This window comes from Ananas comosus, linkage group 6 (genome assembly GCF_001540865.1).
Source record: "Ananas comosus cultivar F153 linkage group 6, ASM154086v1, whole genome shotgun sequence".
In the NCBI taxonomy this organism is placed as follows: domain Eukaryota; kingdom Viridiplantae; phylum Streptophyta; class Magnoliopsida; order Poales; family Bromeliaceae; genus Ananas; species Ananas comosus.
This window is the reverse complement of record NC_033626.1, coordinates 13,775,115-13,910,410: the sequence shown is the minus strand read 5'-3', so window position 1 is coordinate 13,910,410 and position 135,296 is coordinate 13,775,115. Positions and strand designations below refer to the sequence as shown.

At 37.3% G+C, this 135,296-nt stretch overlaps 22 protein-coding genes and 1 pseudogene across 50 annotated transcripts; 8 read left to right on the top strand and 15 right to left on the bottom strand.

The window, feature by feature from the left end:
• LOC109711828 (disease resistance protein RGA2-like) lies at positions 474–6,977 on the bottom strand. 2 transcript variants are annotated; one of them, XM_020235098.1, is made up of 4 exons: positions 6,939–6,977; positions 6,828–6,840; positions 2,446–6,458; positions 474–850 (listed from the first exon to the last, which is right to left on the bottom strand). In XM_020235098.1, exon 3 carries the CDS (start codon positions 6,416–6,418, stop codon positions 2,612–2,614), a length of 3,807 nt encoding a protein of 1,268 aa, XP_020090687.1. In that variant the 5' UTR covers positions 6,419–6,458; positions 6,828–6,840; positions 6,939–6,977; the 3' UTR covers positions 474–850; positions 2,446–2,611. The 2 variants fall into 2 exon arrangements, with proteins under 2 accessions (XP_020090687.1, XP_020090686.1); XM_020235097.1 differs by having other exon boundaries at positions 6,781–6,840; positions 6,939–6,974.
• On the bottom strand, positions 14,880–21,184 carry LOC109711830 (putative disease resistance protein RGA1). The gene is made up of 2 exons (XM_020235099.1): positions 20,766–21,184; positions 14,880–19,323 (listed from the first exon to the last, which is right to left on the bottom strand). Exon 2 carries the CDS (start codon positions 19,303–19,305, stop codon positions 15,475–15,477), a length of 3,831 nt encoding a protein of 1,276 aa, XP_020090688.1. The 5' UTR covers positions 19,306–19,323; positions 20,766–21,184; the 3' UTR covers positions 14,880–15,474.
• Positions 21,499–29,264, bottom strand: LOC109711170 (protein FATTY ACID EXPORT 1, chloroplastic-like). Of its 4 annotated transcripts, none has more exons than XM_020234091.1 (7): positions 28,930–29,264; positions 27,905–28,060; positions 23,609–23,669; positions 22,628–22,795; positions 22,187–22,233; positions 22,065–22,105; positions 21,499–21,967 (listed from the first exon to the last, which is right to left on the bottom strand). In XM_020234091.1, exons 1-7 carry the CDS (start codon positions 29,125–29,127, stop codon positions 21,880–21,882), a joined length of 759 nt encoding a protein of 252 aa, XP_020089680.1. In that variant the 5' UTR covers positions 29,128–29,264; the 3' UTR covers positions 21,499–21,879. The 4 variants fall into 4 exon arrangements, with proteins under 4 accessions (XP_020089680.1, XP_020089682.1, XP_020089679.1 ...); XM_020234093.1 differs by having other exon boundaries at positions 28,951–29,263; XM_020234090.1 differs by lacking the exons at positions 27,905–28,060; positions 28,930–29,264 and adding an exon at positions 24,688–25,074 and having other exon boundaries at positions 23,609–23,825.
• Positions 36,489–41,630, top strand: LOC109712084 (ADP-ribosylation factor GTPase-activating protein AGD12-like). Of its 2 annotated transcripts, XM_020235511.1 has the most exons (9): positions 36,489–36,645; positions 37,186–37,246; positions 37,910–37,994; positions 38,531–38,606; positions 39,665–39,828; positions 39,923–40,052; positions 40,435–40,551; positions 40,670–40,765; positions 41,069–41,630. In XM_020235511.1, exons 2-9 carry the CDS (start codon positions 37,225–37,227, stop codon positions 41,348–41,350), a joined length of 972 nt encoding a protein of 323 aa, XP_020091100.1. In that variant the 5' UTR covers positions 36,489–36,645; positions 37,186–37,224; the 3' UTR covers positions 41,351–41,630. The 2 variants fall into 2 exon arrangements, with proteins under 2 accessions (XP_020091100.1, XP_020091101.1); XM_020235512.1 differs by lacking the exon at positions 40,670–40,765.
• On the top strand, positions 44,192–47,878 carry LOC109711983 (ubiquitin-conjugating enzyme E2 28-like). Of its 5 annotated transcripts, none has more exons than XM_020235375.1 (5): positions 44,192–44,303; positions 44,697–44,801; positions 45,872–45,999; positions 46,293–46,397; positions 47,296–47,878. In XM_020235375.1, exons 2-5 carry the CDS (start codon positions 44,732–44,734, stop codon positions 47,437–47,439), a joined length of 447 nt encoding a protein of 148 aa, XP_020090964.1. In that variant the 5' UTR covers positions 44,192–44,303; positions 44,697–44,731; the 3' UTR covers positions 47,440–47,878. The 5 variants fall into 5 exon arrangements, with proteins under 5 accessions (XP_020090964.1, XP_020090966.1, XP_020090965.1 ...); XM_020235377.1 differs by having other exon boundaries at positions 44,194–44,348; XM_020235376.1 differs by having other exon boundaries at positions 44,206–44,303; positions 44,679–44,801.
• Positions 50,835–56,195, top strand: LOC109712248 (KH domain-containing protein At5g56140-like). 4 transcript variants are annotated; one of them, XM_020235714.1, is made up of 7 exons: positions 50,835–50,954; positions 51,454–51,539; positions 52,922–53,073; positions 54,080–54,181; positions 54,269–54,385; positions 55,026–55,169; positions 55,640–56,195. In XM_020235714.1, the coding sequence occupies exons 1-7, from the start codon at positions 50,941–50,943 to the stop codon at positions 55,787–55,789; spliced, it is 765 nt and encodes a 254-aa protein (XP_020091303.1). In that variant the 5' UTR covers positions 50,835–50,940; the 3' UTR covers positions 55,790–56,195. The 4 variants fall into 4 exon arrangements, with proteins under 4 accessions (XP_020091303.1, XP_020091304.1, XP_020091302.1 ...); XM_020235715.1 differs by having other exon boundaries at positions 50,837–50,954; positions 52,925–53,073; XM_020235713.1 differs by having other exon boundaries at positions 50,837–51,056; positions 52,925–53,073.
• LOC109712251 (nuclear transcription factor Y subunit C-6-like) lies at positions 58,224–85,265 on the bottom strand. Of its 3 annotated transcripts, none has more exons than XM_020235719.1 (2): positions 85,249–85,265; positions 58,224–59,298 (listed from the first exon to the last, which is right to left on the bottom strand). In XM_020235719.1, exon 2 carries the CDS (start codon positions 59,231–59,233, stop codon positions 58,682–58,684), a length of 552 nt encoding a protein of 183 aa, XP_020091308.1. In that variant the 5' UTR covers positions 59,234–59,298; positions 85,249–85,265; the 3' UTR covers positions 58,224–58,681. The 3 variants fall into 3 exon arrangements, with proteins under 3 accessions (XP_020091308.1, XP_020091307.1, XP_020091306.1); XM_020235718.1 differs by lacking the exon at positions 85,249–85,265 and adding an exon at positions 69,474–69,491; XM_020235717.1 differs by lacking the exon at positions 85,249–85,265 and adding an exon at positions 59,440–59,534.
• Positions 63,466–64,022, bottom strand: LOC109712256. Its single transcript, XM_020235725.1, has one exon. The coding sequence runs from the start codon at positions 63,907–63,909 to the stop codon at positions 63,658–63,660; it is 252 nt and encodes an 83-aa protein (XP_020091314.1). The 5' UTR covers positions 63,910–64,022; the 3' UTR covers positions 63,466–63,657.
• Positions 64,281–69,467, bottom strand: LOC109712247 (probable galacturonosyltransferase 4). 3 transcript variants are annotated; one of them, XM_020235708.1, is made up of 9 exons: positions 69,207–69,467; positions 69,017–69,054; positions 68,881–68,925; positions 68,668–68,770; positions 68,250–68,455; positions 67,387–67,634; positions 66,512–66,869; positions 65,434–66,012; positions 64,281–65,313 (listed from the first exon to the last, which is right to left on the bottom strand). In XM_020235708.1, exons 1-9 carry the CDS (start codon positions 69,286–69,288, stop codon positions 65,035–65,037), a joined length of 1,938 nt encoding a protein of 645 aa, XP_020091297.1. In that variant the 5' UTR covers positions 69,289–69,467; the 3' UTR covers positions 64,281–65,034. The 3 variants fall into 3 exon arrangements, with proteins under 3 accessions (XP_020091297.1, XP_020091298.1, XP_020091299.1); XM_020235709.1 differs by having other exon boundaries at positions 69,017–69,120; positions 69,207–69,275; XM_020235710.1 differs by lacking the exons at positions 68,881–68,925; positions 69,017–69,054; positions 69,207–69,467 and having other exon boundaries at positions 68,250–68,450; positions 68,668–68,756.
• On the bottom strand, positions 71,305–72,279 carry LOC109712253. Of its 2 annotated transcripts, XM_020235721.1 has the most exons (3): positions 72,229–72,279; positions 72,059–72,192; positions 71,305–71,918 (listed from the first exon to the last, which is right to left on the bottom strand). In XM_020235721.1, the coding sequence occupies exon 3, from the start codon at positions 71,913–71,915 to the stop codon at positions 71,424–71,426; it is 492 nt and encodes a 163-aa protein (XP_020091310.1). In that variant the 5' UTR covers positions 71,916–71,918; positions 72,059–72,192; positions 72,229–72,279; the 3' UTR covers positions 71,305–71,423. The 2 variants fall into 2 exon arrangements, with proteins under 2 accessions (XP_020091310.1, XP_020091309.1); XM_020235720.1 differs by lacking the exon at positions 72,229–72,279 and having other exon boundaries at positions 72,064–72,193.
• On the bottom strand, positions 73,531–74,377 carry LOC109712254 (oleosin 5-like). The gene has a single exon (XM_020235722.1). It carries the CDS (start codon positions 74,056–74,058, stop codon positions 73,606–73,608), a length of 453 nt encoding a protein of 150 aa, XP_020091311.1. The 5' UTR covers positions 74,059–74,377; the 3' UTR covers positions 73,531–73,605.
• Positions 75,094–79,056, bottom strand: LOC109712246 (pentatricopeptide repeat-containing protein At3g24000, mitochondrial). Its single transcript, XM_020235707.1, has 3 exons — positions 76,686–79,056; positions 75,989–76,078; positions 75,094–75,631 (listed from the first exon to the last, which is right to left on the bottom strand). The coding sequence occupies exon 1, from the start codon at positions 78,976–78,978 to the stop codon at positions 76,990–76,992; it is 1,989 nt and encodes a 662-aa protein (XP_020091296.1). The 5' UTR covers positions 78,979–79,056; the 3' UTR covers positions 75,094–75,631; positions 75,989–76,078; positions 76,686–76,989.
• Positions 84,521–85,421, top strand: LOC109712255 (chaperone protein dnaJ 11, chloroplastic-like). Its single transcript, XM_020235723.1, has one exon. It carries the CDS (start codon positions 84,698–84,700, stop codon positions 85,145–85,147), a length of 450 nt encoding a protein of 149 aa, XP_020091312.1. The 5' UTR covers positions 84,521–84,697; the 3' UTR covers positions 85,148–85,421.
• On the bottom strand, positions 86,080–88,842 carry LOC109712250 (annotated as a pseudogene).
• LOC109712249 (serine/threonine-protein phosphatase 4 regulatory subunit 2) lies at positions 89,167–93,164 on the bottom strand. Its single transcript, XM_020235716.1, has 8 exons — positions 93,032–93,164; positions 91,953–92,059; positions 91,648–91,728; positions 90,943–90,991; positions 90,715–90,826; positions 90,321–90,373; positions 90,133–90,195; positions 89,167–89,921 (listed from the first exon to the last, which is right to left on the bottom strand). The coding sequence occupies exons 2-8, from the start codon at positions 92,048–92,050 to the stop codon at positions 89,580–89,582; spliced, it is 798 nt and encodes a 265-aa protein (XP_020091305.1). The 5' UTR covers positions 92,051–92,059; positions 93,032–93,164; the 3' UTR covers positions 89,167–89,579.
• Positions 94,064–97,316, top strand: LOC109711871 (39S ribosomal protein L46, mitochondrial). Its single transcript, XM_020235204.1, has 6 exons — positions 94,064–94,329; positions 94,501–94,566; positions 95,275–95,349; positions 95,828–95,957; positions 96,111–96,236; positions 96,821–97,316. The coding sequence occupies exons 1-6, from the start codon at positions 94,142–94,144 to the stop codon at positions 96,968–96,970; spliced, it is 735 nt and encodes a 244-aa protein (XP_020090793.1). The 5' UTR covers positions 94,064–94,141; the 3' UTR covers positions 96,971–97,316.
• LOC109711868 (ATP-dependent 6-phosphofructokinase 2) lies at positions 97,472–100,470 on the bottom strand. The gene is made up of 3 exons (XM_020235197.1): positions 99,464–100,470; positions 98,484–98,817; positions 97,472–98,155 (listed from the first exon to the last, which is right to left on the bottom strand). The coding sequence occupies exons 1-3, from the start codon at positions 100,055–100,057 to the stop codon at positions 97,662–97,664; spliced, it is 1,422 nt and encodes a 473-aa protein (XP_020090786.1). The 5' UTR covers positions 100,058–100,470; the 3' UTR covers positions 97,472–97,661.
• LOC109711872 (vacuolar protein sorting-associated protein 32 homolog 2-like) lies at positions 100,910–104,271 on the bottom strand. Of its 5 annotated transcripts, none has more exons than XM_020235209.1 (8): positions 103,931–104,252; positions 103,741–103,837; positions 102,631–102,730; positions 102,355–102,440; positions 102,144–102,235; positions 101,716–101,830; positions 101,394–101,623; positions 100,910–101,288 (listed from the first exon to the last, which is right to left on the bottom strand). In XM_020235209.1, exons 2-7 carry the CDS (start codon positions 103,810–103,812, stop codon positions 101,432–101,434), a joined length of 657 nt encoding a protein of 218 aa, XP_020090798.1. In that variant the 5' UTR covers positions 103,813–103,837; positions 103,931–104,252; the 3' UTR covers positions 100,910–101,288; positions 101,394–101,431. The 5 variants fall into 5 exon arrangements, with proteins under 5 accessions (XP_020090798.1, XP_020090795.1, XP_020090797.1 ...); XM_020235206.1 differs by having other exon boundaries at positions 101,424–101,623; positions 103,931–104,250; XM_020235208.1 differs by having other exon boundaries at positions 100,910–101,623; positions 104,164–104,271.
• Positions 104,558–108,560, top strand: LOC109711870. Of its 2 annotated transcripts, none has more exons than XM_020235203.1 (10): positions 104,558–104,714; positions 105,497–105,574; positions 106,079–106,198; positions 106,336–106,446; positions 106,730–106,841; positions 106,974–107,051; positions 107,145–107,178; positions 107,286–107,354; positions 107,503–107,607; positions 108,295–108,560. In XM_020235203.1, the coding sequence occupies exons 1-9, from the start codon at positions 104,648–104,650 to the stop codon at positions 107,575–107,577; spliced, it is 744 nt and encodes a 247-aa protein (XP_020090792.1). In that variant the 5' UTR covers positions 104,558–104,647; the 3' UTR covers positions 107,578–107,607; positions 108,295–108,560. The 2 variants fall into 2 exon arrangements, with proteins under 2 accessions (XP_020090792.1, XP_020090789.1); XM_020235200.1 differs by having other exon boundaries at positions 108,291–108,560.
• LOC109711869 (extradiol ring-cleavage dioxygenase) lies at positions 108,840–111,445 on the bottom strand. 2 transcript variants are annotated; one of them, XM_020235198.1, is made up of 3 exons: positions 111,040–111,445; positions 109,498–109,877; positions 108,840–109,247 (listed from the first exon to the last, which is right to left on the bottom strand). In XM_020235198.1, the coding sequence occupies exons 1-3, from the start codon at positions 111,265–111,267 to the stop codon at positions 109,055–109,057; spliced, it is 801 nt and encodes a 266-aa protein (XP_020090787.1). In that variant the 5' UTR covers positions 111,268–111,445; the 3' UTR covers positions 108,840–109,054. The 2 variants fall into 2 exon arrangements, with proteins under 2 accessions (XP_020090787.1, XP_020090788.1); XM_020235199.1 differs by lacking the exon at positions 111,040–111,445 and adding an exon at positions 110,015–110,265.
• LOC109711470 lies at positions 112,821–116,213 on the top strand. Of its 2 annotated transcripts, none has more exons than XM_020234520.1 (6): positions 112,821–113,184; positions 113,290–113,438; positions 114,070–114,231; positions 114,862–114,977; positions 115,626–115,678; positions 115,842–116,213. In XM_020234520.1, the coding sequence occupies exons 1-5, from the start codon at positions 113,007–113,009 to the stop codon at positions 115,642–115,644; spliced, it is 624 nt and encodes a 207-aa protein (XP_020090109.1). In that variant the 5' UTR covers positions 112,821–113,006; the 3' UTR covers positions 115,645–115,678; positions 115,842–116,213. The 2 variants fall into 2 exon arrangements, with proteins under 2 accessions (XP_020090109.1, XP_020090108.1); XM_020234519.1 differs by having other exon boundaries at positions 112,822–113,184; positions 115,836–116,213.
• LOC109711469 (formin-binding protein 4) lies at positions 116,432–123,330 on the bottom strand. Of its 2 annotated transcripts, none has more exons than XM_020234516.1 (10): positions 123,135–123,330; positions 121,962–122,054; positions 121,384–121,505; positions 120,004–120,674; positions 118,289–119,481; positions 118,098–118,177; positions 117,903–117,998; positions 117,719–117,792; positions 117,065–117,200; positions 116,432–116,749 (listed from the first exon to the last, which is right to left on the bottom strand). In XM_020234516.1, the coding sequence occupies exons 1-10, from the start codon at positions 123,217–123,219 to the stop codon at positions 116,666–116,668; spliced, it is 2,634 nt and encodes an 877-aa protein (XP_020090105.1). In that variant the 5' UTR covers positions 123,220–123,330; the 3' UTR covers positions 116,432–116,665. The 2 variants fall into 2 exon arrangements, with proteins under 2 accessions (XP_020090105.1, XP_020090106.1); XM_020234517.1 differs by lacking the exon at positions 123,135–123,330 and adding an exon at positions 121,748–121,830 and having other exon boundaries at positions 121,962–122,055.
• On the top strand, positions 127,714–132,837 carry LOC109711724 (zinc finger protein CONSTANS-LIKE 10-like). 4 transcript variants are annotated; one of them, XM_020234913.1, is made up of 6 exons: positions 127,714–127,851; positions 128,784–129,385; positions 129,817–130,065; positions 130,736–131,040; positions 132,036–132,191; positions 132,269–132,837. In XM_020234913.1, exons 2-5 carry the CDS (start codon positions 128,861–128,863, stop codon positions 132,163–132,165), a joined length of 1,209 nt encoding a protein of 402 aa, XP_020090502.1. In that variant the 5' UTR covers positions 127,714–127,851; positions 128,784–128,860; the 3' UTR covers positions 132,166–132,191; positions 132,269–132,837. The 4 variants fall into 4 exon arrangements, with proteins under 4 accessions (XP_020090502.1, XP_020090501.1, XP_020090503.1 ...); XM_020234912.1 differs by having other exon boundaries at positions 132,036–132,837; XM_020234914.1 differs by lacking the exon at positions 132,269–132,837 and having other exon boundaries at positions 128,853–129,385; positions 132,036–132,175.

Below are 135,296 nucleotides of genomic sequence, written 5' to 3'. Positions count from 1 at the left end.
CAGTAGCTCTAGCTTCTGATAATTAGGCTGCATTAGTTGGAACTGAGATAATATGGTTATTAAGGCTCTAGTAGTTATTGAATAGACACAGGCTCAGCCTATACAGATTGGAAGATTCAAAGGAAGCATGCGATGATCTTTGATGATACTCAGAATTAATCTACTATAGACATCACCTCTCATAAGTTACCTTTAATGAAGCACATAAAATGGAACCAATATTCATAATTCAGAGGGAATTCGAGCATGTAAAAGTAATGCTAAGGCAATCTCCGCAGGAAAGTATGTTAATTACGAAAAAAAAGAAGAAAATTATGAACTTTCGAACTCAAGTAGGTGAATTGTGGATAATTTGGAGCCTTCCCCAATATGTATCATACATGTAAACTCCATAGCACATCATTCCTCATTAGTAGAGAGCCACTACAGTACAAGTAAAACACAATGACATACATATTTTGCGCAAACTACTCGAATTGAAATATCAACATACTTTTTGCGGTATCTTCGAAAGTTCAGCCTGTGAAATTCAAAGCAAACCAATAGTTTCCTCACACCAAAGATAGTAGTTAGAAAGCTATTTTCAACATCGTCAGCCAAGTAAAATCCGATAAATCTGAGCTTTTACATGTGTGATATCAACTGGAAAATTTGCATTTTCTTTGTCATGGGTAGCAGCATCTCAAGCACATGCATATTGTAACGCCATTTAATCAGTTGTTTTGGCATAATAAAACAACACTAGAATGGTCGTGAACGACAAATGTTAGCTATTCTTAATAAAAACTTAGCTCATAATACAAAGCCCTTCGAAGGTAACCATTGCCCATTGCGATCTTTACTGCGCTAGCTGCAATGCAGAGAAAATAAAATAGCCGGATGAACTAGTTAGTTTCTGATTTAATAAAGCATAAGAAAGCAAAAGGAAACTTCTATGGACAAGCTGGCTTTAGCAACAAAACCTAACTTATATCCAAACCTACGAGAATACTGCATCGTGATCACGGCATAAACTAGAATAGGGACCTTCAAACATTCAACTTGCATATTCTTATGGCAAATTTAATTAGGCCAACACCGCTTACTAAAACATCAAATACAAAAAAGTTTAGAAAGATCTTTTAACTAAATTCTAAACATAATTATTTTTAGTACCTCTTCCATGTTACCATTGATGAAGATGAGAGGTGTATACTAGTTGATTATTCTTGCAGATAAGTCCATTAACAAAGACACTGCAAAAATTAGAAATGAAACAGACTATTTTTGCATAATTGACAAAAAGACATCTGGCCTAGTTGAACTGAACAAAAAAAATAAAAGACCCACATTAATATATAAAGGAGACCAAGGTTTAAAGTGCCGTGAGTGTGCATGTCTGCCTAGCACGGCACGGTACGGCACCGGCATGCTTACGTACCGACATATGGTACGCTTGCGTGCCGATGAATACGCATGACCTCCTATTGGCACGTTTTGGTACGGATTTATTTCAGTTTTTTTTAATTCCAATAAGCTTTTATAATATTATTTTGAAAGATTTAATCAAATAATTATAAATATTTGCTATGTATAGCTTACTATACTCATTAATTAATATACTTGTAAGTTTTTTTGTATGTAAAGTACAACTATACCTGATATAAAATAAAAATTTTTACAAGTTATAATTTTTAAAATGCAAAGATATTTTTCTTTCTTTTTTTTCTTTTGATCATATTACAGTCTTACTTTTATGAAATACAAAAAAATAATCTTTAAAATAATTTTAAAAATTATTTGAAAATTTTATTTTTTAATTATTTTTTTTTAAAAAATTATTAGATCTATTAAAAAAAATAAACCAATAAATTATATGACAAATAAATTAAATAAATTTAAGTATCAATTGATTTAATTTAGTTTTTAATTTTATCAATATTTTTAATCTTCTAACGCAAAAATAAAATTTTATATTTAATGTACCTCAAAATTTATTTATTGAGTTCGATTTTAATTTCCTAATTTGTCAAAGATTTCGCAGTGCAATAAATTTTGATAAAATAATTTGTGAAGAAAAAATATATGTCAGTGATGGTAAATTAAGAATTTGCGCGTATATTGATAAACAAAAAATTTAAATTATAATTTTTTTGACTTATCTAATAAGTAGATTTTCGATTTGCAATATCTTTGGGGGTATGGGGTACCTAGGATGCTTCGGATACCCTAAAAAAAAAAGAGTAAAAAAGCAAATAAAAAAAAAAAGAGTACCGGCATGGCACAGTGCCGCCGCACCCACCTGCGTATCGCACGACCCGCGTATCACACTGTCTCGCGCGATACGAAGGTATGTGCCGCGGCACCGGGGGCCGACACCCCGTTTATACCTGCGGCACCTTAAAACTTGAAGGATAGCCATATGGCAGTAAATTGATAAGCAGCACAACAATTAGACCAACCTACCATGAATGAATTGGTCTGAGCCGTAAGATACCAAGGTTCACGTTACAGCCATTTATAGTGAGAAATCAAGATCACTTGAGAATTTGATTGCCAGATAACAACATAAATTTTGGGTTGGTCTGAATAATAATCATGCTTGAATCTACTAGTAGGAATCCGAGATGCCTTATTCCTTTGTAATAGTCACATGAGGAATGTTGGCAATCTTAGGCCAATCAAGGCCTGTATCCTTTTGGCACCGCTCCTCCAACACCGGGTGACATCCACCAATTGTTAGAGAACTCAGTGACGCAGGGAACTCTGGAAGCGACTGAATCGAACGAGCCCAATATAAAGTCAATTTCTGTAAGGAGTAGAGGCTCGTCATGCTTGGGGGTAGGGACTGAAGAGAAGCTGCATTACGTATTATTAGACATTGGAGGGAGGAACGATTTTGCAACAGCCATTGCTCTGGTAAGGATGTGAGCTGGGAAGAACCAGCAAGAGTCAATATTCTAGTGGACGAGAGGTTTCTTAGTGGCTCCATGGACAGGAGTGATTGCTGGTCGATATCAAGATGGTCAAGCCTCAAGGAGGAGGCCACTGCACCTCCCTGGCTAACATCAGCGCCCAGTGGCGGCTGCAACAACGAAACAGTGATGAGCTTGTCACATCTTTTGACTGACAAGTATTTGAGGGATGCAAGAGCTTCTATCCCACCAAATGATGCCAACTCTTTGCAATTCCATATCTGCAGCCTTGATAACGATGCCAATCTTGCAAATACTTCTGCCTCGGGAAGGGATGTTGTGATTGCACATTCATGTAATGTCAAACTTGTGAGAGAAGCGAGATACGGTAACCGCCCGAGCAATGACGCATAGAGGCCACCACATAATCCAAAAGAAAGGGATTGGATTGCCGAGGGCAGGTTGCTGTCTTGGATTTCACAAGTTATCAACTTTGGGCATTTTATTATAGTCAGCCTTTCGAGGGAGAAGAGGTTCGCATACCACTCTGGCGGCAGATGCACAAGCCTTTCACATCTTTCGATGGATAAAATCCTAAGAGCCTGAAAATATTCTTGTTGCTGCAGTAGGAATCCATCTATCGATGGTAGGCTTGGGCTATTTTCGATACACAGGGAAGGTGCTAATTCAAATGATGACGCACTATTATTATCGTTGCTATTATCCCGATACATTGCTGGAATTGCAGTTATTCCCACATTATGAATAGTCAATTCTCTTAGACTAAGAGGTAGAGTGGGCATTCCCCTCAAATTAGGGCAATCTGAAATATTTAGTATTTTAAGTTGAGGGAAAGGGCAGCCATCTGCAGCTGTAAGCCACTCCTCCCATGCTGGCATGGTAAAACATGTCATTTTTTCCAAAAATGGAAAGGCACAGCCATCGGCACTTCCATAGACTGACCAATCTACTCGTTTGATTGCCGCCATATTGAACAGACCAAGATTCCGGAGTAAAGGTAGCTGCCCAAGAGGTGGGAATTGCTCTAATCTGGAGCAGCGCAGGTGGATTGATGTTAAATTGGGGAGACAGAAATCTGTCATCCAACATGGATATCTAACACCGATATATCCTTCAATTGACAGAGTCTGGAGATTGATATGCGGTCGAAGGTTGTCAAGAAGCTGCTCATCCACCTCAGGAGCACTAGAGCGTCCTCCAGACCAATTTAATGACAAGGAACTCAGGTTCTCTTTCTCATTCAACTTGGACTCTACGGCCTCTTCAGAACTCCTCACATTCTCAAGATTACCAACATCTATTTCACTAAGTTCCGCAAGGTCCTTCAGTTCGCCTATCTTGTAACCGCTCTCTACTCGGATATGGAAGTTTCTTAACTTCTGAAGGGAAGTTAGTTTTCCGATCCAACGAATCTTGGTCATCAAACCATGAGGAACATTCAAAAGCCGCAAGTTAACCAGATCGCTCAGGCCATTAATTTCCGTAATACTATTCTTATCAATATTCCAAATCATTTCTGGGGGAAATCTTATATCCAATACTTGGAGGTGATAGAGCCTACAGACTGACTGTGAAAACCACTCTGGTAAATTTTTATTGAAATCACTTTCAGGCTGAAAAGACAGGTAGCGAAGGTGTATTAAAGTATCAAGTGCATCCGGCAATTTGCACAAGTAATCTGCAGTTATGCACAACAAGCGTAGACTTTTCAACTCTTTTAGAACGTGACCAAGTATAAGTGCATGATCTATATCGCGGTTCCTATCCTTTTTAATATGTAAGATAAGGGTGCGGGTGCGTAAGTTCTTGAGACATGAGATCTCTCTGATCAGAAGAGAGCTTGTCGTTTCAATTGATACGTGACGAATTGTTTTCGAGATATCCCTTAAACTATCACCTTTTCTCCTCAAGCATTCCTTTGAAGAAACAGATTGTGCCAAGTCATGCAGCAAGTCGTGCATAACATAGACATCTTCGTATAAGATATCAAAAAAAGATTTTCTTGTTAGTTGAGCTAAATATTCTTTTCCAATATCCTCTGGACTCTGGTTTCCGCACTGCCGGACAAACCCTAAACCCATCCACATATAGATCAATTCACTCCCTTCAAAGTGATGATCTTGAGGAAATAAACTACAATGTCTAAAGCAAAGCTGCAAGTCTGTTGGAAGGTGGTGATAGCTCAATTTTAAAACTTCCATGGTACCGTTCACACCTTGCTGTAAATTCACAATATTGTCACTCAACATCCTTTTCCAATAGTTATAGTCCATGCAGGAATTAAGTAGCCCCCCCATGACCTTCGCAACCAATGGACATCCTCTAAACTTCTCTGCTATTTGCTTACCAATCGATTGCAAGTTTTTATGATCATTTGGGTCCACATTTGCAAATGCATGCTTATTGAAAAGCAACATATAATCACTCTCTTTCAACCCTTCTAGCTTTAAATATTCTTTTTTACATTCCACAACTCTTGCAACCATATCCGCTACCGAATCCATTCGAGTTGTCAACAGGATCTTGCTTCCTCTTCGTCCAAATTTCAAAGGAGCCACGAACTTCTCCCACTCCATCCTATTATCGTCATTCCAAACATCATCTAGTACTAGCAGGAACCTTTTCGAGATCAACTTCTCGATAAGCATCTCCTGGAGTGTGTTTAGATTCTGGGCATTAGGGCTGTGCTTGGTCATTTCTTGCAGGATCTTACTGGTTAGCACCGCTGCATCAAAGATGTCAGACACACAAACCCACATAGTTTGGTCAAAGTACTGTTGTACTCTCTCATTGCGGTAGATTAATTGCGCAAGAGTAGTCTTCCCCATCCCGCCGATGCCAACAATTGAAAAGACAGAGATATCAGCAGTGGCAAGAGACTCAGGCTCATCGCTTGTCGGTTTGATCAACCATTCAATTATCTTGTCGCTCTCCGTCTTTCGTCCGAGCACCTCCTTTTCCAGTAGGAAGGAGCTAGTCTCGCGAGAATTTCTGATTTCATCAAATTGCCGACGCTTAACACCATAACCAGACAACCCGCCAACGAGTTGAAGGCAAGGCCCCATACCGGCAGCAACCCTATCTAACCCCTTCACGGCCTCGCTCAACCTCTTCAAGGTGTCATTTCTAAAGGAAGGACTAACGAAACTAGAGATTTTTCTCTTCAGTTTGGAGATAGTGCCACGCACCTGGTCATCTGGAGCTTGCACTCTCTTCTCTATCTCGTAGTACTCCACCTCGTCAAGCACGTCCTCCGCCTCTTCAACAGCATCTCTGAATTGCCACATCCATGCTTCCAGCGCTTCGTTCCGTTCCGCCATCTGTTGTTCCCCCTCGACAGCACCCAAGATCGCTTTGATCTGCGGAAGCGCTTGCCGCAGTCTTTGAAGCTCCTCCTCCATGCCTCTCGGCGCCTGATGGTTGCCGACGTAGGAAAAACCCATGTTAACTAAATTCTCGATGATCGCAGATGCCGCAGACGAAGCTATGAAAGCCAGCGCCATCCCCGACGAGCTATGCTTCTTCACCACGACGTACACAATTCTAGAGTGGAGCAAATGAGAGAAAGAGGAAAGAAAGGTTGAATCTATCAGTTGAACACTAGACTGCAGGGACACACATTGCTACCCTATAACTTAATTTGAAACAAATATTTACAAAAAAATATATATATATATATATCACAGTATTTGACTTTTCCAATATTCGACTTTTCTGTCTTTGACAACCATTGCATCAGCAATGTCACTTATTGGCACTGCTCTTTTTTTTTTTTTTTTTTTTTTTTTTTTTTTTTTTTTTTTTGAGAGAGAGAAAAAGGTAGCATGTCACCCGCTTCGTTCATTCAGAAGGTTAATTAAATTACATGGGTGAGGCATCAGGGCCTCGAGGGTAATGGAGCATTGCTTAGACCTGCTGTAATGGACTTGGCAAACAAAAGAAAAAAGCAAAATTGGATCAGAAATCTTATTGATAGCTAAAGAATTGATTGAAAGAAAACATACAAGAATTTCTACTGCTTACCATCTTCGTCGAGCGCCAGGTCTCGGGTCCAAATGCTGTTTCATGCAAAAAGTCGGGTGTGTGTGCATGTGATCCTACTGACTAATTTCAAGTAAATAAACAGATCAGCTATGGTACTTATACACCTAAACCTCATTCAAGAATTAATTTTATTACACTAGTCTTATGACAATCTTATTTTTTATACTAAAATTTTTAAAAAAAATATTTCAATCTAAAATGGGTGAAGCGTAAGATTTACATCCTATTTTTGAACACACAGATAGCTTCTTTCTTAAAAAAAAAAAAGGATTGCTGGATGTACAGATGACACGGTAGACCAAGTCTAGGCAAGAAGTTCTTCCGAGTTGTCCCGGGTCCGCTAGGCAAGTTGGCACTGCAGCTTCCAGGAAGCTTCCAGGAAAGCTTAGTTGACGTCTATCCTTCCCCGGAGTTTCATTCATTCACGAACCGACATGAAATCGACCGAATGCATAAAATAGGACATGTACCTCCAAAAAAGCCATAGAAAAAGCAACATTGGAACCCACAACATGTGATTTTCCTTTTTCTTTCTTTTCCATCGGAAAAATAGGTCACACTGGAAATTGCGTAAATGAGATGTTAAGAAGAACTAATGCCATGTATAGCCTTATTAGAAAAAAAAAAATCCAATCTAGCCTCTTTTAAAAAAAATTTCTAACCTAGCCTTCTTTTGATAATTAAAAAATAAAAGATAACTTTAATAGTATTTATGTGCTAACTAGGAGAGAGAAATTTTTTTCTCTCTCTCCTCCCACCCTACTAATATTTAAAAATATTAATTTTTGTTATAATAATATTTATTAAAAATTAATATTTAATAATAATAAATATTATTATTATTGAATATTTTTTTTCAGAAAGATAGCATGATGCTATCCTCTTCATTTATTTTTTATAGAAATAAATTTAGCTGGAATAATAATAATTCAAACTTAGAACTTCAAATACCAACCACCAAATGCTTTACCACTTGTACTAAATATTAGTAATAATAATAATAATAATAATAAAATTATCATTCAGTAATAATAATGTCATTATTATTAAATATTAAATTTTAATTATTGTTATTATTATAAGAATTAATTGAGAGGAAAGAGAGAGAAAAATTTTCTCTCTCCTAATTAACATATAAATGCTCTTAAGTCATTTTTATTTTCTAATCCACCAAAAAAAGGCTAGATTAGAAATTTTTTTAAAAAAAATGGCTAGATTGGAAATTTTTTTTCTCAATAAGACTAGATGTGGCATTAGTTCTGTTAAGAAGGCATATAATAATATTAAGAATAATATAATAATAATAATAATGATAATGGATAATCTATTCCAGCGAATAAAGGACTAGGATATGTCAAGTTTTTTTTTTTTTTTTTTCCCAGAATATTTAATAGAAGGTATGTCGTTGAGGCAAAGCATCAAACAGGATATGCGCATAGAAGAAAATTAGGAGATGGAATCGGACCTTACAGATGGCCTGTTGGCGGTTTACGCGGGCCAAGGTAGGCGAGTACGCGGGTGGGCGTTTACATCAGTGATTGGTGGGCCCCACTCCAGCAATCGGCCGTTGCTAAATAACCAATGGACGGAGACCCCTTAACTGTAGTCCATATTGGAATAAGGGGCTGTTTGGTTTGACGTAAAATTGCGAAAAAAAGTTTTTCGTGGAAAAAAGTTTTTCGTGGAAAATTTGTTTTACGATTTTTAGTGTTTGGTTTGTAGGAAAAGAAAACTAATTTTCAGTTATAGTTGTTTGGTTGAATGGTTGAAAAGAAAAAGTATATTTTATTTTTATTATTAGTATTATTATTATTATTATTATTATTATTATGTATTCTATATATTATTTATTTATAATTTATATTAATTATTAGGCTATATATATTATTATTATAATTTATATTTATGAATTAAATATATTAAAGTTATATAATATAATAAAGTGATAAGTATTTAATATAATATATGTAATAGNTCTTCGTACTTGTAAGTTGTTTTCGATGATGGAACATCCGATTCAGCGATCGGCTCCATTAGACATGATCTACGTTATCAAAACTATTTAGAAACCATATTAAATTTCATAGTTTTTTGACTTTATTTATCTAGCGAACGAGTAGGTTTAAAATGAACGGCTAAAATAAAAATCTTACAAAAAATAGTGATGAAAAAATTAAATTTCAAATCGGAAGTATTGTTCTTGTTCTTGATGTTAAGTAGAATTTTTTATTAAAGTTTCATGTAATTTGAATTTTTCTACACAGTTGAATTTTCAAACGTCCCACATCGGCCGTTAAAATAGTCATTTTTTAGACTCTTTAATCACTTGGTAAATGATGCTGAAAAATATAAAATTTGGTTTTAAATAGTTTTAATAGTGTAAATCATGCCTAACGGAGCCGATCACCGAATCAGATACTCCATCATCAAAAACAACTAACAAATATGAAGGTCTTCGTACTTTCGAAAGTATAGGAGACGTCCTCTCTCTCTACATATATATATAGAGAGAGAGAGTCCAGCTACTATACTATCGATAGTACCAAACTCTTAGTACTATATAGTTTCGTGACGCTAGATTTACCCTTTGATCATTTTCACTCGTTACATTATACTATTCAACCAACCACCCACTCAATCTTAGAAGACTACTATCATCTTAATCGCACATCCTTTTATTCAACAATCGAAAACTCGATAGTACCAACCGCTTGGTACTTGTATACTTACATATATATATATATATATATATATATATATATATAAAAGCTTGGTTGACTCTAGTTTTCATTTATCATCAATTACATCTATTATTTACCTATCTATTATCTTTCTATCTATCTATCTATCTTCTATTACATAAATGAAGCTTGAGTCGTATTCCTACGTGGCGCCCCCACATTAATTTGGGGAATGTGGGGTGGGATTGGGGCCTATTTTCTTTTCTCTTTTTTTTTTACATTCCAATTCTTCTCTTTCATCTTTTCTCTCATCTTTTCTTGAATTGACAATTAATAGATATTTTAAATTTTACTATCATATTTATAGTTTGATAAGCGATTAATTTTACATTCAGAATTTTTTAAAGTATTTAAAATATGATTTGTTGATTTTTAATTTTAACAACTAAGTATTCTAAATTTTATTAGATAATTTAGCAAGTTCTTTCTTCGAATAAAATCATATAATTGAAGAAAATCAATCGATGCTCAATCCTTACTTCGTCTGAAAAAATATATATATTAAAAGGATAAATTACACTTTTGGTCCTCAAGCTATAAGATGCGTAACACTTTAGTTCTCAAATTTTAATACATTATAACAAATTAAAAGTCATGAGACACTTTAGTTTTTCAAACTTTAATTAATTATAATTTCTGGCTCGAAATATAAAACATGTGACATTTTAGTTTTTAACTTTTATTGATGCTATAAATATAATTTATTATTTCTATGGTTTTGCTCTAATTTTTTTTTTTATCTTTCTTATGCTTTATTCTTAATATATTCTACTCTTATTATTTTTTATTCTTAATTTGACTTCTTTTTTCATTTTTTTATATTTTACTATTTTTTTATTCAGTTTTTTTTATTTATTTATTTTTGCAAAATTGATTTGTTGCAACGCACGAATGCTTTCACTAGTTACATATAATGAAAACTCAGATGGAAAGTGAACATGGAGCCACACCGTTCACTTTAGCATTTGGGAGGGTGGGAATTACACCGATAGACCAATAGTTTCCAATCTGCTCCTGATTTTTCAATTGGGTCGCCAACATTTTTTATCAAATAAGTTTTCAATCTACAAAATTTTTTTCAGTTGGGTCCCTACTATCAATCTTCCATTATAATTGATGAAAGTCGATACGTGGCGTTGATGTGGTCGTGACTTGACCTAATTTTTTAGATTAGTAGCACAATTGGTCTCCCAACTTTTTTCAATGTTTCAATTGGATCCCTAATCATTTTTTTGTCAATTGAAAAAATTATAATTTCTTAATTTATTTTTTTAACTTATTTAGGAAAAAGTGTTTAACAAATTTAATAACTCTATTAGTTTAACAATTAATTAATTTAATTTAATTTAATAAAAATAATTAAAATTATCAAATGTACTAAAATCATCAACGAATTTTTGCTATTTTTTTTTACTATTATCATTTTAAATCCAAAACCCAAAAGATTAAAAAAAAAATATCAATAAAAAAGAGCTATCGGTAAACCAAAAGGGGTGTAAATATTACACTCTCTTATCTAAAGAGTCTATACTTGATTTTATTTTTTTTTATATTTAAAATTCAAAGGTCTTCTAATCCTAGAATGAGTGAGTGCAAGATCTGCAACCTTTTTGAAGTGTATAGATAGCATTTTTCATAAGAAAAGGTGTTAAAGTTGAAGGGGGCGATAAAAAAGTTTAGAGACAACTGAAAAAATCAGAAAAATTAAGAACTCAATGAATAAAAAAAAAAAAGTTTAGCCATTGCTATTGCTTTTTTTTTTTGAGAGAATAGCCATTGCTATTACTGATTCTTCTTCTTTGGATTCTTCTTTCATTGTTCTTATATTTTATAAATATAATTTATTATTTTTATAATTTTGTTTTTTTATCCTTATATTTTAAATGCAGTGGCGGCTGCTGCCTCTTTTTCAAACTCTTCAACTTTATTTTATTTTTATTCTTCAGTTGTTTTTTAAATTTTTTTTATATTTTTATTATTTATTTTAATTTTTTATTTATTTATTTTTACGAAATTGATCCACCGCAACGTGTGGATGCCTTCACTAGTAAGAAATTAATCGGCTCTAGTCATTATAAATGAGAGATTTTATCTGAGAGAGTGAATTAATTTGTCTACCAAAATCTTCTGTATTTTCCAAATTTATTGATAATTATATATAAAAAAAATTAGATAAAAGTATTATCATCAAAGAATTTTGATTTTTTTTTTAAATTTACTAAACTAAAATTATTTAATTTTTAAAAATTCGGAAGTTGAGAGATGTTAATAAAAAAGCATATAACTAAATGTACCATTTTTAAATGGTCTGTGATGGAAGGATTTCGTGGATTGTTGGAACTAATTACTATTTCCGAAAGCTCAGAAAGAAACAACTAATTTTCTTGGGCACGTTTGTTTTATCAAAATTGGACTTTTGGTTGAAGTAGATTTTGGGTTGAAGTAGAATTCGATGAAAACTATTTTTTATTTATTATTTGTTTCATAACTATAAAAGTAAAGTTTCTTCACTTATGTTATTTTTTTGGAAAAACTTCAAAAACCCCCCTGTGGTTTCATGCATTCTCACTTGACTACCCTGTGGTTTAAAACGTATCAATTTGCCCCCCTGTGGTTTCGTTTTTATCTTTTTGTTATCAATTTTATTATTATTTTTTTTTAAAATCAGTGACAAAGTTAAAATTAAAGAATACTAAAGTGACTATTCGATAAATATAGATGGTTATCTGAAGTTTTTTGTATATAATTTAACGAAATATTAACGAAAAAGCTTCCGAAAAGATAAAAACGAAACCACAGGGGGGCAAATTGATACGTTTTAAACCNCAGAAAATAAATAATATAAAACTATAATTTATATATAAATAATAAATAACTTAATAAATAATAAATATAATTATAATAAATATAAATATATAATTATATTTCTATATAATTAAAAATTTTAATCTAAAACAACTAAATTTTTTATATATATAAAAATTATAATAATACAATAACAAAATTATAAAGTAAAAATATATATAAATACTTAACTAATCAATCTTATCATATTTGAAATGTACAAACTAAATAAAGAAAATACTAAATCTTGACTAATTAAATTTTATCATATTTTAAATATGCAAATTAAATAAAAAAATAATTAGCATCATAATTAAATATATTTAAATTTAGCTAGCATCACTCATTGTATTATTTTATTATTTTTTCTTCATTTCTTCATCGTAATTGACTTTGGCCCAAGTGGGCTGAAGTCAATTACGCTGTTTTGGGTAACTCGAGTTTCAACTGTATTTTTATTACGGCGAAATAAGCAGCAGAAGTGATCGTTTATGGCTGAAAACGGCTTCACCCCTCTCCACTTCTATCCAAACAAGCAGGCCTTAAGAAAAAACTTCAAATACCACCCTTGTGGTTCAATGGTTTCTCACTTTAGTATCTTATGATTTAAAGTGTATCATTTTAGTATCATGTGGTTTCGTTTTTCTCTTTTCGTTGTACGCTCCATTAATTTTTTTCGTTACATCAATGAGAAAGTTAAAACTATAGAATGCTAAAGTAAAAATTTGATAAACCACAGGGTACTGAAGTGAATATTAGATAAACCATAAAATGGGGATCTGAAGTGTTTTCTATATATTTTAACGGAGAGTTAACGGAGGTACTGACGAAAAAAAAAAAAAAAAAAAAAAAGAAACCGTAAAGTACTAAAGTGATACAATTTAAACTATGGGGTACTAAAGCGAAAATAATGCTAAACCTCAGAGAAAATATTTAAAGCATACCATGTCTAAGAATCTCAATCATAAAAAGTCCGAGCTAAGTACTGTCAAGTAGACCAGCATAAGTCATAAGGCATATTAATTATTGTTCTATTATTATACTTTACAAAAGGATACCAACCAAACGGCCAATTCGTCAGTGACAGAGGAAGGGAAATAAAAGATACCAAAGACGAAAATACGCAAGTGGGTAGTAGGTAAAGGACTCTCCTTCAAATGCGGACAAGCCTCCAAATCTACTCGGAACTCGCCATTCGTAAAATATATAGATATAGATGTAATTTCATTATGATTTACTTTGATTCTTGAATCATGGATTAACTTTTATAAATATAGTGTAGCCGAAACCTGCCCATGAAAATTCTGGTTCGTTTGAACATTTATAAAGGAAACCAAACGGACTACACCCCTAACTTTGAAAAGAAGGAATAAATAGCGCTTTATTCTCTGCATAGAAAATTAGAACCTCACCGAAGGGGATCTAGATCTTAAATTCAATGAGATCAAGCTGAAAACAATAGTTGATTATTCAATATTGGTTCACAAGATTCATGACCACAAACTCCAATGACACAAAGATTGCTTCATACATTTACTAGCTTTTCGACAAACATGTTTTTTTTTAAGTAAAAGGTAGCGCGCTACCCGCTTCATTCATTGGAATGGTGAATTAAGCTATAAGTGTGGGGCAACTAGGCCCCGAGAAAAAAAAAAAAAAAAAGAAGGAAGTAGAAGAAGATTCCAATCCATAACGAGAAGTTTGAGCCTTTGGACCGCTACTCCCGGGTTCGAGGGTATATTCCGAAAGATTGTATCGTTTATGATCTTCCAAATGATCCACCAGCATCCAACTAGGTTAGTTAGACAGATACGCTTCTTTTGTTTATCCTTCCTGACCATCCACCTATCCCACACAAGACAAACGTCGTCCCCCAGATCTTGGGTCTGAATATCATCCACCCCTGTCCCTAAGATAAACTTGCCGAACATGTTGTGTAAGATAAACTTGCCGAACATGTTGGGTCTGAATATCATCCCCCAGATCTTTTCGACAAACATGTTGTGTAAGTAAATCTGCCAGAAAAAAAATTATAAATTACAACAAACCGTTAATTATGCATTGCCAACAGCCTGAAAGCTATAATAACCACAATATACAGCCTCTGATCCAATGTTATATGTTATATGTTATATGTAGTATGTGCATCTAGGAATATGCGCCTGTGTGTCCTCGCGTGATATTTAGTCAGCTGTTTGGCATAATCAAACAACACTAGAATGGTCTGAACGACAAATGTTAGCTATTTTTAATAAAAACTTAGCTCATAAAACAAAGCCCTTTGAAGGTAACCATTGCCCGTTGTGATCTTTACTGCGCAAGCTGCAATTCAGAGAAAATAAAATAGCTGGATGAACTAGTTAGTTTCTGATTTAATAAAGCATAAGAAAGCAAAAAGAAACTTCTATGCCATGCTGGCTTTAGCAACAAAATCTAAGTTATATTCAAACCTACAAGAATACTGCATTGTGATCACGGCATAAAGTAGAAGAGGGGCATTCAAGCATTCAACTCGCATATTCTCATGATAAATTTAATTAGGCCAACACAGATTACCAAAACATGAATTACAAAAAAAGTATAGCAAGATCTTTTAAGTAAATTCTAAACATAATTAATTTTAGTACCTCTACGAGGTTACCATTGATGAAGATGAGAGATGTATACTGGTTGATTATTCTTGCAGATAAGTCCATTAACAAAGACACTGAAAAAATGAGAAATGAAACAGACTATTTTTGCATGTTTGACAGAGAGACATCTGGCCTAGTTGAACTGGAAAAAAAAAAAGAGGAGACATATAAATATATAAAGGAGGCATAAGACATTAAGATCCAAGTGAGGAAGGAATAGCAGAGAAAACTTGAGAATTTGATTGCCAGATAACAACATAAATTTTGGGTTGGTCTAAATAATAATCATGCTTGAATCTACCCGTAGGTATCCCACATTTCATTCTCGTTTGTAATAGTCACATGAGGAATGTTGGCAATCTTAGGCCACTCAAGGCCTGTATCCTTTTGGCACCGCTCCTCCAACACCGGGTGACATCCACCAATTTTTAGAGACCATAGTGACGCAGGGAACTCTGGGAGTGACTGAATCGAAGGAGCCCCAAATAAAGTCAATTTCTGTAGGGAGTAGAGGCTCGTCATGCTTGGGGGTAGGGACTGAAGAGAATCTGCATTACCTATTATTAGACATTGGAGGGAGGAACGATTTTGCAACAGCCATTGCTCTGGTAAGGATGTGAGCTGGGAAGAACCATCGAGAGTCAATATTCTAGTGGACGAGAGGTTTCTTAGTGGTTCCATGGACAGGAGCGATTGCCGGTCGATATGAAGATGGTCAAGCCTTAAGGAGGAGGCCACAGCACCTCCCTGGCTAACATCAGCGCCCAGTGGCGGCTGCAACAACGAAACAGTGATGAGCTTGTCACATCCTACGACTGACAAGTATTTGAGGGATGCAAGAGCTTCTATCCCACCAAATGATGCCAACTCTCTGCAGTACCATATCCAGAGCCGTGATAATGATGCCAATCTTGCAAATACTTCTGCCCCGGGAAGGGATGTTGTGATTGCACATTTTCGTAATGTCAAGCTTGTGAGAGAAGTGAGATACGGTAACCGCCCGAGCAATGACGCATAGAGGCCACCACATGATCCAAAAGAAAGGGATTGGATTGCCGAGGGCAGGTTGCTGTCTTGGATTCCACACGTTATCAACTTTGGGCATTTTATTATAGTCAGTGATTCGAGGGAGAAGAGGTTCGCAGACCACTCTGGTGGCAGATGCACAAGCCTTTCACACTCTTCGATGGATAAAATCCTAAGAGCCTGAAAATATTCTTGTTGCTGCAGTAGGAATCCATCTATCGATGATTGGCTTGGGCTATTTTCGACACACAGGGAAGGTGCTAATTCAAATGATGACGCACTATTGTTATCGTTGCTAATGTCCCGATACATTGCTGGAATTGCAGTTATTCCCACATTATGAATAGTCAATTCTCTTAGACTAAGAGGTAGAGTGGGCATTCCCCTCAAATTAGGGCAATCTGTAATTTTTAGTATTTTAAGTTGAGGGAAAGGGCAGCCATCTGCAGCTGTAAGCCACTCCTCCCATGCTGGCATGATAAAACATTTCATTTCTTCCAAAAATGGAAAGGCACAGCCATCGGCACTTCCATAGACTGACCAATCTACTCGTTTGATTGCCGCCATATTGGACAGACAAAGATTCCGGAGTAAAGCTAGCTGCCCAAGAGGTGGGAATTGCTCTAATCTGGAGCAGCGCAGGTGGATTGATGTTAAATTGGGGAGACAGAAATCTGTCATCCAACATGGATATCTAACACCGATATATCCTTCAATTGACAGAGTCTGGAGATTGATATGCGGTCGAAGGTTGTCAAGAAGCTGCTCATCCACCTCAGGAGCACTAGAGCGTCCTCCAGACCAATTTAATGACAAGGAACTCAGGTTCTCTTTCTCATTCAACTTGGACTCTACGGCCTCTTCAGAACTCCTCACATTCTCAAGATTACCAACATCTATTTCACTAAGTTCCGCAAGGTCCTTCAGTTCGCCTATCTTGTAACCGCTCTCTACTCGGATATGGAAGTTTCTTAACTTCTGAAGGGAAGTTAGTTTTCCGATCCAACGAATCTTGGTCATCAAACCATGAGGAACATTCAAAAGCCGCAAGTTAACCAGATCGCTCAGGCCATTAATTTCCGTAATACTATTCTTATCAATATTCCAAATCATTTCTGGGGGAAATCTTATATCCAATACTTGGAGGTGATAGAGCCTACAGACTGACTGTGAAAACCACTCTGGTAAATTTTTATTGAAATCACTTTCAGGCTGAAAAGACAGGTAGCGAAGGTGTATTAAAGTATCAAGTGCATCCGGCAATTTGCACAAGTAATCTGCAGTTATGCACAACAAGCGTAGACTTTTCAACTCTTTTAGAACGTGACCAAGTATAAGTGCATGATCTATATCGCGGTTCCTATCCTTTTTAATATGTAAGATAAGGGTGCGGGTGCGTAAGTTCTTGAGACATGAGATCTCTCTGATCAGAAGAGAGCTTGTCGTTTCAATTGATACGTGACGAATTGTTTTCGAGATATCCCTTAAACTATCACCTTTTCTCCTCAAGCATTCCTTTGAAGAAACAGATTGTGCCAAGTCATGCAGCAAGTCGTGCATAACATAGACATCTTCGTATAAGATATCAAAAAAAGATTTTCTTGTTAGTTGAGCTAAATATTCTTTTCCAATATCCTCTGGACTCTGTTTTCCGCACTGCCGGACAAACCCTAAGCCCATCCACATATAGATCAATTCATTCCCTCGAAAGCGATGATCTTGAGGAAATAAACTACAATGTCGAAAGCAAAGCTGCAAATCTGTAGGAAGGTGGTGATAGCTCAATTTTAAAACTTCCATGGTACCGTTCACACCTTGCTGTAAATTCACAATATTGTCACTCAACATCCTTTTCCAATAGTTATAGTCCATGCAGGAATTAAGTAGCCCCCCCATGACCTTTGCTACCAATGGACATCCTCTGAGCTTCTCTGCTATTTGCTTACCAATTGATTGCAAGTTTTTATGATCATTTGGGTCCACATTTGCAAATGCATGCCTATTGAAAAGTAACATACAATCACTCTCTTTCAACCCTTCTAGCTTTAAACATTCTTTTTTACATTCCATAACTCTTGCAACCATATCCGCTACTGAATCCATTCGAGTTGTCAACAGGATCTTGCTTCCTCTTCGTCCAAATTTCAAAGGAGCCACCAACTTCTCCCACTCCATCCTATTATTGTCATTCCAAACATCATCTAGTACTAGCAGGAACCTTTTCGAGATCAACTTCTCACTAAGCATATTCTGGAGTGTGTTTAGATTCTGGACATTAGGGCTACGCTTGGTCATATCTTGCAGGATCTTACTTGTTAGCACCGCTGCATCAAAGATGTCAGACACACAGACCCACATAGTTTGGTCAAAGTATTGTTGTACTCTCCCATTACCGTAGATTAATTGCGCAAGAGTAGTCTTCCCCATCCCGCCAATACCAACGATTGAAAAGACAGAGATATTAGCAGTGGCAAGAGACTCAGGCTCATCGCTTGTCGGTTTGATCAACCATTCAATTATCATGTCGCTCTCCGTCTTTCGTCCAAGCACCTCCTTTTCCAGTAGGAAGGAGCTAGTCTCACGAGAATTTCTGATTTCATCAAATTGCCGACACTTAACACCGTAACCAGACAACCCGCCAACGAGTTGAAGGCAAGGCCCCATACCGGCAGCAACCCTATCTAACCCCTTCACGGCCTCGCTCAACCTCTTCAAGGTGTCATTTCTAAAGGAAGGACTAACGAAACTAGAGAATTTTCTCTTCAGTTTGGAGATAGTGCCACGCACCTGGTCATCTGGAGCTTGCACTCTCTTCTCTATCTCGTAGTACTCCACCTCGTCAAGCACGTCCTCCGCCTCTTCAACAGCATCTCTGAATTGCCACATCCATGCTTCCAGCGCTTCGTTCCGTTCCGTCATCTGTTGTTCCACCTCAACAGCAGCCAAGATCGCTTTGATCTGCGGAAGCGCTTGCTGCAGTCTTTGAAGCTCCTCCTGCATGCCTCTTGGCACCTGATGCTTGTCGACGTAGGATAAACCTGCGTTAACTAAATTCTCGATGATCGTAGATGCCGCAGACGAAGCTATGAAAGCCAGCGCCATTCCCGACGAGCTATGCTTCTTCACCACGACGTACACAATTTTAGAGTGGAGCAAATGAGAGAAAGAGGAAAGAAAGGTAGAATCTATCAGTTGAACAGTAGACTGCAGGGACAGACATTGCTACCCTATAATTTGCTACTTTACACCCCCAAAAAAAATCACAATATTTGACTTTTCTTTCTTTGACAACTATTGCACCACCAATGTCACTTATTGCCACGGCTAGTGAGCAAGATTGGCAAGGAACATTGCTTAGACCTGCTGTAATAGACTCGGCAAAAAAAAAGAAACAAAAAAGAAAAGAAAAGCAAAATGAGAGAGCAGAACCCTAATTGATAGCCAAGATTTGATTCTAAAGGGAAGGTGAAAGAGCTCATACCAGAATTTCTGCTGCTTCTCAAATATACCACTTTTTTTTTTTCTTTTGAGAAAGATAGCATGCTACCGCTTCATTCAATTGCATAGTGAATTAAGTTACATGATGAAGCAACAAGGCTTCGGAGCCAAAAACCGAAAAAAAAAAAATTACACAAAGTGACTCTTCCACAGGTTCCTACAAAAGAGTAAATCAGACAACGACTATCTCAGGGTGATCTTTTTGTTTTCAAAAATTCTTCTATTACATTCCAACTATATAGCCCACCAAGAAGTAAAGATCGTCGTTAACTCCTCCCTACAGAACCCTTCTTACCGATGCTCGAATATACCACCTTTGTCGAGCGTCAGGTCTCGAGTTCAAATGCTGTTTAAGTATAAAGTCGGTTGCGTATTTGTGATCCTACTTACTAAATTCGAAAAGATAAAGAGATAAGCAATGCTACCTGTACATCTAAAACTCATCCAGAAATAAATTTTATCACACTAGTCTTATCACAATCCTATTTTTTCTTTTATACAAAATTTAAAAGAGTTTCTTCAATCCAGAACGAGCGAAGTGGAAGATTTACATTCCATTTTTTGGCGCACACAGATAGCATTTTTCCAAAAAAAAAGCCGCCGGATGGACGGATGACGTGATAGACCAAGTCTAGGCAATCATTTCTCCCCAGTCATCCCGGGTCCGCTAGGCAAGTTGGCAGTGTAGCTTCCAGGAAGGTTAGTAAACATGTCCCTCCCCTTCCCGGGAGTTCCATTCGTTGACGGACCAACATGAAATCGACCGAATGCATTAACGCCATAGAAATAGCAACAATGGAACCCACAAAATGTGATTTTCCTTGTTCTTTCTTTTTCATTGGAAAACTAGGCCGCATTTGAGATTGAGATGTTAAGAAGGCACATAATATTACTACTGCTGATAATAATAATAATCTATTCCAGCGAATAAAAGATTTGGATATGTCTAAGTTTTTTTTGTTCTTTTTTTTTTCAGAATATCTAATAGAAGGTATGTCGTTGAGGCAAAGCATCAAACAGGATATGCGCATAGAAGAAAATTAGGAGTTGGAATCAGATCTTACGGATGTTGTTAGCGCTTTACGCGGCGAAGGTAGAGCACGCGGGTGGGCGTTTCAGATCAGTGATTGGTGGGCTCCACTCTAGCAACTTCACTCGGCCGTTGCTCTTTAACCAGTGTATATGTCTCCCTTATGTCAGGGACTTAGAAAAATTTCTATGAGTTGTAGGACGTGAAGGTCCGGGCTAGCAACGAGAACAAAGACTTGTCCATCTTCGAGCAGAAAGGCGGACGCCGCACGGACTTTGCGAACGAAAACGCTAAGTTCGTGACACTTAGCTGTGGTGCATATTGGAATGGCCCTATCAACTTTTTCTTTTTTTTTATTTATATATATTTCTCCATTGATTGGCCCTTTCTTAACTTTTAACCCTATTTATTATTTTGTTATGTATACTTGACAAAAAAGATATCCGGTTGATGATAAAGGAAGAGAAAGAAAACAAAATGTAATTTTCATTAGGATTTACTTTGATTCTTGAACCATGGATTAACTTCTATAAATATAGTGTAGCTGAAAACTGCCCATGAAAATTTCTGGTTTGTTTAAACATTTATAAAAGAAACCAAACCAACTACATCCATAACTATGGAGGAATAAATAGAGCTTTATTCTCTGTATAGAAAATTCGACCATCACCAGAGTGGATCTAGATCTTAAATTCAATGAGATCAAGCTGAAAACAATAGTTAATTATTCAAAATTGTTTCACAAGATTCATGACCACAAACTCCAATGACACAAAGATTGCTTCATACATTTACTAGCTTTTCCACAAACATGTTGTGTAAGTAAATCTGCCAGAAAAAATAAAATTACAACAATCCGTTAATTATGCATTGCCAACAGTTTGAAAACTATATTAACCACAATATACAGCCTCTGATCAAATGTTATATTTTATATGTAGTATGTGAATCTCAAGGATATGGCCTGCGTGTCCTCGTGTGATATATGTCCAGTAGAATAACAGTACACAACTAAATTTTCTGGTTTAAATATCCGAGGAAAATATTTTTCAGCTCAGACACTCATAAATAGCAAGGGTTTATCCATGCAAACCGCATGTGAAATGCTCACATGCATAACTGTTTCAGTGAGAATGCTTCGTGGAAGGTTACAACAGTGGAGCTGCTGCCGATTGTTTTGGTGGCGGATTTCCTCCAGCGAGCAGGACATAGCAGTAGAAGCAAACCATAGCGGCACTGTAAAATCATGTCCAAGAAATATGGTATCTATACATGGGGTAGGATTCATGGAGACCCATTGAATTTAAACAAATCATAGTAAAAAGGAAAGTACCTCAATAAACCATAAATACTCCAAGGGAGGAGCTTCTTTGTCTGCCTCAATAGGAAACGACTTTGTTAGAAAACAGAAATAGGTATGTACACCGATAACAATTAAGACATATCACTACTTACCAAGTTGTACTCCAGAAAGTACTTCCAAGTCAGTGCAAGAGCAACAGCTGCAACACCAGCAGCAGAATAGTTAATCAACACAGTATAACATACCTAAGATGGCAATTGATCTACTTCTTGCCTCATAAAATCTACAAAGTCTAGCCCGACATAGAGAAAAAACAAAAATTTTCAAGTCGACTGCATCTAACTTGGGAAAGTGGAAGTTATGTGCCTCTTACTATATTATATCTAAGAATATATCTCTTTCATATATTCTCTACTATAATTGGACTAGTATGAACCGCATTACAGACAAATTAGCTTCCTTTCCTGAAAATGTTTCTCTTGAGTAAAGCCACTAAAAAAGAAAACCCTCAAGGACTTATCAATTCAAGTAAACACAATTTAAACAAACTAGTATTGAAAACCATCAATTCTACTATGAAATATCCAAACTACCTGCTTGCACCAATATGAATGGTAAGCTGGATGCTCCCCTCCTCCAAACCTTCAGGCTAAGTACACCAAGAGCCATAATAACCACCCCAGGTGCAACTCCTAAAACAAGACTTGCTGGACTTCTCCAGAAAAGAAATCCAATTACCCCCACAGAAAATACAAACCCACCTGCGGAAAGAGTAAAACATATGAGAACTATTATCACAGCAGAACCTTCAGGCAAGTATCTGATTCAGTTGAGTCCATGAGAAAGCAAATGAATCACAATCATCTAAATGGATAGCAATGAATAATTCAAGGAGAAAGCAAAATGAATAGCAATGAAATGATTATCAACAGCAGGAGATGATCCTATATGTTCAATAAGGAAATTTTGAAAGCAGTTTCCAATTATCATTTTCACATGTTAGCATGTTGACCTCAAGAATTATAGATATTACACGGAAACGATAAAATCCAACCGAAAGAGTGTTCTACATGCAATTCATGGTCTCAGCGTCTAAGCATTTTTTTTCGCCTTTTTTTTTTTTCTATTTTCCAAAATTTCATGAACATGCCAGACAAAGTAAAATTTTAAGTAGCATAGTAAGAGATTTGTAGTTCCAATTGGAAAGTCGTTGATGTTCTCACTGATCGAACCTACTGTGTCATCAACTAATTTTAAGAGATGTGATTCCTACCACATAACATAACAAGGAAATACGGAATGAATCATCATCATCTGAAAACTGTATTATATTTGTGCACATTTGATAGGAGAAAAGCAAATAAAACAACTTGAATCATCAAATTAAAATACCCTGCATGCTTGCCAAACAAATTGAGCATCAGGGAAGAAACCAAGAAAAGAAACGGGGGCGGTGTGGGGGGGCATGGGAGAGAGAAAGAGAAAAACTCTAGAGGATAACAAGCACTCAAGCAGTCGCCAAAAATCCGGAAAAAATATAAAGATCATCTTTTAGTGTGATTTGCAACACATACCAAATGGGATGCCTAAGCAAAAATCGTGGATTTTTGCACACTTCTTTGGTGGAAGAGCCACCTCTTTATCCATCTTTGTGTTTTCATCAACTGGCTCCACAGTTAAATTAGACTCCATGGGCTCCTGAGTTTGGTCATCTGTGTACCTTATAGCAGTATTAGCTACAAAACCAGGAGCTCTCATACTATTTCCCTTTACAGACATTGAAATTGATGGCTGCAATAAAAAAGCACATAAATAACAAATTAGGACTCAATAAGACACCACTGGTATATTTCCGTGATGCATGAAGCAAGATACACCTTTTATTGCTTTCCTCTCGAATCCTAATCCCTGTTCAGTGAAAGAAGTGATCGTCGGCATAACTAACATCATCGCATGGGACAAGCAAAAGTTGATTAAACGCATTCCCCAAACACAATCTCAGACATCATACCCAGTGCTTGACGAGGATGATGTAATAAAGGATACGTAGATGACGTATGTTCCTAACTATTTAGAGTAAACTACATAAAAATAAAAAATAAAGGCTATATTCCTTACTGTTAGAGGAAACATCTTCATCTCAATGACTATAGAATTACTCTTAGCATGCTTTTTATGCCATTGTCTCTTTGTGTAGTCGTTAAACTCTAATACTACACAAACTAGCTATTTGCATATCTAAGAGGCCAAACACCACATAACCAAGGAAATCACCTTCAAGTCGATCTTTTTTAATTGTATTGAATCAGTGAGACACAAAAGGACATCATCATTATGTATGCTAGTAGGTGAGTAAAAGCATTCGTTTCACTGAAACACATAGCGCATTGTCCTGGAATAATCCACAATTAGGGTTTATGAAAGAAACCGTATGATATATGCACCGTGATTAGCATATGGATCTCATTTTCAAGACAAATGCCTCTTTAAATTGTTCCTCACCCCTTTGATGCCCCCACTAAAACCCCGAAGCTATTAGTTTTAGGGTTTCGATGACGCCATTTTCGTTGCCGGTCAAAAATTTTTAAAAAAAAATCAAAATTGAAGTAAAAACTGAAACAAAAAAGATCACGCAGCAAGGATAGTATCAAACTGTAACAAATCGGTGCGAAACCTTTGAGGCGACAAAGATCGGGTTCTTAATGACAAGGCCGCAAGAGAACGTCCCCCCGAACCCCGCAGAGATGTGGGACGAAACCCTAGACGACAAGGGCGAGAAGCGATCGCCATTAGAGGGCACGATGCTCCTCCTCGGCGCCACCACGGATCCGTACAACTGCGTCGTCGCCATGAACGGATCAATCTGGGAAATCTCGAGATGCCGATCTATTAATTTCGAAGAAACTATGCTCTGTTTTTTCCTTTTGATTTTTTTTTGTTTTTTTTTTTGGGTCAATTGCGAGGAGAGAGAGAGAGAGAGAGAGAGAGCGAGAGAGAGGAGGGAAGGAGAAGAAAGCACGCTGGAAGACCGGGAGACCGTTCCGGCTGTCCAAATTAAAAATTCAAAACAAATCAAATTAGATTTATATTAATGTAATCTTTAATAGCAAAATTAAAAGGTTTAAATTAGAAAAATTTATTTGGATTCATTATTATGTTCAGGTTCATATTATGAACAAATTTTAAATCTCTTTTTAAGAAATAAGCAATTACTGTTTCTAAGTATAAGCAATTCATTCAAAGATAGATTTAGAAATATTTATATATTCCTGACTCTTTGACTATGCCAATATAAGATTAAATTTTAAAATTTCAGCTGCGAAGAATCAAATAAGCAATATAAATGATAATTTAGAGTAAGCGTATATACACATTCACACCAAAAAAAAAAAGAGAAAGAGGTTTTCTTATGGCTTGTACTTAAGAAGCGCATATTTACAATAAACACTCTGATAAAAAGAGGATGGTTGGAAAATTAGACTTGTGTTTCCAATACAGTTAAAATTGAGATAATAACCATTCACTTTTTCATAGATTGTATATATTGTCGGTTCATACTAGTATAGTCTTATATGACAATTTTGATATAATAAGTGTGACAGATTTCAAAGCCTCATAAGAATGGACAAGTATGACGGACCTGCTCAATCCGCTGCATAGAGACTGAGTATTTCAACAGCAAGCTGGTGGCTAATCTGGTGAAAAAGGAATAATGTGATTTATAGGCAAAACAATTAGATCCAATGTTCATCATTGAAAAAATTAGGAGAGCTCTGGTGTAGTGGTGTGACTGTATATTCAATTGGTGCGTGTTTAGAGTTCGAGTTTTTGTTTTAGATTTTTTTTATTTCATCTTTTTTCTGTCCTTACGCTCTATTTTTATTATTTTTGTATCACTTCCTTTGCAATCCTTTTCGAGATCTATTTGTCTTATTTATTTCGCCAAGTTTATTTTCGTAGTGAATGAAATGAGAACGTGCTACTTTCTAACTCTTAAAACAGTGAGAACATCTGAATGATACAAAGAAGATAAAGATAGCCTAAATGCATCTCCATTTATCCATTTGAGGGAATTAAATACGATCACTATCGTAGCCTTCTCGAAGAGCCAAATTAGCTACAACCAACCTATGCGCTCAACGAATCAACCATTAAATTAAGGCTTAATTACAGAAAACCCCCTTATAATAATCCGATTTTTCACTTTCCCTCCCTGACATTTAAAAACCTACATTTTGCCCCCCTGTAAAATAAAAAGTCTGCACTTCACCCCCTACCGTTAGGGTTCCGTTAGGGATCCGTTAAAAAAAATATTTTTATGCCGAAAATACCCCTCCGCCATCTCCTTGTTGCTTCGCCTCCCTCCGGCTCGCCACCTCGCCGCCGCCTCGCCGCCTCGCCGTCCTCCACTGCCTCGCCCTCACCCACATCCCCTTCGCCATCCTTCGCCGCCTCGCCTTCACCCTCTTTGCCCTTCTTTTACTGTCGTCTATCTCGATTTTCTCCTACTGTCGCCGAAATCGAGGACGGCAAGGGTGTAGGAGAAGAAGGGGAGCATGTGGAGAAGGAAATGGAGAGAAATCGTGGTCGATTGAGGTAGGAATCGCGGCCGAACGAAGGGGCGGCTGGAGAAGATGGGAAAGAAGACGACAATGGCGAGGGGCAAAATGGTCATTTTACACACCGTAACCCTCCTGTGAACATTTTTCATTTTACAGGGAGGCAAAGTGTAGGTTTTTAAATGTCAGGAGGGGAAAGTAAAAAAGCAGATTATTACAGAGGATTTTTCTGTAATTTAGCCTTAAATTAATGATTATTGGAGCCTATCAAATATGGCCACCCATGTGGGGTTGAGATTGACCATGCAATTGACGTGCACTTCTGGTGCCAACCAACAAAGCATCCACATTTGCACAATATATTCTCCACTAATAATGTCCTAATTTACTTGTAAGTTTGCCATTGAGAATGAAGAATCTCTTCAAAAAGGCCTCTCTTTTTTTTCTTTTTTTTTTTTTTTTCATGTGATGTAAAGTTGGAACATATGAACTTTCTAACTGTTATACAGTAAAAGCTTTTAGAGAGATTATTATAGTAAAAATTTAAAAAAAAAACTAACTTTTTATTTCTTGTGAAACATAAAGAGCCAATACCATTTTTGCATTAGCTTATCACGAGAGATTAATAATTCTAATTTTAATCATACATCCAATAAGAAACGGGGCCTAAATTTATAGTTTAAACTTTGGACAATTGATTGTGCCCGATTTTATTAATAGGCTAAATTACACACTTTTTCTCTCTGATTTTTAAAATTTTATATTTTGCAATCTTAAAATTTCAGAAAAATTTTCAAAGAAATACGACGTTAATAGAAAGGGCAAAATAATTAATTTATTCTTACTTCTTTTATAAAAAAATTATTTTTTAATTTATTTTTGTTGTTTTTAAACATATTTTTAGTATAAATTATAAAAAATTAACAAAATAATGATGGAACCATGACGACGGGACCTAAATGTAACAACTTGAGATATTGAGAATGTAAATACCGAATTTTGAAAGTTAGGAAGAGAAAGTAAAAAAATTGGTTTATAACTATGCATAAGAGGATTTTTAATAAAAATAATTTTAAGATGGATAAATAAATTTATTAAATAACTTTAAAAATATTAGTTTTACGAAAAAAAAATATTATTATTATTTTTTATTATTATTTTGTACCTATTTGTAATGCGCAAGTGGGCCCGACCATGTTTAAGATTCACATTAGTAGGTCTAGTTCGTTCAAAGCCGCACCGAGGAGGAAACGAGCTTCTGTAATAGCTGGAAATAGTTAGTTTTTTTTTTTTTTTTTTTNGAAGAGCCACCTCTTTATCCATCTTTGTGTTTTCATCAACTGGCTCCACAGTTAAATTAGACTCCATGGGCTCCTGAGTTTGGTCATCTGTGTACCTTATAGCAGTATTAGCTACAAAACCAGGAGCTCTCATACTATTTCCCTTTACAGACATTGAAATTGATGGCTGCAATAAAAAAGCACATAAATAACAAATTAGGACTCAATAAGACACCACTGGTATATTTCCGTGATGCATGAAGCAAGATACACCTTTTATTGCTTTCCTCTCGAATCCTAATCCCTGTTCAGTGAAAGAAGTGATCGTCGGCATAACTAACATCATCGCATGGGACAAGCAAAAGTTGATTAAACGCATTCCCCAAACACAATCTCAGACATCATACCCAGTGCTTGACGAGGATGATGTAATAAAGGATACGTAGATGACGTATGTTCCTAACTATTTAGAGTAAACTACATAAAAATCAAAAATAAAGGCTATATTCCTTACTGTTAGAGGAAACATCTTCATCACAATGACTATAGAATTACTCTTAGCATGCTTTTTATGCCATTGTCTCTTTGTATAGTCGTTAAACTCTAATACTACACAAACTAGCTATTTGCATATCTAAGAGGCCAAACACCACATAACCAAGGAAATCACCTTCAAATCGATCTTTTTCAATTGCATTGAATCAGTGAGACGCAAAAGGACATCATCATTATGCATGCTAGCAGTAGTAGGTGAGTAGAAGCATTTGTTTCACTGAAACACATAGCGCATTGTCCTGGAATAATCCACAATTAGGGTTTATGAAAGAAACCGTATGATATATATGCACCGTGATTAAGATATGGATCTCATTTTCAAGACGAATGCCTCTTTAAATTGTTCCTCACCCCTTTGATGGCCCGACTAAGACCCTGAAGCTATTAGTTTTAGGGTTTCGACGACGCCATTTTCGTGGCCAGTCAAAATTAAAAAAAAAAAAACAAAATTAAAGTAAAAACTGAAGCAAACAAGATCAAGCAGCATGGATAGTATCAAACTGTAACAAATCGGTGCGAAACCTTTGAGGCGACAAAGATCGGGTTCTTAATGACGAGGCCGAGAGAGAACGTCCCCCCGAACCCCGCAGAGATGTGGGACGAAACCCTAGACGACAAGGGCGAGAAGCGAACGCCATTACAAGGCACGATGCTCCTCCTCGGCGCCACCACCGATCCGTACAACTGCGTCGTCGCCATGAACGGATCAATCTGGGAAATCTCGAGATGCCGATCTATTAATTTCGAAGAAACTATGCTCTGTTTTTTCCCTTTGTTTTGGTTTTTTTTGGGTCAATTGCGAGGAGAGAGAGAGAGAGAGAGAGAGAGAGAGAGAGGGGGGAGGGGAAGGAGAAGAAAGCACGTTGGAAGACCGGGAGACCGTTCCGGCTCTCTAAATTAAAAATTCAAAACATATCAAATTAGATTTGTATTAATGTAATCTTTAATAGCAAAAGTAAAAGTTTTAAATTAGAAAATTTATTTGGATTTATTATTATGTTCGGATTCATATTATGAACAAATTTTAAATCTCTTTTTAAGAAATAAGCAATTACTGTTTCTAAGTATAAGCAATTCATTCAAAGATAGATTTAGAAATATTTATATATTCCTGACTCTTTGACAATGCCAATTTAAAGATTAAAATTTAAAATTTCGGCCGAGAAGAATCAAATAAGCAATATAAATGATAATTTAGAGTACGCGTATATGCGCATTTACACAAAAAAAAAAGAGAGAACGAGGTTTTCTTATGGCTTGCACTTAAAAAGCGCATACTTACAATAGACACTCTGATAAAAAAAAGGATGGTTGGAAAACTAGACTTGTGTTTTTAATAGAGTTAAAATTGAGATAATAACCATTCACTTTTTCATAGATTGTACGTATATATTGTCGGTTCATACTTGTATTATTCCTGATGGTAGTTTTGATATAACGAGTGTGACGGATTTCAAAGTCTCATAAGAATGGACAAGTATGATGGACCTGCTCAATCCGCTGCATAGAGACTGAGCATTTTAACAGCAAGCCGGTGGCTAATCCGGTGAAAAAGGAATAATGTGATTTATAGACAAAACAAATTAGATCCAATGTTTTTTTTTGAGAGAAAGGTAGCGCGCTACCCGTTTCATTCAGAAAGTAAGTGAATTAAGCTACATGGGTGAGGCAACAAGGTCTCGACGAGGGACGGACGAAAAAAAAAAAAAAAAAAAAGTTCGATCGATCACTTCTTTGGACTAAGTTTCCACCACAGGTCCGTCAACTGCTTAATCTTATAAATACAGGCTATTGGGTTGTTCTTGGTCGCCGTGAAGATCGCTCTGTTCCTAGAATCCCAAGAGACCCACCAGCAGGCTATCAGGCCTATGAGACTGGTTGAGGTCGATTGTGATCTCGTACATCCTGCCCATCTATCCCACACTTGACGCACTTCCTCTCCCAGATCTCCTAGCTGAATATTCTCCTGGGTCGTCGCCATTAGGAATCTGGTAACTACGCATTGTGTGAATAGGTGGTCGGCTGTTTCCTCTTCCAGTCCACACAGCATGCATTTCGTGTTGCCGACCCATCCCCTCTTAACCAAATTGTCAGCAGTAAGCACTCTCTTCTTAAGGACAAGCCAACAGAACACTTTCACTTTTAAAGGCAGGCGTAAAGACCAGATCTTGCTCGAACGGGCATCCCTCATGCCTCCGTCGCCCAAAGTTGAATAAGTTGACTTCACCGTAAAACATCCGTCGGTGCTCCAACGCCAATGTACACTGTCCTGCCCCTGACTAATTGAAACATTGGAAATTCTGCCCTTAAGAGCAGTAATGTCAGGGCAAACACTAGGATTAACAGAAGTGTCACCACCAAGAATCGTTTCCCAGCACCAACCGTTGCTATTCAACCCGTCACAGATTTTCAGGTTTTTACCAGGTGATAAGTGAAACAATTCAGGGAACGACGAACGTAGCGTTGTTTCCCCACACCAACGGTCCTCCCAAAAGTCGATGTGTCGTCCGTTACCCAGCTTATAAAAAGCTCCCCATTTAAAAATTTCCTTCATACTTAGTACACCCTTCCACCAATACGAAGGTGGTCTAAACGATCGTCCCTCCTTCAACGGTCTTCTTCTACGATAGAACAATTCGTGGATAAGATTATTCCACTGTAACAGGGGAGCAGTTAGAAATTTCCACCACCACTTAACAAGTAGGGCTTGGTTCATCGTAGTAATGTCGAGAATGCCTAGTCCGCTTTCCTTCTTGTTACGGCAAACATTCTGCCATGAAACCAGACATCTTATTCCTGGGTTAGACAACTGTCCTGTCCAGAAAAAATCTCTGCGTACAGTCTCTATACGCTTGATTACCCATTTAGGGGTCGTAAAGACCGAGAGATAGTATAGGGGTAGATTGGAGAGTACTGCTTTTACAAGGATAAGTCTACCCCCGCTTGAAAGAAGTTTACCCTGCCACCCGTCGATTCTACTTTGAATTTTACAGATGATCCCCCTCTAGTCCTCCTTGGAAGGTGGTTTGATCGACAAGGGCAACCCCAGATACTTAGTGGGTAGAGTACCCACTCTACATCCGAGTAAATGCGCAATCCAACTGTCCTTTCCCTGTGTGTGACCAGTATAGTAGACTTCCGATTTCTCTCTATTAATTCTCAATCCAGATGCCCATTCGAAGAGTTGCCAAATGAATTTTAGGTTTCTCAAACATCTTTTCTTGGCTTTACAGAAGAAGAAGGTATCGTCTGCAAATTGAATGAGGGTAGTTCTGGATGTCTCAGTGGGACCGATGCCTACAATGAGATTGTTACGAATAGCCTCATTCGTCAGTCTGGCAAGACATTCCGCGACTAGTAAGAAAAGAAAAGGGGAGAGCGGATCCCCTTGTCGTATGCCCCTCTTCGTTTTAATCCAATTGGTGACGTCATCGTTAATCAGGACTGCAACCTTGGCGTTGCAGACACATAGTTTGATCCAATTACACCACTTTTCGTCGAAGTCCCACCAGTGTAAACAGCTAAACAGGAAAGGCCAATAAATTCTGTCGTAAGCCTTTTCGAAATCCACCTTTACCCCGACCCCCTCATCCCCCGTCCTACTTGCCCACCCTAAAAGCTCTCTAACGGTTACAAAAGCATCAATGATGTTTCTCCCCTTCAGAAAAGCCGATTGGGAGAGGGATATTATGTTGCTCAAAACCTGTTCCAATCGATTAGCTATAACCTTAGAAATGATCTTCTGAATCCCGTTAAGGAGGCTAATAGGTCTGAAGTCAGCAGCCCGTTTGGCACCTTCCTTCTTAGGAATTAAGCAGATGTAAGTGTAGTCAATGGGGCCGGTGGACAGGCTCCCTTCAAACATCTCGAGAAAAAGGTTCAAAAGGTCGCCTTGGATCGTGTCCCAGAAGGTTTGATAAAAACTCAATGGAAAACCGTCGGGTCCCGGTGCTTTATCCCTCCCCAATTGGAAGACTGCCTGTTTAATTTCGCCTATACTAAAAGGCCCCGAAATTTGAGTCAGGTTGTCGAAATTAACGCGTCTGAGTGTGAAGAGATTGCTCCAATCCCCAACCGAAGTTGGAGCTGATTCGTCCGTCGTGAAAAGCTCATGGAATTTTTGGAATAAGTGTCGCTTCTTATCCCCTTCCGAATAGTATATCCTATCACCCTCTTCCAACGTTTCGATCCTGTTCATTCTCCTTCTACTGTTTGCTACCGCATGAAAAAATTTTGTATTGCTATCTCCTTCTTTTAGCCAGTGTTGCTTCGCTCTGGTCCGCCACACCGCTTCTTCGTCTTTAAGCACCCTAATAAGTTTAGCCTTAAGCTTCTCCCTCTGTATAACTGTATCCTGGGATAAGTCGCCCCTCTCCTCCTCATTATCGATCACTTGGATTTCATCCATTAACTTAGCTTTGTGTTCCTTAATACTATAGAACTCATTAGCGCACCACTCCTTAATCCTATTTCTACAATGCCTCAGTTTTGCAGTGAACGTTAGTAAAGCCGAATTTTTCTTCGCCCCCTCCTGCCACCAGCCAGGCAATTTGGCTACAAAGTCATCATGTTGTAACCAAGCGGCTTCGAACCTAAAAACCTTCCTCGGTCTAGAAGCATCTCTCTCGACCGAAAGGAGAATGGGGTAACGTTAGATCCAATGTTCATCATTGAAAAAATTAAGAGAGCTCTGATGTAGTGGTGTGACTGTATATTCAATTGGTGCGTGTTTAGGTACCGTTTGGTTCAGGTATAAGGAAGAACTAGTTATTACAGAAATAGGTACAAGTATGGGGATAAGAAAAAGTGTTTGGATGAAAATTGAGTTGTTTTTGGAGATAAGAACAATTTTAGATAGTTTTATATAGAAAATAAAGGTATTTGTAGGGATAACCGAGAACTACTATTCTCGAATAAAAAATTAGCATTTGGGTATAAAGGGGGGATAAGGACCTATTCCTATCCCTATTCCCTAACCAAACGCTGCCTTAGAGTTCGAGTTTTTGTTTTAAACTAGTTTTTGACCCGTGCGATGCACGGCTAATATATTAATATAGAATAATAAAAGTTATTATTATGTGATGATAAAAAAATATTTTAATTAATATTATATTTTTTTAACAAATAAAAAAATATACTATCAATCTTAATTATAGTACATATTAGAAAGCCGAATTGATGATAAAAAAATAATATTTAAAAATTATTTTAAAAAATAATATTTAAAAATAATATTTATTTTATATCATATATGTGCCTACTTATTTTTGATTTATATTATATCAGATAGATAATTTTTATATTTCTATTTATATCAGCAAGAAAAACTCAAAGAACGTAAAGTACCGTTATTTAAAATGTAGACATGAGTGTTGTATTATAAAGTTATCAGATTGATAAATACAATATAATTTATTTTTGATATAACTGTCAATCTAGTCATCTATTTATAATAATAAGCAGCTAACTGATTCAAAACATATAAACATTCAAAAAATATATTTATAATTATGAGCACCTACTTGTCATCCTCAAGTAGTATCATAATTTTTTTGTTTCTTTATCGTCCTTGCAGCTTTCTTCCATTCTACTAATTCCAGAAAGCTTCCCAATGACATCTGATAAATTAGAAAAATAAAATGTAAGAATCAATATAATAGATACACATATTAAAAATTAAATTTTAAAAATTAAATATTTGATGCATGTAACAATTCTTACCTACTAAATATTTGTCATCAGCGACATTAGCAAGTATTTCATCAAAAGGGGTAAATATAAATCCATACTTTAATATTGTCAAAATATCTTCCATCTCACGTAAAACCATAGAATATTGAAAATTAATTTTGTAAGGAGGTATAGTGGTCCTGTAGGAGCCGCTGCTCTACCACACTCTCTGGTTGATCACATAAACTTTTCCTTCTGTAAAAAGTTCTTTAAATTTGTTCAAGAAAGCTTTTCCTACCGTTGCATGTATCCTATCTTCCTAAAACAGAAAATAAACAAATTATATAGTATCTTTTAGTAAAAATAAAGCAAACGTATGTTCAATTTGAAAATAAAAGTCGTATCTTACATTTTGATCAGAAAGAACTAACTCTAAGCTATTCAATACCTCTGGACGATGAAATTCAGGCATAGTATACAGACAAATCACTCTGACTTTGATCTTCCATTTGTCTCCAAGATGAGTGATGTCACGTATAGAATCATACCCAAGTGCCATATCTTGAGAACAATAAGACATCTAAGGAAAAAATTAATACTTGCTTCATATTTAAATAATAAAATGAAAGTAATATATTCTATTTTAAAGCATCAACATTTAACAACTAAGAAAATTACAATAGTGATAATAGGGAAAAAAAAATTACGAAATGAAAATTACAGAAGTAGTGATAATAGGGAAGTGACATGCAATATCTATATCTATACTACTTATAAAAGCGTGAGTTTTAAATTTTATCCTCTTTCCAAAAATGCCTCTATCATTTTTTACTAATATTTTAATGTCCAGTAATTTTCAACCAATAATTTTCAACCAATCATTTCAAATAATTAACTAAGTAATAATTTATTCCCAAATAAAGATAAATATTTTACTTCTCACGCATAATATCCGCACCCGCCAATTCTTTCGCAATATAATATCCCCTCAAATATCTCAACATAATTATAGGTGACTTTAAAATAAAATTCCCTTTATTATAGATGATTTTTAATAAAATCCGTAAATTTCTCAAATATCTCAACAAATTTATAGATGACTTTGATAATTATATGTGACTTTGAAATAAAATCTCCTTCATTATAGGTAATTTTTAATAGCATTATAAAAAATATTAATTAAATAAAAGTATATGTATTTGAATTTAATAAATATAGTAAAAATCTATATTTGAGCTTGACACGTGGCAATCATATAAAAAGCCACGTGTCAGCTTCTTACATAGAGTTTATAAAGGGTTCTATTTTAGTATATAGTAATAAATAGATTTTTTTTTTATGTTGTCTTTTTTTTTTTCATCTTTTTCTGCCCTTATGCTCTATTTTTATATTTGTATTACTTCCTTTGCAATCCTTTTATCTTATTTATTTTGCCAAATTTATTTTCGTAATAAATAAAACGAGTAACGTGCTATTTTCTAACTCTTAAAATAATGAGAACATTTGAATGATACAAAGAAGATAAAGATAGCCTAAATGCATCTCCATTTATCCATTTGAGGGAATGAAATACGATCACTATCATAGCCAAATTAGCTACAACCAACCTATGCGCTCAACGAATCAACCATTAAATTAATGATTATTGGAGCCAATCAAATATGGCCACCCATGTGGGGTTGAGATTGACCATGCAATTGACGTGCACTTCTGGTGCCAACCAACAAAGCATCCACATTTGCACAATATATTCTCCACTAATAATGTCGTAATTTACTTGTAAGTTTGCCATTGAGAATGAAGAATCTCTTCAAAAAGGCCTCTCTTTTTTTTCCTTTTTTTTTTTTTTTCATGTGATGTAAAGTTGGAACATATGAACTTTCTAACTGTTATACAGTAAAAGCTTTTAGAGAGATTATTATAGTAAAAATTTAAAAAAAAAACTAACTTTTTATTTCTTGTGAAACATAAAGAGCCAATACCATTTTTGCATAAGCTTATCACGAGAGATTAATAATTCTAATTTTAATCATACATCCAATAAGAAACGGGGCCTAAATTTATAGTTTAAACTTTGGACAATTGATTGTGCCCGATTTTATTAATAGGCTAAATTACACACTTTTTCTCTCTGATTTTTAAAATTTTATATTTTGCAATCTTAAAATTTCAGAAAAATTTTCAGAGAAATACGACGTTAATAGAAAGGGCAAAATAATTAATTTATTCTTACTTCTTTTATAAAAAAATTATTTTTTAATTTATTTTTGTTGTTTTCAAAAATATTTTTAGTATAAATTATAAAAAATTAACAAAATAATGATGGAATCATGACGACGGGACCTAAATGTANTTTTTTTTTTTGTTTGCTCGTATAAATACGCAACAAATAAAATAGAGAGATATAGCTTCTAATAGGCGAGTCCAACACCGTCGTCTTCTGAAGCAAATCCACTACCGCAATTCGCCCAATTCCCATTTGTTTGTTAATTTTTTTTTTTAGATGCGAAGCTCCTCTTCTTGGTCCCAATCCTCCGTGCGTAAGAGGTTTGAATGATACCCTACTTGTGTTTTCTAATCTTTGTTTTTGTTTTTGTTTTTTTTTTTAATTTCGGAACTGGGGGATCCGATTCAGAGATCAATTTGTTGGTTTTTCGAATTTATTTGGGAAATTTCGAAAATTTAGTTATCTGGGTCAACGAATGGAAGTGGTTTCCCATTGTTTGACCTTTTTTTTTTTTTTTTGGTTGCTATCGGATAAAAGGTGAAAGTTCCTATGTAGTTGGAATCCCTTTATTTGTATACAGGGATGATTCCTTTGTATTCTACTTTGCGATCATTTGATGTTCTTGACTGTGTTGTATTTTACACAAACGTAGGGTATTATTGTGTTTGGTGAAATTGTGTGTGATACATTCAATTATCCATGTAGTTTCTTATTAGTACTTGCTCCGAGAAAAAAAATAGTTCTTCAATCTCTGTTTCATAAGTGATAATAATTTTATTAATAGTTAACTGGTTTCCTATTATGACTATCACTCTATATTTAGTAGTCAATTAATGTTTAGTGAGTTTTGATGTTTGCAGTATTTTGGCGAATCATTGAAAATTTGGCACGGTGGAGAGATGAGTAGCCGCTATTTGACAGGTGCGTCGTTTGAGAATTCTTTCATTCGGTCTGCATATTTGGGTATTCTATGTCGTCAATGCACAAAAGCAGCAAAAAAAAAAAAAATCCGCAATAGAATTTTGTTTTCAGCAAATAATATGGTACAATAGAGCTAGAGGATAGGAAGTTTAGAGAAAGAGAGCATGATCGATGACGAAGAACATAGAACAAGTTTAACAATCTTAACTTTGACATTGTTAGGCGCTATATTTTCATTGGAAATTGCTTTTATAGATACTCTATGATCATCAATACCATTTCATTTCTAGCCTAGCGCGCCTCTAACTTTGACGGAGACATTTATGGCTACAACCACGAATACTAAAAGTACATTAATATATTAACAAAGTTGCATCTTTAATTAAAAGTTAAAAGTATTATATAAGGGATTTCTCTGATGGTACAGATTTTATGAAGCTATCATTGAGCTTACTTATCAACTTTAAATTGAGAAAAATACAAGTTTCTGCCATAAAATGACTATATATTGATCATAGTCTAGTTCTACTCTTGTAACGCATAATAGATTCAGATACTCTGTAATCGCAGCTTAGTGATAAAAAGCATCTGCAAGTTTTTCAGAATTATTGATTATATATTGCTGGAAATCTGGATTCTGGCTATGCTGTCTTTGTACTACAGGTAAAGCAAGGAAATTAAAGGAGCTTACGCTCAAAAGTGATAATCGGATTTGTGCAGACTGTGGTGCACCAGATCCCAAATGGGCGTGAGTATTTGTCTTCTGTTTTGTTGGTTACATCTCCATTATATTTAGATGTAATGAATGATTGGGAACTATCATTTATTTCTTGTCTGAAATAGAGAGAATTATATATATTAGTACCTTAAAGGAGATTTTAGGATCAGCCCCATTTTGGTGAAAAATGCATGCTATCTACTGGAATAGAACCACTGTCATTCCATTAATAGCTACATAGGACATCATAAACCCATGCAGACAAAGAAGAATTTTTTTTTTTGGCAATTATTTTATTCTATTTTACTAGATTCTGTAGACACATTATGAGTGCTAGAGTCCTTATAAGATAGTGAACAAAGCGAAAGCTCTCTGTGATCTTTGAGACCTTATCTTGTTTGATTATAAATTATGGTAATCCATTAGCTTTTACACAAATAACATGTCTGAGTGCATTTATGACACACGATAGGATCATCTTCAGATTGCACTTGATGACAATATTGTTTCAGCATAACTTTGTTTTCTTTTTGTGTACTATTATTATATTTTTGTTGCTTTTTCAGGTCGGCTAACATTGGAGTATTCTTATGCTTAAAGTGTAGTGACATTCACAGGAGCCTTGGGCCTGATGTTTCAAAGGTCATATAATTATTTCTGATGTTTCTCTGTTATATAAGTGACACTATATTGATGTCTTGGACACGTTTTAAACAGTTATATTCTCTGGTGACACTAATTGCTCAGTATTGTATTTCTATAATTTGCAATGGTACACTATTTTTTCATTAAGACCTCTTTTGGTTACATTTCCTCCCTTCTTTAACTCTAATTCCATATGACGGATTGCACCTGCGAATGAACTTCCTTGTTTCAAACATTGTTGGTCCTTAAGAGAGGATGGCTTGGCAATACAACCTGTGTGCTGTGTGGGACCGAAGAGGAAACTGTTGACCATCTATTCACTCGGTGCGTATTTTCCAGATTTTTAATGGTGACGACTCTAGTAAATGTCCACTCAAGAGATTTTGGTGATGATGTGAATTTGATCTGGGATCGATGGATAGGTAGGAAGGGAACACATTCTTTGGGTACCAGGGTAATCGGACTAATAGCCTGCTGATGGGTCACTTGGAAGGTCAGGAATGATGCTATTTTTAGGAAGACCCAGCCAGACTCATTCCTAGGCATCTTTAGGATTAAATAGTTGACGAAACAATGGGAGCAATCTCTCTCAATCGACAAGCACCATTGTAACTGCTAGCGGGTTTTTTTTTTCCCGCCCCCTTCGAGGCCTTCGATGCCTCATCCATGCTGCTTAGTTCACCTTTCCAATGAATGAAACAGATAGCGTGCTACCTTTTCCGCAAAAAAAAAAAAAAGAAAAAAAAGAAGAAGAAGAAGAAGAAGAAGAAGAAACAAAACATTGTTGGTTAATTTTTCGAGTCCAAAGAAGTGAAAGGAAGTTGCCATTAGATTTATTCTTTTGCTGCCAAACAAACCCCGTAGCTGTATATATTGCAAAGAATCAGTCATTTGCCAGTGTACTTCATTGCATATAATTTCAGTTTAATTAACAAAAGTAAAGGAGTGTAACTGTAGGTAGAAATGAGTGGTTTTCGACTTTTGTGATGCCGTCATTATTAGTTGTTCTCATAATTCTTTTTCCTTCTTCTCTTTGTCTCTTATTATTCATTCAGGTTCTGTCAGTGACATTGGACGAATGGTCAGATGGTGATATCGACTCTATGGTTGAGGTTGGTGGAAATTCTTATGCCAATTCAATTTATGAGGCTTTTCTTCCTAAACGATATCCAAAACCTAAAGCAGATTCGAGTTATGAGGACAGGAGCAACTTCATTAGGTAGGTGGAGAATAAAAATATTTATTTTTTTGTTTTGTCTTTTGTATTTTTGCTGCCAGTTTCATATCTTGAACCACTTCTTTCTGTTATATAGGTCGAAATATGAGTTACAAGAATTTTTAAAACCGAGCTTGCGTATTGTCTCTTCAAAGATGTCTTTTAGATCCTTTGATTCTATGAAGAGCTCAGATAGCAGCTTTGTTTCAGATACTTCAAAGAAAGATGTAAGTCTTCTTTCTTGTACTCTCACTTTATTGCTGGAAGAAATCATTGAGGTAGTTGTTGCACCAAGATATAACTGCTGCAACTTTACATTGAGTTACTACTAGTGTAAAATCTGAATTTTCATACATATTATACAAAAAATTAATTTCTTAACTTTCCCCAAAAAGGATAGGTGACTAACCCATGTTCTGAGTTGTGTAAAAATCTGCACTTTGAAGATCATATATGAAAATCCAGATTATGCAGGGGTACACTGGCATATAAATGATTTTACAGGGGCACATATGTTAAGTCCCCAGTATACAATTGACCTAACAAACAGCTATTACTGTTATATTGTAGCGGGTAGTCCCTTAATCACAACGCTTTCCAAATTAGCAGGAAGTTGAGAGAGAGTTCATTGGAGAATTGAAAGTTAAAGTTATAAGAGGAACAAACTTAGCTGTGAGAGATATGCTGTCAAGTGATCCATATGTCGTTCTTACCCTCGGGCAGCAGGTAAGTTACTTTTATAGAAATGTTGTTCTACTTTGGAAAAAAAGGATCATCAGCATTGTGTAAATTCCATTTTTCTTTACTTTTCTTGCTCTGGTTGCCAATTGATTGGATATCGCAGAAAGTTCAGACAACAGTTAAAAAGAGCAACCTGAATCCTGTGTGGAATGAAGTGCTTAAATTTTCAGTTCCGCAACATTATGGACCTCTTAAGCTGGTCAGTGTAATCTAAATATTGGCATGCTCTTTTTCGAATCAAACTTCCTTCTGGCTATTGCGGGCTGCTACAGACCGAAACAGCAGCTCTTATAATTTGAAACTGCTACTTCTAGTGATAGCAAGAAACTGTTGGGCATTTTTAATAGAAAGCTGTTAATTCTTTTTAAAATAATTTTACTCAAACAGTATTTCTACAGAAACTCAAACTCTCAAGCCCGGCAAAATATGCCGTAAACTAGCAGTTTCAATAGTCACTAAATGTATACAATACTCTAACATCGAGTCTCTTTATTATTTGCAGGAAGTATATGATCACGATGTGTTCACCGCCGATGATATCATGGGAGAAGCAGAGATAGACCTTCAACCGATGATAACAGCTGCAATGGCCTTCGGAGACCCCTCGCTTCTGGGCAACATGCAGATCGGGAAGTGGTTCAAGACCAGTGACAACGCGCTTATTAAAGATAGCACAGTCAAAATAGTTGATGGGAAAGTAAAACAAGAAGTGTTTCTAAAGCTACAGAATGTTGAATCAGGAGACTTAGACCTAGAACTGGAATGGGTTCCTCTAGATCAATAAAATTTTCGATACTTGGTTCGTTACTGTTTATTTGAACCATACTAACATTATGGAATTTGTATCTGATTGGCCCATCTTTTACTTGCTTTGTCGGTTTTTTTTTATAAATATATAAATTTGAGGGTGTAAACATGATGTAGAGTATCTTGGTGTCATTAGTCAGATACAATAAGTAATGTTTGAGGTTGAATTATGCGTTCTTATTGGAAGATTCTGTAGCATATACAAAGCAACATTGGCTTTATTTTTTTCCCTTTTTTGTATTCTTATTTATAATCTTTATCGAAATGTCATCTTCATGTTCTTGTTACTTTTTTTAAGTTAGCAATTTTCTCTTATTATCGAAAAGATGAATCTCATATCAGCTTCCCAATGTTATATTTAGCCAATTTATGGCCGATATGAAAGCAAAAGTAAAGATCTCGTAATTTTGTGTCTCAACAACCATTCATTTTTAAGATAAATCCAGTATAGTCCCGGTCCACAATTTTGGGCCATTACAAACAACGATAGGCCCATTTTGTTTGGACTGGTCAAATCAACTCAACTTAACTGAGACGGGCCCAACACTATCATTGTTGTCAGCCGAGTGCTCGGCTTGTTCGTGGTGGTAGTGTTTGGTTCGGAAACAAAGAGCAAAATAAGTCTTTATTCTCCTTTTGCTGTAAAACACTGTGTTTGATATCTAAAAATAATAAATTTTGAAATAAGCTGATATAAGGCTGAAATTATTGTTTTATCTTTTTTTCTCGAACGAATATGTTTCTCGTTGGGAACAAAATTAATTAAAATCTAAATTTAATTTTAATTATGATATTTGAAATATTCATTAATCTAGTATCTATACTGATCAGCCATTAATATTTGTATTAATTTAATTAATTTTTTTACTAATTATCTGACTAAAATAATTTAATAACTAATTAAAAAGTTAAATTAATTTTTTATAAATAATTAACATATTTTTATTATCGTATATAATATTCATGGATAATAAATTTATTAATTTATTAAATTATTTTTAAGTAATATTTTGATATTAATTAATTAGATAAAATAATTTAAATTTAAAATTATAATTCTTGTTTTTCTTATTCTAATCTAATTATTCAAATATTATTTATTTTATTCCTAAAAATATTATAATTTTATGTAAATGTAAAATTTATCTAATTCCTCTTCTATATCTAAACTTACTCCTATTCCTAAAATAAATCGTTTGNTCGCCCCAGAGCCGAAAACTAATAGTATCAATAGCTTAGTATTATTGATAGCATTCCAGCCTAATTATATATAATATATATATAAATATATATATATATATATAATTGAGCTAGAATACTTTTAGAAGTATCAACCCCTTTTTACTTCTAGGTTTCTAGACCTTGGATCTAGTCCATGATTACTAATAGCCCTTGTATCAAATACTATTCCATCTACCACTATCATCCCAACCTAGCTTACATTTCTCCATCCAATGGTTAAAAACTCAAAAGCACCAACCTCTTGGTGTTTTTGAAAGTATTCTAGCTCAACTCTATATATATATATATATATAGTGTTTGTAAAAGCACCAACCTCTTGGATCAAATACTATTCCACCTACCACCATCATCACAACCTTAATTTTATCTCTCCATCCAAGGGTTAAAAACTCAAAAGCACCAACCTCTTGGTTTAGAGGTATTAATATTCTAGCTCAACTCTATATATAGAGTTGGACTGGGCTACTATTAGTAGCAAAATTCCATTGTTGCTATCAGTTTTTTAGCCTTTGGATTAACTCTTTCATTATTTCTAACCATTGAATTAAATACTATAACCAAGTGGGGACCACTCAATCCTAGGGGGACCACTCAACTCTAACCGACTAATATCATCCTGACCCTATAATTTTTCATCTAAGGGTTAAAAACTTGATAGCAAAAAGAGCGTTTTACTATTAATAGTATTCCAGCCTAATTCCTATATATATATATATAGTGTTTGTAAAAGCACCAAGCATTTTATGCTTCTAAACTTTTCACAATTAAATATATCCTTTGACTACCATTTCCACTCGTTAAATCATATTATTCAACTAATCAATCACTCAGTCCTAAGACACTACTGTCATCCTAACTGCACATCTCTTATTCTAAGAGCAGAAAACCTACATGCACCAATGACTTGTTACTTTTAAAAACATAGGAACTCAATTCTATATACATATAGAGAGAGAGAGAGAGAGAGAGAGAGAGAGAGAGAGAGAGAGAGAGAGAACTAGGCTATTATACATAAGTACGATTGCCTTCGTATTCATAAATTATTTTAAATAATAGAACTTATGGATCAACGATTCATATAATTAAATATGATTTAAAAAATTATGAAATTTCTAAAAATCAAATTTTATAATTTTTTCAACATTATTTACTTTACAATCAGAACATATCAAAATTGATAACTTTTAAAGGTCAATATGGAGTACTTGCTAATTTAATGGTGTAAAAAATTCAAAATTATTTGAATTTTTGATAAATAATTCTATTCATTATCTACATAATTATCAATAACTCCGATTTTAAATTGAAAGATTCAATGATCCATTTTTAGAATGTCGTTCAATTTTGACTGTTCATTTTATGTCCGCTTAATGAACTTTATTATAATTTTAAAAAATTATAAAATTTAATTATTTTTTAAAAGTTTCAAATATTTTAGATAATATTTAACGGTGTATATCGTTGATTTAGAAGCTTTATCATTGATAACAACTTATATGAGTACAAAGAGCTCTATACTCATAAGAGTATAGTAGCCTACTCTATATATATATATATATATATATATATATATACCACAAGGGAGACGCTTTTTGTCTTTTTCATACGCAAGCTATACCGGGGCTCCAACGAAAAGAATCGAGGAAACGGAAACAAAACCCTAACACGCCAAGGGAGCTCTCGATTTGGTACGGATTCGGATTCCTTCATCGTCGATCTCCCCCTACGTTTTGGTCCTGTTCGATCTCTCATCTATTTCCCTTACTCGCATGTTTCTTGTTATGTTGCTTTCGATCCTTGTTAATTAGGGCTTTGTTCTTTGTTTCGGATCTCTTGCGCCGTTCTTTGATAAACGTTAGATTTCGAACTTTTTATCATCCTAGATCGGTTTCTCGTTTGATTTTGTTGACAATAATGGGATCCTATTGGTTAGATAGAGTTTCTATGTATTATTTTTCCGATTTATTGTGCTTTATTGAAGAGATTTGGGATTTGATGTGACGTTTATGTTCCGTTCTCCTTATTTTTGCCTTCTAATGCTTTATATACGTTGTCTAATGTAAGTTGATTGTAGCGTGCAGATTTAGTTTTAGTTCGCTTTTTTGATCGCTCATCAATGGCTTCAAAGAGGATTCAGAAGGAGTTGAAGGATTTGCAGAAGGACCCTCCTGTTTCTTGCAGCGCAGGTAATTTGTTCTTCTTTTATGTCTATCTAAACGTCGGTATTTTGTCTAAATTTGTTCTGTTGTTAATTATATTATTTTCCAAGTGTCATTGGACGCATTATTGTAGTTGAATTCTGAACTTAATCTGCTTTTAATTCCTATTGTATTATGGAAAGATAAACCTGCATTTGCCTAGTGATTATTTGGTGCACTGCCCAATTTGATCCGATTATTTAGCAGGAATAGGCTGTAGGATGATCCATGCTTTTGTCATTTGAATGATTTCGTAGACATAGGGTTCTTGATCCTAATTTTGCTATAAGTATAGAACTTCGGTCTTTGGGACTAAATATTGTTCTTATTTGGATATTAATTTGTATAACTATATATAATTTAGATCCTACTATATCCTACTGTGTACTTGATAGAGGATAATTAAAATTTTTTCAATATAACACCATGAAAGATGTTTTAGGTTTTAATCTTATCTTGAGGTTCATGCAACAATAGAATGCCATTCTGTTGGTTGTGATAACTAATCTAGAATTATGGTCAATAAAGAATCTATAAAATTAAGATAGTACGTTCATGAATTATCAGGTAATCATAAGGACTAAAAGAAATACCTTAATTATGTTTGCGATATAGATATCTTAATTTTTGTGTTCGACCACCTGATTCACATATAGAGACCTATACCAGCCGGGACCTGCCTGAAGCAACCACAAGGTGTAATATTGGCACATATGCAGAAGCTTCTTATACCAGCTTGTAGAAAAGTCGTATTGTGAATGATGACCATCTAACATCTAACAGGAATATGAATTATGCTGTAGTGTACTAGTTAACCTGCGTTATCTTTGCCCCTTGTGTCTTTTTTACTTTGAGCTGCATTTGTTGATGATTACAGATAAAAGTTAGTTTATGCGATTAATTTGTGTACTGATGGCTTGATTACTTAATTGACTTCCTAATCATGTATCTTGATGATTTGGAAATTGACTTTGTTTGAAAACAATTGTTATTTTTATACAAATACTCAAAGATTTGGGATTTTTTTCCCCCTTACATTTCTTTTGTTCTGTGATTAGGTCCTGTTGGCGAGGACATGTTCCACTGGCAAGCAACCATCATGGGACCCTCGGAGAGCCCCTTTGCAGGTGGTGTTTTCCTAGTGAACATTCACTTTCCACCAGATTATCCATTTAAACCACCCAAGGTACCTGTTTGTATTTTCTTTTTTACTCCATTTATGACAGCCCCTAGTTGCTCGAAGGAAAGCATGTGAACTAGCAAAGAGAAACCTAGAGTAAAAGGTTAGCAGATTATAATATACATGCGGAAGTAATTAACACAATCAGAATGACTTTTTTGTTCCTCTTCTTTGTGCTTTCTGATATAGTTGTACCTAGTTGCTTAGGGTGTTTCTAGACCAGGAAAACTTACCATAATGTGCAGTAGCTGGACTATCTTACATAGTTGTGTTTTATAAATAAAAACTTGGTTTTTTAGGTCTCATTCCGCACCAAGGTTTTTCATCCCAACATTAACAGCAACGGTAGCATCTGCCTTGACATTCTCAAGGAGCAATGGAGCCCTGCTCTGACTATTTCTAAGGTACCGTTATTTTTCTTCAGATTCCTTTTAAAGATTTTGTGAGTTCTTATATTTCAGGTGATTTTTTTTTGTTTTAATTTTCCAATTGAACTTTCAATTTAGATCTAGTAGCATGCGAACTTATTTCTTGTTAGTTTACTATTTTGGTCACAATGTATTAAAAGTTGGTACTGGGGTATGTGTGACAGCTGTTGCTAACATATGAGTATTTTTATCTCTGTTTGTCGTTCTTTTAATGAGCACGACAAGTGCCTGGGATATGTAAGTTGGACATTCTTCAGTGCGGTTAGAACAAAGTGGTATGCATGTAGGAAAATCAAGAGCAATATTAGGGATGGTCAAATGTTATTTTCAGTATATGGTTTGCATCTCATTTCTTTGGCTTTGCCTTATTCTAGGCAGTGCTAGGACATTATCTTGTTTCAGAGGCTAAAGCAAGCTTACTATACCAGAAGCTATCTGCTTTTCTCATTTTCACCTTTCTTATGCACGGAATATCTGTAGATAGATACTAGTTAATGCATAGGCTTGAAAGCCTCACATAAGAAGTTTTTTCTAATCTGATAACTCGGTGCTACGGTTATAATAGGAACTCGCAGTTGCTTTCCTCTGTTTTCTCAGCTAATTGTGTTTGACTAACAAATATGGCTGATCTGGGAGGGCTTCTAGATGCACGAACCCTGTTCTTGGCTAGACCTGGCTTTGTAACTGAGTGGGGTTTTTTCCTAATAACTGAAGAAACCAGACCTAATAGTATAAGTAGCTCCTCCCCACAATGAGGCATATGTATTTGTGCTTGTTCATTATATGATTCAGTTATTTAACTAGAGTGCATGTAAAACTATGTATACTATTAATCTTTTATTGCACCAACACATTTAGTTTGTGGAACTTGCAGGTACTATTGTCCATCTGCTCGCTTCTGACGGACCCTAACCCGGATGATCCCTTGGTTCCGGAAATTGCACACATGTACAAGACTGACCGTGCCAAGTATGAGTCGACAGCCCGATCGTGGACCCAAAAGTACGCCATGGGCTAAACGTTCACACTCTGATGCTTATGGGTAGTACCGCATGCATATAGCTGTCCCTTATCAGTGAATAAAAAGCTTTAGGCAGTTGTTTAATTACTTGGCAGGTCATTGCTTGTTCCTGGATAGCTACTTTATAGATTTTACATTGCTCTTGTCGTGTGAATATAGATGCTTCTAGGTAATGTTCTGGAAGTAAGGTACCTTAATCATATTATTATTATTAGAGTTTCTATCAGTTAAAATTTGTGTGGCAAGATGTTAATCCCGTTTTCCCGCCTTTGGTGGTTTCTGGTTAGCGGTCTGCGGGGTCCTGTAATTTCTGGTGGTTTTTGGTTATAATGTTGGCTGGGACATAATCACTAGTTAGGTTTTGGCTACTAATGAGCCCGGGCAATGGTTATTGGGTAATGTTTACTCTCACATTGGTAATTAAGTTAATCTGATATGAGCAGTGCTCCGTGTACATATATGTGTAGGTTGTAAATTGTGCATCATAGCCAGTCTCATATTTATTTACTAGTTTTATCATTTTTTTTTTGTTTTAATACTAAAAACATAAGAGGTTTTCATACTATCGGATGGTAGGGTATAAGTTTTATTTTCTATAATAGATTGCGCAGGAAGCATTTCGCATCTGATGCTGTTATCCACTTACCCATTGACTTGAATAATGTCATGAAATATATACAGATGACTCTAGTCATGTTCAAGCAACTTAGGAGGCATCTAAAAGTGTCAGATTTAATCCATTTTGGACGTTCATCGCTGCTGCGTAGTGTGCTTCGGGAGGGGAACATGATGCTCTGATTGAAGCAGCTTTAATTCGAATCATTTCATTCCTGTGGAATAGATTAGTCTAACTGGGTCGTTTGTCTAGCTCTGTTCATCTGGCCGGGTCGGGTCTTTAAACGGGTAGGGTCTTTAAACTTTGAGGGCCGATAATCTGGGTTAAGCCAGAGTTTCATTATCTTAAGTTGCACGTGCGTGTAACATTGTTCTTTCCAACGACCCTCCAAGGGTAAAAGAACATTAAAAAAAAAAAGAAATTACTCTGTGGAATCGAAAGTGCTCTAATCAGAGCAACCGAATACGCGACTATGCAAAGCGGCGATTCATTGGAGCCAACAATATTTTGCCGCAACCACCTGCTGGTCTTGTCTTTGAATGTTGCTGTTTTATCAATTAATCCCCTTAATCATGGACTTATGCCTCCCCAACAACCCTAAGACAAGGGGAGCTAGCTTTTATTAGTGTTTCGCATATGATTGTTTGTGAACTGTGGCTAGATTCTCACTGATTATTATGCGTTGATTATATATTTTATAGGGTGGCTTAATTTTCAATTACAGCCTGTCTGATTGGGACTTACCAACCCCATCTATTCATTGTCTCCTAATTAAGGCTTCTTTCAAATTGTCTACGGCGTATTCTCTTTTTTCTTACTTAATGGCGTTTTATTTTCCATTAGTTTGAATAGTATTATTATTAGGCGATTTCACGTTGCAAGCAAGGACGTAATCAGATTACTCCTTAAGCTTGGGACTGTTACTTCATAATTAGCTGTGATTTCGCTTAGGTTTGTAATAAACTAGCTTTAACCAAGTGGCAAAAAAAAAAAAAGAAAAAAAAAGAAAAAAAAAAAAGAGGAAAGAAACATTAGTTGAAAGAGTTTTGCTACATGGGCCATCTTAATTTTTCAGTTTCCTTGTTTCGCCATGTAAAGAGTCCTAATTTGTTATCGATTTATGCATGTACCTATAAACGTACATAACTATATATTATCATTAGTTAATATTTCTGCGCATATAAATGTTAAAATATAGCATTAATGTTCTCATTTTTCTATATTTAATATGTATCCATCTACTAGCCATTTACGAGATCGACGTTAACTAGTAAGAAAGGTCGCACGGGTCTATTCATTACCTATGCCAAACTCTCTCTCTCTCTCTCTCTCTCTCTCTCTCTTCATCAGTCGACAATGAATGCATTTTTTTTTTTTTTCTAAAAAATAGATATCACATGATAATGTGGACATGTTTTTCTTTAAATTTTATTCTTCTTGACTTTTTTAAAAAAGGAGCTTTCATAATGAAATTAATAGCTAACAACAACAATGATAATGATCATTCCATTGACAGTAAATCGCACCATTAACTTTCTTTTATCTATGTACTTTACACCTTTAGGAACTGTTCCATTCTGTAAATTAATCTTTTGTTACTATTAATAGTATAAATCTCTATTGTATAAACTTTACGAGCACTTAAAATTATTTGTGAGCATATATAGCACCGTTCACAGCACTTTCTACAAACCTCTCCGCGATTGGTTCATCTTGTGGAGCCCATGCAGTGGGCTCATCCTTCAGATCATGTGGCTAACGATCGATTTGCCCATAATTGAAGGACCATACCATACAGAATACAGATAGTCAAATTTGCCAGAAAAAAAAATATATTTCTTTCAGAATTTTAGAGCTTTTCTTCTTATTATATCTTATTTTGTCATATATATATATATATATATATATATATTTGATTTAATCTCTTTTGTATTGAACCTTAACGTTAATTGGGCTCTATCACAAGGGTTCTAAAATTTTCTCTAATATATAATTATTGCCTCTCATACACCATACCCACCACGTACGATGTCTAAATAAATATCTCCCTGTTAATAGCCTTTCCTACGTGGACCCCACATGTCTAGAAGAAACTATTGCCTCTGCCTGGTCCACCGATTCAAACAAAGAACTCAAATCCAATACAATTTTCAATCCTACTGCCTTAGTTAAGGCATTTGATACAAAGCATAAACGGTAAATAAGATTATATAGAAAAGATCCTAAGTTCAAAATTAACTTATCAAACCATTTGAGTTCAAAGATGGCTAAAAATTAGTATATTCTTATTAATTAACTGCTAATAATTTTTATTAAAAATTTACGATAATTTACTATTTTTACCACTAACAAATTTTTAATAATTTTACTATCACACTAAATTCTGTTATAACTATCTAACTTTGAATTCAATTGTAACAATTTAAATATCTTTAATATATTACACAGGTGGGCCCACACCACATGCGACTGTGCTCACGACTACCACATATAACCGTTGCACTGAACACCACCGATACTAATTTGTACCGCGGTGTGTGAAACCACCACTGAACTGTAAACACCAAGTTACCCCGTCGGTGTTCACTGTTGTAGTAGTTCCCTCCCTCTCCCCCCCCCTCTCTCTCTCTCTCTCTCTCTCTCTCTCTCTCTCTCTCTCTCTCACAACCTCTTCCTGTTATTATTACCTTCCCTTATAACCTCAAACCCTCTCCCTCTCTCTCTCTCTTCTCTCTTCTCTCTCTACTGGGAGCCGACACAGACACATACACAGAGGCAGAGGGGGGCGGGGGGGGAGTGGCTTCTAGGGCACAAATCTCGCCGGAATATTCTCGCCTCCGATCGAATCTGGCCGGAATCCGAGCGGAGACCTCGCCGGAGCCATGTCTTCCGGCAGGTACATGGCCTTCTCTCCTTCCCCCTCCACCGCCTCCCCTTCACCTCACCACCTCTCCGCCGCCCTCCGCTCCTCCGCCTCCTCCATCGCCGACCAGGAGAAGTACGCCTTCGCCCCTTCTCCCTCCCCCCCTTTCGGTCAAATCTCTTGTGATGCGTTTTCAAATCGCTGGGGTTCGATTCGGATCCGATTCCGACCCCTGAGAGTAGGGAGATGATGTTTGGTGTTATTTGACTGATCATCTGACGAGGTGTTGAGATCTTTCGATTTGCGTTTGGAATCAGAGATCGTCTTAGTTTGCATGTTTTTAATCCTTTTTAGTGATAAATATGCGAGATCTAGTTGTTTTGAGTGGATATACATACGAGTTTTGTTCAAATTAGCTAGTCTTCGGTTCTTGGGGTTGCGGGTGTTATTATTTCACATTAATAGCATGCGATGATTGTGTACGCGGCTTACTAGATGGTATTTTCTGAGATGATTTGATCTCTTTTGACAGGTATCTTGCTGAATTGTTCGCTGAGCGCCACAAACTCAGCCCTTTCGTGCCGGTGCTTCCGAATTGCTATCGGCTGTTGAACCAGGGTGAGCTGTAGAACCTTATTACATATCCGAATTATTTTATTACATATCTGAATTATTTCTTGTTATTTAATCAGTAATATTTCTACAGGCTATCCACTGCTGATCTGTAGTACCCAATTATCTGAACTGTTTCTATCAAGTATTCACTGCTTTGTAAACCTAATTAGAAGTTACTTCTTGTTCCTCTCTGCTGAGAAATCTTTGACAATACTATGCTGTGTTACTTCTTTTAGCTCGTCTTTATCTTTTCGTTTAACTGTCTCTTTCATCCTTCTGATCGTTTTAAAGAATGGCATCCTCCTGCGGTGGCTGCCTTGATTGTTTCTTATTCTGTTTAGCCTTGTATTTACTGTAAAGTCTTTGTTGTCACAATTCTAATGCATTTGATGAGATATCTGGGCCCTGTAATTTCCCATTCACATGCTGCCTAAAGTTCTTGGTAGTCAATTTTTATTTCTTCTCAACTGAAGTAATGTATTTTGTCATAAATTTTAATTGCTCTCTGTTGAGTGTGACACGAGCGTTCATTTTCTCCGGCTACTTATCAGCCCCTTGACAGAAGACAGCATGTATATGAAAAGTTTTTTTATTTTGAATCTTGGGCTTCATACATCTGAATGAATGATGCCTCCAAAATAACCTTTTTCAGGACATAATCAGGTGAAAAGTTGCTTTATTTTAGTCTTGGTATCAATGATGTACCTGTTTTTATCCTCTTGAGAGGTTCATGGAACTTTCTAGTGCTTGTCCTGTCAAGATTTTGTAGTGTTTTGTTTTTTAAGACAGACTTAACCTTTTCCAACTGCAGATCAATGAATTACACATAATGGTTTATTAAATGATAGCGCAAGTATACATTTAGATTAAATTGTGGTAATAGCAGCACCTGTGAGTTTGTTGTCAAGGATTTCTTCTTCCAAATTCTGATGGATTGGACAGAATGTAGCAGGAAGAACATCATTATGTCAACTATACTGACATAGATTAGGAATGGCTCGATTTGTCATTGAGTTGCTTTTACCCAAATCTTCTTTGGAGTAAATTTGTAAATTGACTTATGTATTTCCTTTCGAATGTGTTTTACTTTCAACTCTCCTTTATTTGATTAATTTTCAAACATATTAGTATGTGTACTATGTTCTTTTCGAGAACAATTTTTTGGCATTATGTATGAGCAACATACGGTTATTCTAATTCCAATATTGCTTTATTTGGATGTTTAGTTAACCAAAACTTCCACATTTTAAAAGTTCTAAGGAAATCTTTTTGAACCGCTGATTTTTCACTAACGTATTAGTCAGTCCCATATATGCAATTTTTTTATGGCTGATTTCTTAACAAATGCTAACTACATTTCTTCTGATTGAAATTGACATTTGAAGCAGAAATATTGCGTGTTTCTACTCTTTTGGAGAATGCATCTCTTTTAAACCAAAGTGGGCTTGAACATGGTAGCCCCCTAACAACCGGAGGACTATTTTCAAATGGAAGAGCAGCTGAAATGAATGGGTGGGCATCAGCATTTCAATCAGAAGTATGAATACTGACCATTAACATAACTTCTTGTAGTGCCTAATTTACCGCTCTGGAGATGTGTAGGTTTCATTCTAACTGAAATTAACTTCCTATGAACTTTTTTTGATCCTTACAATTTTTTTGCTTGTTACGCTAGCTTCGTAGTTCCGGAGTTGCTATGCTCACTTGGTCTGTTTGACCTCTCTAAATTTATATTTAGCCTTAATAGTTTACCAATATTGGATTAACTGCAATGCTAACATCAAAATCTCCATGTACTATACAACATTACATTCTATAACTACGATTGCCGAGTTGTGAGTAGTGTTTTCCCGGTGAGTTGACTATACTAAGGTGTCTACGTGAACTGATCTGTTAGAGGGTGGTTAATCTATATTGCACATAACTTTCATAGAGTAGCTGGGTTTAGTATTTCTTATGTTAGCTTGATTAGTTGTAACTTTGGTGCTCGTAACCTTGGCGCAAGCTCTATACATCGGCTGTGTATCACATACTGCAAACTTCAATTGCATTATGGAGATAATTCAGTCAACCTACAGCTATGAGAGGGCATCTTAAATATTCCTTCAAACTTTTGCTCCATTTTTACGGTGAACGTAACTTCTGATTTTGATATTTAACTGGTATGTATTATAGAACATTCCAATTTGTTTAATGGTAAAATTCTATTCCTTTTTGAAGTCAAATTCCAGAATTTGACTTACGGGGACTGACTACTACTGGATCATAGATTCATAGTTCCAGGGACATTTGTCCATTTTCCCAAATCAATAAATGCACATCATGAATGAGCAGAGGTTCTGGTTGTATCCTTTTAATGCATGCATCTCCTTCAAGTGATTAATGTACTATATATCAATTGTAACTCAAAACTATTTGTCTAAATATTTTAAACTTTCATGCCTCATCAACCAAACAAGCACTATATGTCGAAGATATCCTAATAAATGCAGCTTTTTGTAGCAACTTTTAGTTATAACATGCAGATGTGGGGATTTTTGCAGCCTTCATCTGCTCACAATTGGCTCGGGTCCCAAAGTAACTCCTCAGGTCTCATTGTCAAGAAAACCATCAAGGTTGATATTCCTGTAGACAAGTATCCAACAGTAAGTAGTTAACTTTTTTTTAAAAAAAAACTCTTGTTTACTCTCAAACTTTTACCTCTTGTGATTTTCTTTTCTCTTATATCCTAGTACAACTTTGTTGGCCGCCTCCTGGGTCCTAGAGGAAATTCACTTAAGCGAGTTGAGGCAACTACTGATTGTCGTGTTCTAATAAGAGGTCAGGGCAGCATCAAAGATCCAGCCAGGGTAATAGCCATGCTTCCCTATTGGTTAAATATATGCTTTTATATACATCTTGCATCAACTTTTGCCACACATATCATTATACATCACATCAACTTCTTGGAGGTATGTCGTGATGGTGTAATTGAGTTGGCGTCATGGCTTCTATGTAAGAGGTGATCTTAAATTTACCCCCTTGGGAGCTTGACAGCCTGGCTAGTAAACCAATAATTGTCATTTTCTTTGGCCCTGGACTCTCCGGAGATAGCTATATAAATCTCTCTTTGCCATACAGTTGTCCCAGCAAGGTTTTTCCAAAACAGAAAGTGTCATCATGATTTTTCACATTATATACTCTCATATCATTTTTAAGTCTTTGTCCCACGCTTTATGCCTCCTTACTGAAATAAAGCTACTCATCTGTTATCTTGCGTTCTCTGTTGAACATCCTTGGCCACGTCAATCAACCGTGACATAACTCTTTGTATTTCTCTAGTCTAGCACAAGAAATGACAGGGTATAGGATCTTTTATTTTTCTGATTTTGGGTGAACATGTTGGTTCATTCAAGGGGTGGGCAGGAAATACCTCTTGTTGCTAAAGTGGGAAAATAATAACTGTAAAATATCATTGTTTTTCATCTACACATTCTTTCTGCTCGATAGGAGGAGATGATGAGAGGAAAACCAGGGTATGAACATCTGAACGAACCCCTTCACATATTGGTTGAGGCAGAGCTACCCGCTGAAATTATTGATGCTCGTCTGATGCAAGCTCGGGATATCCTTGAAGATCTGCTCAAGCCTATGGTATGTTCTAATATGCGCTTTACCACAGTTGCTCTATTACTTATGTATTAGCTTGGCTGGTACTTTTGTAGAACAGCTGCTGCAGTACAAATTTTCAAGAAAGCCTAACATTTTTCAATTAAATTCCCTAAACAGCTTCTCTCTGTGGGTAAAGGTGAAACTTCTTTTGGGGTTTCAAAGCTAAATTTAGGTTTCCATCCCAACTAGAAGCTCCTAAAGTTTCTAACCCAAGTAGAATTGCTATTACAGAAATAGGTCTTTTTTTTTAGAGAGAGAGAGAAAGGTAATATGTTACCTGCTTTGTTCATTTTGTTTATAAATAAACTTATAGTTGAAAATGTGAAGCAACAATGTTTCAAACTTAAGATCTCGAGTACTAACCATTAAGTATTTTGTCACTTGCACTACGGATGGTTGGTGGTCAATTTTAGATTTATATTCACTTGTATGTTCACTCTTTCTGCATACAGGATGAATCACACGATTTCTTCAAGAAGCAGCAGCTTAGGGAGCTCGCCTTGCTCAACGGCACGCTCCGTGAGGAAGGAATTCACATGTCGGGTTCGGTCTCCCCCTTTCACAACAGTCCCGGCATGAAGAGAGCCAAGACAAGGGGGTAAACTAAAAACATGTTAGAAGCCGTTAAGCCCTCTTATCACCAATATTCCGTCTGCCTTTCGGAATCAGACATGCTGGCTGATGCCCCCAGACTTCCATGCTGGCCATCAGCACCAGCACCAAAGGACGTTCCTAAGGTTAATATATATGTGCGTTCTGCTATTGAAGAGTTTCTGCTTATATGTTTGCTTTGAGGGAAGTGAGCCATATTAGGTTTTGCCTAAGTTTGCATTTTGTTTGTTTTCTTAATTGCCAAGAGGGAGTTGATAGTATATTTATGTAATATTGGTATGTGACGGTGCTTGCCTTTTGAGATCTTAGTAGTAATAGGGATTTGAAGCCATAAAGAAAAGAAGAAAAAGTAAAAAAGAGTTAAATTTCTAGTATGATTTTGGAGACAGTATAATATACCGAAGCTGAGTGTGTATGGTTAAAAAGTTCAGTTTTATAAAGCTCTTGCTGGCAACTTCCATTAGCGTCCACGCATGATAAGCGCCTCCATAATATCCAAGAAACTCAGACATCAAAGGCCCCAGTCACCGCCAAGCATTTTCGGAAGATTAATTGTCATTGCGAAGAACATAGGCTATACATGGTCATTGCGAAGAACATAGGCTATACATGGTCATTGCGAAGAACATGGGCTATACATGGAGGCTTTGATGGCAGAATATTTAATAGATTAGGGTATATAAGAAAGTGTATGAGATATCACTGATGAATCTGGAAAGCAAGATGAGCCTGGCATCAATCCAGTTAATAGGAAAGAGAGAATAAAATATTGAAGCGAAAAAGGAGACGAATATATATGTTTGGCACAGGGGATGGACAATAGATTTACTAAATTAAGAACAATACAATGTCTTAAGAAGAAATCTAAGAGAAATCAACAGCAGGTTCCCAAATTTTCCCCTGGACTCACAATGAAAACCACAGAAAAATCAACAACAGATTCTCCGATGCATCTGATGGTTCTCTAAGTTGCTTCACACAAATCATACCCAAAATAAAATGGAAATTTGAAAGAAAAAAAAAAACTGTCGAGAAGTCAATAGTAAATTCTCAAAATCATCCACAACTTCGCAACTTCATTCACAAATCAAACTGTGTCAAATAAATAATAAAACCTGCAAAAAAGTCTTCCAAAGATGCACAAATTCACCACAAATGAAGTGCAAGGTGTTAGAGCATCATTCACAGAATATATCTGCATAGAATAACTAACAAGGAGTGTCAAGGAAACTCCTACTGAGCAAAACCAAAGATGCCAAGGAAGCTAGCAAATCAGAACTTAAAAATAAATCTCCAAGATTAAAGATTAAAGCCCAAAGAAGAGCAAGGATGCAGAAGAAGAGACGAGGACTGCAGGGCCCAAATTAAGTTAAAGCACATTAATCAATGAATGATTGACCGGATGGAGAGATCAAACAACCAAACAACTAAAGAAGCAAGCACACAACAACCGCAAATCATGATCATTCTTTCATCCCAAAAAACTGAAAGATAGCCCCCAAAAGACCTGAATCGATAGATCAAACGGAACAACAACAAACTAGATCACTTCACATAATGGAATTAATGGCTACCCCACCTGAGCTGCATGTATTGATTCCTTCGTTTGCCGCCTGAACCTCTACTTTTACACCATTACATCCTGTTCGAGCCCAGTAAACCTGCTCCTTAATCATTAAAGAACCTTAAAATTACTATTGATTGAATAAGCTGAGATCTCAAAGGAATCTTGTCCAGAGGAAATGAAAGATCCTTGAAGAATTCTTAATGGTGCTTGATAGATCCTCAGAAAACTCTTGGCGCTGCAATCCTTTTCCAGTGTTTACACTGCTTTTTAACTACTTCATTTACCCCAACAAACTCTGATGCACCATTTATCTACCTAACAAAAGTTTCAAAGCTTACTTCCTCACTCAATTTTTTTAGAATGTTGCATCTGGAAATTTTGATTCCGATACAACTTTCAAAGCAGAGAAATATCAGAATCAAAATCACGATATTGCAAAAATCACAGAAGTAAGACATCAAAATGACATCTGACCTCTTATTAGAAAGAACATTTGTTAAAGACTTAAAAGTCTATAACCCCAAAAATAACTTAACTATAACCCCAAAATTACCATGTACATATGAAGACATCACCAACCGCCAAACAACAACAGCAGTACTGCTGTTTAAGGACGGGTAAAGCAGCAAAAACTTAAAGCGAATATCTCAAATTTCGATATGCTAATGCAGAAGGGAATCAACGAAATCCCGTCTTTTAGATTTAACCATTCTTCAATTAGTCAAGGTTTTGGAAGTAACAACTCACAAAGAAAAGAAGGTGGCTTGATTTGGATGAGAAAGTAAGAAAATATAGCAACAAACTGATGAAGTGGTCAGATTGATATTCAGCTGATCCGCTTAAGTGTACTCTCCAGATAATTCACAAAATCCCCATTCTCAATTCTCATTTCTCTTGTTTCTTAACAACAACGAATAAAGGAGCGACGAATAACAGGCAATCCTCGATCAAAATTTCTACAAGGAAGTTCGAGACCCATTTACATCAAGAAACACAGAAACTGCAAACACGATACATGAGCATGACACATGATCCACCAAAAGATCCAACAAAAGATCCAAATCCTACATAATTTACAACTAGTTATTTTTTATTTTTTTTTAACTCTCATTAGATGAAATCAATAAAACATATATAATATGATCCCAACAGTCACAGCAAGCAAATATATTAGTAGGATAATTATACTGCAAGATAGATCACACAGCCAAAAGCGATAAAGCCATCCCCATCCAAAATAATCGCAAATTAAGGGCTAACCATCACATGCAACGAACAGAGACATGGACAGGCGCAGCGGAGGTGATATGAGGACTCACATTTGCGGGGGCGGGGGCTGCTGGACGTAGTAGTAGGTGAGGGGATCGGCGGCGGGGGCGCCGATGGGCCGGGGGATGGAATCGTCCTTACCCTCCTCCCTGGGCACGATGTCGACGAGGAAGTCGAAGACGTCGGTCCGGGCGATGGCGGCGGCGATGTCGCTCTTCTGCAGGGTGCGGCGCTTGTTCTCCTCGGCGTGGGCCCAGCCGCGGTGGGTGAGCTCCAGGATGAACATCTCGCAGGCGCGGGCGAACACGACGGGCGCCTCGGCGGCGATCATGCGCACGTCCTCGTCGGCCTTCATGATCTTCTTTATGCGCGCGAGGGGGAGGTTGTGGTTCTTGAAATCGGTGGTCTGCTCGATCTCGCGGTACTGATCCGCCCAGAAGAGCTGCAGCTGCTGCTGTTGCTGCTGCTGCTGCTGCTGCTGCTGCTGGTAGAGGTGGTGGTACGCTTGGTAGGGCGCGGCCGCGGCGGCCGCGGGGTAGGCCACCGGTGTTCCGACGCCGATCACCGGAGGAGGGGTCCCGTGGCTCTTCTGATCCATCGCCTAGGGTTTCTTCAGAGGTCCTCTTCCCCTCTCTCTCTCTCTCTCTCTCTCTCTCTCTCTCTCTGCGAATCAACACAACACAGATGTCAGAATGGACGATTTTGGAGAAGGGGGATCAGGGATTCTAGGGTTTGATGGGAACGTAGAGGGGGGGGAGGAGGGGAGAGAGAGAGAGAGAGAGAGAGAGAGAGGAGACGACCGACCTTTTTGTGCGGAAAGAAAAGAGGAAAAAAAGAAAGGGTCGAACTTGTCGAAGGTGGATTTCTAGGTTTAGGGTTTCGGATATCGCGTGAGATTGGCAAAAGAAGAGAGATATTTAAATTTAAGGTTTGTTTTAGGATTGCGGGAAGATTAGGTTACGTGCGATGAGAAAGTACGTTAGAAAATATTTTTTATTTTCATACGTAATATTACGTTTAGTATTTCGCGATGAGTCGGTTACGATATATTTTCTGCAGTATTATCGAAGAACACAGAAATATATTTTTATATATTTTTTTTAACTTTATTTTATATAATAATGTTTGATAGATCTCAATACAAAATTAAGTCTAAGTAAAAAATCTCTCTTTTTTTATTTTTTTTTCTTTGTTTAATTCAATAGTAGTGGGTGTGGGGATTAGAGGAGAAAAAAAAAAAGAAAAAAAAAAGAGCATTTTGGAGTAAGGAAAAGAGGGGCAAAAATTTTCTGGGCATCGTCCCCAAACAAGTTGTTTGGGGATGATGCAGTGCGGCGCAGCGCCCATCGCAACCCTCGGAAACCCAAAAAAAAAAATAATTATGAGCTCCGTTTTTTAGAGAGAGAGAGAAGTTGGCAGAGGGGAGAGGAGGGCGAGGATGGACGCGCGCGGGCCATGCGGCGCCCATCCACATCCTCCCCAAACTTTTAGTTTGGGGAGGATGCCCATACAATTTTTGTCCGGAAAAGATGGTTGGGAGCTTTCAACGCGAAGACTTTATGTTATGTTATTATTAATAATTAAGTTGTAACATAGAGATTACGCTTCCTTACTGATTTGCTTTAACCTAAATAATAATAATAATAATAACAATCCCACCCATAATATCATTTGCATATTAATCCCTTGACAATTCATCATTATCCATCTTATTCGCAAAATAAAACAAACAAAAAATTATCCAAACAATGATATCAGGACAAATTAATTGATTATCTGTATAATATGTGTCAATCTTTTTCACCAATAATTACAATATATTTTATATTTTAAACAATTTTTCACTTGCAGAAATTTTTATTATAAGATAGTAAATCCATCACAATGCTTCTTCTTATAAATAACTTTATGGGAAAACTTCAAAAACCCCCCCTGTGGTTTCGTAGTTTCTCACTTTGCCCCCCTGTGGTTTAAAATATATTAATTTGCCCCCCTGTGGTTTTGTTTTTCTCTTTTTCTTATCAATTTCATTATTTTCTTTTCTTAAATCAGTAATAAAGTTAAAATTAAAGGGTACTAAAGTGAATATTTGATAAATCTAGATGGGTATCTAAAGTTTTTTGTATATAATTTAACGAAATATTAACGAAAAAGCTACCGAAAAGATAAAAACGAAACCACAGGGAGGCAAATTGATATACTTTAAACCATAGGGGGGCAAAGTGAGAAACTACGAAACCACAGGGGGTTTTTTGAAGTTTTCCCTAACTTTATCTATGACATGATTTAGCCCTGTCATGTTCTTGTGCGGTCCTTTTGGTTCGTTTTTATACATTTATTGCAGTGTCCAAGGAAAGCAATTTTAAATTAGGCCACGCTACTTTTCTAGAAAATTCCTTGTGATCCTAGTACACGTATTGCACCCAATTGGTTCCTTTTGGCCCAAAGTCATTTCGCATGCATGTTACCATTTGGAATCTCAATCAATGACCCTTTTTGTTAAATTAAAAATTAAATTCCGTACGATCAATGTTTCGCTGCTGTGGAAAATCCACATAGGTTTTTTTTTTTTATTTTGAGATTAAAAAGAAAAGGAGAAAAAAAGAAAAAAAATCCTACAACCTCCTATATAGAAGCCCTTTTATAGCTTGTAATTAATGTCTAAATAAATAAGTAAATAAATAACGGCTCGTTTGCACTAGATAGAGTCTCATATAAGCATTGTTTAATTGAAATTACTCAGAGAAGAACTACCAAATTTATTTAATTAAATTTCTCTTCTTCTTTTTTTTGGTTGTTGCTGTAGAAGCACATTACACCTTTTTACTGTTTACTTGAGAATAATCCACATTAGCTTAATTAACTTTCATCATAGCATATTGACATGGACAGATCTAGATCAATGACAAAGTAGATTCACAAATGAGGATCCACTTATTCTTTGTAGAAAAACTGTTTAATTTGTATAATCTATTTTTACTTACCAGCTGTACTACACAAAATTGTTTACAAAATGAACTCAATCTATGAATTTATACTAGTATATATACAATCAGAAAAGTACGTTAGTACTCTTCTATGCAAAAAAATCACCACTATTACTACACAACAAAAGTACTTTTTAAAAAATATTGAGACAATAGCTCATAATCGACAACAAGCAATACTCATTCACATCTTATTACACTCAAAGAACAATTCTATTTAAGCAAATAAGATATTCGGGACTAGCCAATTACACAAAGCGAACACTATTTTTAATAAACTAAATTACATTGCCACTGCAACCGCTACTAGCGAGCATTCTCCACAACCTAATTAATTAGTTGCCACTGTTTTCACCACCGCCTTTGCCACTACCGCCATTGAAATCGGCCGCAGGGTTAACACCATGCCGTTTGCTGGAGCCTTCACTTGAAGCATCATCTCCACAAGCAAAAATGGCCATGGCGATCACCACTAAAGATGCCATAACCATGCAAAGCACCAATAAACTCATGGGATAATTATACACAACATTTGCACCACTGTAATTACCATTACCAACAACAAGAGCTCCCACCATTCTCAGCATCTCTCTCTCTTATACACTCTCTCTCTCTTATACACACAAACACACACACACTTTTTCTATTTATCTCTAAAGAGAATCAAATTGATGTGAATATTTATAGGCACAAAGTGCTCAACGTACCAATGATTATAATGTGGAAATTAAGTTCCAAATTGTGGGGTAGAGATATTATTGGTGCTAATCCACAGTTGCATTAGATTCATAATTGGCCGACAAAATTATATGCTTGCACAGAGGGAGTACGAGAGGGAAGAAGACCAACTAATTATTGTGGAGGGGTTCTTGGAACTGCTTTTTCCACGTTCCCCTCTGAGCCCGTTTTGTACGCGCCCAAATGATTACACCGGTCAGGTTTGGGTGAGCCAACCCAGCTGGCTCATCGCAGTAAGAAAATTGGACCCCGATCGAGCTTTTGCTCTCCTCGGTTTCCAACTTGGGCTACAAAATTTAATATAATTTCAATTAGTTTACGGGCGCACTTCAAACAACTTTATAACAATATTAAGAAAGATTCATAGCATTTCTTTTTAAAACTACAGCAGCACCAAAATATGCTCATATCTGTTGAATTAGTCGTTCTCAAGTATCACCCTTTTTTCTTTTTTTTTTTTAATGTTCCTTGATCCGAACTGTTACATTATTAGCGGCTAGAGAGTTTGCTCCAGCAATATGATGTGTAAAGCTCGTGAAGTAAAAAAGCGAATCACATGCATCTGACTCTCGCTGGGTGGGTCGTTCGCCCCCTCCCTGCTTTTCTAATCAAGCAGGTACGTAGAAACGCTTTCTCGTTTCCTATTCCTTGCGGTGCAAGTAACAAAGGAGACCCACCTAACAACTACTAGGCTAGTTTTATAATTGTTATCTGGATTGCCGTCCCGAAGATTGGGATTTCGATCCTCTCGCTTGTGTGACTCACAAACAAAATTAGCGCCCCCTAATTAACGTTTTGGATTTTAAACATTATAGCTTAGATTTTGGGGTATAGAGGCATAGGGGTAGGATTAAGAAACAAGAAAAAAGATCGCCTAATACACGAATCAAATCAAGCAAAATTTTGGCGCTCCAGATTGAATTTACGAGCTTAATTTAGTTTCAATAATCCAGAAAAACAAGCTTTCTACTATTGATTTCTGCAACTTGAATAATTTTTACCGTCTCATGATGAAGTCCTTACTGTCGTATTCACGCCTCAAATATTGCGGTGGTCATAGTTCCTGACCTTGAAGAAGATCTTGTTACTTTAAACACTAGAGAAATTAACCACATGAAATTTTAACTTCAGCATTATTTTCTCTTGCTTTTTACATAGGAAAAACACACATCAGTTCTCATCAACGAACTGGGGAATATATTTCCAACAAAAAGAAAAGAAAAGAGAAAAGCATATATAGCCAGTTTCCTCTTATAGGATTTATTTTTTATATATATATATATGTACAAGGTAATAATTAATAAACACAATTGCCACACACACCGTAGCCTCCACTGCATCCCTCTCCCGTGCCGTCGCAGAACCGCTCGGCGCCGATGAACATGGTGCGGCTTCTGTGGCCGCGTCCGCCCTTCCCTTGAGAGGCTTCAGGATCATCGTCGTCGACGCATGTAAACACGATCCACGACATGATCGAGAGCCAAAGGATGATCAAACAGTAGAGAGCCTCTCCTCCGTACCCACCTTCACTGATCACCAAGGCGTCCATTTTGCGTGACCAGTATCTCAAGGCCTCTTTCTAAGCCTTTTTTTCACCAGCTCAAAAAGCTATAAATAACTACATATATTTGGATCCTTGTTGTTTGTTGCATGATGATAAGGTTACACATCCTCTTTACATACATATTTATAAACGGAGAACATGATACTGTCCAAAGGAGCTTACGTATGTCATGCGTGTTGACGGGGGGTATTTGGTGGGAGTAGGCGGTTGTAAGTGGAGTTAAGGAAGCGTTTGCTTAGCATGGTAGTGTTTGTGGCTCTCAGTTCAAAATGTTCGGCAAAGCAACTTTCTTTTATTTATCCGGTTTTGAAAAAGTAGAAGTTTATGTGTATAGCCTTTGTGTTACGTGCGGTAAAATTAAAGCAGCTAACATAATTAATTTTGATAAAATTTCTTTCACTTATTAATAAAATGATATTCTTTACGGAATGATCAAGTCATGGAATTGAGTCAGACCGTTTAACTCGTGGAGGGTTTATTGGGTTGAAAAGTAGCCATATATCTAGCTGTGTGTTTAAGTCGTTAAACGGCCTACCAGAGTACCCAGTCAATTTTGTCAGGCGCCTGCAGCAACAACGTCACCGGATTGAGAAAAACAATGTGCAGAACAAAAATTTGGCGAATGTGGTTCTCAAAACGAGACGAATCCATCCACCGTCCACGTGGCATTAATATAAAGCAGACCGTCCATGTGATGAGCGGCCCTGATGAACCCGGGGCCCTTGGCTCTGTCCTTCCCGGCATCACCCACCCACGACAGTAACAGATCCAATGCAAAGAATAGTCAAATCAAATTTAAATATTGACAAAATAGAACGAATGTTTATAGCTGCAGAGTAACCATAACCAGAGAAAAATAGTTTGTTTTCACTAAAGAAGAAACAAATGTATTAGTTTTGCATCCTGTGTGTGTCGTTACAATTTCTCTGAACATTTGTATATAGGAAAGATTTAGAAAAGGATATAAAAGAATGAAAACTCTAGACAGTATGATTATCTACAGTATCAAAAGAAGTGATCTGAACAGGTCAATGGTTTGAAGAATCAAATCCTCAAAAAATAAGGAACAATATGCACAGCTTTTTTGGGGTTAAAAGAACTAAGATACCATCAAAAGGATTTCATCTTGCAGTCGCGGAGGTAAACCTGATCGTAGTCCACGAACCTTGTCCAGTAGCGGCGGAAATGGGGAATGGCGGTCTCTAACCAAGGCTTCGAATTCCCGTTGAAGTGTATGACAGCAGCTTGTTTAATATCATCGTGGCTAATCTCCCGGTTGTACCCGAGGCCCAAGACATGCCACGTTTTCGAAATAGGCATTGTTTGTTTCCAGAAGGCGAGAAGACCGACCGGAAGAGTGCCCAATTGCCATAAGCTCCTGTTGTCGTTCTGCACACAGTACAAAAGCCAAATCGACTATAAAATTTTATAACAAGGGAACATGTTGCAAGAATAAACAGATAGTGCAAAAATGTGTGTCTAATTCAAATCAAATTTATCCTATATTACCAGATTTTGCCAGTAGTGATAGATATCAGTTATATTCTTCTTTCTCCACTCCACCAGATCGAATATGTTCATGCCGAAAGCCCAACCACAACTTTGAGGGTCAACATCAGTTTTGACAATTAGAGGATTTGAGAAATTGAGATATTGACTGAACCTATGGAAGTCGTCACGACAGGTCTCAACAGCACCATTAACCATTCCCTTTAAATCAATGGACCAAAGACCCGTAAGATCTTGCTGAACCACTATATCATCATCCAAAAAAATCACCTTATTGAGTTTTGGGAAGATCTCCGGGATATAGAACCGGAGGTGGTTCAGCATAGATAGGTATTTCGGGTTCCGGTATTTTAAGTTCCCATCAGGTAGGACGTTACGAGTCTTAAAGTAGAAATCGATCAAAGAGTCAGATTCGAGCTGTTTCATGGCTGGGCTGTAGCTTGAATTAATCCACGAGAACTCTTCCATGTATCGAACTTCAATAGCTGCTTCACCAGGTGGATTAGCTAGAAACCACATACTCATCGCAGCATAGTGGATTTCATCAGTCAAAATGTGGAAAACATGATTCTCGGGCTCCTACAAGAGAAAAAGAAGTCAGAAAGTTAATTACTACCGGTTAAATATCTATCCCAGCAAAATCTGAATGCTGAAATATCGTATTGCAATTAAGAAACTTTATTTCTTAAACATATAACCTTCTACTTTCAAAACAGCCAACTTTTACTCTTTTTGGAAGAAAAAAAAAAAGGAACTTTTCTAAACTGACTTTTTCCCATGAATCGAATGAGTTCCCAACTTAAATTACGATACTTTTGTAAGAGCTTGCACTTTCAACAGGTATATGAGAAAACTCAGCCGACAGCAGTATTTGCACATAAGATGTTTGTAAATAAATGATCTTGCAGAAATATATATGTAGAAGCCCCTATATTGGTTTCTTACCATTGCTGGAAAAAAGAATTAATGAGTGATAACAATAACAGTCAATGCTCAATACCAGGGTTAAAGACCCTAACACAAATAATTCAGATGGCATTAAGAAATAAGTCATGGAAATAGCAGTCGAGTAGTTTACGTTAGCAAAATAGACAGCAGATTTCACGACGACTCCTGCCGCCAAAACATTATCTGAGATGAGTACATAATGGTACAGTTTAGGGTCCTCAAGCTTTTCTACATTAGGAAACTGCTGTTGGCTGGAGGACGATGCATAATACTGAGCTGTAAGTCGCAGCGCCAGACAGTGGATTTCTCTGGGGAGAGATTTAGCTACATTTTGTGTTAATACGCTTGCAAATCTCTTATCATCGCGTAATTTATTCCGCACTGGTTGATACTTCGCATCAAGCTTTCTTACAACAGCAGGGCAGTCATCTTGAATCTGCTTGCTCTTAGTCAAAGATTCTTCCAGGGCCTTTAGTTTATCCTCAGCACTGTAGCAGAATTAGGCACCTTAGGAAAGGAGACTGACAATAATGTAACGAGATGTTTACATGCTATAGCCTGGCAAAATCATCAATTTACATTTTTTTGGACCGAAATCTATTTACATATGTACCACCCCTGTGAATCCTAGACTTTCATATATGCCCTTCAAAAACTTAAATCCTTACACCCTTATACTAGTAAAAATGCCTCTCTTTAGAAAATTTGTTTTAATAAAATCCAGCTTTTGTCCTAAAGTGGATAACTGACCAAATTAGGATAAGAGTATATTTGCAAGAAATGACAACTTGAAGAGGTATATAAGAAAACCCCGATTTTACAGGAGCGTATATTGTAAGTAGATAGTATTGTGAGGGCATACATGTGATTGTTACTACAGCATTCATGGTTATACTCAATGTGGTTTTGTCTTTCCTTGCCCCCCACGTACAAGTTCAAACAAATAACAAGTGTGAGAATTTTCTTAAGTTAATCAGTAGTAGATAGATGCAATGGGAAACTTACTTCTTGGGCAAATCTGAGTCCTTTGTTGCATCACCAAGTGCTCGCTGAACATCCCTTATTTGCGTGCAGAGTTCCTTTGTGAAGTTGGAATCACTGAGTGTTGATTGAAGGCTAAGGGAGGCTTTTGCCTTTGTCAACTGATCCTTAAGACGGTGTATCATTGCATCATGAAAAATTATGGGTCCTCTACTAAGTTTACTAGGAGATGCAATAATATGATTTTCAGTGCGAATTTCACTGTTATTCCCCTGAAAAGCAAAAGAAAAAGAAAAGAATAAGTACTCAAAAAGTATATTAGCCATGGGATAGCTCTGACAGAAAAATGGTGGCTATGGTTATGGCAGGTAAAATCCACTGAGTAAAAATTGGTAAAACTAGTAAAACTTGTTGGATTTCATTTTTAGGACAATTATCATTATTATGCTATCATTTTCTTTTTATTCTATTAGCACATACAATATCAAGAAAATTTTAATCACTGCATAACTTCTCAAATTTACCAAATGAACCTAAAAATCAAATGCAACAGCAGTAGAGTCAATAGAAGACCATGACACCGAAAATATAAGTAACACTGCATAGCTAAATCTATCCAGAAATTGATGAGAATTTCCCTACATTGTTCATATTAAGGGGCGAAAAAGTAAGTCAAGAACCCAGAAGCTACTAAATCTACAATTTTATCATAAAGATCAAGAGATGCAACAACAAGTGCAGAAAGTCAGAAGCCATATCTGGAACAGAGACTGCTGACCATATTTTCTAATAAATGCCATACTAAAGAAAAATCTAGATATTCAAAAGCAGGAAATACTATGCTTGACAAGAATCAGACTATATTATATTTAGTTAATTAAACTTACCTGCTTGACTAAAACAGATGCATCTTTCGGATTCACTGCACTCACATCAATCTTCTCTTGTCTCTCCTTGGGTTTCTCCAACCCATTGTTGCCAATCTCTTGGTTCGTCAATTGATTGACGATGCCATCTTTTTCTGATCGAAAACCTTCATCAATTGCCAACAACACCCGGCAATGATGTTCCGCAGGGCTCTTGCGTTGCTTTTCTATACATAAAAATGACATGAACCAAGAAAGTAAACTGAAATATCTTCATCAATGCTTCATGTACGTATAATTTCTATTGAAGCCTCAACTAAGAAGATTGAGGAGCAGATAATAGTTCAGATTAGCAAGAAACACGTAGAACTTAATTTCTTTTTGAGTGAAAACAGAACCCTAATTTCAATAATAAAAAAAAAGAGCACAAAAACCTTACCATTGGTCGGCAACGCAGCTAATTCAACCTCCAACTGATCCGAATCACTTAGACTATCAGTATGAGCTATCTCCATTGGCTCTTTCGCCATGCCGAAGGCCTCCTATAACAAAAATGTGATCACCACAAATTAAAAAAGAAAGAAAAAAAAAAAGGCACTAAAGAAAATCGAATAAACTATTGGAGAATTTTGAGCAATAAAAAACTGAACACCAGATCAAGAAGCATGCTATTCTCCCCGCTCTCATCCCCAAAACCCTAGATATCAAAAATAATAACAAATCAAACAAAAGAAAAGGGAAAACAACGGCAAAATCCAGTAACAGACATGCAAAGAGGCGAATCGTACCAGAGGCGACTCATCGTCATCATTAGAAGCCCCATTTGCTGCGAAAACAATCAAAAACAAGCCAAAAAAACGTCATGATCAAGCAGATTGTAGAAATCTCGACGCTGTTCAACATGAAAAACATAAACGGATCATCAAATACTTCGCTCCGATCGTTCTCTTCTCTTCAGATCAGGATAGATACACTTACAAATGAGATCGAAGGGGGTGACGCAAACGATAACGAGGGTCCAGAGCGTCGCGAGAACCGCGCTCCGACGCCAAGTGGCCATCTCCGATCGCTCGCCGGAAACAGCTCACTCGCTCCGCCTCCGCCCGCCGGAAAACAGCTTTCCCCCCTTTCAAAACCGCTTAGGGTAGAGAGAAGAAGAGAGTGGAGGAGTTCTCGAGTGTTCTATCGATGGACGATGGTGTTAGAAACGAGAGAGGGAGAGAGCTCGGTGGCCTCGCTACGAACCCCTCTCTCTCTCTCTCTCTCTATCTCTCTCCCGCTCTTTCTTTTTTCTTTCTCTTTTACTTTTCTAGGCTTTATTTAAGGGAAAATAACAAGTTTGCCATTGAGGGATTAAAATGAGTTTGCTCAGCATTTTCGCGTGGAGCGGTTACGCAAAGCGAGCGGACCAATCGTACGACACGTTGACGGTGGTGGTGCATCTCTCTCTGTGATTTTCTTTTTATATATATACATTTAATATTAATATATAGCACCGGCCAGTAATAGATGACACGTCATGCTAGATTTAAAATAATAATAATTAGTTGGGTTATTGGAATTATGAAGTTGTAGTTGGGAAACGGAGCATTGATCACTCGAAAGCTATCAAACTGAATCCTAAAATTTATAAAGGAAGCTTAAAATGCAAAAATAGAAAAGTGGGCCCTCTCAATAAAATGCGAAAAAACGATTTTCTTTATAGAAGTTAATGGATTTCGTTTTTGTAAGTGACTTTTCGTATTCAGTTAAATTTGGATTTTTAAAAAAGCACAAGTAAGTGTCAACTTCAATTAGAATCAGTGAAGAGAAATTCTAGCCTCCAAATTTTGAGTTCATGGCTAATTTATAGGCCACGGTGAAAGATATTTTGAGACAGAAGCAGAAGTGGCCTCTACATTATAGAATTAGTGTTTGTAATGCCTCTTTTTCAAAAAAATATATAGTTTATTTAGCCTGGAAAGCCGTCGATAGCCATTAAGCCAAAAAAAAAAAAAAAAAAAAAAAAAAAAAAAAAAAAAAAAAAAAAAAAAAAAACTAAAAGTAGCAGCTTCTAAATAGGTTAAAAAGCTTTTCAGCTCTAGAAAGGAAAGACCCAAATTTGAGTTTTTTTAGAAAAATGAAGCGAGTGGGTTGTCAAATTCAATGTTTTTCACGCTCTAGATTGTAGATCTCCCTAATTTAACTCCCAAAAAATGGCATATCCAGAGCAAAGAAATTCAAATTATGACTAAATATAATATATTTTTTATGGCAATATAAAAAATTACTCAGAATATGCTCTCTCTTAAAAAAATATATATATATATATATATGAAGAGCGCATGTAGAGTTTTCTCAATCAAGCAAAGGATTCTTTTCAAGGCTTTAAATCCTACATGCAGTACGCAACTAGTCGCAAATTCGGGCTCAATTAATGGTTGCTTCCTATCAAATATATCTGGTCCACGGGCTTTTTATAAATAAAAAAAAGAGTTCATGGACTTAATTACTCAGATGGCGATACATGTTGCAATTGATCATATTAATTATTACTCCGAAAAGGTGAATAAAGTTTATAAAACTACGTGCTATTCAAAGCTTGCTAATAAAGCGGTAATGAAATAACTGATTATTCGAAAGATTAAAATTTTCTAAAAATAAACTTTTTACATGTTATGCTCAAATATACAATCTCTAGAAATAAGCATTGGAGCTTGTTCCTTCGCATGCACGTAGAATTTTTAAAACTTTATTCATATGTATCATATAATTAAATGAGCATAACCACTGGATAATGTACGTCATATTCAAAAATATGACAGCATAGCATTTGCAATTTAAATTAAAAAAAAATTAGTTTCTCATATGCTTAATTTGAATGAGTACGAGTATTTTACATGCAGCAACTAGCAATTAAATCAAATCCATATAGTTTATACGATAATAAAACTGAAAACAAGTTATATAAACTATTCCATGCAACAAATTAACCTCTCTCTTTCAAAATTCAAATATTCTTTTCCCCCCTAAAAAAGCAGTTCAAACTTTTACCAGTTAATATCACTGTCTATAATAAACATCTAAAACGGTTAAACTTCACTAATTTGTCACACAAAAAGGATAAAAAGTTGAAAAGGGAAACAAACAAAAAAAAAAAAGGCAATTACGACATTTTTACGATTTGACTTTTTTACCCTCTCGTTCATGATTCGCTCATGCGCGGAACCCTCGGGTGCACACGACGGCGAGGGGCTCGCGGAGCACGGTGCTCCAGATGCAATCCACGCCGTCCGCGTCCCCATCCGCATCGGACGGCTGGGAGGCCTCGTCGGGGAGCGCGATGGGGCTGGTGGTGGGCGGCGAGAGGCGGTCGCCGGGGACGCCGATGGCGGCGGATCGGCCGTCCACGAGGGAGGAGAAGAACACGTCCTGCAGATCAGAGCCGTCCAGCGCTTCCCCGCAGTGGTCGTCCCACGGGAACTCGAACACCCCGCGCGGCCGACACGTGTCCTCCACCGCTGAGGCCTCAAAAACGCACCCCTTCTCCTCCTCCTCCTCGATCGCCGCCGCGTTCGATCCCCCGCGCTGCTGCTGCTGCTGCTGCTGCTGCTTCTTCTTCTTCCTCGCCTTCGTCGCCTCCTCCTTCCTCGCCGGGTACTCCTCCTCCTTCTCCTTCCTCCCTCTCTTCTTGTTCTCTCGATCCATTACCTTTCACAGCGCAAGTACCGATTAGGTCTAATCCCCCGATCGAATCGTACCACGCGCAGATCGATCGATTAATCGATCCGCGAGCGAAATCGATCGAAAAGAGCACCGTTAGAAAGCTAAGGAAAAATCTCGATTCCAACCTTACCTTCGATCCGATGCTGCTGCGAATGTGTTTGATCTAATGCCTCGTTGAGAAAAGGGGAGGGAGAGGTTGTTGTTGTGGGGTATGTATGGTGTATGTATATATTTATATATATAGCGAGAGAGAGAGAGAGAGAGAGAGAGAGAGAGAGAGAGAGAGAGAGAGAGAGAGAGTTGGTGTGGGGAGAGCTCAAAGGGATTGCTCGTACGCCACGCGAGCCTCAGAGGCTCAGAGGGAGAGAACCCGAAACCGTCTCAACGACACACACGCTCTTCCTCACTCCCTCCCCCGCTTTGCCTTTCCTTTTATGCGGACGCTTTGGGGAGGGGTTGGGGATTTATGGGGACGAGTTCTCTCATCCATGGAATGCACCGTCTAATTTTTCCCACTGAGCTCCGTTTCTGCACGCCTGATTTCCCTTTTCGACCCTGGCCAGGACCGGAAATAGCACTCAAGGGTAGGAGATGGGCGAGGGTAAAATCGTCAATTCACGTAGGAGGAGATGCCGTATCGCGTGATCGGCGCCACGGGGGCAACGAGGGCGGAACGGGCTATGCCTTCGAAAGCCCCGGTGTGGTGTCTCGCGGAGCACCATATAAATATAAACGTTCATTAACTCTTAATCAACATTTAGTCCACAACTGAATTAATAAAGGAATATCTCTTTTAACTATCAAATTTGTTTAAAGTTTATTAGTAAATAAAGAGTAGCTTTAATAAAATAATAAATAGTAAGACGGTTTCTGCAGAATAAGATACATGTAAGTAAAAATTATTATTATTATTCTAATAATAAGACAAAGAAAAAAATTAAAATAGGAATTTGAAGTGTTACGCAGGTGCACTAGAAACGAGGAGGGGTTGGATAAATGCATAGCCGCAAACACGCGGCAAATAGAAACGAGAAAGTTGCGAATAGGTGTTGCATGACCAACCAAAACTGGCGCGAAGGGTAAGGGACATCATAAAATACCAAACCAATCTCAAATTAATTAAATAAAAAATTAAGTTAATTAATAAGTAAGTAACATAAAAAAGGGTGGTGGTGCGTGCGTGGAGATAGTGAGGGAACACGTAAGGCTAAAGCTGTTGCGGAGTGAGCGAGCCCACCTGTGTTTCCGTGGCGTGACAACTTTAGGTCGGGTCCGTCCGTAACGATTGTGGGCGAAGGGGCCAGGGTGTGGGCGGTTATGTTAACCAAAAATAATTCCATTCGAAGCAGGGAGGGAGTGATATACAATTCTTTTGATTTTGACCGGGTGCATGGGCTCGTATTAATTGGACACGGTTTTAGGTCAATGTTCGGTTGTTTTGGAATTTTCTAATTTTAGTAAGGGGGAGATTGTATAGGGCTTTAGGCTTGAAGTTGCTACGTCAACGTAGGGTTTATTAGGGTCAAATTGCGAGAGAAAAGAAAGAAACAGTAATAAACAAACAGCAAAAGAATAGCAAGAAGAAGAAATAACATTCATATATACATATGAGACAGACACATGATATATAATATCTAAGTAGATAAACTCCTCTCCTCTCTATCACTGCAAATTAAGTCTCGTTAATGTTCTCTTTGCGCGGTGCGTTCTCCGGTGGGAGGACGTCGACCTTATACTGCAAATAGCCACCAAAATCCTGCGCTCGTTCCTTCACCCTCTGCCCCGACTCGGTCAGCGTCTCCGTAGCCGGTCCCGCCACTTTAGTGGGCCCGGCCCTGTCGGCAGGCCCACGGGTTGCGTAACCGAAAGCCCAATTCAGAGCCCAAAGCCCGCCTAAGCCCATGGCTCCTGCGGTGCCGAACGCCACCACCGCAGCCGCAACCACGAAGCCGGCGGGGAGTAGGATCGGGCTGAATAGGATCTGCAAAGGGGCGGCCACGAGGAGGAGCGCGAGAGATGTTAAGAGAGTGAAGCCCATTAGGCTGAGTAATGGGCCTGCGATGGCGAGGGCAGGGAGAGAGGCGTATAGGACGGTGGTGCCGTCACTGGTGCGTGGATCGTCCATACTTTTATGATTTGGTACTTGTTATGAGTGTGTTTTTAATAGGAAGTAACGGCTACGTGTGGCAGTGTGAGGGAGAGGAGGAGAGGGTGTACACTGTATATCAGAGGAAAGAGGGGGAAGGAGGAGGAGTTGGCACGCGTGCGCTATGAATGAAGGGCACGTGGCATGGAAGTTGACACGTGGATTTAAATGGTGGGAGATGTTGAATCATCTTTTGCTGTGGAGATGAGATTGAGATGATGGTAGTTGGAAAGGTCGCTAGGTTAACTCTTTTTTGAGTTATCTTGTGATGGCTCATGGCTTGTTTTCGTTAGATTTTTTTTTTTCTTTTTTTTTCATAAAATTCTCATGCGAGGCTTTTTCTCTGCTTTTTTTTTCCCGAGGTAAAAAAAATTCATTAATTTTAGTTTTGATCTTATTACAATCCATATATCTGTATACTACCAAAGCTGCTGCTCCTTCCTATCTTCCTGATTACTAGAACGGTTAAATTATATTAGATGGTCAATCTCTATCCGTCACCTTTTCTCCTTCCAAGGTTTAATGAAGGTTAAAATCAATTAAAAAAAAAAATTCCTATCAATCTGCTCATAAGAGCAAAGAAATAGCAATGTAAACTCCCCCTCAAATATAAAAAAATTTAGAAAGCAATATTTATATTATTGATGTGGTACGCCCAATCAATCAAAAAGCTTTTTTGGAATTCATTCATCTAATCATAATTTTTAGAGAAATATTTTTATTATATTTTTCTTTCAAAATGAAAAATATAATTAACTAGGAATAAATAATGAGCTGTAAATATTATACAATAGACTTCCTTCTCAAATATAGTCCCTTCGAAAGTTAGAAGTCTAACTACAGATTTTATTAATAATTAATAGTTGGTGACTTTTCAAATTTCTAATGTTAGTAGTGTCCTTAAATTTATTCAAAATAAAAAAGTTAGATCGAAATTTTGATATTTTATTTTAAGAGAAAGATAGCATTATTCACTTCGTTTATTTTTTTAATATAAATTTAAATTACAAAACATAAAATAATTAGACTCTTTTGAATTTAAAATTCCAATATCATTCAGACATTTTATCGAAGGGGAAAAAACAACAACAACAACAATAGTACCGTTTAAGGCTCTTGATGCTTATGTAATCTGTTCTGTACTAGCGAAGCATTGAGTGCCTGAAACAGTGAGCAGAGCAGAACCAAGGAAACTAAGGAATGGCTCCGAGCTTCCTCATCCTGCTCTTCTGTCTTTTCCCCTACGTCGTCGACGTCGACGATGTCGTCGTGTCCTCCTATGCCTCCTGCGTGGTACAGATCCTCTGCGCGAAGGTGCAGAGGATCTGCATGGCGGCGGCAATGGCGGCAGCATACGCGGCGGTGAGGGTGGTAATATACTTGGATAACTGGAAGACGGGTTGCAGAACCCACCCATTTTGGCCCAGGAGTAGGCAGTGATCGGCTGTCCGACAGCTCTCAATCTATCTTCCTTTGAGATTCAATCCCACACTGCAATCTGTTTCCGGCGAGGAGCATGCAGGCTTTGGAGGCAACTGATAGTTTTTTTCGACTGCAAAATCAGGAAGCCGTTACTTACTAGATGCTTGGAATTTTGAAGCTCTTGCTCTTGTTCTTGTCGTTGGCACTAATGACACTCATTTTGATGTTCCATGGCTTGCTTAGGGCTCGGTTTCAATCACTATTTTTATTCAGGTTGAATCTAATACTTTTTTCGATTGTTACTACTAATTTTTATCGTATAAGAACAACGCACACGCAATAATAATTCCAAGTTCAGGTACTGTAGTTTAAATATAAGAATATTGCAGTTTTAATGTTCTTTGCCTCGAAATCTGGTATCTTCACAATTGAGGTAATCACTAAATCAAATGGAAAATAGTTGAATTAGGGAGGGTAGCTGAAATACCTTTCTTCGTGCCGAAGCCGCTTAGCCCAAATTAACAAAGATGCGAAGAGCATGCTCCGAGAGAAGTCTGGATTTGTAAATATTCAGCATCTGCAACAAAAAAAAAAAAAAAAAAAAAAAAAAAAANTATTAGCATTTCATCACATCATATTCTAGTGTTCTCGGCTGTGCTCGATTGGCTTCGGCTTTTACTACTAGCAAGGTGTTTCTGAGAGACCAGAGGGATCCAATGTTTGAAGGGGCATGTTCAGAGAGTTCATAAATGCATTCAGATAAACAAATGACGACTTTAGGTTGTATCAAGATTTAAGGCTCTTGAGAGAGGCTAAAGGTTTAAGCTTCTTCGAGTGCTTGTATTGGGGGAAATTGATCCTTTTAGCATTCTAGTTATCTTCTAGTAGAGTATCCCAGCTGTCTATCTATTGTTTGCATTAATAGTTAGATCAGATAGAATTAGTACATTGTCATGCAAATGAGATAACCAAAAAAATTGAAGAATAAGTTTTTTTTTTCCCTGAGAAAAGGTGGCGAGCTAGCTGCTTCATTCAGTAGGGTCCATTAAGCAGATAGCCAACAGAATTGAAGAAGTTGCAGAAAAGTTTGATGACGATTTTGTTTCTCAAAAGTTTCACCAAGCAGACAATCCTAAAGGGTCCGCTAAGCAGATAATACTATGATGTGTAAGAAAAGAACATACCAGATGAATGCCGTAAGAGCTTAGCTTCTCAAATAAGCACTTGATGCGTTTTCCGATAACTCAAATAAGCGGTTCACCAGTCGATTAATTCTCCACCATTCATACAGACATTCAATGAAGCAAACAGGTACCAGGAATCCCCACCCTTTGCAATAACATCCGGAAAAAAATATATGTCCCGATTCAGAACACAATCTTTATCTTTGTGCCTTCACCTCTCCTCACTTTCTTCATCATTTAGAATATCAAAATTATCATATCCTTCTTGTTTCTGCTGAACTTGAATACTATAGAATGCCGGTGGTCACCAGTAGTCATTACATGAACAAGAACCATTGCTAAAATGGTGGAACCGATTCGTATCTCTCACAACTATCTCCCTCCCCATAACCTTAGAAACATATTTAATCGCAGAATGGCAATCTCTGCACATCCTTATATTCTTCATGATACGTATGGTTGCCCCTCGTGGCATCTTTGTTAATGCAAATGCAAGAGCGATTTTCTCACTATGATACTGTAACTTCGCCTCTCTCTCCTGCTCATCAGCATGTAAAAACACATACTCAGTATCCGGCTTATACCCAGCTTCCTTTATTTTCCCATTAATATGCTCCCACATAGTGTAAATCTCTTTGATTTCTGGATGTGAATCGTCATTGGCTACGAACATGTGGACTGAATTTTCCAATTCGACCCAACTACACGCCGGCTCCTTCTTCATGCCTCTCTCTTTCATCATCTTTCTCACTCTAGCTGCATTATTCCACCTACCAGCAGTAGCATAAATATTATACAACAACACACAGGGCCCCGCATCATTCGGGTCCAGTTTGAAGACGCGCTCGGCCGCGTATTGCCCCAATTCCGCATTCTTGTGCATTCTACAAGCCCCAAGAAGAGCTCCCCAAACAGCAGCGTTGGGTTCTATTGGCATTTTCCTGATAAAATCACGAGCTTGGTCGAGAAATCCTGATCGTCCGAGAAGATCAACGATTGTCACGTAATGCTCGACCTCCGGTTCCAACTTATATTTCTTCATCATCTCAAAATAGTGCTTTCCCTCTCTCAAAAGCCCACCATGGCTACAAGCTGTGAGAACACAGAGGAAAGTGATCTGATTCGGCTGAATACCAATCCTACGCATCTCCTCAAAAATGGAAACAGCTTCTTTACCAAGCCCATGGTGAGCGCATGCGGTAAGCATGGAGTTCCAAGAAACAATGTCTCTTTTATCCAATCGATCGAACACTTTCCTTGCATCGCCTATACTCCCGGATTTGGCGTACATATCAAGAATAGTGTTACCGACAAAGGCAGTAAGCTTTTGCCCCGATTTCACCATATGGGCATGAACCCATTTCCCCTGTTCTAGAGCGCCAATACCCGCGCAGGCGCTAAAAATGCTCGAATAGGTGAAATGGGTTGCCCCAAAGCCATTCCTTTGCATGTCGCAGAACAGCTTAAGAGCAGTTTCTGCATCTTCTTTTCTCGCATGACCAGCTATCAAAGCATTCCATGATACCTCGTTCTTGGAATCCAAATGCTCAAAGATCAAACATGCTTCGTTCATGTTCCCGTGGCGAGCATACATATCCAGCAAGGCACTCCCCACGTAAACATCTAGATCACAACCGTACTTTATACACACTCCGTGAATTTGTTTACCGGTTTCATCATCAGAAAAGGCCCCGCAAGCCTTGAAAAGGCTCGCGAAAGTAAACCCATTCGGTCTAAGGTCGAGCCTGAGCATTCTCGGGAACAGCTCAAGTGCCTCTCTCGGCCGATCACTCTGAGCATATCCAGTGATCAGAGCCGTCCATGAGACCATATCTCTCGAGGGCATTTCGTCGAACGCCTTGTGCGCGTCCTCCAAGCTCCCGCATTTACAATACATGTTGATGATGGAGTTGTGGAAAAAGACGTCGCCTTTGAGCCTCGAATTGAGGAAGTGGGCATGAACGATCTTACCCGCCTTAAGCTTCTGCAGTTGGGTGCACCTCTTGATGATTGAGGAGTAGATTACGGAGGTGGGTTCGAGGGCTCCGGCGTCGACGAGGTCGAGGACGTGGAGGCCGTGTTGGGTCTTGTGGCTCGCCCGTAGGAGGTCGTTTTCGGCGATGACGAGCGGGGAGGAGAGCGAAGCTTCGTCGTCTTCAGAACGTTCGGAGTTCGCAATGGCGGCGGCAATGGCGGTGGAGGTGGTGGTGAAGGGGGAGGAGATGAGGCGGAGAATGGTGAGGAGAGGAGAAGAGAGTGTGGGAGGAGAAAGAAAGAGCTTCTGCTTCTTCATGAGCTCGAATATGCGTGTATGTGTTTGTGCGTTGTGTGTGTATGTGCGTGTGAGAGAAAGAGAGAGAGAGAGAGAGAGAGAGAGAGAGAGATGGAGGAGCGAGATTTGTAATGAACTCTCTCTCCCGCCATGACGCGTGCGGCCAAATAAATGGATTTGGGTTGGGTTGAACCGAATCCATAATTTGGACCCGAGTTCAGATGGGGGTTGTCGGGTTGGGTCTGGGCCGAGCTAAATTGGCTCCCAAAAGTACCAGCTGTGGCTTTTCAAAAATTTCATAAAATTTCTTTCAACAAATTCTCATAACAAAAAGCAAAACTAAAAATAGAAAAAAAAAAAAACGACTATTGTTAGGATCCCGAAAAAAATTGTTTAATATTTTATAGATGTAAAAGTTTCAAAATTTTTATTTGTCTAAGTACACACTATAATTTCCACGGTAGAAATTGTTGATAAAGCTAAACTGGTTATGCCCTAATCATCGGTTGGAATTTTGATCATTATTTATTGATTGGATTTGACCCTTATTCAGTGTGAGGATCAGATCAAGTTAGGCTTAGGTCTCGACAGGTGGATTAGGACCCAACTCTCTCTCTCTCTCTCTCTCTCTCTCTCTCTCTCTATATATATATATATAATTTTTTTAATTATTTTTTGGCACGTTAAAGATGCACCGTACATTGACCTGTCTTGTGGAATCCACTCCTACTTCTTTGACACTCGTATCATAATCATAGCTCCAGCTTTCTCCTGTGTTTGTATGTAGATCATTCCAATAGCACGATTTGCAAAGCGTGACTTCGCTTTCTCCTCCCTTTCTCTTTCTATGTTGACATAATTAATTAGAAACCTTGGTGCTTCTAGAATCTGGGTTTTTTACTATAAAAACTGGACATGCGACGTCCCTGTGAAGTGCACTATGCACCAAAACAAATACATCGCTTAGACTACATTTCTCTCTTTTTTTTTTATATATGTTTCAGTCTTAAAAGGCAAGCATATGTCACACTAACACAACAGTTGGTGTGTCCCATTTGGATAGCACTCAGTGACCAAACAAGCTATCTTAACAATTCTTTTATTAAAGAAATATACGAGAGATTAGAACTTTTCCTACACCTCACAAGTTCCTTATCCAAAGAAATGCTTAATTAAAGAAAAACTTGGGACTCTAACAAGTTTTGTTAGGCCCTGTGTTGTATTTAATACTTTTAATGGGTCCATAACCCACTGCTATGTGCAAGCTTTTTTAGTACCTTAATGGCATGCATAGTATATATGTTTTTTTTTTGAAAGATAGGTAGCGCGCTAGCTGTTTCGTTTATTTTATTTAAAAATAAACTTAGCTGGAAATATAAATTAATTATGATTCGAACTTAGGACCTCAGATACCAGCCATCAAATCTTTTGTCACTTGCTCCAACCATCAAACCCTTTGTCACTTGCTCTAGAAAGAGTCGGTGCATGCATTGTATATTGATTTTAATTGTTTCGGAAGTAAATATGTTAAAAAGTGGTTTCAATTCTCCATGGACTTATCCTAAGTTTAAATAAAAAAGAGAAAAGAAAAAAAAAAAACTTGGTAAAGTACATTGCTTTCATGTACCAATTAGAAGGATGGACCAATTTTGCTACTCACTGATGGGCCCTACAATTGTAGTGTCTTTTGTGATTCCCGGGTCCACCTTCTAGAAGAGCAGGTGATGAGCTTCTAGAAGGCCTGAGTCATGTGGGTTCCGCTTGGGACAACGGTGAGCTAAACATCAATTCATAGAAACTCATCTAGAAGGATAACAAGAATTATTAAAGAGGTTGAATATATGGATAATGAGCCAACATCCTCATAATTACTGGTACTTTTTTAACTGATATGTTGGATTAACAATTTCATGGTTAGAATCAAACATATGCGGTTCTAAATTCAAAATCTAATTATTTTATATTGTCAGCAGAGTTTATTTATAAAAAAATAAAACGAGATTTTTTTTTTTTTTGGTGTTTTGAGAAGTAGGGAGTACTTTAATTTATTAGAATACTAAACTTTTTAGGTTTTTTTTTTCTGTTTCTTTGTGTAGAAATTGTAAAACAAATCTTAATTTTTATTAGTATTCTATGCTAAGAACTTAACAACAGCTAGAAGAGCCCGGAAAGAAAATTTACGAGTTACACTTAAAATGGAAAGGGAAAACTTCAAAAAACCCCCCTGTGGTTTCACACTTTTTCATTTTAGTACCCTGTGGTTTGAAGTGTATCAAGTTAGTACCCTGTGGTTTCTCACTTTATCACTTTAGTACCCTGTGGTTTAAAATGTATCAAGCTAGTACCCTGTGGTTTTGCACTTTATCACTTTAGTACCCTGTGGTTTCACACTTTATCACTTTAGTACCTTGTGATTTAAAAACTATAGGGTACTAACTTGATACAAAATTAAAACCACAGGGTACTAAAATGATAAAGTGCAAAATCACAGGGTACTAACTTGATACACTTTAAACCACAGGGTACTTAAGTGATAAAGTGAGAAACCACGGGGTACTGACTTGATACATTTTAAACCAAAGGGTACTAAAGTGAAAAAATGTGGAACCACAAGGGGGTTTTTGAAGTTTTCCCAAAATTAATCAACTCTTTTCATTTGCATCGATACCTGCTGCCTTTCGGTTGCCATTTCCTTTTCCTCCTCCCCACATCATATTATTATAACTCCTATTTTCATTCCATTTTCAAACGCAATCTGCCAATCTTTAGCTAAAACAGTAACAGTCAAAAAAAAATTTAATTTTAAAATTTTAGTTTATTATATCTTTTAGTTTAAATTTTTAAAATGCTATAATTAAGTCCTAAAATCTATTAAATTAATCGAATATTAGTGCATTGCTAATGCAGAGGTAACGTGGTAGTTCTGTAATTGATAATGCGGCAACGATTAAAATATCACATCGATTTTCGATATATTAATATTTAGCTAATTAAATTAAATTATGAGACTTAATTATAATAATTTATAAATTTTGATCTAGAAATTATAATAGAATAAAATTTGAGAAACAAAGTATAATTTAGCCAAATATTTTTATCGTAGATAAATATTAGAAAGACTTAGGTTTCCATTTGGGAAAACTTCAAAAACCCCCCCTGTGGTTTCGTGCATTCTCACTTTGCTACCCTGTGGTTTAAAACGTATCAATTTGCCCCCCTGTGGTTTCGTTTTTATCTTTTCGGAAGCTTTTTTGTTAATATTTCGTTAAATTATATACAAAAAACTTCAGATAACCATCTATATTTATCGAATAGTCACTTTAGTATCCTTTAATTTTAACTTTGTCACTGATTTAAAAAAATAATAATAATAAAATTGATAACAAAAAGATAAAAACGAAACCACAGGGGGGCAAATTGATACGTTTTAAATCACAGGGTAGCAAAGTGAGAATGCACGAAACCACAGGGGGGTTTTTTGAAGTTTTCCCTTAAAAAATTGCACAAGTGAGAAGGAAGTCGTACGCACACAGTGCTCGGCGGTGACAATTATTTGCCGTGGAGGAGAAAAGTGAAGCAGACAAGAAGCGAGAGTGCTGATGGCGAGAGGGCAGACGTACGTCAGCCAAGCAGAAGGCCTTCTAGACGACTACCTTTCTTTTTTGCCCAGCCCATGGCTTGCAGCAGCCGGCTCGTAGAGGGGAAAATAAAAAAAAATAAAAAAATTGTATCAGTGATATTGCTCATGTATTAATTATTATTAATTAATCAATTTATTTTTTAAAAATTTATTTATCTCATCATAATTATTAAAAAAATATTATATTTTTTATTCAAAAAAGAAAATATGATTGTCTGTTAATAAATAATATGGTATGACTGATATATAGTAGCGCAAAAAAAGTTTGAAAGCTGACGGTGACACCGTATTATTATATTTTGAACTAATTAAACTATGCCTCTATAATTTAGTCATTTTATTATAATTAAATAATTACTTTTTTTTAAAATGATTAATTTGAAACTTGAATGATATAGTACGTAAAAAAAAAGCTCCAAATTATAGAGCAAGTGACAAAGGGCTTGGTGGTTGGTATCTGAAATCCAAGTTCGAATTCTAGTTGATTCATATTTTCAACTAAGTTTATTTTTAAATAAAATAAACGAAACGAGCAGCGTGCTACCTATCTCTCTCTAAAAAAATAAAATAAAATAAAAAAGAGCTCCAAACAACATAGCGCATGCAAACGCGCTACTCAGACAAAAAGCTGTCTAAAAAAAAATGTCTTTTAGTACAGTATATCTCAAACTTTTTATGTACTTTTGAGACCAAAATTTACTATCAAAATTTAAATTTCATATAAAAAATAATACAAATTTTAATAATAGTTTCATTCAAATAGTAGTTGACCGTACCTTACATCCGGGACAAGAGGGCCCCACAAAATTGGACGCAACCCCCACCCCTTGATCGGACGATTTTCCGTGTGCGGTGTTCGTCTAAAACCAGTTTACAGAAACAAGCGGGCGCACCGTTTTTGGAAAAAATTTAAGCAATCACGCAACCACAACATTTGCTGTGGGCATGCCGCATCAAACCCAACTTCTTATGTGCACCGATTAATCAACCAAATTGACGTGTGTATGTCGGAAAAAAAATATTCGTGCATTCAAGTAGAACTTTAGTAAGAACAATTTTTAACGTAGAAGTAGAACTATTTCATTTATCATTCACACGATTTTAAAATTTATATAATTTATGTGATCCAGCATGTGTGCGAAATAGTTCGCACTCTATAATCTTTTCAACGACTCTTTTATATTGTCTAATTAAAACGAACTCATGTTACTAATGTCACGTGGTTTACTTCATGATTGTTACTATTTATACCGAAGTATTTAATAACTCATATGGTTTTTCTACCAACAGTCAAAACCGTCAAAATGCTCGGACGGGACTTAGTCCTTAAATCCAGAGAGAGACTTAACTATAATTATCATTATTTAATAAAAGAAGTATCATATTAAAAGTTTATTTGGTATAAGAATATAAGAATAATTTTTTCTCACCTTTTTTAAAGATAAATATTTTTTATCCCTATAATACTGTTTTTAAAATTAGTTAACACACAGTGGTGAGTGCATAACTGCACATACACCCTGATCATGAATTGATTAAAAATATCTTGTATTATAAAATAATAAATTAATATTTAATTTTAAATGGAGAACAACTCGAACCGAGCCGAGCCGAGCCGAGCCGAGCCAGAGAAGCCCAGGGGCAATATGCTGGATCTTCTAGAAACGCGCCCCACTTCAAATCTTTCCATGTAGCGGCCGCATGTGCTTTTCCATGCGAAAAGAGCGATCCCATCATGGACCGCACTATGGACGGTGGAGATCACTATCCACCATAAACGAATTATGCGGACAAAGTAGTAAAATGGTAGTGAGCTAACGAGTAACGACAAAGAGCGGGTTCTCCTAAAACCAGGGTTGTGGGGCCCACCGATCATCGCGTGCCCACTGTCTCGTTTTTTCCACCGCTATAAAACCCCCTCTCTTCGCTCCTCTCTCCCTGTCGCGTCATTTCTTATTCCCCGTTCTTCTTCTTCTTCTTCTTCTTCTTCTTCGTTCCCCCAATTCCCTTTTTCTCCGATACGACGAAGCAAACCCTAAACCTAATCCTAACTCTCGGTCCACCGTGATTGGAATTCGACTTCGCCTCTGCTACTTCGAAATGGTCGGATCCCTAACCCTGGCTGGATTCTCTACGCTCCGCGTGCCCTCGTTTAGGGCGGCCGCCGCACGCCGCCGGGCCGTGGCGGCGCCGCCGAGGGCGATGGCAGCGGCGGTGGCGGCGCCGCCTCCGAGGGCGGGGAGGAGAGGGAGGAGCCTCTACCAGGTGCTGCAGGTGGGGGAAACGGCGTCGGCGGGGGAGATCAAAGCGGCGTACCGGGCCATGGCGAAGCGGGTCCACCCCGACGTCGCCGCCGCGGCCGAGGGGGGCGGATGCGGCGGCGTCGGCGTCGGCGCAGGGCCGGAGGAGTTCCTCGAGATCCGTAGAGCGTACGAGACGCTGTCCGATCCGACGGCGAGGGCGGAGTACGACCTCTCGATCGGGCGGCTCAGATTCACCGCTGCGCCGGGATTCAGGTCGCGGAGGTGGGAGACCGATCAATGCTGGTAGAGGTGGACGTCGCGCAGCGCGCCACGTGTCGCGATCTGACAGTATTAGGATATATATATTTTTTTTTTGCTGTCGATCGTGGCCCCTCCTGTAGCTGTAGCCTCTCTCTCTCTCTCTCTCTCTCTCTCTCTCTCTCTCTCTCTCTTTTGGCCCTTTTTAATTTCTTCGACTTTTTGGGTAAATTTGTGTACATATATGCGATCCATAGAATTGAAAAAAAGAGGCAGTTTCGCCCCTCATAGCTTTTTAATTTTTGCTTCTATGTTTCTGTTTTTGAGCCGGAAAGTATTTGCAGAAACGACTTTGCCATGTTTTTTTTTTTTTTTTTTTTTTTTGGGACGAGTGGATTTAAATTTTCTGTGGTTATGTACTTGTAGAGGATCCCTTAACTATTGGCTGACTGTGGTTGAGATTTATGAGTTAGGTTGAAGGTTTCATTAAAACGGATTCAAAATTTATAAAAATATATAAAATAACTATATTTGCAAGCCCGGTTCCTTGATCAACTCTCCACCTGATTGAGACGGAATCCAAATATATAATTGCGCAGGAGCCCAATTTTGCTGAGCTTCTTGGGTAGGTAGAGGGTGGTTCAAAGGAAAGATTAAAAATTGCTTCCAAATCCAAAATTAGGAAATAGTCCAAATACTATATAAAAAAAAAAAAAACTAGATGGGTAAAGAAATTTGTTTGCTAAGATTAGTTTTGCAGGGTAGTTGACTGTTGCATATATGCCACAGATTAACAGTTTCACGCACTGCAACTGTAGATTAGTCAACTCAGCGAGTCATTAAACTTCACCATTTTCAATTTGTTCGAGTTTAGTTTTCAACACTGGGTGGACTCACCAGTCTAAGCATGGATGGAATCAAGCATTGCCACGCTCCCAGTAAGATGATATAGCATTTAAAAATAAAAACATGCTACACAAATTTACCAAGTGGAAATGAAAGGCAAACACTCTTAGACATACAGAAAGATCTATACAAACAATTTAACAACAAATAAACTGCAAATTTAATTGGTTCAAAGGTGCATAAAATATCAAAGAAACAACAAATAACGGCAAAGAAACTATTCTCAATCACATAAGAACGATGAAGTATGAGAAATTAACAGTTAAATGTGCGGAAGCTCAACTGCAGCAGCCACCAGCTTGAGAGGAGGAGCCATCTCTCCCACCTGATGGACCTGGGACTCCTCCATATCCAACTTTGATTCCGTATGACTGCGAAAGCAACAGCATAAGAGTTTACTCGGAGGAAATGTGGAAAAATGAGTTTAACAGCCATGAGTTTTGATCTAGGATAATAAGGTGTCACCAGAGCATAGCAACATCATAAATTTGTTGAAGTAAAAGTTGCCTTCTATCTTTAGTTCTTTACCATGTTCATCAGAATTTGTAGTTCTTCTTGCCTTATGTTCCATTCGCAACAAATATATGCTACTTCATTCCTTATTTTTTCAGATTTTGAGGCTCACTGATTAGATATTATGGCCCACTCAGTGGGAATGAAAAAACTAACCTCGTTAGACACATCAAACACCCCCTCCTGGATTTTCTTGTATATTGTGGCTGCAGTGCTGATGAATGCCTAGAGAATAACCAACATCAGGAAAATTATCAATACGGCAAAGAAAGAATTTGTGTAATGAAATATGGACAACCTCACTCACCTCCTCCACATTCTGCGCAGTTTTTGCGGATGCCTCCATAAAGATCAAGCCATGTTCTTTAGCAAATTGCTCCCCTTCCTCGGTGCTGACGGCTCGCCTGTGAGCCAGATCACTTTTGTTCCCAATCAGCATTATCGTCATATTAGCATTTGCATGCTGCCTCGCGTCTTCTAACCAGCTCGCAAGATGATTAAATGTCTCCCTCCTGGCGGTCGCGTTCCAACAGAAAATAAGACTAAATATCTCACAAAAGCAAAACCCTAATTCGAAAACGATAATTAACATATATACCTCGTGATATCATATACTAGAAGAGCACCCGCAGCCCCTCTGTAGTAGGATCTAGTGATTGATCTGAAAGATTCTTGGCCAGCCTAGAAAAACTTGGATCAGATGCATCTAGAGGTCGTTCATTAGAAACGACACACAACTTCGCAGTTAGAATAGGGACAATTAATCACAGTAATTCTTTGTTTGCAAACAAGATGCCGCCACCGACCTTTCAAAACAACAGATCCATCCAAATTGTGTCTAGCGTAAAACTAACAAATTAAAAAAATGCAGCTACAGTTACACATATTAGTTTAGGTAAATGCTGCTGTAAACTCTCATTCCTTCTCTCTACCTGATGCAAGTAATTTCTTCATCAAGAGCATTAACATACATGTTATGGAGATCTGAATAACAGATCAATTTGTTGAACACTATGATAACCGTGTTTGTTTTGACGAAGTGATTAATACCTATTCTCCTATTTGTCATTTGACGCCCCCATCAAAGGTAGGATTATATCCAAGCAATAGAAAAGCAGAAAGGCTAACAAATAGAACACGGATATAATGGTGATAATCCTAGGAAGTTTCAAACCACGCACGCTAAGTAAAAGCGTAAAACGGCCCCTACGCTATGTATATGTGCAAAATTGCATCTTACAAATAAGATATAAATCAATTCTTACAAATACTAGGTGAGAAATATGTATTTAAAATAAATCGACAACATAATAAAAATTTCTAACATGTACTACCTTCCCAGCAAAAACAAAGAACTATGAAGCTAAAGTAACTTGTCAAATAGTCATTGATCATTAAAAAAAAAAAAGGGAGAAAGACCAACAAAAGGTGATTCGAAACAAACCGTATCCCATATCTGCAACTTAATGGGCTTGTTGTCGATAGTAACCATTCGAGCCCCAAATTCGACACCGATCGTCAAGTCGTGCACCGGTTGGAACCGCTTGTCGGTGAATTGCAACAGAAGACATGATTTCCCAACACCTGATTAAGAATGGCAAATGAAAACTAAATTGAATACGTAGTACATGTACTTTCTCAAATCATTGACAAAATCACAATAAGAGAGATCCAATATTTTCTGTAAAAGAATAATTTACAATATCGCTAGGTCGTATATTACTTCAAACAAAATCTAACATAATGTCATTGTAAAAATAAAAAAAAAACCCAAAACAATGTGAGTAAACTAGAAACACACAGCACAAGAGCATAATCTAAGGACAAAATTGGCCTAACGACCAACCAATGAAGCAGATACTCAATAACCTTCATTAAATTCTTCGGTTAATAAATGCAAAACTCATATAAACAACACCCACTCATCAGATCCGCATCTAACAAAACTCATCAATCACCTTGCCGCAGATCGAAAACTGGGGTGGGGCTAGCATCATGATCAATTTTTCACCAAAATCAAAACCCTAGCGAACACGAAAAAGAGATCGAGAAACCAACAACTAACCAGTGTCTCCGATGATGATGTATTTGAAGAGGTACGCGTACGACATCTTCGATCGGAGGACTCCAATTCGAATCACAAAAAAAAAAAAAAAAAACAAAACCCTTGGGATCGAAATAAGAAGGGAGATGGGGGAGGGGAAGAGATCGAAATGGGAAACGCGTTTGCTGTTTCCCTTGGGGAGCTGGGGAGACGCGTTTCCACTCTGCCTAAATTGTACTGGGGGGGTATTTGGGGGCTTGTTTGAGCTGTATGCTTTGCCGACCGTAGGAGGAAGAGAATCCCCACGCCCGTAGGACTCGCACAAATATCTAATTATGGATAATTAGAATACTCCTGTAATTACAGATAATTAATTAATTACTTACAAGATCCCTACAAATTATTTTAAATAACAAATATAAAGTCTAAATTTTAAAATAATGTATGAATTTATTTATAATTTTAGACATACTTATCGTCAGCCTTTTACCACTCGAGATTCTCGAGTTCTAAAGCGTGTATGATAATTGACCCTTTTATAAGCCTCTTAATCACGATCAGCATAAACCTCACCATGCCTATTATAAGAAAATGAACAGAGATGATACAAAACCATCGACTCAATCTTCTGATACAAAGATTTTTCTTTCACACATCAAATAGAAAAGATATTAGAACAGAAAAAATTTTATCCCACGCATCTTGCTCTGGGTTCAGTACGAGGTACAAAGAGCGCCTTAATCACAAGTGATAAGCTCAACTACGCTGCTAATCTTTGACTTCCACAGTACCGAGCTGTAGAACCTGAATTATAATCGTACAATGCCAAAAACAGCTTTAATGGATGGGAAACCAATATCACAGCAAAGTAGCCATTTTTTATCGTTTATACAGCTAAACCCTCAATTAAGAAACAAGTAGAACATCACAGCTAGAGAAACCAGATATGTTCCCATGTAGGCCAGTAGTTCATGAAGAAAACCGCGGTATTGGTCAAGCTGGGTGTGTCTCTATTCGCTCACGGTTTCTCGGAAACTGAACATTGTTCGCTAGTGGTATCAGTTTCAGTGGGAGGAGCAGAATTGGAGACAATCTCAGAGTCGCCATCTAATGCTTCGCTACTGTCCTTCTGTTCCTGCATCTCTGTGTCAGGGTTAGTGCTATTACCATCTCCATCAGGCTCGGCATCGGTCATCTCTTCATCACCATCCCCACCTGCATTTTCTACTCCGTTTGGGACTGGATTAGAGTGCTCATTTGGTGGCCCCTCGGATTCTTTATCAGTGTCGTCAGTTATTTGTCCTGGTGCCGTTGGGTAAGGATCAGTACACTTTGTCAGAGTAGAAGTCACCAATAAATTCTGCAGAACAAGAGTTCCAAAAAAAAAAAAAAAAAATCATAAAATTGAGTTAGGAAACTAAATTTGAGGATAATGTTACAAGTAAGATCTGTGAAAATGAAAATTGAAGGTAATTTTTTATAAATTAGTGTTGCTTGTGTACAACAGTAGAAAGTCTTCAGTAGAAATTATGATGTCATTGTCACCAGAGTGAAAAATTAAGCTCGCGAACCTTCTCCAGGGCCAGAGCAAGCTTCGACAAGTTTGAGTACGTGCTTTTTGGAGACAGAAGGATCTGTTCAAATAAAAACCAGCAATACAAGCCACCAATAGTTTAAACAGGTAAGTTTCCAGAAAAAAAAGTCAAGGGACATTGGTTACATCAGAAAGAGGATAATGTAGGTGGAAAACAATAACTACCTCACAGAGTCTTTGCAGTGTAAAGGGAGGACCCTCTATAAAACTCAGAAGAGCTGCCAAAAAGGCAGAGAATACAGTTATATCTCATATAATGGTAAGAGAACTTAGACCGAGGTCACCAAACAAAAGAATGACATGATTGCAGAGCTCTTCAATGGACAATATATAGCACATGCACATGCTTGACTGCCAATCCCAGCATCAAAATGGTGTATCTCAACACATATTTACAATATACTTGTACGACTAAGAAAATTACATGACAAAGTCCATTGCCTAATACCATATGGAGAAAAAAATAAGCATATGCTGCTGGCCACCTCAACATAAAGAAATTAACAAAACATGTAACATCTACCATGCCAATTATTAGGTCATAAAATTGTAGAATCACCTTCATCAAGCCGTCTCACCAACTCTGAATATGTTTCACTTTCATCTGATAACAAACTCTGTTGTGACCCAACTCCGCCGCCTGTTTGGGCTTCAGGGTATTCAGCCAAGACCTTTTAATGAATGGTCAGGAATTAGAAACAACCAATAGGACATAGCCTCTAATTATAAGGGACGCATTAAATTTATCTGCAACCTAGGTGAAACATGTCAGCATACCTCCCCATACCTGCTTGAGCCGAGAAGATAGCAAGTTTTTGAGCAAGCTCCAATCATGCCTGAGAAGACAAGCAATTGACAAATAAGAAAATGTTGACAGTCCAAAAGAAGTAAAATTAGCTAGATTCTAATTGCATTGAATGCACTTGATCGACCGACAGATGATATTAAAATAAGAAAATAGATAATGTTCATGTATAGATCTTTATGCAAAGGTGTGCTGGATGACATCCATGGCTCAGAAAGCTGTTCTGTTCAGCAGTCAAAGTAACATGGACATAGATGAATTGATGATGCGTTTTAACAAGTGGAACGGAAATCAAAAGTTCAAACTGAAAAAGTCAAACCTATATATTAAAGCGTCTCATATATATTCCTATCAAAAGAGATGTAATAGGAGATAGAAAAAAACTAAATCTTTTCTTAATGCATGTGCGAGATATAATTATCTTTCTTCGGCATAAATGCAGCAACTAATATAGCCTTCTATCCCAATTATACAGCGAGAAAATATTAACAACACTCTTCAGTGGATTCAAACTTGCATCTAGTATGAGAATAGATGTGCTTCACCGCTAGAGCTGTACCAAACTAAATATCTTTTCAACTAAATAATATATTTTAAAGCAAAACAAAGAGGAGAACTTTTCAGACATCTGCAAACAAAGAGCTACCATAGAACATTTTTTTTCTAAGAAAGTTAGCAAGTCCATACCAAAACTTCCCAGTAGCAGCTATCACCCCCATTATGCCTCTTATTTCTTCAGAACTGAAATCAACTTTGTGCTCCTCATACCTAAGGCAAAATGAATAACAAAAAGCTAAGGGTATAGTTAGGTGCCACGGAACAAGCTTATTAGAAGGAAGTGAAGTTCAAAGAGATCAGTCTCCAAATAGTTTTTCTCAAACATCAAAAATTCTTGGTGGATCTGAATCAAGACAACACCATTACTAATTGAGGAATGTATAAATGTACGAGAACGAGATCAAAGAAGTTGTTTAACAGAACGTAGTGCTTACTCATGATTTGAATTATGTGGAACCGTATTTTCTGAGAGCTGCTCCATGTCGGGAGCAAGTGTTGGAGACTCTGAATTTGCAACAGCTGTAGATTCCATTACTTTTTGCTGCACAAATTATCAGCATACAATAAGAGTTAAACAATAAACATATTCTATACGACAAACAGTTAAAGGTACAATTTCCATTCTGCAAGAGAAGGGCTTTCAAACAAGGGAAAAAAGTTAAACGAGAAAATGGAAAGATAAATTTCGTATAGCCGATCCATAAGTTCTTCTCCTTTTGGTTATTTCCAATAATATTTCTTCTATTTACTGTTGAAATTCAGATATACCAATAGATAAGGTTTGTAGAGTTCCAAAAATATTTCAAATCCTAGCCCGGTCCTTTACATTTACAGCTTATGCAAAGTATTTAACATAGGTTAGAGAGGAATATCCTCATGTGCACAGGAAACATATGAAAAAAAGTTCGAGCTTTTTAGTAAGGGCAAAACACACAAAGATAGCTTGCTTTACTAGCTTAATCGTTTGCACGAACAAAACAAAACGAATGAGAAACATATGTAGGATCACTCACTTCAATTCTCTTAATTTTCCTCGACCGATACAACTGCAACACTAGTTTTCGGTCAATCATGATCTTCGAAGTTCTAAATCTTACTCCAAAATCTCCAAGACTACAACTATTCGCTTAACACAAATCGCACAAACAAGCAAACTTCCACTAGGCTAATTGCAACCAACTAATCAACTTCATGATCCATAAAGGCTTCAAATAAACAAATCTATGCCCAAAACTACTTAGAATCCACAAGAAGTAAGAGTAACTATACAGTATTTGTTCAATTACATCACAGAAATGAAGTTTCGATGAGTGAGCTCGTCGAAACTGCTCAATAAAATGGATTTGAAGCCGAGAGAACCGTTCATAGGCTTGGATTGCTCGCAAACAAGTAAGCAAGCGATCCAGAGTTAGGGTTAGCAAATTTGAGCTAGAAATCGAAGCGGAGAGAGAGAGAGAGAGAGAAAGAGAGAGAGAGAGAAGAAGAAGAGGAAATGCGATGAGAGGACCTTTACCGGGGATCGTAGAGAGTAGAGAGGGTGTGAGATCGACGGGGAATCGGGGAGGAGGTGGAGGTGGAGGAGGAGTTCGGGGCTTGGGAGGAGATGTTTCGAACCCTTTGGCCTTGGATCAACCCGATCCGTAAATGGGCCGGATGCGGATCAAATTTGTTTAACCTAGCAACGGGTCGAATTGGATTGGGCTCGAGTGTCTCGGTTCTCTGGGTTGCGAAAATAAATAAATAAATAAATAACTTGATATCACTACAAATATAATACAATCGCACATCACCACTCAAGTTTTGCAAAAATAAGATTTAGTATACAAAAATCCAATTGTTCTGATAACTAATCTAATTTAAATTTGTGAAGTTCTGCGATCCTTATGACAGGAGAAGAAGAACATGCCAAAACTATTGTGAACTTCAGCTTATAGGTCACTCGGGGTTCTAATTTGTCTAATATCGACCAATTGCGAATAAATAATCCCATTATTTCGCCATCCTAAAATATTTGGTTTAGATATTTGCATAATACTCATGCTTTATTTCTCTACCCAACTGTTCAACAAAAAAATTATGCTTCACTTTTACTTGGCCTTTAAAATTACTAGGCCAACTTTCGATTAAATGTCTAACAAGTTTGACTTGAATGCATAGAAATTTTGCTATTGATTTATTAGAGAAGTGTAGATCGAGAAATTTGTGAGTTTCACAAACTCGGCTTTGCCCCTCATTCCACGGAAGTGAAAAAAACGATCATCTACATACAACCGTGAGATATCGTAACTTTGATGTAAAAAAAAAGACTCAATTTTCTTAAAAGTCACGAGTTCAGAATCATGCTAACAAACAGGCTATGAATGCCTCTGCAAACACATTCCTATTATTAGCTGTGAGAATCACACCATTAGTGTGAACGTCGACGGCCCATGACAAACAAGTTAGGCCTATAAATATTGGGCCACGGCCTACGGGCCAGGGCCCTACGAACTAGGGCGCATCATCCCCCTGTTGCAACGGGCGACTCCGACCCCGGGGGTTTAAGGAGAGGTTCTCTGGGAGATACCCAAGGAGGAAGAGAGAGAGAGAGAGAGAGAGAGAGAGAGAGAGAGAGGGTGGGGAAATGCTTCGATCCGCTCCGCCCCTCTTCCGATCCCTCCGATCGCTAGGGTTTTGCACGTTGACGTCGACGAGCGGCGGCGGTGGCGGCGGTGGATCGCCGGAGAAGATCGTCGCCGCCGTCCTATTCGAGCGGCTCCCCGTCGTCGTCCCCAAAATCGACCCTGTCGTCTACGCCTTCCAAGAGTTCTCGTATAATCCCTCTCCCTCGCTCTTCTTTGATTCCTCAATCTAGGGTTTCGGATCTTAGAAGAGTGAGATTTATTATGGTTTTGATATACTTGACGTGGTCTTCGTCCGATTCCTTGGTTCTCGTGGGCGTGTTTGATGTGGATTGGATGATCGACGTGTAATGTTGTGTAGGTTTCGGTGGAGGCAACAGTATCGGAGGAAGTACCCGGATGAAGTGTTGGGAAAAGCCGATGCAAGGTAATTTGGTAATCCTTTTGCCCCTTCTCAGTTTTTAACATCTTATTTCACTAGGTTTCCATTCCCTAATTAATGTCATTCATCAAGAGAATTAGATATTGGAACTTAATCTTTTTTACAATGGGGTCATTCTCTATCAGAACAATAGGAGCATTGCTAGCTTTTGGCATAAAGTTGATAACTGGAATTTAGGCCTATCCATTGAACTTTATGTTAAAACGACAAAGGAAACTCTTTGAAATTAGCACGTAAATCTGAAAGGAAACATCTAATTAGGGATCACGAAGAACAGCAAGCTGTATATACCAAAACGTTATGTTATGTCATGCAGAACAATGGCATCACGTAGGCTTGATAGTTAAATTATTGTATAGCTAGTCATTCTGCAGTGGTAGCCAAACACACAAGAATACATTTTGAGTTTCATGATTCTGTTATCTGACAATTCTTTAATTGTTTACTTTCAGAAATAGTGCAGATTTTATTCATTATTGCTTCCTTTGGACTTCCTTGAACAGTTCTTGTCACACTTATTAGTTATTATCACTAGCAGCATTTTACCCTGCTGGTGTTTGAGCTTTTCCAATATCATATACTGATTATCTATTGTTCCTGCCTCTGCAATACACGTTTGGGTAGATGGTAACGAAGCTGGCTACTTTTATCACATTGTTTCTAACTGAAAATGGACTTGTTGGTCCGTTACAGGGGAAAAGGTGACTATCAGATTGATTATGTTCCTGCTCCACGAATCACAGAAGCTGATAAAACAAATGACCGAAAGTAAGCATTGGCTTCCTGCCCCGCCTTTCCCATCTCTACTTTCCTGGTTTACTTGATCTTGTGATTGTCTATGCGGATAATAGTGTATCCAATTATTACATTTCAGTTAAGTATTTCTTACCTAAGTTGGAGCTTTTCTAGCGAGCACTAGTGTTGACATATTATTTGTATTGAATCATTCATTGATTACTGCATATATATTTGTGGGCATTTACTGGTCCAAAGCTGACGAGCTTGGTACGTTGGAGGACATAAACTGACTGAATGGATTTAACCATCTGCATAAGCAGATCTGCTTCTTTTAGATGTATCTTAGAAATATGATTAACTGAAATGGAACTGTTGAATACAAAGGGAGATGGGAAAATGGTGGATTCTGACCTACTATCATTTCTACTATGTCAGAGAAGGTTTTGGTAATTTTTCTTGCTTGTGGTAGGTTGTTCTGTTTTACTTGTTGACCTTGTCCTTTCTTTAGGTCATTGCAGAGAGCACTTGATAGAAGGCTTTATCTTCTCCTGTACGGTACCCCGTTGGGAGCTCCTGATGGTAAACCTGTTTGGCATTTTCCTGAAAAAGTTCATGAAAATGAAGAGACTTTGAGATTGGTAAGTACTTATGGATACATATGAAGTTTTTCTTATTTTGCATTGCTAATGCTATTTCTTTCTTGGTATATTTGCTTCATCATCATGATTTAATGCCATTTGTTTGAAGTTTCTCCGCCTTTTCTTATTTCCATATGAATCCTTCAATTTTAGTGTGCAGAATCAGCACTAAAATCTGTACTTGGAGGACTTCATCATACATATTTTGTTGGAAATGCTCCTATGGCTCATATGGTTGTAGAACCAAAAGAAGGCTCGCCAGATTCTCTATCATTTAAGGTACTGGTTTTTTCGTATTTGCTCTTTTAGCATTGTTTTACTTCTTTTCGCTATGTTTCTACTCTTGGAGAAATGGGAAATTCTTCTCTATATGAAATAATCTGATTAATGATTTTCTGCATGGATATATTCCCTATCGTTGTTTAGGTTGGTGAGTGACATTTTTGCTCACAGAATTGGGTAATTTATGTAACCATCCTAAAAATAAGTTGGGTGGGATGCCTCTAGCCCTGATTTTATAGAAAGATAGTCAGCTGCCATTACTCCCTGTCCTATGATTTTACATATCTTAAGCTGTTAAGGAATATATCTCAGTCCGTGAGCTGCTTTATTATTTTAAAGCGTTAGGGGGTGAAGATTAAAAGCACTTTTGAATTTTTTTGACTTTCCAAAGCATCTAAGCGGATGCCCTTGCCACCTCAATACCAAACTACCCTAAGGTGTATATTGTATCCTGTGGTAGTGGCTTTCTATTATCTAAGTATCATCTTGGGACTCTTCCGTAAGTTCCATATAATGTCTAGCCTGTCATTTGTCTCTCTTTACTGATGTCTTAAACCTTTTTTTGATCCCTCTATCTGCAGCGGTTCTTCTTCAAATCACAAGTGATCGGTACGAATAAGCTTCACATCGGTAAGTGCAAGGACTATGAGTGGGTAACCAAGGACGAGTTGCTCGAATGCTTTCCGGAGCATGCGTCCCTTTTTGATAAGATGATCATTCACATAAGATAACTGCGTCCTTGTTTGTTTTTCTTGGAGATGGTATTGTGGCCTTTTAGGATCAGCACCCTTCAGTTGCTATGGCTCAGACATTGGCTCACGAGTTGCCTATGGATAAATGGAACGAGTTAAAGGAGGAGAGGCTTAAATCATATCTTTGGGGAACTCCCAATGTGTTGTTGTTCGATTTCTTTTTCAGTTAGATTACAGTTTATCTTAGCCGGCAGTTACTGGCGGTGACATTCAGCTGAAGTTTTGATGCTTCTGGGTATTGTAGGCTATGTTTTAATACTTTATCAACAATATGTATACCTTTGCATTTTTTTATGCACAACTAAACTTTTTTCTTTTCTCTTCATGTTCATCTCCCCAGCATCTTTAAATTATGTTATTTTTTCACACTGAAGTTTTTCACTGTTGGAAACATCAGAGAAAAGGGTGGTTTTGCAAAATCGGTGATGCATGATCTCGTAGCCACCAATCACATGTTTGATGATGAGAAACCAAGCACAGTTCTCCAAAATGCAAGCATGGTAACGCAGAATTTTCAACATTATCATCAAACAACACCATTCTTTTAAGCTCAAGCTCAGATATTCTTCAGGTCCACTGATTTATTTTTCTAAAGGAAACTACAATAACAGCTTCATCTAAGAATGTTCAAAACTCTCAGGGCTTAAGGTTAAGTATCTGTGAGGAAGCTTCAGGTGCTGCCTCTGAGGAAATCTGGCTGGTTTGTAACTGACCTGACCCATGCCCACTTATGATCGAGAATATCCACTTTATTCTTCGCAAATGCGACCTGCTCCAGTGGTATATACCCATAATTCCCATTTATTGGGCCAGAAACAAAGCCAGTATACCCAGCCATGACGCCGTGGATAGCTGAATGCGCCAACAAGGTGCAGTACAAGTTATCGGTGGCATTTGCCGGAACTGCTCGTATCATATACGTGGGATCAATATACTTCACCGTGAGAATTGCTCCTTTGTTTTCTCGTGCCCACCATTTCCTCAGTTCCGACTTGAGCCACGGTCCGACATCCAAGAACACCGGGTTTCCCGACTCGTCCCTCTCTTGTTTTTGTTTATCAGTTCGCGGTATGATGTCTTGCCCGGCCCCCTCAGCCACCACGATCACTGCATGCCCGTTTTGCTTAAGCGTTTGATCAAGGAACTCAAATAGACCGCCTTTACCTGTCGGAATTGATTCAGCTATTATGCATTTGCATGATCTATTATGTGCAACACGGATAATGAACAAGTTATAACAGCATAATTATAGTGAACAAGATCAATAATAAGTAGAGAATGAGATTAGAGATGGCATGAGATATGTAAACAGTTGTGTGTCTATGCTGAAGAGGCCTCAACCTGACTACCTGAGGTCTATTTGGAATGTCTCTTCTTGAAGAGGTGCAATCTTGCTGAAGGATTTCTAATTTCTAGCTGACAAATAAATTGAAATAGAGAGATGCGTCCATTCAAACAAAATTTTGGAATCATGTTAAATGTTTAAGATTACCTTCCAAATAGAAATCATTCTCAGGGATCAAACAACAGTCCACGTCACGGCTGCTTAGGGTAGCATGGAGAGCAATGTGGCCTGTGCTCCGGCCCATTAGTTTGACGAGCCCGATCCCATTCACCGCACTCACAGCCTCCACATGAGCTGCGCTAATGGCCTGCTGGGCCATCTCTACGGCGGTTTGGAAGCCGAATGACTTGTCTATGATGCCAATATCATTGTCAACCGTTTTGGGGATCCCGGTTATGGATATCTTCAGTTTGCGGCGTTGAATCAGTTCAAAGATCTTTAAGAGGCCTTTCATGGTTCCATCGCCACCAATTGCATAGACCTGCAGGTTAAGCGAAGAGCTATTCACATTGACAGTTTATACATTAATGTTTTATTATCTGACAATTTTATAAATGTCACAAATTTTTAATTTTTACGAGTTCTCTCCCTCCTTGCTTTCTTATTTCATCTCAGTCAAAGATAGGGTGAGATCGAATTTGACATAATTGTTACTCAGTCACCTCTTTATCAGTAGAAAGAAGAACCAAAAGGTTAGAAGATTCAACTCTATTATATTAGTCGAAGTATTTGCAATTTGCCGAGGTCCTTGATGAGGGGGATCAAAGTGCTATATAAGTGGATTCTCGCTTCAATAGTGCAAAGACTCTTATTGAGACCTCTAAATGACGCAAGATCATGAAGTAGGGTTTCTATCTAAGCGAAAGAGACAAACTATGCTATATATATTATGCTATACACCGCCATGAGACAGATCATTCCTAAACTACAAACGAAATTAACAACAAAACCATTCCCAAACTAAAGTTGCTCAGAATGGAAGAGTCTGTTTTACTGGAGACTAAAAATATTGAGTCTCGAAGGTTCTGGTCACAAAAACATATGAAACTTCACCACGGATTAAAAAAGGATCTTAAGATTTTAAGCGAAATGGTGATTAAAATTGCTCTACGAAAATTAATCATCACCTGATTATACCCGCGGCGCTCGATCGCATCGACGATCCTCTCGAGATCGAACCCGCCCCGGGAGGTGGCGAGGGCGGTGCCCCCTCTCTTGTGCCAATCATCGACCATCTTGGGGTCCAGCTTCACGGGCTCCTCGGAGTAGAACCCTCGGTACCCGGAGGGCACCCCGTAGATCTCGCGCACGCCGTAGAGCTCCCACAGCCCCACCACGAGCTCCCTGATCACCGTGTTCATGCCGGGGCAGAGGCCCCCGCACGTCACGATCGCCGCGCGCACCGCCGCGGGGTCGAAGCGCACGACCCGCCGCGGCCCCGCGCGGTGGTACGCCGGGAACCGGCGGTCCCCGGCGGCGGCGGCGGCGCCGGCGGAGAGGTCGAAGAGGATGTGCCCTAGGACGACGTCGGAGGGGGAGATGTAGAACCCCGAGGAGGGGTGGTAGTAAGGGTTTCGGTCGATAGGGTTTAGGACGGAGACGACGTTGGGGAGGTAATCGGAGAGGTGGGGTAGGGTTTGGAGGGCGAAGGGGGGGAGGGAGATGACACCGGCGTCGTCAACTGTAGTGGCGGTGGAGTTGGCGGTGGTTGTGAGATCCATTGTTGAGTAAGAGTCGGAGTCGGAGTCGGAATGGGAATTGGAATTGCGTAGCAGTAGGAGGAGAATATAGCTTTTGAGGGGGAGGAAAAGAGTTTGCGGAGTACGAGGTGGCCGAGTAGGAGAACACCGTGTGCCGCGCTGCGTGTGACGGCGCAGATCGCGACACGTGGTCGGGGAGAGCTATAAAATATTTTGGAGCAGGTACCGTGGAGCCCAATGGTTTAAATTTCCTAGTCTCCAACACCACGATTGTGATTTATCAAAGCAAATAATTTTCTAACCATTGCATAATCTTATCTAAAATACCCAATTTTCGCTGGCGGTGGCGAATATTGCTGGTGCTAGAGATTTCCAGTATATGGACTATCCATCTCTTTGACCAGGTACAGAACAGTGAGATATTTGAGGCCTCGAATATTTTTTTTTTTTGAGAGATAGATAGCATGCTACCCGCTTCGTTTATTTCATTTAAAAATAAATTTAGCTAAAAATATAAATAAACTAGGATTCGAACATGGATCTTAGATACCAACCATCAAATTCTTTGCCACTTGCTCTAGGGACGCTTCCGAGATTGCTTACTTACCTTAATAAGAAGCCAACCACCTAAGCACTTAATCCTGAAACCACCTAAGCACTTAATCCTGAAAACCGAGACAATTAGGACATATTTGGATGCACAGTAAAAAAAATATTTACGAAATTTATAAATTATGGTTTTGGTCCAAATAAAATAGAAAATTTTATAACTCTAAAAAATTCTACGGATTTAATTTTTAAACTGTTTGGATACGTCCTGTGCAATTTTACGAATCATGCGTTGTGCACTTTGTAGATCAATTTCTTTGATTCTGTCACACACAAAAACTCAAAAGGCTTTTTTACTTTGATTCCTTCAAAATGAAAACCCAGGGATTTTGTGCCCACGATAACTGTTTTTTAGCACATCATCGAAGCACAAACGCTGTCGGGAAAAAAACAAAAACGCCCCAAAATACAACCCTTAGAAAATCAAACCTTAGTTCCTATTATGAACACCCAGAAGAACGTTTCCTTGACAAACTCATAGAAACATTAAAACCAAGATACGAAGCCAGAGGAGAGGATAATTTCTCCTCACCCCCAGCGCTACTTACTCTAAAACTATACATGCTAGGAGAAGAGGATAGAACACCATCATGAACTGCGTCCGATAATTTTTACACTGTACTGCCTACTTTGATTACTAGACCTGCAAAAGGATTTTAAAGAAAAATGTCATTAGATGGTCACAAAGATTGGAGATTTCACATCTGCATGCCAAATGTTGATTGATTCTCAGACACAGGTCTCGTACACATGGCGTGATAAGGGAGAAGCAAGATACCGGAACTTTCACATGGCCATTTCAGCTTGTAATTTGGCGAGTTCATCTTCGTCGGCATTATGTTCCTTCGAAGGTCGAAGAGTCGATTTTCCAACCACCGAAACCTGCTTCGCTGGTTGAGCAGGAACAGTCGTTGGCTGGAGAAGCTGATCCTCTAACTCCAAACTCTCCAATTCTTCAAGTTCCGCTTCCAATTCATCCTGCAATTTTCATAAAATTAAAGGTGAATTTTGCAAAAGAAGGGGAGGAAGATGAGGGTTACTTTTTTAGTATATTGAGAGTGAAAAGATACCTCATCAAAATCGGCTGCTATTCCGATAGGAGCAGATAGAGCTTCCTGTATCTGTTTCATGGTTTCGGTCTGCTCATTTATTTCATCCATAGTCTTGTCGACACTGTCAATGTTACTGAAAAGCAAAGTGGACGGCATGATTTATTAGCCTCATGTTCACTATTTTTCTCTCATATATGTCACCACAAATTCATAAACAACATTTACAGTCCAAAGATATGCGATAGAATAATTAAAGTTAGTAAACCAACCGAAAAAAAATCATGTTTGCAGAGGATAACTTGAATAATAAAAATGCTAATACTCTAGCACAGTTTGCCTAAGTTTTGAGGTGTCTAAAAGCAGTTGGTCGAATAAAGCAAGCAAACATAAAGATTCCTAGAATCGTAGAAGATTCTAAAATAGGAGTATAGTGCATCGGTACCCACGTCGCTTTCTGCATAGCCTTCATGACTTGTGCTCCAGTTCTCAGTGCCTGAACAGTTTCTGTTGTTGCTTTTGCACTCTCCAGCATGATCATCTGAGAGGTAATGCAACTCAGTAGTCAGTAGACTTCCAAATGAGGCATATCATGTCTTCACAAATGAGAGTAAAAAAGGGCGATTTAGGCAAATGAATCAGATAACTATGAAAAGATACCTGATCATGAATCCTTAATTGAAAATTACCAAGCTGTTCGACTTGTTGCTCGTAGAGTCGTTTCTTCTTCAAACATTGTATTGCAGCTGATTTAAAAAGGGGGAGAAAAAAAAGAAGAAAAAGGTTTAGTAACTAATGTATAAATTGAAAAAGTAGATTACTAAAATTACATCAGGATTAAAAATGCTACAAGAAAACTACGCTATTGCGTGTGAAGTAAATCATCGATATGCTGAGATCTTTGTCTCTTTTTCCCACAGGAAACAGAAATTATACCTTTTTTGTTCTTCACTTTGGTGAATTGCTTGGCCTTTTCAACTTCAGCAGCAGCCTTCTTTTGTAGAACTCCTTCCTTTTTCTCTAACAATCGGAGTGTCTAAAAAAATTGTGACAACAGATTAGACAAATAATCAACTAGAGGTGTACTATATGCAATAATTACATGTAAGATACACTTTGAATCCTCATTTAAGTACAACGACTTAATGCATGAGTTAACCTCTACATCTCTCTCTCTCTATAGGAGAGATTATATGAAGGAGCATGTCACCTCTTCTTCACTAAAGAATCATTTGTCAGTTATTGAGAGTCATAAACTGATGAACAACATCCTGTTTGGAAACCAAAATAACTCATCCAACATTTGTTAGTTGGCCGTTGGAAAGCATGAAAAGATGTATAAGAGTAAGTATGAAGTGAGAAGCAATCCTGATGCGCGAAGATATTGCTAACTATTCATAGGTAGATTATGCTCTTTCAAGAAAAATGTGATTTTTAGGAACTCTAAAGTAGAACTCCTATGTTAATGTTAATGATCAGGAGTGAAATCCTTCATTTAGGGCTTGTTTATTTGGGCGAAAGTTACCAACTTATAAACCATAGCATGTTCCGACATTCGAACGGGCCCTAAAAGTGAGTTAGAACGAATAAGTATAACACAAGTTATCCGTGCATAATCCTGTATCCAAGTAGGTCCCGAAATTTTGAAACACCATTTTTGTGTTCACCCAGGCGCAACTCATTGAACACGAAATGCGCCTACAATGTTAAGTGGTGTTTCAGATGACATATTAATAGAACTAATTCTAGCCACTCCACAAGAAATAAATGCTGTTTCAGATGATATACATCTCATTCAGCAATGTAAATTTAATGACTCTGCTCGAGCTGGAGATGACACCAGGAATTACTGGTAATACGAACCATAACACGCAAAAAAGAGTGTAAAATTGTATTATTATGATAAAAAAAAAATTAAAAACGGAAAATTCTGCTTCAATCACTACTGGAACTTGCCAAATTCTAAGATAAATCAACAACAACCATGCAAATCCACAAAGTGTGAAAGAACCAAAGGAGAGAGACCAAAACAGAGAGCTTTAGCACCTCAGTTAACTTCTCGATGGTGCTCACTGGATCTTCCACACCTTTAGGCTTTCCAAAAAGCCTAGAAAACATGGTCGCGATCCTCTACTACTCACCTCTGCGATAAAAAAAAACCAACGATTAAATCCTCAAAAAGAGCAATTAAAATTTTTATCGATAAACAGTACAAAAGATCGAGCACATATCTCACCTAAAAACGAAAAATAATCCAAAAAATTAAGCGATTTACAGCAAAAAAAAAATCGATCGCCACCACGAAGAAACCGATCCTATCGAATCCACGACGACGCGATCGAGAGCGATGGGAGACCAAAAGAAGCGAAGAATTTGAAATCGGTCGGAAGGGGTTGGGCGAGGGAGAGAGAGAGAGATTTCATATAAAGTGCTTGGGATTTGATTGAGAAATTAAGAGGAAGGAGCGACCTCTCTCATCTCCCGCGTCGTCGCCATGAACGCGGTTCACTTCAACTTCTTAGCATTATTATATACGCTTTGCTACGCGTACACCGCACTTATTTCAGGAGTTTCGTGGGTATCCTTTGTTTGGTTTGAACTTTATTTTTTCTTTTATAATTTTAATTTTAGAAATAATATAAAATATATATACATGTATATACTTGCAAATATATTTACTTTTACGTGTATTCAAACTATTCGTCGAACACATAGTTTTGGGTATATGGGCCAAACTCGGCCCGGATAGAGTAAATTCCAAAGAGGCCCCAAAACTATTTTGAGCGTAAATTTTGGGGCTCGGCCTGAGTCCAAAGTCAAATTTGGTCCGGACCCGGTTCGACCCATTCGAGTAAATTTTACAAAATCAACCCCCAACTATCTTCTTCGCCGAACCCTTCGTCCCCGACCTTTCGCAGGAGAAGCCCTTCGAGGAACTCCCTGCGCCCCGACAATGGCGGATAGAGGTGGAAAGGGGTGGTCTGCGGGGAAGGGGAAGGCCCCTTCGGTCCCAAACCAAGGTTTTTATGATCTATCCCTTCCGATTGTTCAAATCCGCAGCGACTTCTCTTAGGGTTTTTTGAGCGGTTTCGATAACTTGAAGCATTGCGTGCGGTGAGAGGATCTGTGGCGAGGTGTTTTTAGGGCTTATGAGTGTTGGAATGGAGATTGTTAGGTTGAATATAGGGTTTAGGGTTTCTCTACAGATTTACTATGCATTACTCAAATTTTCCATCAAAAAGAAAAATGTGCGAATTACTTATTTGTGTTTCTCGGTTCATGGAACGCGTCTATTTGATAAAAGCAAAATCCTGCAGTAAAGTTCTATACTTGAGGTAGCGTAGAAGAATCACGAAGATTGTATGTTTTTACAGCTCTCTCATTTTTTTAATTAGCACTTAGCAGGGTATTTTAGTTTCAACTTTCAAATGCATAATTTACCCTTTATATATGCATTTATATCCTATATATTAAAGTTACTGGCAGAAAAAGGGAAATTTAGTGACCTGACCACTTTTATCTACTTGTAACATAGAATTGAAAGCTTCATCTCTCTACTATAAAACTTTAGTCATTAACTTTGTCGACAAGTTCATACATTTTGGTTAATACATCATATGTTGTATGGACTTTTGGAAAGCATATTATAGTGTTGTCTTGCATGCTTCTTCGAACTTTGGGGCATGTATTTTTTGTTTGTCCTGTTTAACTTTATATGTTGGGGCAACTATATTTCAATGTAGTTTGTTTTGATTAGTGCAATTACTTGTGATATTAGTATAAAGGAACCTTATTCATGCAGGAGCTCTGAATGGAGAAGATCCCGCATCTTTCAAGAGGCCAGTGCATGTTGACATAGATTCTTCAGATGAATCTGAAGGTAGATGTTTTTAGTCTTCCTTCTCCTCTGTGTCTAGTGTTCGAGGAAGTTTCTTGCTGGTTTTTCTTCTCTTCAATCAATTAAGAACACTAACCATTCTTTTGGATGGTTTTTAGTGCCCGATATTGAACTGACCCTGAGTTGGGAATCTATGTGTATTCCATGTGTTGTATATTGCAGCCTGGTCTTCGTTGGCAGGTGGTGTGATCTCATTTGCATGCATCCTTTTCATTATTCAATATAATATTCTTCTTAAGCCCTTAAAACTTACTACATGAGAGTTCATCTACCAGAAAAGAAATGAATTTTGCTGGTGCCTAAGAAAACTTTTTCTTTATTTTTTCTAAAAAATCAGCAAGGTTTTTTTAAAAATTTTTTAATAAGAGTCACATTGTCCAACACCAGTCTGAGTGTGTAGTGGGAGAAACGAGAAGAAGTTCATCAATTCAAATTGGTGGTGCTTCTTTTGATCTTCTAAAATAAAATTGTTCCCTTTTTTCTTAGGTTTTATTGAGGATCAAAGTCAGGCTTCTGGAAAGTCGAATGGAAAGGCACCAAAGAAGGTCCCACTTGATGGTTTAAAAACTGGTGGAAAGGCTTCAAATTTGGCCTCAGCTGGTAAAGGTGTGAAGATAACTTCATTTGTTTTCCGTCACCTTCGCTTATTGTCTTTGGATCACTAACATGCTTGGTGACATTATCTTAATGCCTTTTCCCAATGAACAGTTTGTGTTTTCTTTATTTTCTGTTCTTTTTCATAGGTGACTCGGGCAAAGGGGGAAAATCTTTTAATGCAGGGAAGGCTGAGGGAAAAGGATCGCTACCGCATGCAAAGCCTCCTACAGCGGAAGTAGATCTGAAGTTAGAGCTAGGTCAGTCCTTTCTCTTACTAAGTACCCTTTTTCCTTCCTTACTAATATTTGATCAAACTAGAAGTTTTCTCTTGCCTAAAACACAAAATTGTGGGGTTGGATGAGAAAAGTAGCCTGCTATCTTGGCTAAAGTTATCTTTCACTTGTCTGGAAATTGCTACTTTATTCTTATACTGGTTTGAATGTATCTATATAGCTTTATGGTGTAGAAACTTTATCTTGGTTTATGTCAAATATATTTAGACCTGAAAACTTTATTTGTCTTCATACTTATTGTTTACAGATATTCCAAAAAATTCTAGAGTACTAATGGATTGTGAAGCAGCAGAAGTATTGCAAGATATCCATGACCACATGACTATCTTATCGGAGGACCCTACAATAAAAATACCTGAGTAATTGCTTTAGGAATTATTGTTTGCTTCTTCTGAATTAATTTTCTGTTTCTTTCTCCATTTAAACTTGTTCCTAGAAAACTTTTTAAGTATATTTTGGATTGACTACATGATTTGTTTTTGTTTCTTTAGATCCTTCAACAAAGCATTCCAGTATTCGAAAAATGGTAGCCAGTATACTGATGCAAAGTCTGTGAGACAAGTGTTAGAGTATCCTCATATTCTTTTTTCAGCTTATTTTGCTTCTTGTCTTTTTCTTCAAAAGGAAAAGAGCTGCTAAGTTTTCACTTAACTAAGTTTTAGAACTCTTAAAACTTGTGGGGTCAATGATGGCGAGGTTAGGAGCTGACCCTCTTTTCTTTTGGGGACTATATAGTTCATAATTTTATTTTTTTTTTTGGTTATTACATAGAAGTTTTCTACCCTTATGCCCCTTTGTTTCAGATATGCATGATAGGTAATGTTTGTCCAGAGACTGTTGAAGAAGCTTATGGTCTTGTACCGTCACTGAAGGTAAGGGCGGTATTCTTAGTTCTTATTACTTAACATTATTAGGAGTAGCAGATGATATCTAAATCTTCAATTTATGACCTATTTTCCGTTTTCATGTCAGCTATATATCATCTGAAACTCCGAAGTGTTTTTTATTATGTTAATACAGGCCAATAGACAAACGAATGAAGGACCAATCAGGGAAGCACTTACTACCCTGGTGAAGTTGAAAAGTTCTAAGTAAACCCCCATAAGGAGGTGCCCTCAAATCTCTGTAAGCACTGCTCTAAATTAGAGTTAAGTTGTTTACTATAGTGTGGAAGTTACTTCTAGTTTGAGGATGGTATTGCCTAGCATTATCTTGTACGCACCAGTCAATATGGACTTAAATCCTTCTTGGGACATAGAGAAAACTTTTAAGTTATGCCATAATAAGCTGTAGAACTTCTGGATTAAGGGCGTTTACTTAGTGAATCATATAATGATCTAAGTGCTATGACCTGCCGAAGATATCTAACCTTTGGCGGAGTATTAATACAGACCTTCCATTGTGCTAAACTCGTCTGTTTTTCAGCCCAACATACAATATATAAATGTTTGTGATTGTTTCAAACAAGTTTTTGTCCTGAGAACTATATTATATGAATTGCTTTGACCCAAAATACCTCGCCCTTGATGCACTCTTTATGTTTCTAGCATGAATTACTGTGTTAAACATCCCTCGATATCAATTACCTGAAAAATTGTAACTCCAGAAATGGTTAAGCTGATGATGCTTATTAATAAACTGGTATATTTAATATCTGAAAATGAAAGCAACAGATGATGCTTATTGATAAACTGCTGCTTCATTAGAAGTATGTGCGTGAACTTGTTCCTACTTATGTTAATCTGATTTCTCTGTGGTATAGTTTTCATCACCTTTTTTTTTTTTTCTGTATTTGACTCCTAACATAGGTAGGCACTCGAGAGGAATAACGGAGTTTCGACAGGCATGGACTCCTGCGATTTTTCTCGTAATTTTGGGTACTTATTTGTACATATTTGTCAGATTCATCTATTTCCCGGGCACCTGTGTATTCGACAAATTTTCTTTTCAAGTGGATGCTATTAACATATGCCTGTAATAGGATGGAAATTGTTCGTCTTAGCGGTTCTTTGGATTCAGCTGAAGACCTTGTCGTCTTGCCTAAATTTATGAAAAATCCTTTTTGTCTCTGAAGATAATCTTGACGTGCACATATTTTATTAAAATTTCGTTTCACAAACTTTTTATTCATATGATTCTAGGCAACTTAGGACAGCTTTGTTGAGTGAGAATGTCATCATCGGTGGATTAGGAAGGAAAATCTTCCACCTTATCTATGAGTTGGCAGTCTAAAAGGAAAAATCTTTCTTTCTTGAATACTTTGAAAAAGTCTATTTTGTGGGTAGTGCAGTTGCAGGTCACTGTTTGTGGTTCAAACATAAGGTACTTTGAATGCTTCAATTTGAAACACTTTTTAGTCATCTAAATACAAGCCGCATGGAGATTTATATAAAATAGTAACGTAGTTTATTGCAGTGTTACATCAGAAATGCTAGAGAAAGTAGCTCAGGCAACAGTAGGATGAAAGCTGAGCCAGTCTGTAACACACACACACAACAGATATACACGACAGAAAAATGAAAGAGATAGTGAGCAGGGGTTTTCAGATCTGTTTGCTTCGCTGAAGCAAACATCACGCAGCGCTCGTAAACTGATACGATGCATACGAGAGGGAGCCGTTGCTCCAGCTGTGGTGGATCAGCTCGGCCTTGGGCTTCTCGCCCGCGGCCCCCAGAGCCACATGAAGAGGGTAGAAGTGGTCTGGCCATGGGTGAGCAATCTTAGCACAAGGCGCCTTCTCTTCAAAATGGTTCACTTCTTCATACCTGCAAATACATAACTCCCTCAAATAAGTCATTTCCCGTAGGAAATTATATGATCTAATTGTCTAGTTATTCAGCGTAGCGACTAGGTGTTTGGCATATAGGAATTGAACTGAAGTACGAGACTAAAAAACACATGCTCTAATTTTATATTACAGTTTCTGTTTGAAAGTTCTATTTAAATAATGCTTGTATAGGAGCTGTAGTAAGACCAAATTGAACGTCCTAAAAATAGTGATTGGTATATATATACCTTCCGCTGAGAAGCGCATCCTTGAGCCAATTATCAAAATCCGAGGCCCATGTTGGTGGGGGCGGGGAAGGACCATCATTTCTGTCGATCAGTCTCAAGTTATGAGTGGCACTTCCTGAGCCGAAAATGAGCACTCCGTCGTCGCGAAGCGGGGCCAGGGCCTTCCCCATGTTGTAATGGTACGTCGCATCTCTATCGGATTGAACGGAGAGTTGGCACACCGGAATGTTCGCCTCCGGGTACATCAGCATGAGGGGAACCCAGGCACCGTGGTCGAGACCCCGCGACTTGTCTTCTTTAACGCGGCCAAACCCGGCTTCTTTGAGCAGCTCCTTCACCCTCCTGGCCAAATCTGGTGCACCTGGTGCTGGGTATTTGATCTGGACGATGATCACAAGGTATTGGTAAGATGATTGAAATATTACCCTACAACAAGTATCAACTTAGAGTTTGTTTATAGCTAGCTTATTAAGGAGAGCATTATCACGGCAATATTGTTTGATGGAAGGGCAACAACCACAAGGGAACAAGCTCCACATCTGATATCAATTTGGTGTTCCCTTTTTTTTTCCATACACATACCCCTACAAATACGCGAAATCATATAAAATATTCTTGTAATGTTGGCATTTGCCTGCAAAGGCGAAAACTTTTGAGTATCTATTCTTACAAACAAGTTCTACAACAATCTACAAAATTTAAAATTGAGTGGTTAGATTGTTGTAGAAATTGTTTGCAAGAATAGCAAAATATATAATCAAAATTCTCGGGATCACATGTAAATACCAACTTTATCGGTATGCATGCATGATTTTAATGTATTTGCATGAGGAACGTATGCAAAAAGCCCTTTTCAAATTTGTGGAAGACATTTATGAAGCTACTATACATTGGCAGGTAGAGGGTCAATTAAAAACAAGCTAAGTCGATTGTATTAAGATGAGGACGACTGAGTTAAGATGTGTTTGTTGGCATGTCTTTTTCCATACGAAAATTGTATTTTTCCAACCGGTCATATTTTAAATGAGAGGAGAAAGGCTAAAAAATTAAAAAGAAACCCAACGTCCCTGTCACCTTCATAGCATATATTATAGGATTATTGTAGGTAGAGGAAAAAGAAGGAAAAGATAATGAATAATGAGCTCTTCATAAACCCAGGCTCTAGCAGAATCCTAAAAGCAAGTATCCTAGCAAAGAAATTAAAAACAGCAGCTTGGATCTCAACTCAAATCCACGTAATCCGAAGGGAAATTTGAACCCAACTTTACCTCCAAAAACCTCTTCTTTTTTTTTTACTTACCAAAATCGCCATGTTTTGAACCCATGCATGTTTAATTAAAAAAAGGAAAAAAAAGCTTTTTGTTTACCTACCAAATTGAAATAATACATTATGATCCAAACACTAAAAATGGAAATCCATCTCGATCGGTCTCTATGCAGGCAAATTAACAAATATCTAAACTGCACTGCAGCAAAACCACAAACACCTTACGGGCAACACAACAACACGGAGGTGTAAAAGGACGCAAACGCACGCCGCACCTGGTACATGGGCTTGGGGAACCCGTAGAAGTCGTAGATGGTGTCGGAGGGCCCGTCGATGGCGTTGACCGCGGGCTCCGCCGTGTCCCAGTGCGCGGAGACGACGAGTATCGCCCTCGGCGGCGCCGACAACACCTTCGCCCTCCACGACTTGAGGAAATGCCTCGCCGCGAGCCTCTCGTCGATCGAAAGCGTCGGCGATCCGTGCGACACGAAGAACGTATCCATCACCACCACCACCACCGCGAACCCAATTCCACAAAACCCAATCCTTCGAGAGGAGTTTTAATGGCGAGAGAGGTAAAGGGAGCTCCTTTTTTCTAAACTTTTTTTGGGTTTTTTTTTTTTTAGGGGGTGGTGGTTGGTGAGGACGACGCGGTTTTAAAATGATGGAGTTTAAATAAGGGAAAAAATTGGCGTAGGGAAACGTAATATAGCGAGTTTCTTTGGTACGGATTTTTGGATCATTGCTTACGTCATGTATTCTAGAATTATGAGTTTCCTGTTTTGGTCAAAACCAAATAACGGCGATTGATTTTTTTATTTTTATTTTTTTTTAAGAGATAGATAACATGCTATCCTGTTTGGTTTATTTTATTTTAAAATAAATTTAGTTGGAAATATGAATTAATTAGGATTCGAAATTAGAACCTCGGGTACCAATCATCAAATCCTTTACCATTTACTCTAAAGATGGCGGTGGCGATTGTTAATTATATAGCAAAAGCGACTCCATCATTTTTACGAGGATGATAATAGTACATATAGGGGTGGAAACGAGCCGAGCTCGAGCGAGCTTATGTCAGCTCAAATTCGGCTTGAAATTAATTTCAGCTCAAATTCAGTTCAAATTTGAGAATTTGAATGTTATCATATTTTAGGATTATGTGCAACAGTGAAAGTCTGAAAAAGAGAGTGTGTTATGTAAATTTAGAGTTGGACTCAATTACACGGTTGTACTTGTTGAGTTTATTTTATGGGCCAATAATAATGGTCCAAATTAAATTAAAGCCTATATATAATTAAAATACATTATATATATATATATATATATATATATATATNGTAGCAGAGTCATTGAACTTAGGCCCATATTCAAACAATGGGTTTAATTAGATCCAATGAATGGTGTCTTTTTCTTAAGTTCTTAACATAATGTACGCAAATTTGATCAATTATCTTATGTAAATATAGATATTATCCAAATTTTTGCTGGATTAAAAATCTTCTCAAGTTATCTCTGCTAGGTAAATGAATATTAAAGAGTATATAAACGTAATTTTGAGACGGAAATGCTTTAATTATATAATAATATAGTCCTAATATTTGATTTGAATATCAATTTTATACATGATGAATTGGCAACTCTAAAAGAGATCTCTTCTTATTTCAGAAAGATATGCGACTCACGTATATGATTAATTACACTATTGGTCTCCAACTTTGTATTTTTTTATTTTGGTTTCTATTTTTCTTTTCAATCAAGTTTCCAACCTGATTTTATCGTAATTATGTCTCAATCGTTAAAAATGATGTTAAAATTAATGAAATTGTCATGGGTTGCATTACGCAGGTTTTTTAACTAGTATAATAATATAGCCTGATTTGAATGTCAATTTCATCCGCAATGAATTTTGACTTTTAAGTTTTTTCTTGCCATAAATTTAAGTTGAATTCTAAAGTACGAAGTTTAGAAAAAAAAAAAAAGTATTTTTTTTTTAAAATCACTTCAATAATTACATCATTATCGCGATATGATTGTGTGTGAGTTTCACCTCGAAGTCGGCAACAAGAGGGAAGCCGGTGCAGAGTTTATCCTACACGGCAACGCATTCACATTCACCGCCGAATTTCTACTCGTACGGGAAGCAGAAACCCTACCAGAACCCATTCGCTTTACTCCCGGCCCCGATCGAAACCACAGAGAGAGAGAGAGAGAGAGAGACGAAGCGATCGATAGATCTCCAATGGCGATTATTTCTCGATCCCTTCGAACTCTAATCAACCTCTCCCACCCTCCCCTCTCCCGATCCATCTCCTCCACTCCGCGCCTTAACAGCCTCGGATGGTTCGACAAGATCAAGGGCGCCATCACCGGGAAACCCTCGCCCGACCCCTCCAAGACCACCTCCTTCTCCCTCATCGGTGAGTTCAATCTCCTTTTCCCACTTTCTTTTGTCTCCATTTTTTTCGGTTTATTAGGGTTGTTTCGATCGTCTGGAGTTGCGAGGGTTTCTTTTTGGGGTGTAGATTTCGCGAATCAGATGGATAAGGCGAGGAAATTGGGCTCGTTCAAGAACTTCGTGGCGGGGCGGTGCAGCGAGGCGACGATCTCCGATGCGTTCGAGAAGCATTCGGAGATCCTTCGGTATCTCGGATCGATTGATCCGACGGGAGAGGTTTGAATTCTTCGGTTTCATCTCTTTCGATTCATTTTCCTTTCATTTCTATGTTTATTTCTGTTTTAAGTTGCTACTTTTTGGGATGCGCAAGAAACAATGGAGGCGTTGTGTTTTTAGATAGGTTTATAGATGCATATGAACAAAAACAAGAAGCCTCGGCGTTTTCTATCCGTATAAGTAATGATTCTTTTCTACTGAGTTCTGTTTGCTTATGAGCAATAATATGGAGTATTTGGATAGTATGAACTCAAGATGTAATGACATGGACTACTTAGGGCTTGTATTCGGGGCCTGTTTAGCCTGGATGAGGCAAAAAGTGCTCGCTTTGGGAGTGTTTTTACTGCTTTTTGCAGGTGTCCAAGGCGCCGGCTAATCGCTGGCCAAATGCTTTACAGAACCAACGGTTCATGCAAAAGCAATTCTGAGCGAAGGAAAAGCAAGCCAAACAGGAAGTTACCTTATCTGCAGCATAGTCCACTTATTACATATGTACCAGCGGCCTGACTCATTAGATATAGTGTTCTTTGTGCATATATAATGTTGCAGTGTGTGCCTTTCTTGTTATTTTAATCTTGAATTTGCTTTGGAAGCTGCCTAATTTGTAGTGGTCTTTTACTTTTATGTGTAGAGTCTCCAAAACAGTCACAAAATTGATGCAACGAAACACTGTAATTGCACTATAACTGAGGTTGAGCATATTTTGGCAAAGTACTCATGGGCCAAAGAGGCTCAGAAGAAGATAGAAAAGTTGAAGGAGGAAGGAAAACCATTGCCAAAGTCCTTTAGCGAGGTAAGTCCTTATGTAGCTGAGGTAAAAATATTATCAGAAGAGGAATACTAGTGAATACTGCTAGACTGTTATTGCATAGTATTAAGATTGAACACGTCGGTAATTGGTGGTCTTGATTAATTAATCAAGAAATTCAAATATGCGCTGAAAAAAAAAAGAAGAAAAAAGAAGAAAACTGGAAATCTTGGACGGTCACTCTTGAGTAATTTCTGATAAACTAGAGATCAATAGGTAAAATATGGTAATAATAACTGCTTGAAACTTTTCCGGGTAATCAATATGGGGTATTTAACACGGTCTTTCATTTTTTTATAGTTTGTTTGATATGTAACAGTTTGAATATGCTTTATTACTTTTGATATATACTTTCTAATTAAACTATAGATGCATAAAATGTTATTCCAAATTCCAATGTGTAAGCCCATACTGGTTTGCTTTGTTTTATGTGCTTGTAGTCATATTTGATTTGTCTTGAAAGCCCAAATTTTATCTAACTTGCTCCTCATAAACGGCAGAAACATCTTTGACGTTTATACTGCTACAACAGAACTTTTTTTGATTTATCTCCCCTTATGTGAGTTATACATACATGTTATATGTTATATGGGGATCTTTCTACTTTCATTTTAGGTACAAAAGTTGATGGGCTCGACACCATTGGAAGTTGGCAGATCCAACTTAGCAAAGAGCGGTCAAATAAGTAGGAATGCTCTATGCCCGTGTGGGTCTGGAAAGAGATATAAAAGGTGTGAATCTGCTATCGTGAATTTAGTTCAGAATAATCATTTTGTTTTAGTACTTTAAGTATGTCTACCTTTCAAAGGTGAATGTTTCCTTAAATGGTTACCAGGCAAGTATAGTAACTGGATATTAGTATATTAGCACCTGTTGAAAACTGTGCTAGTGCTTAAAAATGGTTGGCAGATGATAATTAGTGAGCCATGTTAACACATGCACAAGCTTGACAATCAGGCAGCAATGTGGTGGCATGACACCAAATTATAGGTAAAAGTTTCTGCCTAGAAAAATAAAATAGGAGAACAAAATAATAACGTAGGAGAGATGAGGAATAAAAAAAACAAAAGGCTGAAATAATTGATAGAATTAATTATAAAAGTTATTATCAATAATCTTGTGTTTTTCAAGATTTTGACATAGGGATGCTATAATAACAATCGGTTATAAGAGGGAAAATCAAAACAAAGAAGAGGTGGAGGTAACCCACTTCACATAAAGATTTGCTCTAACATTAACATGGAGGATTTCATTCAGTATTTATTCTGCTGACCTGAAATAATAATGACATTGACTTGAATCTGTAAAGCTCTCTATTCTTCTTGCCCTATAACTGTAATATTTGTAATATTTGTCTTATCTTGCATTTGAATATGAAGGTGCTGTGGAGCAAGCTGAGGTGGACAAGCGCCAAGCTCATTTCCATATCATTGTAAGATATTAAAGAACTTCAATAATTCATTCCTATTTTAGCAGTTTTTTTATTTTTACTGATTTTATGCGCTTATTTTCTCCTGCTCCAGTAATTTAGTTTAATTAAGTTTTGTTGCTACTGATGCAAATGACCTGAGCATCTCTTTTCTAATCAGGGACAGAAATTTGCCTCCCATGACTTTGCAAGTGGCTTGATGGCAAAGCTCGTTCTAAATTAAACTCTACTCGGATCATCATGATCCTAAAACCAATATTTAGAAAGTTCCGAGCACATCAAGAGAAGCATCCTCTGTTGCGAATGCAAAGAATTTCGGCGGTAATGGCTGGTTCTTCCTGTGAACTAACCCTGGGTGCTCATTCTGTGATAGGATCATAGGAGTGCTTAATTTCCTGCACAAGTGAAATATCAGCAGCCCCCCTTTCTTTTTTCTTTTTTTTTTCTTTTTTTCTGTCTTTCATGAAGTGGGTACAACTATTTTTGTGATTCGTTTATTTGGTAACTTCTAAATACTTCATCGCATGCTTCTCACTCACCGGTATCCTTTTTTTGCCTCTGTTCGAAGTAACGGGTACAGCTATTTCTGTAATAACTTGTTCTTGTTCGAATTAGGTAAGATCTCTTAAGAGAGAAGACGTTATCTTCAAAAATAAGAAATAAAAATAAAATGTAGTAATAAAGTACTGTTTTAAAGAATTGCTTTGATCCGGATTAGAGGGATTCTGTGGCGCTGCATTAGGGAAATTCGGTTTCTAAAATTCAACTAGTTATAAATAAGAAGACAAAAATCTGCAATGGATAAAAGAGGCCGCCTGAGCAAAGCAGAACTGATACAACAACCACCATCTCCATCTCCAGAAAGGGCTTTTCCAATTTCTGGGTGATGGAGATTTAAGCTACTACAATTAAAAGAGGTTCTGAGAAATTAATATTTACACTCACAAAGGTGATAAGTTAGTTCTAAACGGTAGCGAATTTTTATATCTTTCACGTTGTCGGTCTAATCCAGGTGGTCTCAGAAGTAATGCTGTTTCCATAATACACCTCCTTTGTTGACTCATCCCAATAAGCCTGCATGAAGCAGCAAATTGAATGTACATAAATGACTCTCATCAAAAGGTATTTGAAAAGAAAGAAAAAGAAAAACTATATATCTTACTCTTAAATTTTGGAAACATCATCTTTTCTTTTCTTTTCTTTTTTTGCGTCAATAGGATTAACTTTCCTACAACTACCAACTAAACATCTACATGGAGACCACAAAGAGAAACTTCAAGAGGTAAAAGAAAAGCAATTCTAGTCAGCTATTCTCCTAAAGCATTTCATGAATAACCTCAGACCATAATCTGCATGGAAGAAAGAGGCTTTACAGTCATATTCACAAACCTGCCATCCAGAAGGAAGACCTTTCGACAGTTCTGTGAGATCAGGTTGCTTTTTCTCGTTCCCAGATGCCAGCGCAGGTATCTCACTGTCATCACTTTCTTTAGCCCGAGCTCTTCGCCTCTTAACTCGGTCACGCCTGTAAAAGCAAGAGGAAGTGTGACATGAATCACAATAATTTTTATGTCGAAAACTCTTTGCATATTTGGATGCATGAATATCTTATTCAAACATATCACTTCCGTTTGCACATGAAATGTGTGGCAACTGGTTTGATGGGGCATATAATTATCCTGCAACCGCATAATGTATGCGGCGGCGATCCTGAAAAATCCTAACTTCTAAGACAATACCATGGACTAAAATCAAAATTCTGGGTTATAACCACAAGAAAGTCCCCGCACACCACATGAACAGTTTGTTCTGAGACAATACACCCAGGACCTGTTTGGATGTGTGGAGAAATTATTATTCTCAGATAGGGCAAAATCACCTCGCAGGAGGAAGATGCTATCCTACAACAGTATGATTATGAGGACTTGCAATGCACAAGGTATCGCACAGTAATTGGTTCCCATATCCAAATAGGCAATAAGGTAAATGCTCATGTACAACACAGTTTAAAATGCAAGTTTAGCTTTGGTGAGAAAACCATACCAGTCACCACGAAGAGGAACAAAATTAGCATTGTCTTCAGCTTCCCCGCTGGATATCTGACGTGCACGCCATTTCTGAATTTATTGGGAAGTATTAATGTCGAAAAGGAAGTAAGATCCATACCTTAAACAAGGGGGCAGGTGGGAAAATATAACAGAAAACATATAAATTGTATCATAAGTACCTCTATTTCTTTTTGCCGCTTTCTCTCCAATATCTCATAAGCACTTTCAGGTTCTTCATCCTCCTCCCCATGCAGCTCCTCCTTTGCAGCCTTCCACTAATGAGACAAAAACAAAGTGCAATTCTTTTAAGTACAGTAGCCTGGAGTTGTGGATAAAATGAACACATAACCTGCTATATAAGTAACAAAACATACCTTATCAACCAAACTTGAGACCTTCTTAATAGACCTCAGCATTGGTGCAACAGAAACAGTTCTCTTTTTGCTGCGAACAACTGGTACAAGAAGAGAGAAGAATAAGAAAAAGAGAGAAATGGTCAAATGGAGACCACAGCACTTCTTTACAGATGAATCATCCCTAAAGAAGGTACTTCGCAAACTCCAACCTTTAGACTGGTCCTTGGGATTGGCTAAAGATGCTACAGTTGTCGAACTTCCATTAACTGAAGGCATTCCTGGTGCTGGGGCGGTGGATGCAGCCGAGCCTTTATTCACAGCGCTCTCTTCAGATTTGGCTATTATCGCAGAAATGCTGGGCTCTCCTTTCAGAGTGGATAAGCTACTGTTTTCAGTCTCAACAGAAGGCACAATAGGCGTTATATCTGATATAGTGGGCCCAGCTGCAACATAGTAAGCTGTTGATTCTGCACTACTTACCACAGGAAGAGGAACAACAACCCCGCTTGAAAAGCTGTTGTATGCGATGGGCTCAACAGGAGCAACATCAATAGACACAGGTAAGGCACTTGAAGCAGTTACCGGCTCATAATAAGATGGTGGCTGAGGTTCTATGATATGAGATCCACCAGGCGCATAATAGGTGACATTTGTGGCTTCACTAACTACAGGACTATAATACTCATAGGTTGGTATAGTATAGCCTATGTTATACTGATCTGGGTAAGCCGGAGGAATGACAGTATAAGGAGGATATAGTACAGCTGGCTCTTCTGGCGGTGGTGGAGGAACTGATTCTTCAGTATCAGGCGGTGGAGGAGGAATAAACTCTTCTTCTGGTGGAGGTGGAACCGTCGCATCCTCTAAAGGAGACAATGATGAATTTGGTGGCAGTATTTTTTCGGAAGGAGCAGGGTATTCATCAGTTGATGTGTTGACAGGAAAAGTTTCTCCTCTCACATTTTCTTCATCATCCACTTCCATTTCCACATCCATATCCACATCTTCAATATGCGATTCTACCTTCGAAAGCATAACCTCCTCCTCTTCCTTTTTAATAACTACATTGCTCTTAACATTTTCACTCTCATCTATTGTATTACAGGCTTCAGTCCTAGGAGAGGAGACTATATTTTGGACAACAATGGGTGGGTTGCTCTTATCAATCACTTCGGATTGCCTCTTCGATGAAGGATTTTGCTGAGATCCAGTTTTCTCACAGCTTCTAGATTCAAAATGAGAAGAAGCTTCTACTTTGTTGATAGTGGATTCTAGTTGCTTAAGTTGCGTTTCAGTATGCCACCAGAATGGAAGCAAAGATAATCCATAGGATGATAGTACTTTGCAATCTGACACTCTGATCTCTATTTCTCTTTTTATCAACTCAAATCCATCAAAAGAACTGCAGAACCAATAATCAAATTAGTCTTTATATCATAAGTAAAGAGAAAGAGACTTTCTTTCGAGAGGGAAAAAAAAAACCAAACTTAATTGAAGTGAAAAGAAAGGGGATACTTACATACATATATATATGCCCCTGCAAAAAAATATCTTCTACTTACATATACCTACAATATCTAAAATTCTAAACTTTCACATATGCCCCTCAAACACTTAATTTTTTTTAATTTACTCAACAAAAAAAAATCCCCTCTTGTAAAGGGAAAAAGAATTGATATAAAACCAATTACCCAATGAATTTGAGGATATTTTTGTAAGAAATTGCACTTTCAAAGTATATATATGAAAAATCAAATTTAACAGTACATGTGTAAAAGATGATTTGCAGGGTATACATATATAAGCTCCCAACCACCCCTTCCCCCCCAACCCAACCCCCCAAAACAAAATAATAATAACAATAATAATGATAGTGAACGTAAGATGAAGTAACTAGAAAGAGCTGATAAAAAATAATGATTACCCTTCTAACAGCATCAATCTTCGTAATAAATCTTCACCATGTTTTACAAGCTGGGCAGAATGAATATCAGCTGCTTCAGTAGTGACAGCTTTATCTTCAAGACTTGAACTTAAATTACGAGCAGCTGATTCTGCAGATGGCATACCAACTAGAACAGTGGAATATTGTGTTGGCTGTTCACTTGTATCAAAAGCACTATTTCCATAGGCACCCATTTCGCTATTCTCAGAAGCCAAAACACCAGGATATGCCCCCAATGTATTGTCAGCAACTGCTTGTGATTCTATAGGATAAGGCATTTGCCCATCAACAGCCATTCCATCAGCTGTTGTCCCTGTTTTGAGATCTAATCCATTGGGCATCTCCCATGAAGTTTCCCCTGTCACTGTGTTCCAATAGTAGCACTGATTGCTCTCCTCATGCATCACAATCTTCCAATCTCCACTTATATCACCTATAATTTGCATTTCTGAAGCATTGGGAAGAGAATGGATTGTTGGCTCATTTTCTCTTGGTTGGATTGCAGGAAAAGCATTATTTTCTTTCTGATCACCATCATTAGAAATTTTGGCAGAATCCTGTTGAGCAGCCTCTTGTTGAGTATCACCAGCAGCAGAGGCTTCTGCAGTATTGTTTCCTACATTACCATGCATATCTGAACTATCCTCAACCTGCCTCACAACAAATAAAATCAATTAATAGTTTGCCTTAGATTATACTCTGGTTTTGCCAAACAAACATGTCAATGCTTCCAATACCCTCCCTTGTATGTGAGAGGAAAGCCAACAACGATCAGAGTAAAACTATAGCTGGTAAGCAAAATGTTCACGGACAACAGCAATATCAGGGGAAAAAAAAGAAGAAAAAAATCTTCAGAAGATTTGCAAGTAGCATAAATCATCCAGTGCAGCACTGAGAGTACGAAAAACAATACAAGGAGGTGCCAAAACTTGGAATCTTCCAACAGATGCAGAGAAGCAGAATATTTTGGTTCCAACTATATAGTTGAGAATAAGAGGCAGAATGCAGCCTTCTTTTCTCAAAAAATAGGCATGTGCGAAACAAACTGGAGGTAAAAATTGAGCAATTAAAAAAAAGCTACCCATAAAACAAAGTGATACAGAAAAAATTGTAGCCTATTCCCTCATTGAACACAAATGAACAAGTTGTAACAAAGTCGCTAGTTGCTACAAACCCAATTTTTTGCAGATAAGCACTCTCTACTATGTACATTGATGCAAAAGAAATCAGATGCAAGCCTTTGGAAGAAACTATGTATAGCAATATCGTTGCTAACAAAAAATAAAATAAGTTCAATTGCTTGAATTAAAGCCAATTACTGTAGAATTGATGATGATAAGAACAAGAAATAGAAGTTACCAGGCCACTTGGAACAGTTGAGCTATCATTGGCAGCTTGATTTGGCTGTTCTATCACTTGCTCCTCCAATTCATCATCACTATATTGTCCAAGTAGCAATAAAGGATTTGCCTCCTTCTGCCCTGCAATCACAAAATGTACCTGTGAATTTGCCGTAAAGAAAAAGTGGTCGCTTAAATCAAGCACTCCAGTCAATGTTTGTCATTGACTATATGAATATTGTAAATAATCAAAAGAAAGATACGTAAGGTAAATAAACAAATGATTATGAGATAATTCAAAATATTATTAATACTACCACCTTGCAATTATTATAAAAGCCAGGCCAGTAGCACAATCCAAATAAAGCTAGAAATATACGAACCGAGAAGGCAACAATCTCATACTGCAATGTCCACGCCGAGATCCTGCCAAAGGATAATAAGAGGTTGACCGGAACCAGCCACCCTACAGTCTCAAAACCAGATACTTGGAGCATACAACAATCTTGTACTATATTTCCAAAATTTCCACCACATATATGTCGTGCAGGCATATCTTCTCTACATAACCCTTTGAAGGAAACTGATGAAACCCACCTGAAGAAGATGGTGAAGTGGGAATGCCACTTTGTTGACCATCATTTACATTCCCTCCGACTTCTTCCTGTACAGGCGATCCCTCCATCTCTCCTATAAGTAGAAGTGTTCATAGACAAGTCAGCTACCACAGGCGGAAACATTACTTTAGCCCATAACTAACAGACAACAGAAGAACTTATAAGGCTGTAACGATAGTTGCCAGTATCCAGTAACCAGAGAAAACTGTATAAAGGAAAGAAAGCTTCTTGCTTTTCTAGAAACCTTCTTAGACTAACCAGTGCCCGAGCTTCAATTGTCAGCTTATTTAAAAGCCATAATTGCACTAAAATTAACAAGCACCTATCACGGAAACATCAATAGTTTTCGACTGTATTATCAGTCAAAAATAGAAGTTGCTAAAACAAAAAGAAAGAAAAAAAAAGGTCCAGGTGAGACACAACTGTAAATAAAGGCGGAAGTACTGTCGTACTATGCCTTTGGGTTCCCTGTCGTTATGTTTTCCAAGCGAACATAGGAACCAGATTAAACCCTACATTACGAGCCTCTTTGGATGCATGAACTTGTTCAGAATATCTCTTCTGTCACACAAGGCACTGGCTTTGGATAGAATGAAAGATGCCCATTAATGCATAATCTATACAGCCTCTAGGTCATTTTTCAATGAATAAAACAGAATAAGTGTTTAGATGTCTACAAATGCCTAATAAGTCGAGAATGTAAGATCTCAGGTGCTTTCTCTCCTTGGATATTAAGTACTAAGTAAACAATTAATCAAGTTATGAAATTATGCTGAATAAAACAAAAATCCTTGTTTTTCTCCAAATATTTGTTATATCCTATCCTATCCTCAGCCTCTTATCATAACCTGTGAGATACTCTTTTGTCGTTTCCAGAACAAGATCGGTGATAGGACATGTAGTTAAAAAAATATATATTCAGCATAAACGATCAACATGATCAATCCAAGCGCCACAGCTAATCATATAAAAAAAAAAAAAATGACATCCAAATCCTTCAAGGAAGAATCCTTAACGATCAGCATGACACATCCACGCGCGGTCGGGAAATATTTGAAACTAAAACAAATAGCAAAATCTCACGAAACCCCAAGAAAGCATGAGTTTGATCCCACGGAGCCCTAAAAGAGCACGAGAGGGCGATCGAGAGTACCAGAGGGTTCAGCGAAAAGATCGAGCTTCACTCTCCGATTCGCCGCCATCATGGCCGCGAGACGACGCTCCTTCCTCTTCCCCATCGATCTCCACCACTACGTTTCCGAGGTCGGAGACGGGAGAGTGGAATTAGGGTTTTTACAAACGAAAACTGAACAAGGAGAGACCGAGAGAGAAAGAGAAGGCGATAGTAGTATACGGGTACCATAATAAACAATCTGAGAATATCGAATATATAGTGCGCACGTGCCACCACGTGATGGGATCCAAAGCGGTAGTTAATTGGGCCGGGCTTTAAGATCATGGGCTCCGTTTACCCATTTCCAACTATTGGCCCAGTCTCAAGTGGGCTGGATTGTCTTGGGCCCAACATTGAGCTATCCATTTTTGTACTTTGGTTCTATTGGTTCGGATACTGTTCCACCTCACACCAGAAACATATATCTACTGTAAAACATTTGAATAGCACGCATAATGATGATTTTATATTTTATATTATAATAAAGTGTATTTTGTATCAACTTTTAGAACCTTTTATTGGTTTAACTTATTCATGTCGCTTTACAGCAATAGTTTTTTTTGCTGCTGATTGAAGTTTCTTTTCATTGTCGCCTATCGAATAACATGTTATCAATGATTTGGCTGCAAAGTATTAACATTCAACACAGCTTTTCATCTAGACTCAGACAAAATCATATTAGAGTGTCCATCTAAATTCTTATTTTTAAATCAAAAGTTAATTTGAACATGGTTTTCAAATTAGAACGAGGTTGTTGTATAGTTCTTGCGATAAAAACATACTATAAATATGAGTAGTTTTACATTTAAAACTTTAGCCGAGATAATAAGGATTTACTGGCTAATTCCTTTTCAGACATTAACTAAACCATTTTTTTTAAAAAAAAAAAAAAAACTTTTCAAAAGTTGTAAGAAAATAACCTCATAAATGGATCTACCAAAGTAAAAGGGCACCTCACTTTTGCCCGACCAACCAATGGGTAGCCGCCAGCTGGCGTAAATTAGCCGGCCCTTTGATCATCCTTTCCTACCGACACGTGGACCTCAAATATCGCTTTTCCGCTGCTCAGCTGACGGTTGTGCCAGCTGGGACAGGCACCCAAGTGTGGTGACGTCGTCATCTCTCCCGCGGTGACGTGGCGGCATCCTGCTCTCTCCCGCCAATCCTTACGGCCGAAACCTAATCCGCTCAACCTACCTCCCTAGCATGTAGAAATTTCTGATGGTAAGTATTTTATGTGGTTTTATTTTTTAATTATCGGAATAAAAATTAGAATGATATTTTGAGTTATAAAAATAAAATATTAATTTGAAATCTTTGTCTCGCACTAGTTCAAATATGGGGGGACAATAGGGGAGTCTATTGTAAAAATAGCTTATTTATAGAACGTTTGTTGTTTTATAATATAACTCGCCACTAATAAATATTACAATCAACAATAATTTCTGAATTAAAGTTTTAAGTTAAATTTTGCTACTAGACTAAACACCAACTATAAATCTGTTCTCAAAAAAAGAGGTTGTCAAAACATGTTTTGATGTAAGTTTATTTAATTGAATAATTCTTGTTAAAATTATCGTAGCGAACAGCTCTCAAATTGTGATGATAAAACCGACGGTGCGATCTGACCGGACCGGTTTGCGCAAGATCTTTTCTCGACGAGGTTCCGATGATCTGTGGATTAAGTTAATCTCAGCCTTTGGTTTTCATGATTCTTCCTGATAAGGAAAATCCAATGTGTCACTTTGGTGGTGGTGGTGACCGTGCAGGAATAGATTTCCTGATGTGGAAATCGCTACGGAATCTCCCAACGTCTATCATTGAGCACCCAATACCGTTGAGACGAGGGTGAATACGCAGATGCTGATCAATCACAGCTGTCCATTTGCCTCATCAGCCAACATGCTAAGTTTATCAACTTCCACGTCACATGCTCAATCGATTTACAAAAAAACAACTCTAATTTGGCTCTGATCATCTTCAGAAAAACGACGTCGCTCTTCTTAGAGATGGGTTAAGTTGAACTCCGGATGCAAAAAGAGATAAAAAGCTTAATCACAATTTACAATTTGATCATTAGCTTAATTGTAAGGGTAAAAGACGAATTAATTAATTACATGGTCGGGTTCTATCAAAATGGACAAGAACTGTACTGAGATTATTATATCCAACTACATGTACCTGCTCAGTCGAGGCTTTCACCGTGCCAAAAGAAAAACATTTCTATGCATTAATACTTTGAGATCGACAGATTTTAGGGTGTATATTTATTTCGCCAAACTAGACGCCATCCTTATTTTTCTAAAATAGTTGAATCTTGTAAACTCTAAGCTCTAAAATGAGCATACCATTTTATTCATCGGGCAAATATTTTTTTTTTTCGAGAGAAGGGTAGTAACTATTTGATTCGTTCATTTTATTTAAAATTAATTATAAATATAAAATAATTAAGTTTTAAATTTAGAGAAAGGATGTGAATAATCAAATTTTTAGGTAAATGAGTTAAATTAGCAAATATGTTAACCCTTTCTCTCTTTGTAGTTATGTAGTTTGTGTTTCTTGATTATTAGGCTATTCAAATACGGTTGGGGATTATAAATGGAGGGGGCCAGAGCATAGAGCCCAACCAATCGAGTACAACTTGGTGGGGCCCACAGGATGGGAGGCCATTGATTGGATGCTTCCTGACATGAATGCTCAACTTGCTGGCCGGTGGGGCCCATCCGAAAGCACCAGTCTTGTCGACGTGGCTGTACCTGTCCCCAAAAGAGCTGGCCCCTTCGCGTAAATTCTAACAAGATCAGGGGTTCCTCCGTAAAATGGTAGCTTTAAGCACTTAACTCCGCTTTCAATACGCCTCTTGGCCATTTCGTGTTAATTATAGCTTAAGATAAGCTCGTCAGCGTTTTAGCTTCTGAAATATAGTACTAAGTTTACGGAAAGGCCCTTGTTCGAACATGTATTTACCTTTTCAATCCTGTTTGAAAGTTTTTGGCGTTTTTTTGTTTGTGCGGGGCCTTGGGCCTTGGGCCAAAATTCCATTTCCTCGACTGCCTTTATTGAGGCTGAGCTTAAATTGTGAACAAATTTTATTTATTTTCTAGATGTCACGTGCAATGATTGGCTAACATATTTTTTATGTAGTCTAATAATATAATATATATATATATATATATATATATATATATATATATATATATATATTTATTTATTTATTTACTTTTGCTCTAATATTTGTAATAAGTCGGTAGCATTACGTCGCATTCGATACCAAATAGGTAATTTTTTGAACAGTACTTAATACCAGAAGTCTAGTAAAAGTATTTCGGAGTAGCTCTTAATGGAGTTTTTTTTTTTTTTTCCTAACTTGTCTTCTTTTACTCCATTGACCGACTTATTACAGTACATGCAATAATGAGTTATAGAACGAAAAAAATATAATTATTTCATTACAAATTATTTTTTTTTTTGAATTTCTCATTATTTTCTAGTGTTTTTATACTCCCACGCAGTGATTCGCATTGTAATCCTCTCAGTTTTTTCCTTAAAAATATTATGATATTTTCATCTTTCTAAATAAGGTGAAAAAACAATAATTTATGTATATTTTATTTTTATGCTGGCTCATATATGTTATAGTATTCGGCGTTTAAAGCATGTGTGAAAGGCTTTTTAGCATCAATCAATCATGACCGTCAAAAGAGAGCCGTAGATTTGCCATTTTCTCTTTAGCATACCATGTGCATCACGTGTCCAAATGTTTCCAAATACTAACACTTACAACGGGTTTTGACCCTCCGAGCGCACCCAACTCATCAAATATCGGATTCGCACCGCAAATAGAAAGATTATGCCCGTTTGGACGCTAACAGGCCCAAGCCCGTTTACAACCCAACACATGAGAGCGAGAAGGGTAAAAGAGTAAATTCACATCCGGCAAATGTTAAAAGGTCCTCTGCCACGTTTCAGCTGTCGTCTGGGCGTTCGATCCCGTATCTGCCCACACAACTACGAGAAGCTATTGCGTGGACCGGGTCCACCATGCACCGGTTCATAACCCCATTTATGTAACTCATTCTTAAAAATAAAAATCCATGAGCCTTTTTTTTTTTTTTTTTCTCTAGAACATTAGTCTTTTTTTATACTGTTGATTTTCGAAAATTAAGACTTATAAAATATAAAGAACATAGAAAAATGTGAGATTTAAATAGTAAAAACTATTTTATTAATCATATCGTGCGTAATTGGTTAAACATTTAATGTTTGTTCCCTAAAATCCAGCATGCGGGTGGCTTGTTTTTTTAAAAGTCATGTAATAATTGATTGATTTTCTTTCTTGAAGTTAACATTATAGGAGTGGTTCTTAGATGACGTGGTGAATCCGGTTCAGGCAGGATGTTTCCACAACTACCCCTTATCCCGGACCACATTGACGAATATACCCCCGAAAAGCGAAAAGGGTCTAGCTTTTCACAAGCCCTAATAGGCCCCACTGGGCCCACCACCTCATCTCCTTGGCTCCCCCCTTCAATCTCTCTCTCTCTCTCTCTCTCTCTCTCTCTCTCTCATTTCGCTCCTCTCTCTATCCTCTACTCCCCTCTCCCCATCCAGAATCTTCTCCTCTCTCACCCTCCTCAGAGTTCTAATCGCGACTCAGCTTTAGGGCTTCTACGAACGAATTCGACTCCGTGGATTGGTAAGTTTCCGATTTCCTTGTTAGATTTCGATATCTACTGTTCTATTTGTGTTATTGGATCACTTTTTGTCGTTTTTATGAAGTAGTAGATTGTAATCCGGTCTCCAGAAGAGTTTTATTTGATTTTCTCGTCCTGTTATACGTTTTGACGTGGATTTTTCTCTTTTTTTTTTGTGTATGATTCGAAGCTGGTTGATGATCGAGTGGTTAAAACTTAGGAGACAAGGATTTATTTTGAATTTTCTGCAATATAACGAGCTTTTGATTTGTTTCTTTTAGCTCTGGATTTATTTTTTTTTGACTATGGGTGTTTATATGTGACGAGAAGTATGTGGCTTTTTTCGAATTTCTCGAACACTTGTTTAGCCCTGACAAATCTTACTTGCTAGTAAGATTAATTTTGCCGTGTACATGTTGGAGAAAATTAGATTTATTTATTTATTCATTGTTTCATTGATTGTTTTTGGGTCGAAGTTTTAGTGGGAGTCAACTCGAACAAGTGAAACAATATCAGTTGCATTTGTTTTTTTCCCCCTTTTTTAATCTTCCGAACGGAATCACGTGAATTTTTTTAAGCATGGGCGGCAAATTAGGAGAAATATAGATAACTCTCCTAATAGAGATGCATGCCAATATAACATGAATCTAATTCTATACTCTACTTGTTGCAGCTAAATCACTAATAGTTGGAATGTATCGTTTGTGTCAAGATTGTAGTTTGTTCTATTTTTTGGTAGATGTTGATTGGTTTAATTAAAGAAGTGATTTTTTGTTCCATGTGCTAGGAACATAGAAAAAGTAATCTGCTTTATGTTTTGTCTTGTTGAAAAGTGTTATTAAAGCTATATCCGCTTTCAATAATAATAGTTATTGTTGATTCTAAATATTTTTTATATTTCTTTTTTTGTTCTTTTTTTTTTTTTTTGATGTAGATTTAATGCAGAGGAGTATGTTAAAGGATTCTGGCTAAGTATTCTTCTAATCTTACTTTGGAATTATAGAAGGAACCATGGCTCCACTTTGTGATTTCTGTGGGGAGCAACGGCCCATGATCTACTGCCAATCTGATGCTGCTTGCTTATGCTTGTCTTGTGACCGCAACGTCCACTCTGCTAATGCTCTTTCTAGACGCCACACAAGGACTCTTCTCTGTGATAGATGCAATACACAACCTGCCTCAGTCAGATGCATTGTAGAGAACGTTTCGCTTTGCCTGAACTGTGATCGGAATGGGCACAATGGCTCTGTCTCGGCTCCTGCACATAAAACACAGCCGATTCACCGTTATTCGGGCTGTCCATCTGCAGAGGAACTTTCGAGAATCTGGTCCTTTGTTCGAGAGATTCCTCCTGTGGAAGATCCTAATTGTGAGCAGGGATTCGGGCTTATGAGAATCGATGAGAACAGTGTCAGTGATATGTCAGGCTCTGCTGAGAACTATAGTGGGTCAGATGTAGCCAGCACGAACAAGATTGGTGATCTGATTAATGTAGACAAGATTAATCCTTGGATTGCTTCATCTTCAAGAGTTGCAGTGAGTCTTTTGCCAGATCGGCTTTTTTTTCTACTGCTTCTTGACTTGCAGTTTTCATATATATTTACATACCTACTTCGTGTGTTTAAGGGATAATGTTATTCACGCAGATCTGATAATTATGATAAAGCTGCTCGCATGTAAATAGCTATCCTCCAACTTTTGCTACTAGCTTCTTATCTTGCTTTCTTCTTGTGGATTTGACACATAGGATGCATTTTATCTCATGCTGCCCATTTACCGAATCATATTGATTCTCTTATGTGCAAGAATTCGTACACAAGAGTAAACTGTACTATTTTCTTTTTTTTTTTTCTAGTGGATTCTTGTTATGTAACATGTCACACAAATGTGTGGCTGTTGTGTTACTGTACTTGTAAGCTCTTTTCTGTGTATTTAATTTTTGTTGATCTCTTTGACTGAATATGCAGGTAAGCTGTACTGGGGCAAAGGATCTTGAGTTTTGCAAAGACAACATGTACGAAGATTTCATTATGGATGGTGTCGACTTGACATTCGAGAATTATGAAGAACTCCTTGGTGTATCTCACACTCAAACAGAGCAAATTTTTGATGATGCTGGAATTGATAGTTTCTTCGAAACAAAGGAAATGTCTGCAGCTAATTCCAATTATCACTGTGAAATTGCTGCAGAGGTTTGTGATATGGCTTATATTCCTGTAAGGGTGCTATTGCTTTCATGAGAACTAAACTTGTCTCATACTTGAGAAATACTTGATGTACAAGCACAACTTTCCTCAGCATGGAAGCTCTGAATTCACATGCTTTCAATCGCCCATGACCATATGCTTGTGCAAATCATCTTTAGTGGTTTCACACTAAGTTTGAATCTATTTGTTATAAAAGGTTCATGATATGATAATTTATCTTTGATATATTTACCCTGTATAATCTGAACTTTCATATATACCCTCTGAAACCTCTCTTTTGCATACATGCCCTTATGCTTAAAGAAGTGCCCATCTTTCTAAAAATTTTCTCTAGACCAAAACCATCTCCACCCTTCCCGAGTAATTTGTTGATGCCCTAAACTAAGATAAGCATTGTTTTGTAAAAGCTGCACTGCTGAGAGGTATGCATGAAAATTCAGGTGTTATACAGGGTATATCTGTGAAGGGATGATTTTGCAGTCATACATATGTAACCCCTGCACTGCTCAGAGGTATGCATGAAAATTCAGATGTTATACAGGGTACATCTGTGAAGGGACGATTTTGCTGTGAAAGGATGATTTTGCAGTGATTCATATGTAACTTCCCCGCCTATTTTATGTATTTGATCAAAACATCAAAATCCTTATGGTTTCTCTTGGCATCTTCTTCTGGGCAGGGTAAGCCTACACATGCAGCATGTATCAAGGCAGTATCTCCTGATTCCGTGATGTCAAGTCCTGTTGGAAAGGTCGATTCCAGCTTGTGCATTCCAGTGCGGCAGGCTCGATCAAGCCTGTCCCTTTCCTTTTCAAATTTGACCGGTGAGAGCAGTGCTGGAGACTACCAGGACTGTGGGATGTCATCGATGCTTTTTATGGGGGAGCCATCCTGGTACCCTACTGGTCCAGAGAGCTCTTCATTGCCTGGAACCAGCAGGGACACCGCTATTACGCGTTACAAGGAAAAGAAAAAGACAAGGAAGTAAGTGTACACCTCACTGATGCATTTCAGATTATAGCCTCAAGCATAGAATCTCAACAATGTTAGAAATTGATTCGAATTAAGGGTCCCAATATAATTAGTCCCTGAAGTTTTCATTTGAACTCTCTCGTATGTTGCAATTCCATCCGACCGTAGAAATGTCTCTACTTTTTCCTATAACATGACTATTTTACCCGTCTGTCTTGTCTAAGTGTGTGTGTGTGTGTGTGTGTATGCATATATGCATGTGTATATACATACATATATGTATGTGTTACATGTGTATATACATGCACACACTGTTCTATCCATATATTCTAGCATATCTATATTCATTATTTTCACAAATAAAATGTTATTGCTGTACACATATCCTTTGTGCTTGAAACAACTACTGGGACAGCAATCTCTTAGGACTCTTGTCCTCGTATGTATATCTATACACATGCATATATGCATATACATTATATATATATATATATATATATATATATATATATATATATATATATATACACTGTACTATCCATATATTCTAACATATCTATATTTATTATTTTTACAAATATGCTATTATTGCTGCACACATATCCTTTGTGCTTGAAACAACTACTGGGACAGCAATCTATAAAGACTCTTGTCCATTGGTCGCTGATTCTCACTAAAAGCCTTCTCTTCACAAGAACAAGAAACCATCATTAAACTGCCCTTTTTAAATGCTTCCAAATGTTCAGATGCGATTGCAATTACAATTGCAATATTACTAATTATATGAAACGTGTCATATGATCAAATAGTGACAAAGTCTTAACTTACCCACTCTTTTCGCCACGGATATGAGTGCGGAACAGACACTTGTATAATGGACCTATTCATTTTTAATTTGCATACACATTCATAGAGGTGATATTACTGATAACTGATTGTAAAATAAGATTGAAATGGGCATGTGAAATCCAACGGAAAACAATCCTCATTTATTATATTCTGAACAGGTTTGAGAAGAAGATTAGGTATGCGTCCCGCAAGGCTCGGGCGGATGTGAGAAAGCGGGTGAAGGGTCGGTTTGTCAAGGCAGGCGAAGCGTATGATTACGATCCACTCTGCGAAACAAGAAGCTATTGAGACATCTGCCTTCTATTATCCACTAGGTTAAGGTTAACCTCTATGAAATTATTATGTTTGGGTGACTTAAACTCGTATATTATCTCATATTTTATCTCTCCAGAGTTGCAATTAAGATGCATCCTTGAAGTGGAAAAGAAAAAGGAAAAAAAAAAAAAGTTTACGAGGAGTCACCAACTTTTTTGGATGCTGTTCGTCTTTTTTCTCCTGTACAGCAGACGGAACAGACATCTGGTTTTTTGGGGGAAAAAGAATATGCATATCACTCTTCGCGGTAGTTGCATAACTTCTTGTACCACTTTGCCGACGCTTCCACCATTTCTTTTTCTTTTGTTTGCTTCCTAATGCTGCCCTCATAAAGTACCGGTTGCCGAGTTGTGACCGTTACGCACTGCTATTTCCAGGTTAGTTTTTCATGCAAGTTGTTTATAGTTATGGATTATTCACCATGTAAAATGTAAAAAAAAAAAAAAAAAGGAAAAAAAGAAGAAGAAGAAGACCCATTTGCTGTAACTTAGAGACTACTACTCTTTTATTTACATGTCAAACAATAAATACTTGTGTAACTTGGGAACTAGAGAGTTGTAAATTATTCTGTATTCCAAGTGTTGTAGAAAAAAAATTGCAATTGGATCTCCACCTTTTTTTAAAAAAAAATCCCTGTTAAAGCTATTTTTCGATTTATCTCTCCTGGCCTCTGATTCTGGGAAGCTCTTCCAAAATATGGTTGTTCTTGCGTACTTTATAAAGTAACTATTTTTCTTAAGGTTATTCTTCCTGATCCTCGTATGATCTTTGAAAATTGTGTTATTTCTAATCTATCAACAGAGATCAATATATTGTTACATCACAGCATGGTTCTTTTAGAGGGTGTTTGGTTTTCTGCGGAAAATTTTAGAAGGCATTTTTCTGGTTAGAAAAATATTTTTTGTTTATTTTATATTTAGAAAAAAAATAAATTTTCTATTTTTCTTTTTCCAGATATTATAAGAAATTTCAAGTTTGGCTTTTGGATTTTTTTAAAAAAATTTTAATCCGGAGAACCGTTTCATGATCTTTGGATGAACCAAACACTAGCGAGATTCACACAGGCAAGGCTTAATAATGGGCTGGATCCGGCCCAAAGTCTGATTGTAGACGGGCCCATTTGCAGGCCAGGCCCAGTTTGTTACTCTCCGTACCCACGACTCCGCAAACGACAGCGCACGTGGAGGTGGGCACGCACCAAGGAGGGATTCTACACTGTCATACTTGCACCACGTCATTAATAACAAGCCAATCATATTCCTTCTTTTCAAACAAAAGTATAATAAAAATACTTTTTTACAATCATGATGGAACATATATTCTTAAAGGATTAATTTGATTGGTTTGTTACGCTACGTCACTAATATACCCGTTGCATTCTAGAATTTTTCTGCACCAAGAGCATTCCGACAAATCGGGGCTGCGTCCTCCTCTCCTCTGTCCGGAACCTTCCAAAGTCACGTGCACTGCATCATATTTATGCCCCATCACCAATAAAAAATTAATCATAAAAATATAATAATAATATTTTTTGTATAATTATGATGTGACGGGTAATCCTAAAAAGACATCACCTCATCAATATAATCGGTATATTTTAAAATTTTTTCAGCAAAGAAAAAGGAAGAAGAAAAGTTTTGACACTATATTATTAATAATCATCTAATCCTATTTTATTTTTAAAAAAAATTAAAAATATTTTTTTAATAGTTATGGTGAAATAAGTGAATATAAAAAATATTTTAATTGGCTAGAAATAATACAATATTAATATAATTGGTAGATTTTTTTTTTTTTTTTTTTTTTTGNTAAGGCAAAGCCCGTGGGGCAGTCACGTGCGCGCTCGGATTACATTTGGTTTCGGGAAATTGATGCAATGTATTTTTGACCCGGTTCAATGCGTAAAAAACAGGGGGACCAATGAACGCGTTGGTATCACGTGACACCCACGTGATTTGTTGTTGGATGCACTGCAAATTACGCGACCAAATATAAAAATAAAAATAAAATAAATTCTTAGGTGTGAAATAGTATGCTCCTATTGCATTATTATAAGTAACTGTTGAAAGAAAGTAATTAAGAAGTTTCCTTTATTTAACTGAGCCTAGGCGTAAATCCATTTTGACTTCAATTAACAAGTTTCATTTCATTTAGCAACAAAGATGCTTTAATGATAGGTTTACAACTTAGTCTACAATATTCGAACCATCTCCTGCAGGATATTTGTAGAACCTTTTAGATTAATCATGTTTTGGTTCAAATACCCTACCTCCTTCCACGTTCATTTTTTTTTTTAAAAAAAAAATTCATATAAAAATGTGAAGTAACGAGATTTTAAACTTGCAATTTCGGATACAAACTATTAAACTTTTAGCCAAATACATTAAAAATATTCGGCAAATTAAGAAACATAAACACCCGCATCTTATATAACTCCTATCTCTTTGTGGGTTGTGTTCATATAATACTTCACTAAAATCTTCCTAAAAGGTTGGTAAATAGAGGTCTTAAATTGTACATTTTTATTTTTAAAACTAATAATTTTAAAAAAAATTTCTTATATTTTTAATTTTCATATGTTAAATATTTTATGATAGTAATAGAGTTATTTTGAACAGCATAAAGATAAATAAACTAACCGTTTCTAATACAAGTGATGAAAAACTTAATAGTTAGTACTTCATATTTCAAATTCGAAAATTAATTGTTTTATATTTTTCACTAAATTTAGAAAATAAAAGAAATGCATAATATACTTCACATAGTATATGCTAGCTTGAGAGGGAACATAATAATGGCCTTAAGCCTTAATCCCGTGGGTGACACGTGGACAAATAATTCAATAGATACTAAAGTGACCTTACAAATTGGTGCCATGTGATACCGTCCACGTGTCATCTAAGCACCTAAGGAACGGTTTGAATCTTCGATAAGATGATGATAAGAGTTTTGCTACATTAATTAATTTTTCTCTGCGATTTGGCCAAATTTTGTAAGAACAATCGATTATTTCATAGTTTTTATATTTTGATTCTCTAATTCTAGAGTTGATTTTTGTAAAAAAAACGAATCCTCAAAAGTAAAGAGGCAATTATACGGATCCA

Excerpts from the sequence above, each read along its gene's own strand:
- LOC109712251 (XM_020235719.1), bottom strand. The coding sequence starts at position 59,233 with ATGGATCAGAAGAGCCACGGGACCCCTCCTCCGGTGATCGGCGTCGGA.
- LOC109712246 (XM_020235707.1), bottom strand. The coding sequence starts at position 78,978 with ATGAAGAAGCAGAAGCTCTTTCTTTCTCCTCCCACACTCTCTTCTCCT.
- LOC109711828 (XM_020235097.1), bottom strand. The coding sequence starts at position 6,818 with ATGCTCCATTACCCTCGAGGCCCTGATGCCTCACCCAT. Across the intron at positions 6,459-6,780 it reads GGCCCTGATGCCTCACCCAT|AATTGTGTACGTCGTGGTGA; the intron begins GTAATTTAATTA and ends GCTCCACTCTAG.
- LOC109711170 (XM_020234091.1), bottom strand. The coding sequence starts at position 29,127 with ATGGCGACGACGCAGTTGTACGGATCGGTGGTGGCGCCGAGGAGGAGC. Across the intron at positions 28,061-28,929 it reads TTTCGCACCGATTTGTTACA|CCATCAATTTCAATGTCTGT; the intron begins GTTTGATACTAT and ends TTTTTATTGCAG. Across the intron at positions 22,796-23,608 it reads TTGCTTAGGCATCCCATTTG|GTGGGTTTGTATTTTCTGTG; the intron begins GTATGTGTTGCA and ends CTCTTTCCGCAG.
- LOC109711872 (XM_020235208.1), bottom strand. The coding sequence starts at position 103,812 with ATGTTTTCTAGGCTTTTTGGAAAGCCTAAAGGTGTGGAAGATCCAGTG. Across the intron at positions 102,236-102,354 it reads AATTAAGGATTCATGATCAG|ATGATCATGCTGGAGAGTGC; the intron begins GTATCTTTTCAT and ends ATTACCTCTCAG. Across the intron at positions 101,624-101,715 it reads TAGCAGCCGATTTTGATGAG|GATGAATTGGAAGCGGAACT; the intron begins GTATCTTTTCAC and ends TGAAAATTGCAG.
- LOC109711470 (XM_020234520.1), top strand. The coding sequence starts at position 113,007 with ATGGCGATTATTTCTCGATCCCTTCGAACTCTAATCAACCTCTCCCAC. Across the intron at positions 113,439-114,069 it reads CGATTGATCCGACGGGAGAG|AGTCTCCAAAACAGTCACAA; the intron begins GTTTGAATTCTT and ends TTTTATGTGTAG. Across the intron at positions 114,232-114,861 it reads TGCCAAAGTCCTTTAGCGAG|GTACAAAAGTTGATGGGCTC; the intron begins GTAAGTCCTTAT and ends CTTTCATTTTAG.
- LOC109711870 (XM_020235203.1), top strand. The coding sequence starts at position 104,648 with ATGGCGGATAGAGGTGGAAAGGGGTGGTCTGCGGGGAAGGGGAAGGCC. Across the intron at positions 106,447-106,729 it reads AGATCTGAAGTTAGAGCTAG|ATATTCCAAAAAATTCTAGA; the intron begins GTCAGTCCTTTC and ends TATTGTTTACAG. Across the intron at positions 107,355-107,502 it reads GTCTTGTACCGTCACTGAAG|GCCAATAGACAAACGAATGA; the intron begins GTAAGGGCGGTA and ends ATGTTAATACAG.
- LOC109711983 (XM_020235375.1), top strand. The coding sequence starts at position 44,732 with ATGGCTTCAAAGAGGATTCAGAAGGAGTTGAAGGATTTGCAGAAGGAC. Across the intron at positions 44,802-45,871 it reads TCCTGTTTCTTGCAGCGCAG|GTCCTGTTGGCGAGGACATG; the intron begins GTAATTTGTTCT and ends TTCTGTGATTAG. Across the intron at positions 46,000-46,292 it reads ATCCATTTAAACCACCCAAG|GTCTCATTCCGCACCAAGGT; the intron begins GTACCTGTTTGT and ends TTGGTTTTTTAG.
- LOC109712256 (XM_020235725.1), bottom strand. The coding sequence starts at position 63,909 with ATGGACGCCTTGGTGATCAGTGAAGGTGGGTACGGAGGAGAGGCTCTC.
- LOC109712084 (XM_020235511.1), top strand. The coding sequence starts at position 37,225 with ATGAGTAGCCGCTATTTGACAG. Across the intron at positions 39,829-39,922 it reads GACAGGAGCAACTTCATTAG|GTCGAAATATGAGTTACAAG; the intron begins GTAGGTGGAGAA and ends TCTGTTATATAG. Across the intron at positions 40,766-41,068 it reads ATTATGGACCTCTTAAGCTG|GAAGTATATGATCACGATGT; the intron begins GTCAGTGTAATC and ends TATTATTTGCAG.
- LOC109712247 (XM_020235708.1), bottom strand. The coding sequence starts at position 69,288 with ATGGCCACTTGGCGTCGGAGCGCGGTTCTCGCGACGCTCTGGACCCTC. Across the intron at positions 68,926-69,016 it reads ATGACGATGAGTCGCCTCTG|GGTTTTGGGGATGAGAGCGG; the intron begins GTACGATTCGCC and ends TTTGATATCTAG. Across the intron at positions 66,013-66,511 it reads CTGCTGTCTATTTTGCTAAC|GAGCCCGAGAATCATGTTTT; the intron begins GTAAACTACTCG and ends TTTCTCTTGTAG.
- LOC109711871 (XM_020235204.1), top strand. The coding sequence starts at position 94,142 with ATGCTTCGATCCGCTCCGCCCCTCTTCCGATCCCTCCGATCGCTAGGG. Across the intron at positions 94,330-94,500 it reads TACGCCTTCCAAGAGTTCTC|GTTTCGGTGGAGGCAACAGT; the intron begins GTATAATCCCTC and ends AATGTTGTGTAG. Across the intron at positions 96,237-96,820 it reads CAGATTCTCTATCATTTAAG|CGGTTCTTCTTCAAATCACA; the intron begins GTACTGGTTTTT and ends CTCTATCTGCAG.
- LOC109712249 (XM_020235716.1), bottom strand. The coding sequence starts at position 92,050 with ATGGAATCTACAGCTGTTGCAAATTCAGAGTCTCCAACACTTGCTCCC. Across the intron at positions 90,827-90,942 it reads TATCTTCTCGGCTCAAGCAG|GTCTTGGCTGAATACCCTGA; the intron begins GTATGGGGAGGT and ends ATTCATTAAAAG. Across the intron at positions 89,922-90,132 it reads TTGCTCTGGCCCTGGAGAAG|AATTTATTGGTGACTTCTAC; the intron begins GTTCGCGAGCTT and ends CTTGTTCTGCAG.
- LOC109712248 (XM_020235711.1), top strand. The coding sequence starts at position 50,941 with ATGTCTTCCGGCAGGTACATGGCCTTCTCTCCTTCCCCCTCCACCGCC. Across the intron at positions 54,182-54,268 it reads CTGTAGACAAGTATCCAACA|TACAACTTTGTTGGCCGCCT; the intron begins GTAAGTAGTTAA and ends CTTATATCCTAG. Across the intron at positions 55,170-55,639 it reads AAGATCTGCTCAAGCCTATG|GATGAATCACACGATTTCTT; the intron begins GTATGTTCTAAT and ends TTCTGCATACAG.
- LOC109712255 (XM_020235723.1), top strand. The coding sequence starts at position 84,698 with ATGGTCGGATCCCTAACCCTGGCTGGATTCTCTACGCTCCGCGTGCCC.
- LOC109711869 (XM_020235198.1), bottom strand. The coding sequence starts at position 111,267 with ATGGATACGTTCTTCGTGTCGCACGGATCGCCGACGCTTTCGATCGAC. Across the intron at positions 109,878-111,039 it reads TCCCCAAGCCCATGTACCAG|ATCAAATACCCAGCACCAGG; the intron begins GTGCGGCGTGCG and ends ATCATCGTCCAG. Across the intron at positions 109,248-109,497 it reads GATGCGCTTCTCAGCGGAAG|GTATGAAGAAGTGAACCATT; the intron begins GTATATATATAC and ends ATGTATTTGCAG.
- LOC109711868 (XM_020235197.1), bottom strand. The coding sequence starts at position 100,057 with ATGGATCTCACAACCACCGCCAACTCCACCGCCACTACAGTTGACGAC. Across the intron at positions 98,818-99,463 it reads AGCGCCGCGGGTATAATCAG|GTCTATGCAATTGGTGGCGA; the intron begins GTGATGATTAAT and ends CTTAACCTGCAG. Across the intron at positions 98,156-98,483 it reads GAATGATTTCTATTTGGAAG|GTAAAGGCGGTCTATTTGAG; the intron begins GTAATCTTAAAC and ends CAATTCCGACAG.
- LOC109712253 (XM_020235721.1), bottom strand. The coding sequence starts at position 71,915 with ATGGATCGAGAGAACAAGAAGAGAGGGAGGAAGGAGAAGGAGGAGGAG.
- LOC109711724 (XM_020234913.1), top strand. The coding sequence starts at position 128,861 with ATGGCTCCACTTTGTGATTTCTGTGGGGAGCAACGGCCCATGATCTAC. Across the intron at positions 129,386-129,816 it reads CTTCATCTTCAAGAGTTGCA|GTAAGCTGTACTGGGGCAAA; the intron begins GTGAGTCTTTTG and ends CTGAATATGCAG. Across the intron at positions 130,066-130,735 it reads GTGATATGGCTTATATTCCT|GGTAAGCCTACACATGCAGC; the intron begins GTAAGGGTGCTA and ends TCTTCTGGGCAG.
- LOC109711830 (XM_020235099.1), bottom strand. The coding sequence starts at position 19,305 with ATGGCGCTGGCTTTCATAGCTTCGTCTGCGGCATCTACGATCATCGAG.
- LOC109711469 (XM_020234516.1), bottom strand. The coding sequence starts at position 123,219 with ATGGGGAAGAGGAAGGAGCGTCGTCTCGCGGCCATGATGGCGGCGAAT. Across the intron at positions 120,675-121,383 it reads CAACTGTTCCAAGTGGCCTG|GTTGAGGATAGTTCAGATAT; the intron begins GTAACTTCTATT and ends GTTGTGAGGCAG. Across the intron at positions 117,793-117,902 it reads AGCGGCAAAAAGAAATAGAG|AAATGGCGTGCACGTCAGAT; the intron begins GTACTTATGATA and ends CAATAAATTCAG.
- LOC109712254 (XM_020235722.1), bottom strand. The coding sequence starts at position 74,058 with ATGGACGATCCACGCACCAGTGACGGCACCACCGTCCTATACGCCTCT.